This window comes from Anser brachyrhynchus (assembly GCF_964034855.1).
Source record: "Anser brachyrhynchus genome assembly, chromosome: 15".
Classification (NCBI taxonomy): domain Eukaryota; kingdom Metazoa; phylum Chordata; class Aves; order Anseriformes; family Anatidae; genus Anser; species Anser brachyrhynchus.
Window position 1 is genome coordinate 17,633,940 of NC_137733.1, and position 121,896 is coordinate 17,755,835.

Below are 121,896 nucleotides of genomic sequence, written 5' to 3' on the forward strand. Positions count from 1 at the left end.
GCCTGACAGGGATTTATCACGGGTGTGTTGCTGACACAAATGCAGTTCGGGGAAGCGGTGGCAGTATAATTATTCTGCAAATATAATTAGGTACAGATGTACTGAATAAGTAATACTAAAATATATTTATTTCCCACTATTCTCCTGACTCCTGCAGCCCATTAAAATGCATTATTATGATAATTTGTCAGAAAAATGACAACATTTATTAATGCATTAAAGTTAATTCCTAGTAAATTAGTAATTGGCTAAACAACGACACTCAGATTACTACGCCAGGGCTTTTAGCGAAAGACAGAAACGCAAGACGAAAACAATTTGTTTTCCATGAGTTCTCCCCCTCTCGGTGGAAGCTGCGGTTCGAGGCTGGTGACAGCGGGTGCTGGGGCTCAGGGACCCACAGCGCCCAGCACCGGGGCAGCTTTTGGGGGCTGGCAGTGCCACCTGGGAGACCCCAGGCTGGTTTTAAAAACTTCCCCAAGCGCGTGCCAGCAAGCAGCTCCAGCAAAGCCACAGGCAGAGCTGTCAGAGCCCAGCAAACAGCTGCCCTCATTCCTTGACGTCCGTTACTGATTTCTTCACGAGACGCAGGGGACAAGCCTGCGGCTGTTGCGTTCCCCTTTGTGTGGTTAGGACAACAAGGGAGAAGCTGGCACCGCTCGCTCAGCCCCTGCTGCTGGTCCTTTCAACGAGTTCCTTGCTCTTGCAGGTGCTTGGTGCAGCACGGGGAGCGGGGTCAGGCTGGAGGGACGAGGGGACGTCCCAGCAGACGCCTGGCTGTGCTGGCAGCGCAGGAGCTGCCAGGGGGCTGTGAGAGCAGCCAGCCGTGCCAGGGGAGGCGCAGCCGTGCCATCTGTTGGACTGTGTCCTGCTGCCCCACTCCACATCCCCGTGCACACCCTGGGCTCCCCAGCTGGGCCCTGCAGCCAAACTGTCGGCATCCTGCTCCCCGGCTGGGGCTTCGCCAGGGCCAGGGCAGGCCGGGACCCTTCTGAAAGAACCGCGGCTGCAGAGCGCTTCCTGATTCCCAAGCCCATTACAGAAAGGCCAAAAGAAGGGGCTTCCGCTGAATTCATTCATCGACAGACCCCAATGCTGAACTGAAACCCAGAAAATTATGTAAATTTTCATGCACACAACTAGAAATATTTATTGCAAAAGATAAATGCAAATATGCATTTGCACCGTTGCTCCTGGTTGTCTGGGGCCTTTACGCTGCCTAGAAATGTGTCCTTAGCAGGGCTGTTTGGGCTTTAAATGTTGATGTCATTTCTATTTGAATGCAAAGAGCTTCAGCTATTTGTTACGTCCAGCTCCTCAACCCTAGCTTTCCATCTTGTTTATTATACAGAAAATAACAGTGATGTATGAATCATCTTCGCCTAGCATTGGAAAGGGAATTTCAATTACACTTTCTTAAAACATTCATACAACGTAAACTCAAATTCTTAGAAACATTTGTGAAATGCAACCAGAACATCAACAACAACAAAAGCAAGACAGGAGCTTGCTGAGGATTCCTCCCTCACCGGCACCTCAGCTTGCAGCTGCAATTAATGAGTCTTTGAAAGCAAAAATGCTTTGTCTGTCTTCAGTTTTTCATGTAACCAAAGCAGTTGTTTGCAACACCAAAGCAAACATTAAAGCTGCGCTTTAAGCACAGTTATCGTACCAATCCACAGCGGTTCTGTAGCAAGAAATCAACATGAACGCTACCGAGGCGCACAGTCCCCGCGCCTCCCGCCCCAGCTGCACTCGCAGAGCTCACTGGGCCCTGGGGACAGCCGCCCCCAAGAGCTCTCCTGATTTTCTCCTCTCTTGCGTCATCTTCCATGCAACGCTGTTATTGCCAGAATACTTCCAAGTGCGTGTGTTTTCCAGAGAGCGGGCACGAATCTCACCCCCTGGGCTGCCGTGACGCGTGGCTCAGCTCTGCCCCCACGCAGCTCAGCAGCAGGGCCCCGGCACACGGCTGTCCGGGCAGCATCGCCCCAGCAATGCCCATGGCACAGCACGGCACAGCACACCCCACCGCCACCGTGCCTCCGGTGAGCTGAGGTTCAGGATCCCAGCCATTTCCCATCATCTGGAAATAACACAAAGCAGTAACAATAACACCCCCCCCCAAACGCTCTGCTGGGTGCATCTCAGGACAAGACCTGTCAGAGCCCCCCCACGCTTTGCCTGCTCTGGGTTTTGCCCTCTCTCCCCAGGCCACAGCTGCCTGGCAGCCCCGCACCTTGCTCCCGGGGAGGATGCTGCGGGCCCAGGTGTCTGCCAGCTGATTAGGGATGACATTTGACTTCACCACATAATAAAAGTTTCCACTTATGACCTTTTCTACATGTATTCCACGCGCTCTAAGATTTCATTCAGAAAGGTCATCAACAATCTTTTATCACCAGCAGCAGCACGCAGATGCTATATTTATCATGCAGAGCTGGCACTCGGGGTTCAGACAGTGCCAAACTTTAGAGAGGCAGAACAACTAAATTGCAGAGGGGGCTTCGAAGGCGAGAAGACTTCTCTTCACAAATTGCTTTTCCTGTCTGCTAACGCTGGCTGCTCACGGACAAACTCATGAATCACAGGAGCGTGGTGCGGTGACAGCTGGGATTTGGAAGCAAAACAAGGGGGCCAAGTGCCCAGCGTATCCCACAGGGGGGGCAAGCACAGCAGCACGCTGGGGATTCAGCCACCAGTTTCCCCCCAAGCATGCCCCAGTGTGGGTTTCTGCAGGGACCAACCTCTCCCCCCCCCCCCCCCCCCCCCCCATAACAAAATACCTTAACTGAAATCACAGCCGCAATTATCGCAGTCTGCGCCTGGTAAAGTCACTAGGGATGGACATGTTGGCCCCGTTCCTTGCAATTACAAGTGTTTCACACAACATTAAGTTTCTAAGAGCAGACGCTTTTGCAGTGCACCCTACAAAATGAAGATTAGTGGACTTGAAACAAGCTGCCAACTTCACTTAATTAAAACTCCACTTGCTCTGGGTGCCCAAGAAGTTCTCTTTCCTCCCAGGCCATCGGCTGGGCATCGCTCCCGCCTCAGTGTCCCCACACCCCCCTTGCACTTTGTAGCAGCTCCTGTTTTGTTTGGAACTGCATTTTGTTTTCTCCCAAGGTATCTGTGAATCATGGAAATGTCAGCTGCACAGCCTGGAGAACATGACCCAATTATCCGAGCCTTGCAAACAGGCACCCTCAGTGGAGCTGAGCCTCCACAGCGCTCAGCTCCAGAAGCAGCCAGGAAGAGCAACAAGCACAATCAGTGCAGTTAATCAATTTCTCTTAATGAAAGTGCCAGTCACAGGCTTCTGATTTGGGCTAAATAACGATTTCCTCCCTGTCTCCTCTCCTCTCCTTTCATACATGGGGTCTCATTAAAAATCCACCAGCCACAGGGAGAAGGAGAGAAACAGGTAAAAAGAGAGGGTTTTTAGTTTTGCACTTGATGTACAAAAAAAAGTTAGTGGAAAATCAAAGGTGACAAGGACTTGGCTGTGGACTTGGAACTGCACCAGCTTTTAATTTGGTTAAAAACAAACCGCCCTGGTTGATAACCCAAGGCACATCGCAGGGCAGCATCATCCCAGGTGTCAGAGGTTACTGCTCTCATCAAATATCAATCCAGTGCAGCTCCGGCGAACTCGGAAAGCTCATTTTTCAGTCAGTGACTTACCTAGGAAAATAAACACAGCCTTTGGGTATGCATTGAAAGAGCAGCTCAGCGGGAAAGCTGTGTGCAGATTTTTTCCCTTGTCTAAAGAAATCCCCTCCTTCGGGCACTGCCACCTCCAGAGCAGCGAGCTGGGGGTCAGGCAGGGAAAGCCAGGAGCACTTTCAAGATCCAGGGCTTGCTGCGCAAAGCAGTGCCGTCCTTTTGTCGTAGGACCCCCAGGCTTGGGGAGGAGCACCCAGGGGTGCCCACGCACCCGCAGGGCTGGCAGCCTGGGGTGTTCGCTGCCCTGGCAGCGGGGAGAGGTCCCAGCACAGCAGGGCCAGGGCCGCGCTCCCCAGCTGCCCGCCACAGGTCTGAGCCCCTCCATGCCTGCGGGGCCTGGCTCTGGCCTGAGGCCTGCTCCTCACCACCACCCCCAGGCTCTGGTTTCCCGCTGGCTTCCCCCAAACGCAAGGGAGGAGAGGAAGGTACAGAGCCTGGGCAGGGCAGGTAGTGCTCTCCCTGCAAAAACCCACTGCTCTCTAGTGTTCAAAACAGGGCACTCTGCTTGCAACAACAGTTTCGAGAGCGGAGCCCTGTGCTCCTGCAAGAACCCACGCACTTACTCCTGTCTCTGCCACCGCGGCCCCCAGGACCTGGCTGTGTCCACGGAGGGATCAGTCTGAAGTGTTTGTTAAGAGCAGGACTCCGGCTCCCCACGCCCATCAGCAGGCGCTAAGGAACACCCCCTCATACGCTGTGCTCGTTTCTATTGCACCTCTTACCCCCAAAGCTGCAGCCATGCCTGAAACACTGCAGCTGGGGCTTCACCTCCCGCCCCCTTCTCCAAGCCGCGGTAGGACAACGGGGCTGTAGGAGCACCATGCCCAGTGCTCGCCACTGACCTCAGCCGCAGCACCCCTTCTGCTCACTGGGTTTCTGCCTTCCCTCCAGCAACGCTACGAAGGCACAAAACTTGTGAACTGCTCAGAAGGTGACAGTGAAGGAAATGTTTCCTTCCTGAATCACGCTTGGGAGCCAGAAGTCCACCTGGTGAGTCAGTGTGGCTCCACTGCAGTCAACAGGCTGAAGGGCACATGGCTGCCACATCCCTCCCAGACAGGCAGGGAAGAACCTTTGCTGTCTGCCAGGGAGCTCCCCAAACATTTTTTTCATTTCCATTTTTAGTGGAAAGCAGCTTGCAGCTGAATGTGGAGTTATTTTTTTCATGGGAAATTCCCAAACACGTGATAAAACACAAACTGGCAACATTAAAAAAATAAAAAACCCTTGGCTTCCACTGATGTGCTGATTGCAGGTTCAAAATCTAACTCACTACGCAACCTACCTGGCTTTCCCTCATTTTTCAATTCCTGTTAAAATATCTAATCAATCGTCAAAGAGACGATCATCCCTGGGAGAAAGCAGTGAGAGCACAGGTACGTAAACTGCAGAGGGTGCAGGGGAAAGCAGCGTCCCTGTCCTGGGCACAAGTGCAGCTGCCAGGAGGGATTCAACAGGTGAGGCAGCTCCAAGGGCTGCACCTCGCGGCAGCCTGGTGTGGGGTTGATTCCTTCCTCTTGCCCCTGCCCTCAAGGCAAGGACCTTGGGTCCCTGCAGTGCTGGTCCCTCACTGCGTGGTAGGGCCCACGTGCCACCAAGGGCACGGACAAGGGCAGGCTGGGCACACCGAGGCTTCTGAGACCAGTAAATAACGTGTGCTGTCACCTTGTGTGCGGGAGCAGGAAAGGGCTGGCTGTGCATGCTCGAGGGGACAGAGTTAAGTCAGCGGGAAGCCCAGGTGGCTGTGTTAGGCAACAATGGCTTTAGAAGTAACAAAGAAGAATAAAGGGGATTGACAGATAGATACAGAAATCAATAGCTCTGAAATATTTCATCCTAAGCCTCCTCCAGGTGACTTCAGAAAATGTTATGTCTAAATCAGGCTCCCAGATGGCCCAGGAACTAATATAAGCCGTGCTACTTGCTAGTCCTTTACACTTTTAGACGAGGTGCGGTTCAGAGGGCTCATGCTCAGAACGGAGGTGCTGAGACACAGGGAGGCTGCGGGGCCAGCAGCCCAGCGAGGCATGGCTCAGAGCCACCCCGGAGCTGTAGGTGTTCACGGAGGGGAGGACGCTCCAGGCAGGAGCAAGGCTGCAAGGACAGGAAAGGAGAAGTGGAACTCGTCTACAGAGCGTCACATCAGGAAAAGACGAGAGCTTTGCACCCAGAAGTCACCAGGACCACAGGCCGACTCGGAATCAGGTACCGGCATGCCTGGCACAGAGCTCTGGGGGTCCCGGGAGCCAGGGGGAGGGAAGGGTCAGGGCAATACCCGCAGGGCAGAATTTTGAGAACAAAATTCTCATTGTTCCCTTCTTCTTCCCTTGATTTTTATTTCTCAGTGTATTCAGTGCTGCAGATTTATTTCTGCTGCTGAAGTTTCTTGGCACAGGTACAAACTTAACAAGGAAAACAACGCTGCCCACTGTCACCCAAGCCAGCCTTTCAGAAATGACAGCCACCCTCTCAGGCCCCAGGGAGGGACAGAGGTCATGAAGATGCTAACTTGTGCCCTGCATGGCTCCATCAGGCCAAAACATTTTCAAAGCATCTGTCATATCCTAAGTGACATGGAAATACTCCTCAAAAATACTTTTTCAAATCATTCAGCTGAAAGGCTGCAAATGTTCCAGTTTTGCAGTGATATTCATGGTATAAAAGCTGTGAGCCCCTGACGGCGGTCCCCAAGATCCCAGAGCATCGAGCAGTGGTGCGGTCTCCTTGGAGGCAGCACACTCGTGATCTTTGGACTGGTGTGTGATTGAAACACATCCTTTGTGCTTTTTGCACAACATGAACCCAAATGTTTCCAGGCAAGGTATTAACAAAGGCTACAACAATTCCCAAACATCCCTGTGCATGGTCTCAGGGTGCCAACTATGCGTAGCAGAGCTGCCCACATCGTTTTCTGAGCAGGACTGAAATACCGCTGTATTACCAGTGCATCAGAACTCAAACACCATTCCCACCACCACCCAGGAATCAAACATCCTAGGAACATACCTGAGGGGACTGGGACCTGTTGGAAGCATCCCATAAGCACCAAGAACAGCCAAAGGCACTGCAAGCAAGACCTGGACATGAACCTTTGGACATCACACCTTCTGCTGGGGGGAGCCAGGCTTCCGCAGGCTGCAGACAGGTCTCTCCTGCTTCGTCCCGAGGCAGCAGTCTGTTTCAGCACTGCGACCAATGAATGCCTCAACCCATTGATTGATGGGCCAAATGTTTTAGCATGAATTATGGGCCTAACATGATGCTAACAGTTATTGATTATAAAATAAGTCTTTGTCACTGAGGCCTTCAGAAATCTTTGAGGGCAGAATGAAAGCTATTTTTTAAATATTAAATGATCGATATATCGAATAAGTGACAAGGGATAACTTTTCGCCTCGCAGTCTGCCACTGCAGGACAGGGAAGTTCTGCGCAGGATGCAGGCACTAGGCGTGAATGAAGCATACCCCCAGCCTCCAGGGAACAGGAGGCTGGGCCAAAGGAGGCAGAGTGGCTTCAGCCTGCTTCTGGCACAGCTTTCTCCCATGCAAGAGCCCTCGTGGGGCTTCTGGCTGTGACATCCTTGCAGCTCAAGAGCCCAGCTCGGCAGCCCCAGCCCCTGCTTGAGGAGCGCTGCCTGGATGCCGTTCCCACCCTCCCCTCGTCTGTCCCTCCAGAGGGCTCCCCAGGGACAGAGCAGCTGCGGCTCCGAGCCTCCAGCCCACATCTGCCTGGGGTCACACCGGGGTGGTGGAAGAGCAGGGCCCTACCCACCCAGCGCAGGGCAGGACCTGCTCCAGCTGTACTGGAGAGGTCTGGAGGTAACTGTGACCACATCTGTCCTGGTCCAGCCAGGAAGCGGCAGCACAATAATCACCAGAAACACAATGAGTATTAACACAAAAGGCCTCCATCGAGATGAGAAATATACGAACCCAATCACACTGCTACACCCCTTCCCCATCCCCTGGAACAACAGTGCGACATTAATGCAATTAGAGATGAATTGATGTCAAAAGCAGCAGAGATAGTAGCAACTGCAGCCACATTTTTTACTCTTTTTTCAATCATTCAAACAAGATTGATTTTAAATGTTATTTCATAGAAGAAGTAACATGCTGCATAAACTTTGATTAACTGAAGGTTTCTATATCCTAATCTGGAGGAAACTGGAATAACGTCCTGGCGCCCAGCTCCGCGCAGCGGGCCAAGGGGAGAGCTGGCCCCAAGGCACCCCGGGCGCCCCCGCAGGGGCTGCACAGCGACGCGGGGCCGAAGCTGGCCGCAGGCACCCAGGGCGCCAGGGCCTCCCGGGCCCCACCCGCAGCCCCGAGGGGCTCCTGCCGGCTCCCCTCGCCCGGGCCGCGGGGGCAAGAACCGGGCGGCCCCCGCGCCCTGACCCTGCCACTACGGAGCGGGGCCCGGGGCGCTGCGGGCCGGCCCCCGCCCGCGGGCCCCCCAGGAGCCGCCCGAGGCCCGGCGGCTCCGCGGGCCGACGCCGACCCCTGGCGGCCGCGGCGCGCACGGAGCGGAGCGGCCCGGCCCGGCCCGGCCCCGCGGGACCCCCGGGCCGCCGCCAGCCTGACCCGGGGGCCGCAGCCCCGTGCCCCGGCCCGGCTGCCCCGGGACCCCCCCCCCCCCCCGCGGGGCAGAGGCGGCGGGGCCGCGCCGCGGAGCCGGGGGGCTGCGGTGTCGCTGCGGCGCGGCAGGGTGTGCTGTGCGCCCGCACAACGCCGCCGCCCGGCCCCCCCCGCGCTCAGCCGCTGCCCCCCGCCCTCCGCCGCCCCCCCGGGCCGGGGCCCGCCGTCAGGGCGCTGGAGGCGGCGGGGCCGTGAGCTCCCTTCCGACCCAGCCCGTGCCGTGGCGCTACGAGGGCAGGCGGGCATCGCACGGACGCTCAGCGCTCACCTGCGGCCGCACCTCTGCCTCCGGCAGAGCCCTGCCACCTAGGGGAGCTGCGCCCGGGGGGACACGAAGCAGAGAACACAGCTGGGCCGCGCGGGAGAAGGAGAGGGTAGGAGAGCCAGGCGCGAAGCCCCTCAGCAGAAGCAGGGCGAGCAGAGCCTGCAGCAGTGAGCTGCCTCTGCTGCTGGAGAAAACTCGGGATAAAGGCTCAGAGAAGGAAAGTTTGCGCGTTACCTTTTCTCTGCAACGCTTTGAATCAAAGCTCCGCTGCTCTGGTGAAAACCCAGCTAAAAGAAGACAGCCCCCATCTTCCTCACCGGTCCTTTCCCATCCAAAACCAAGAACCTGCCATCCAGCCCCTTTTTGTAGCCTCCTGCCTGGCCCATCACGCGTCTCACCTGGGGAAGCCCTACCACCTGGAGCTAACAGCTGGTTCCAGTAGCGATCAACCCTCCCTCCCGGCAGTTCTGAGCCTCTTGTGCTTCTGCTCATCAGCCCCCACGAAGTAACAAAGCTTTCCTTGCACCTTCTGCAGCAGTGAGTGTGGCAGGATTAGGCTGGTCCTCAGCTGCACTGGCACCCGAGCTGGGTGGAGGTTTCTTTGAGGAAAGGGAAAAGAAATACAGTAATAAAAGGCCTTCTCTCAAACCCCTGGACAATGATGGGTTGCACTGAAGATCAGCAGTTCTATTCAATTTCTGTCTTACCTAGCGAAACACACCGCTGCCCTGTAGGAATCAAGCCCCCAGCTCCCCGGAAGGCGAGGGCAGCAGCAGTGCAGGTTGCACAGGTCCCAGGCAGACACGTGCTGGGAACGCCTGAGGTGGTGCGCGAGGAGCCAGGGCCACTGCTTGCGCCTCCAGCCCCAGCTCTGCAAACCTCCGGGCTGCCATCGGTTTCAGAGCATCCTCGGAGCTGCTGCCCACCCGCGTGGCTCCACGCCTGGCCGGTTTGGTGCTGGACCCACCTGAATGGCCTCCGTGGGGCTGAACTCCAGGCTGGCTTTTGCGGGGGGTGGCATAGTTTGGGAGCTGACCTGGGTGCACAGAGCCACGTCCCCAGGCAGGAGGCAGCTGGCCCAGCTGCAGTGCTGGCACTGCCTGGACTCTCCCCAGTACCTGGGAGCCTCCTTTCTCGAACAGCAGCCTGCCGGAGAGCCCGCTGATGCAGTGGCCAGGCAGGAGCTGGACCTGTTCCCTCCATGGCTGAATGATTGAGTGTGGTGGAGCGTTAGCTCCCGTCACGCTGCCTGGGTATATGGGTGCAATATACTCACACAGAGCAAAGCTGGGTAGCAATTACATCTCCTTTTATCTCCTCTGCCCGAAGGAACAGAAAGAAAAGCAACTTTCTGTTCTGGGCTTTGGTGCTCTTTAATTTTGTGCGGCACTTTATTACTGTGGTGAAGGTGCTCCTTAAAATCCCTCCGGAGACAGATGAAGGCTCTCAGCCCCATCGGCCCGGGTGAGCTCCCTCTCCCTGGACAAGGCGGCGGCAGCAGCAAGCAGGGAGGCGTTCGGGTCCCTCTCCCGAGGCAGGGCAGCGGGCGCCCCGGCCCAGGTGACCCCGGCCCACCGCGGCCGTTCCCGAGCGGCCGCGGGCGCGCAGGAGGGAGGTCTGCTCGCTCGGGAAAGGGCTTGCTTGGTCGTGGCGTGGGCAGGAGCTGCCGCAGAAGTCCAGCTCCCTCGGGGCTGCCTGGGCTTTGTCTGCTGCTGCCGTGGGAGGCTCCTGCCCTGTTTGTGCTCAGGGCGGAAAAACAAAGGCCGGTCCTTGGCCAGAGGCAGCTCCACCTCTCCCAGATGCTGCGGCTGGCTGTTTCAGAGCCTGCCTGTATTTAAGACCAGCCACTTGCCTGCTCGCCTGTTTGATTCCTGAGCAGCAGGCGACGACACGCCTGCTGTGATAGTTCAAGTTGTGTTTGTTTCTGCCTTTCTTCCAGCTGAGAGGTTCGCTCCATGAACTTTTCATCCTCTTCTCCTGGGGAAGAAGAGGCCGTGGCTGGTGCGGCGGTCGGTGGCGAGCGGGTGTGTTTGCTGTCTGCTTGAGAAGAGGCGCTCTCGGCTGCATTAACCTCGCGGGCCCCAGGAGCACGCAGGCAGCCGGTGTGTGCACGGGCAGTGGTGTCCCTGCTGCTTGCAGCCATTCCGGGGGTCCCCTCCGCACCTCTCAGTGCCAGGAGCTTCCAGCGTTTTCCCAGGCTGCACGGTCACCCTGGGAATGGTGGCAGAGGAGGTCTGGGGGGGCTCGGAGAGGAGCAGGATTTGCCACATCCTGCTGGGCTACCTGGGGAAGATCACGAAGGCATGCCCTGGCCAGGGTCAGGAGGAGGTGATGTGTCTGACCAGCCTGCTCCACTGCCTGGCTTTCTGCAGGCAGCTGGAGAAGGCGAAGGAAGAGGAGAGCGGGTGCTGTCAGGCTGCGTTCCTCAGCAGCCTGGCCTGTGCCTGAGCTGCGGGCCAGCCCCACGACCCCGGGGAGCTGCCCCCGAGCTGCCTTCCCATCAGAGCCTGGCCTGCTGCGGGGGCACCTGCTGCGGGGGCACCTGCTGTGGGGTACCTGCTGTGGGGTACCTGCTGTGGGGTACCTGCTGCGGGGGCACCTGCTGCGGGGGCACCTGCTGTGGGGTACCTGCTGCGGGGGCACCTGCTGTGGGGTACCTGCTGTGGGGTACCTGCTGTGGGGTACCTGCTGCGGGGGCACCTGCTGCGGGGGCACCTGCTGCGGGGGTACCTGCTGCTCACGCACGGCTGGGAGGAGCGGGGCTGGAGGTCGATTAGCATTCTTGTCCCTTCCCTGCTAATAGATGGGGCTCGGGGAAGCACAGAGCCTGCACCTGCCGTTTCATTACACTTTGTTAAGCACCCTGTAACTATGACCGATGGCGCTTCCCTGGGCTGCTGCTGCTGTGTGTGTCTCAGTCGTATTTTTGCTGTGCTGGCAGCACAGAGCCGAGGAAAGGACAAGTGTAGTTGTGTAGAGACATTGACTCAGGCTTCTTAAGTAATGCCAAGGGAACTGCAGCAAGAAAAGCAACAGCTTTGTAGGGAAATCCGGAGGCGGAGAAAACATCTCCCGACAAAGCCATTGTGGCACAGCTCGCTGAGCACCTAATGAAGCCTGGCTTCGTGCTTGGGCACCTCGCCCTGCTGATGTGCTCCTGCCCGCCCCATGCCGTACCTGCCGGGGAGACCTCCTGGCCGGTCCCCTTCTGATCACCAACCATCTGAAGCGCGAGGTGACCGCACACGCACCCTTCCTCAGCTTTTTTTTCCCCATTTTCTCATGTCCTCTCCATGGTCACGTAGGTAAAACCACAGGGTGGCGCGGTGTGTGTGCCCACCATATTGTCTTCCTTGCATAGATGAACGTTTACCCCTAATAGCTGAGACACTGGTTTGTACAGGTGGGGAGGAAAATAAACTCTCTTTAAGTTGGTGGATCTCTTCAGAAAGTTTCTCCAAGGTATTCTCTTTTAGCTGGTGAACACTAGTTCGTTCAGGTGAAGGGGAAGATAATCTTTCTTCAAGTTGGTGGATCTTTTCAGAAAGTTTCTCCAAAGCATTCTCTTTTAGCTGGTGGACACTGGTTCGTTCAGGTGAAGGGGAAGATAATCTTTCTTCAAGTTGGTGGATCTTTTCAGAAAGTTTCTCCAAAGCATTCTCTTTTAGCTGGTGGACACTGGTTCGTTCAGGTGAAGGGGAAGATAATCTTTCTTCAAGTTGGTGGATCTTTTCAGAAAGTTTCTCTAAAGCATTCTCTTTTAGCTGGTGGACACTGGTTCGTTCAGGTGGAGGGGAAGATAAATTCTCTTTAAGTTGGTGGACCTCTTCAGAGAGTTTCTCCACAGCTGAGACACAGGCCTTTAGGGAAGAGGAGAGATTTCCTTCGTACTGCCGGAGTATTTTAGTCACTTCATTCACTGTGGGATTCTCCTCCGTTTTCCAGGTTAGTATTGCCAATGAGTTGGCATATGATGATGGGGCACTCCGTACAAACTTCCGCCACATGGGTGGTGTACACTGGACTGCATCTGGATCTGTGGATGTTTGTGCGTCATCTAGGTCCTTATAAATTACTTCCCGTACGGCCAATTCCCTCAGGTACTGAATTCCCTTCTCCATGGTGGTCCATTTGCTTGGTAAACATACAAGTTCTTCCTTGAAGAGATACCTTTCCTTCACAGCTGACAGGAGACGCCTCCAGAGGCTGCGAGATTGTGCTCCATCTCCAATTGCTTTGTCAATGCATGCGTCCCTAGCAAGGGATCCCAGCCGCCTGGCTTCCTTGCCCTCCAATTCCACATAATTGGCTCCCGTGTCCCAGCACCGGAGCAGCCAGGTGACAAGCTGCTCGCCTATACAGCGACCAAAATCTTTTCGCACATCTCGTAGCTCACGCTGGTATAGAGTCCGGGTAATTACTGTTGATTTTCCGACATCCTCATCCTCATCTTCAGTCTCCTGCACCTTTGATGGCTGGTATGGAGTCCGGGTAGTTACTGTTGATTTTTCGCCATCCTCATCCTCATCTTCAGTCTCCTGCACCTTTGATGGCCCAGCCTCGTCTTCACTTCGCCCAGACTTAGCAGAAGACTGTCTGCGTTTTAAACGACCTGAGCCTCTATACCATTTTTTCACCTTGTCTACAGGGGCAACTTGCACTGCTACAGCTCGTTTCTCTGACCCAGCCACAGGGTCTGCCACAGGGGTTGGAATACCCTCTGCGGGGTCAACTTGCACTGCTACAGCTCGTTTCTCTGACCCAGACACAGGGTCTGCCACAGGGCTTGGAATACACTCTGCGGGGTCAACTTGCACTGCTACAGCTCGTTTCTCTGACCCAGACACAGGGTCTGCCACAGGGGTTGGGATACCCTCTGCGGGGTCAACTTGCACTGCTACAGCTCGTTTCTCTGACCCAGCCACAGGAGTGGGAGCAGCTGCACGAGCTGGGGCAGCTGCAGGAGCTGGGGCAGCTGCAGGAGCTGGAGCGGCTGCAGGGGCTGGAGCTGGAGCGGCTGCAGGAGCTGGAGCTGGAGCGGCTGCAGGAGCCGGAACGGCTGCAGGAGCTGGAGCTGGAGCAGCTGCAGGAGCTGGAGCGGCTGCAGGAGCTGGGGCTGGAGTAGCTGCAGGAGCTGGAGCTGGAGCGGCTGCAGGAGCTGGAGCGGCTGCAGGAGCTGGAGCTGGAGTAGCTGCAGGAGCTGGAGCTGGAGCGGCTGCAGGAGCTGGAGCGGCTGCAGGAGCTGGAACTGGAACGGCTGCAGGAGCTGGAGCTGGAGTAGCTGCAGGAGCTGGAACTGGAGCGGCTGCAGGAGCTGGAGCGGCTGCAGGAGCTGGAGCTGGAGTAGCTGCAGGAGCTGGAACTGGAGCGGCTGCAGGAGCTGGAGCTGGAGCTGGAGCGGCTGCAGGAGCTGGAGCTGGAGTAGCTGCAGGAGCTGGAACTGGAGCGGCTGCAGGAGCTGGAGCGGCTGCAGGAGCTGGAGCTAGGTTGCTAATAACATCAATTGCAGCTCGATAGGCACAAGCCAGACCCCAGCACGCTACAGTGATTTGTGTCACTTTGGAACTGCCAGAGTCATGACACCTTTTTTTCAAGCATTCTGCCAGCTTTTTAGGATTTTGCAGCTGTTCAGGGGTGAATGTCCAAAACACTGGAGGTGACCACTGCTCTAGAAACCTGCCCATATCCTCCCACACTCCCTGCCACTCGCAACTATCCCGCCTCAAGACAGATCTCCGGATGAGATTCCTAAGTAGTTGTTTAACCCTCCACAAAATCTGAAGCGCATTCAGGAGACATAACAACAAGAGCAGGCTGGTCTGAGTATCCCAAGGATATTCAACATCTCGGAGAACCACCGTAACTAACTCGGGGGATAAGAGGGTGGTGGTGAAGGAGAAAGGGAGAGTGAACAGGTAGGGAAACATGTCTTCCCCTGTCCCCTTCACAGATTGGCTCCCTAACGAAAACAGGCAATAGGTGTAATTGCTAATAGTTTCCGAGATATGGGTTCCAAAGTATAGAGTCGACGTCAGTGCTGAGTACAAATACCAGGTTAAAGTCGTGACCAGATATTTCATCATTTCATAAGCCATTGCTACACCGCACAGTACCATAACAATCTTAAACCAGGGCCCGGAAAGGATAAACAGTGCAACAGGGAGCACATACAGAAAGTAACGCACTATAAAACTCAATTTGGAATACAGGTACAGCAGACTGGAGATTAAGGCAATCAACATCGTGACTAGCAACTATTAAGCAGGTCCAATACTTATACCAATTTTAGTTTAACACACTCTGGTCAGATTTGTCGATATCTCAACCCTTCGGGCCCCACGTTGGGCGCCAAAAAGACTGTTGTGGTTTAACCCGGCTGGCAGCTAAACACCACACAGCCGTTCGCTCACCCTCCCCCCTCCCTCTCTGGGATGGGGGGAGAGAAACGGGAAAGTGAAGCCTGTGAGTTGAGATAAAGACAGTTTATTAAGACAGGAAAATAATAATAACAATAATAATAATAATAGTGATAATGGTAATAGTATTAACAATAATAATGTGTAAGAAAACAAGTGATGCACAATGCAATTGCTCACCACCCGCTGACCGATGCCCAGCCTATCCCCGAGCAGCCGGCCCCCCACCCCGGCCAGCCACCCCTATATATTGTTTAGCATGACGTCAGATGGTATGGAATACCCCTTTGGCCAGTTTGGGTCAGCTGTCCTGGGTCTGTCCCCTCCCAGCTCCTGCTGCACCCCCAGCCTGCTCGCTGGCAGGACAGAGCAAGAAGCCGAAAAGTCCTTGGCCTGGTGTAAACACTGCTCTGCAACAATTAAAACATCAGCATGTTATCAGCGCTCTTCTCATCCTAATCCCAAACATAGCACCCTACCAGCTACTATGAGCTACTTAACTCTGTCCTAACTGGAACCAGGACACTCCCCATAACAGCCAGAACCGTGTCTTGCCCCAGGGCACGTTGTGAATCCAGCTCCTCGTGCCACGGCGCATCCGTGCCATGCCCTGCATGGGGAACAAGGACCTTGGACATGTGCCCATCCATCCGCAGGGAGCCAGAGCCCCCCTGTTAGAGAGCAAGTCCCAGTGTCACTGCCTTGGCAAGGGGGAAGCTGCTAACATGGCACTGGATCCTGTGGGAGTGGGCTGTGCTTTTAAGTTCAAACCCGCTGAATTTGGGTAGTCTCTTCCCACGATACTGATTAAATGGGGGGTGGATGTCCGGTGTCCCGTGGGCAGTCACTTAATGGACGTACTGCAAAGGAAGTGCTGTCCTGGTTGTCTCGGGGACTTTGCTGTCTCACAGTGAAAACAGTGAAGCACCTGGTAACTCTTTGCATGCCAACACTTCTGATACAAGAGGAAACAGATGGTGGTTTGCATTCACACAAGATGAGAGGAGAGAAGCCTCTTCTGGCACTTAAAGTGTGAGCTAGGAGAGCAGCAGAATTTTTTATCTTCAAAGAAAATCTTCCACAAATATGTTCATGTTCTGGCAATAAATTAAAAAAAAAAAATCAAATCTTGGCTGTCCTTATTGGTGCATCAGCCTTTGCCCTTGTGGAATTGAGCTGCAAAATTAGCAAGAAAGAAAGAGCAGTACCTTCCCGGCGTAATTAAATATTTCGCCCACCCTCACCCCCCAATCCCCCTCATACCTGTCCAAGAGTATCACTGTCCCTGCAGAGCTCCCAGAGCTGGCACCAGCACGATTAGCAGCACACCAGTGGTCGCGCAAACCTCCCTTTACCCCTGAGGGCAGGCAGGGCGCCGGGGGGAGACCCCAACGCTCAGCTTTTCCAGCGGCACTGAGCGCGGCGGGTGCCGGGCCGGTGCCCACACCGTGCCGGCTGCACAGCCTCGTGCCTGCCGGGGCAGGGACAGCTCCCAGGCCACACAGTGGCTCTCTAGTTTCTCCAGTGTCAAAGGAAACTGCGAAACACATTGCTGTTTTATTTTCTTAGCAGCATCCTGCAGCCCCAAAGGATGAGATCAGGAACCTAGTGTGAGAATCGTCAAGTCCTCTCTTTGCAATAAATCAGCATCTCTTTGCGTTTGTAACTTATCTTATCAGCTTAATACAATCCTTATCCAAAAACCACTAATCCAATTCCTCTAGAGAGATGTGTCTGATTAGATTAATTAATCTGTTTGCACCAGAGATTTTCCTAAGACTTGAACTTCTTTGGGGCAAACTCCTCTCTGTACCCTGAGCTGTTTTGTCTGAGCTGGGGGAAGAAGGAGGAGAAGGGGCAAAGGCATTGCCGAGGCGGAAAAAAAGCCTGGTGCTGCAACTGCTCCAGTCAAACCAAGAGGGGGAACACCGCAGTAGAAGGGATTTCAGAAAGCAGGATCGCTGCCCAGGGACGCTGTGAGCCCCCCAGCTCACCCAGCACCGGCGCTGAGCACTCCTGCAGCCATGGCTTGCCTGCCCGTTGGTGCTGTGCCGCGCTCCAGCAGTGCCCCGCGTTGTCTGAAGCCTGCAGCCGCACGGCGCTGGGTGCCTCAGCGCCTGCCTGCCTCTGGCTTGGCTTGCCGGCTCTGCTTGCTGTTGCTTTTCTGAATCGCCCCATTTATTACACAGGTTTTGGTGAGTAAGTTTGCCCTATCAAGCTAGTCTTACCTCCAGCAGAGCGCTCTGTGCACTAAAACATGATGGAACCAAAATGCTGATGCTTTAACTGTCAGGCAGGATAGGCACACCTATTTTTAGTCGTTATCTTCACAGCTGCTGAGATAAAAGCCTTGGAAAATTAATTGTTTTTGCTCAAATGTTTGCTTAATTACACTGTGATTATTGTGTTGGTCCGCGAGGAGCTGGGTGGACGGGGGCGGCAGGGCAGCCTGCACCCCAGGGCCGTCCTGGGGACTGTCCTCAGCGAGGGGACCGCTGCACGCCTGGCTGCCACTTCTTTGCAGAGCCTGTGCAAACGAGCGTGCTCGGGTGCAGGCACAGGGCATATGCCAGGCAGATCTTGGGGACAGCAACACATCGCTGATCACCGTCCCCGGGGCTAAGCCAACTCTCTGGAGAGGGCTTAAAAATATCTTTAACGTTTGTATTCAGATAGGCTCTTGCTGCCCCTTCTCACATACAGCAAGAGAGGTGATTTAAAATTTATCAGCAAGTGTCAAGATAACCTATGCAATTCAGAATCAAAGTGCAAAGACCAGCACAAAATGACAGCTGCAGCATCCATGGAGTCACATGTTTTATACAAGTAAGTACATGAAAATTGCAGTGTGCTTTTCTGCTATTCAGGCTGAAGGGCTCCTTTAACACAGACCGTCTCCTGATATCAGAGTGAATGATTTCTTTCATTATTCCTGGTTATGAAGCCTATTTTCATGTTATTTGTCATTTGTGAAGCAATTTGGTTTAAAGATGGCTTGAAGCTTTTGTACTGAGCAATCAGGGAGAAAGTAGGGAAGGAATAACTAAGGGGAAGATTGGGATTCTTCATCTGCTCTTGCATAACCAAATGCAGAAGAGCTGCCCCGTTGCAGGGCAGGGATCCATTCCCTGGCAATTAGATTACGTGAGCCTGCCAGGGCTCAGAAGATTTGCAGGCACATGGGCGTGAGGGAGAGGGGGCTTGGCTGCGTGGATTTCAGCTTGCTGAGAACTAACAGCACCTCTGGGACGTACAGGGGAATTTAAGTGACTTTGGAGCCAGCAACTTTCTGCAACTCACAAATTTGGACTTAAGAGCCAATCAATTGTGCAGTTGTTTTCATACCACGAGAAATGGAGTATGGATCTGCTGGAGGAGTTTTAGAGGGACTTTTTATCCTCCCATCTGTGGCTGGGCTGCTATTCCTCACGCTGAAAAGCCAACCGTAAGAGCGTCCTGAAAACCAAACCCTGCGCTGCTGTAGGGCTGATATATTGCTCACCGAGGAGTAATACCGTGGCACCAGCTAGGAGGGAAACAAGGGGCAAAATCAATTCTCCAGCAAGTGTTGTTTGATTTTGTCATAAAAAACTAATATTCTATATTTAAAAACGTAGCCGCTCAGCCTTGAGATGAAAGCTGTGGCATTGACATGCCACGGAGGGCACCTGCAGCCAGGGAGCACCAGGCCACCCCGACCCAGGGGAGGGCGCGTGGGGGCACTGCACGCAGGGACCCGGGGGTGCCGTTGGGAACGCCGAGGGGAGCAGGGGCCACGTGCAGTGGAGGCTGGGAAGAGCGAGCTGCCTTCGCTGGCAGAGAGATCGGCATCTCCCCGTGCCTCAGCGTGCTGTGTCGCAGGCAGGGTGAGGCTGTGGGACCCCACACAGCCATCCGCTTGATGGGTCACCGCAGCAAGGTCCTTGCTCTGCCCGTGAAGCTCCAGCAGCTGTGGAAGCTGTTAGCCACTTCCATCTTTGCCAGCCTTTCTGGAGGTGCCACAGACGCCTCCGATATTAGGGGCTTGTCCTGTGCTTGCGGAGAATGCTGCTTGCCCCAGGGAGCTGCAGGCACTTTCCAGTCAACACAAGCAGTGTGCTCTAAATACAGAGGTAAGAACTGTATGGTTTCCAGAAGGATATTTTTATTGGCCGCTCACAGAGAAATGGTATTGCAAGTCTAAAATAGCTACTGATGTAAAAGCAAATATAGGAAATGTGCCTGCAGAAGCACCCTCCTGACGGAAACACAGATCCCATCTGCTCCAGCACCAAAAGTGTTTGAGAAGACTTTTAGTCCAGTTTCAAGGATTTTGTTCTGCCTCTCTGTACTTTGTATTTTCTGACTGAAGCCAGACAGGATGACGTGAGCGGGGATTTATCCCACCACTGCAGTCCCTGCTTGCTGTCCAGGCCCCGCAGGGGCTGGGGCAGACGTGGTGTGGGCTGGGACAGAAAAAGAGCTTTGTCCCATGCCACTGGCACCCGCTTTTTTATTTGGGATATAAAACTGATTTTCGCAGTGAACACGCAAGCCCTGTTCCTGGGATGCTGCTCCCAGCTGCAGCAGCTCCATCGGTCCCGTCAGGGCCCCACTGCTGGTGCCCAGGCTGCATCTTGGTGCTGGCCCCGCGGGGACAGGACCCACGAGGAGCCGCAGGGAACCCAGAGCTGCTGGGGCAGGGGCTGGGGCTGCTGCCTCTCCCCTTCCCTGCCTGCACCCACGGGCAGAGGAGGCAGCCACGGGTGGAGAAACGCCTTTGCTCCATCCCTTGGCTCCCTGCACTGCTATCGCACCTACCAGTCCTGTTGCTGTCCCTCCCGATCCCCACATGAAACATTTGCTGAGAGCAACATAAACACAGAGGTCCCCTTAGAAACGTGCTTTATCAAGTTCACCCTTCTCCCAGCAAATCTGCAATTAATTCTGTGCTGATTAGAAGTCACTGCTAATGAAAGAAGCTGGTGGGGGTGGGCTGGGGCTCAGCAGGTAATAACCGTGCCGGAGCACTTGAGAATTAATTGTAAAGGCAGCAGAAAGGTAAAAAAGCTGCAGTAAGCGTAACAAGTCAGAAAAGCAAAGCGCCAGCTCCCCAGTGCTGCCCCGGCATCCCTGCTGTCGTGTCCCAGCCGCGGTGCTCAGCGGCGCTCAGCAGCACGGCTCGGCACGGCACGGCATGGCACGGCATGGCACGGCCGCTCGGCACGGCACGGCACGGCTCGGCACGGCACGGCATGGCACAGCCGCTCAGCACGGCATGGCTCGGCACGGCACGGCACGGCCGCTCGGCACGGCACGGCACGGCACGGCACGCGGCTTCCTGGGTGCGTGGCCCCGCAGCCAGGCGCCCTGTGGGGAGCCCGGCAGAGCATGTCCCCGGGCCCGGCCTCACCCAGAGCGCCGCCACTCCGCGCGTTTTCCAGAGCCTGCAGCGTGGGCAGGAGGGCCCATGCCCCAAGGCCGTGCGAGGCTGGGGACGCGGAGGCAATCTGCACGTCGGCACCGCTCCTGCTTGCGGCTGTGAAGGGGTGCTCGGACCTCACACCTCCTCCCGCAAGACACGCGTGTCCAGCGGCTCTCTTCAAGATCAGCTCCTTAAATTCACAACAGTCTAGAGACAAAAGGAAAGCCTGTCCTGTGACTGAAAATTAAAGATACTGCTTCCTGATCATCATAAAATTAACTTCTAAAATAAGATACTTAATTAAATGTATCCATTCTTCTGATACTGCTCAAAAGAGTTAAGTCCAGAAATGATGCAGGAGATACTGTGGGATAATGCATTCATGGGGATGGTTATCTTCCTCATAACGGCATTATGAAAGTAGCAAAAGTAATTGCATTATATTTATGTCAATTTTTTTATTTAACTTGGCTGCAAATGAAGTATTCTGTATTGAACTGCAACCCATTTTAATTTACAAAACCAGCCCTGCTTTGCTCAGTAGTATTGCCACTAATGAAAAATGACTCAAAGGAACAGATCTTTTCCATATGAATGCTCGTATAGACCCCAAACAGACAGACACGATAGATGGAACAGCTTCCAAGTGCTGAGGCAATCTACGGGCTGAGGGAAAAAGACACGCTGAGGTTTAGTGTGCTAAATGTTGGGACCTGCAGGGACGGAAGGGCCCCTCTTCCCCTCCAGGCCCCTCGCCTGGGGCTGGGGCTGGGGCTGGAGGAGCCCCGCACGCTGCTGCAGGGCACCGCCGGCCTCCCGGGGCCTGCGGGGCTGGCGGGGGCTCACCCGCTGCAGGTGGCTGCCAGCACACGTGGGGCCACGGCGTGTCCCGGGGCCCCCAAGGGCTGTGGTTGGCATCCCAAGCGTGTTCGGGAGGAGCGGGGCCGCTGCGCTGGCCCATCTCGTGACAGCGAGCGGCACCACAGCGGGTCTGCCACAGCAGCGTTAATCCAGCCTGGTGTTTCTGCACGCAGAAGCGTTCCTGAGTGTGCTCAAACATGGTAATTTATTATTATTTATTTACAAGAGACAGAAAGTCTTCTGACCTTTCGGTCCCTGCTGGGCTAGCTGCGGAGCCGCTGCTCTAATAGCTTCTTGCACATGCAAAGGGCGCAGGAAGCACCTCTCCCGGCCATCCCACGGCTGGATCCCAACGGCACGCAGGGGCTGCCGTGACCGCAGGAGGCTGCATTTGCGCAGCCGAGAGGAGCACTTAGGAGTAGCCAGTGCTGCCACGGGCAGCTGGCTTTCCGGCCCGTGGGCAGGGCGCGCTCTCCCGGGCCAGGCAGCCTCTGCCTGCTCCTCTCTGCCCTCCTCCTAAGTGCTCCATCTCATCTCCGGATCCCCAGGGCCTGGGCTCAGCCGCCTCCGTCAGCAGGTCCCCGCACGTCCCAATCAATCTTACAGCCAGGCACTTTGCATAATATCTGATGGAGAGCAAATGGCCCTGCTTACAATGCAGGCTCTCCCTCTGCGATGAGCCTCTCCAGCACCTTAAATAACTCCCTCCCATGCAGCTTAGTGCTTCAGCGCTGCATCAATCATGCCCGCCCTCCCCCCTTGCCAGAGGCTGCAGATGCGGGTGCATGTCCCCGTCGGCTCCCTGCAGACACTGTGCCCTTTCCTCCCCCTCCTCCCCTGTCTTTGTGTGCCCTGCAGATTCCCGACACCTCAGCACTGCCGTACCCAGTGCCTTCAGTCTGGCTGGGAGCCCAGCACAGCCCACAGCATGGGGATGTTTTGAGATGGGGCAAAGGGCTCTTTGCTCTTTAAAATATCAGAAAAGCTTTTGCAGATGGCCAGAGGGATGTCAACACAAAGCCCCCAGGAACACCGGGTGACCGGTGCCGTGTGAGCTTCCTAAACTCTGCCTGGCCCCGTTGGGGGTGGTGCAGCGAGCCCCCCACGCACGGGGCTCTCAGCTGCCTGGCAAAGGCACCACGGCCCCAGCCTGCTCAGGGTCTTTCTCACCCAATCTCCGTTGCAGGTGCAGGAGCCTGGGTGCTTATTAAGCACAATCCGAAGGCCACCAGTCACAGGTAGATGCAGAGATACACGGATTCTCATTGTCAGTGACGGCATTAATGTTGCATGATTTACAGTCTCCTGAGCGCCTTCTATTCTGGCAGCAAAGTAGCAGCTCCAGACGCATTTTGGGTGCTTTAGATCCGTCCTTGAGGGTGTAATAGAGCTATCGAGAGGGCAGAAACATTGATTGATTTGTATCGACTCATTTGGCAGACAGTCTTTGTGGTCGTACAGCAGGGGGCAGCTGGACGAGGGGCCCGGTGTCTCCCATGCAGCGCCACGCGCCTCGCAGCTGGCCCCGAGCAGCAGGGCGCGGGTGCTGCTCCGGCACCGGGCACAGAGGCTCGCGCAGCCGGGCTCGTGCTCTCCTGCGGGCAGCCGGTGTCCCCAGGCACAGGCAGACCGCGGCTCCCTCGCCGGGGGAGCGCTCCACGGCAGCAAGTGGGCGCCTCTCCCGGGGGGCAGCCCGGGCAGCTTTCCTTGCCTCCTCCCTCCTGCCCACCTTCTCGGTGGAGCATTTCCCACGGCAGCTGGGAGGAGCGGAGCCCTGTCCCTCGCCACATTAACGGCATCTCACCAGTGGCGATGCCAGTGGCAGTGGAAGCCTCCTTCCCGCACCAGCCCAGGCACTGCCACGGCGGCCGGTATGCGTGTGCAGGGGTGTGTGTGTGCACGCACGCGTAACCCGAGTGCAGGAGGACAGCAACTTCCTTCTCCCCTTGGGCCAGCCACAGTTTGACGTCCCCTGTTTTTCTGCTCCTCCAGCTGCCTACGCTCTGGAGACACTCGGATGAATAGCGATGAGGAGAGGAAAGAGATGTCCACAACAATTCAGCCTGTTCAATAAGCTGTAGCAGAGAGACACCGAAATCCATCATCTCAGAAAGCCATCTCTATTTCAAAGCTTGCAGTGTCTTCAGGTACCAAAGCCCGTGGGACACTGCACATACTGGGAAGCAAGGGTGAAGGCTTTCAGGTGGAAAATTCGTGCAAATCCAACCAGCCAGAAGGCAGTGGGTGACAGGAAACCCCTTCAGACCAGCCGGACCTCGTTCACACGTGGTGCACAGACATCCTGCAGTGGGGCCGGCATCCAGGGCAGCACCGCAGGGGCTCAGGCAGTGCCTCCCGCGGGCAGCCCCTGCAGCTGGGGGTGCTGGGGCAGCGACAACCCCACCGCCCCACAGCACGCTGCAGAGCTGTGGTAACTTTGTTTAGAAATGCTCAGGGAACATCGCTAAAGACGCTGACAAAGCAGCAGGTTTTGTTCATTCACAAGTACAGGGACTGTGCTACTCCAAAGGACACCGCTTGGGCAGGGCAATGAGAAGTCCTGCGGCGAACCCCGGCCAAGCTGAGAGCAGGCGCGGGTGGCGTGATCTTTCCCAGGATGCCAAAAAGCGGCAGCAGGTCTCACCACTGCAAGCTCATGTTGATATCTGGGGACATCTCTGCGGGAGAGGCAGTGGGGCTGCTGCCATCACACCCAGAGCCCCCTTCACAGCCCTCTGCCCCGTAGTCCCCCAGGCTGCCCCAGCTTGTCCCCGCTTCCCTCCTGCGGCGCCTGTCACACAAGCCAATCCCTGATTTAAACGGCGTTTGAGCCAAGGCTTCTGCCATCCTGGAGGCTCCCTCCAGCCAGGGCTTCTCAGGGAGATTAATGGCTGGGCTCTGTTCATTAGGTGTCCCTCCTGTGAACCCTGACAGCCGATCCATCCCCATTTTAATGGCATGCTCTCCATTGTTCCAGCCAGACATCCAAGGCAATTATGGATAAGCCTCCGGTGCGCGGGCTGGAAGGGGCAGTGCTGGAGGAGAGGGAAAGTTGTGAACATATTTTCTGCCAGCACGACTGACTGAATGACTAATGCCCTGCACATCCTCTGCTCCCACCAAACAGCCCTAATAACCCAGCCGTATGCAAAGCTGCGGCCGCTGCAGGCAGCGCAGAGGTGGTGTAATGGGGTCCCAGAGGGCTGGGGAGCAGCAGCCCCCGCCGCCGGCAGGGGTAGGCAGCAGGACCAGCGCCTCCTCCCCGGCTGTTTGCAGGCACGGGGGCCAGCGCTGAGCACCCCCTGGTCCCAGCAGACCGTGTCCTGCCCCCGGCACAGGCCAGCCAAGAGCCGACAGGAGAGGGACTCGGCCAGTCCGGGGGCTCCTGCGCTCCTCTTGTGCACCGCGCGGCCCAGGTGCCCCGGCTGGGTGCTGCCCCGGCTGCAGCACGAGGGGACGAGGGCACGGCGGAGCACCGCCAGCACCCGGCCTGCCCACCCAGGGGAGCCGCCCCGCGCCCCCCGGCCCGCAGCTCCGCTCCCCTGCGCCCCTGCGCGCACCACGGCAGCTCCTGCCGGCAGCACCCGGAGCCGTAATTGAATTCACACTCTCAGATTTAACTTGTTATCCTGTCAAGATTTTGGCATTTCAAATGATTCACAATTGCTTCAATTATAAGAATTGGGGTGTTTAGACAATTCCACCCATCCTGCTTTCCACCCTTTCCCTGTGTCTGGCTTCTGAGGTCGTCAGGCGTGTAATTCCTTCGCACGTCAGGCCCCCAGCTGTGAGCAGGCCTTTTTCCAGCTGCTCAGCTCACCTCTCTGTGGACGTGTCTTTCCTGGGCACATTTTGCGTGGCCCCCACAAGGTCCCTCACAGGCGCGGTGCAGCGTACCGCTGGGCGCCTCCGGCCCACGCGATGCATCTCGCTGCCTGTCCCGAAACGGGTAAAATTTACTTAAGGCGGCATCCATTCTGTAAGTGCCCTGCAGACTTGCAAGGAAATTAATAGCTCTGTTTCCTGCTTTTGTGGTGCAGAATTGTAATTCTTCACGGCGCTGTAAAGAGCTGCTGAGAGTGGTGCAGGGAGGGATAAACAGGAGCAAGCCCTGCAAAGGGAAATTTAGACCTGACCTCAAGAAAACATTTGTTTATCACAGTGGGACCAGCTAGAGTAACAAACAGCTTTCTGCAGGCAGGTGCACAGGCTGTGTGCGGGGGGCAGGCAGCGAATGAAGCTGCCCAGACGATCCCGCACAGGGCCAGGGCACCCTGCCCGAGCCCCCCACAGCTCCAGCCCCCGCTCCCACCCCCAGGGCCGAAGGGAACGCGGTGCCCACTGCAGGGGCGGGTGGCCCCCAGGAGCAGCACCAGCAGCCTCCTGGCCCCAGGGGAGCCCCCTCGCTTCTCCCCAGCGCGCTCCAGGATCCTCCCCAGCTCGTGGCCACGGACCCTGCGACCGTCAGCAAAGTCCTCCTGGCGCCACCTCACTCCGTGGTTGTTTCACCCAAATCACCATGCTGGTGCTGACATGTTTTTAAATTCCCAGGATCAACTTTAGATTATTAAAAAAGAAAAAAAAAAAGAAGAAGAAGAAAGAAAAAAGCCTGTACAGCATTTAGGAGCACATATCTGTGAGACAAATGCAATTCCTTGAGAAGAAGGATACCCATTTACCCATCCCATATGTGAACAATGCCCCAGCTCTGGGCCTGGCTATTTACTGCTCTCTGATTGCCAGCCCTGCAACTCCTGCTTTTTGCACTAGGCCACCTCTGGACTTGAACTGTCCTGAATCAGAATCTCCCTAACCCCCCCCCAGAAGCGCTGCAGCTGTGGCCTATCAGCCATGGCACTGCCTTGCATTGCTGCCCCAGGGGCAGGTGCTGTAGCCACCCCATCAGCCCTCACCTGTGGAAAACTTGCCCAGATGGAAACTAAATGTGACCTCTGAATCAAGTTTTAATGCTCAGGTCGTTTGTTTGGTTTTCTTCCTTCTTTTGCATGCTACCGCTCCCTTTTTCTGCTCTGAAAACACAAAACAGCATCACAACACTTAAACTGCACTCTAACAGTCATCAGTCAAAAGTATGTAAAATTTGTAACAGGAACACAATATTCATCGTATCGCACACATTAAATATGTCCTATTTTGAGTTTCGTGACAAAGTGCATATCAAGATAGATTATGTAAGGTTAAATCCAATTGGGTCTGAGTCAACATCAGCACTAGAAACTCAACGTTTGCTTTTCCTAGCTTGCTGAGATTTTCAATCCATAATGTTACTGTTGAGCTAAGGTTGAAGAGATTGCTTTTGACACCTGTGGCCCCCCATGATATATTTCCTAAACGCACGGGTACATCAGTGCCCAGTACTCCCAAGCATCTCTTTAACAGCACACGCTGCTGTTTTACATAGAATAGACTCATTAGTTGTCCACAGATGTTAGCTTAGTTTCAAAAAGCCCAGCTCCTTGACACAAATGATTAAACACAAAACAATTAATATAAATTTTGGTATTTACTTCCAGCAGAAACCTCATCAAAGCAAACGGCCGCTCTTGGGGTCTGTTTGGCAGCCTGGGCGCTGCCCCTGGGCTCGCAGCAATGGGCAGGCCGGGCAGGGAAGCGCAGCTCTTCCTCAGGGGCTCTGCGAGGAGAACCCGGCCCCAGGCCTTGCCTGAGTGCCTGCAGTAAGAGGCCTCATTTCTCTGCTTTCCTCGGCCCCCGTATTTTCCACGAACCAGCGCCTCCCTCGCCTGGCCACCTGCTCCCGCTGTGCCGAGCACACTCTCACAGCAGCCTTGTGCTGCGGCAGCTGCGGGACACGGGGCCAGGGCTGAGCGCTGTGCCCATGGGGCTGCTGCTGCCCCGTGGGGTGCCGCTGCCCCGTGGGGTGCCGCTGCCCCGTGGGGCTGCCGGGAGCTCTGGCCGGGGCTGTGGCAGCGGCACGCGGCGCGCAGCGGCACGGCGCTCCCCGCTTGCTGTTTGCTAAGGCGCAGCTTTGGGGCGCCGGGGAAGGCACGCTGCTGCGAGCACCAAGGACAAATATGTACAATGCAGAGGCAGAGCGTAGCATTTCGTTTGCGAGGAGTCATGCATTAACTATTAGCTGTATACACACCGTCTCTGCAGAGTTCACTTCAAAGAGTCACGCTCAAGAGATTTGCTCGGAGGCTGTGTGGCCTGTTGGCTTGTGTATAATGTAAGAATCTCTTACATCCTTATAAATATTTCACTTGCTCCCTCATTCTCAGCCCCTTTTCCAAAGCAATACAGCATTAAACCTGCGTGTTGCCTTGCCCACTCTGCCCCAGGAGGGCTCATCACCCGCACGTGGGTCGGCACGCTGCGCGGGAGCTCTCCCAGGCGTGCTGCCCCTGACACCCCCAGACCCATCCCAGGCCTTGGAGGATCTTTGCCTTGTGCTGCATGCCAGAGGGGCCCTGACCGCGTTCCCCTTGCCTCCCCCCTTCCAGCCCAGCGCGGGGCAGGCGGAGCCTCCTGCCCAAGATGCCCCCGGGGCGCCCCCGGCAGCTCCCCAGTGCGCCCCAGCAGGCGCGGGGGCCGCGGGAGCGGTGGCAGCAGTCACTGCTGGAGCGGGCTCTGTCTGCCCGTGCTCAGCGCGCACATGGCCACGCGCGCAGCCCCCGCACTCCTGCAGCTCTTGGAAACGCTGCTCAGGCAGGGCCTAGCAGAGCAAAACAGCACCCGACCTCGGTGCCTGCACTTTATCTGTGCGCCTCTGGGGCCTGGCAGGGAGAAGCAGAGATCTTCCTCTAGCACCAAACAAGTTATCAGATTACATACGGCTAATTTGCTTTGAGGTACCTACAGCTATCCGGCTCCATAACCCTTCTCTGTACCCAGCAGAAATACATTTATACCTGCGTATATTCCTTTTTGTTCTAGTAGCCAGGCTGCTATTCTCCCGGAGGGTTTCCAAATGCCGGTCTGCGAAGGACAACACTTACACACATCTGCTCAACTGATGGTTAATGTTCTGCAGATTTTTTTAAACTGTTACTATAAATGTGTCACAGCATTGTTTTTTCCCCAGCCCCATTCAGGAGCACATTGCCTGCAACATGCACAATGCAGAAGCACTTAATTCTGCAGCCTGTTGTGTGCTCGTGTGTGCGGCCGCGAGGAGGGGGCCTCCTGAACAAGTGTCACTCCCGACTCCCCCTGCCCGCACCAGGCAGAGCCAGGGCAGCAGGAGGGCAGCGCTGGCAGAGCAGCTCTTTGGTGAGCTGAACCGCAGCAGCTGGAATTCATCACATGTGATGCATCTTGCCTGAGGCTTTGGACTTTGCTCTGTGGCTGTATTTCTCCATTAACCCGATGTTCTGGATGCACTCGGTATCTAGGCTGTGGGATTTGTATGTGGTGGTTGCTTAACTAATCAGAAATCATGCTCTAATTTCTCCCTTGTGGTGCCACCTTTGTGCAGCAAGGTGGGGGCTCCCTGGGTGCCCGCCCTGTGAGCACACAAGGTGCCCCGTCCCGATGAGGTCCTGGGGACCACTGGCACTAGACATGCCCTGGGAGAGCAAGAGCACCAAGGAGGGGCGATCGTAGATGCTGGAGTGCTTTGGATGAGCGTTTGTGCCGCTCATCTCATGACCTTCCTCAGATATTTCAATTATCAGCACAAGCATCTGAATATTAGCACCACAGCTCATTACACTGAAGGGAAGGGAAGCCAGATGGCAATAATTTGCAGCTCCTGTTCCACAAGCAGTGCCTGGCTTTCCTGATGATGAGTTTCCCTGCAGCCCTGCCGTGTCCAAGGGAAGGGCTGACCACCCGCCCTCGCCCACCAGGAGCCGCAGGCGGCACCCTGAAGCCCCTTCATTGCCAAGCCTCCAGCGAAAGCCTGCGATGCCTGCCCTGCGTGCCGCACCTCTGCTGGAGCCCCGCGGACGCCTGTGAAGGGCTGACTTTCCTTCAGCCGGGGGGGCGGCGCTGCCGGTGGCGGCTCGGCGCTGGTCACGCCGCTCACCGCAAAGCGCCCCCAGCAGCCAACGCAGCCCGAAGGCACCAAGGCTACCTCCATTCCCAGAGGGGATCTCGAGGCTGCCTCATTTCCTGCTCCTTCTGGGCAATGACCCCGAGTCTGCCCATCTTTGGCCGTTCCATTCGCATGGCAGGAAGCATCTCTTGGCTGTATTGTGTCAAACTGCGCCAGGGCGCCGTTGTGGAGGTGGAGAAATGGCCCTGTCTGCTTTTTGGCAGCACCAGGCACTTCTTTGCAGTCTATTATCTGGAGGCTTATTCAGTCCAGTTTGTTTCTCCTGCTAATGAGCCCAGAAATGTGTTCAACTGCAAAGAGCTTTCTCAGAATTAGCCAGGAAGGGTCCCGAGGTCAATGGATGCTTTCCTCCAGAGGTCACGTTTTGATGGAGTCATTTGCTCTCGCTCTGCAGTTGCCCAGGCATCTTGGCCGGAGGGAGCAGGGGGCTGCCAACGCAGCTGGGAGAGGGGGAGCGGGGACGGGGCAGCTCAGGGGGTAGCACAGCCCCCCGGACTCTTTCGGATCCCTCCCGGGTCTGTGAGCACCGGCAGGTGGGATGCTCTCACCTCTCGCTAATAGCAGAGCTGGGGCTGGTGCAGTACATCCTGCTTCACTAAGGAATAACAGCAGCTCAGAAACCGATTTCTCCAATCACAAAGGAAAGCCTTCACCTAGAGAATATTAGCTCAGACCCCCTGATGTAAGTGTGGTCGTTGAAATCCATCTCAACTCTTTAATAGAAAAGGTAAAAATTCCTCTGCCATTCATCTCTGGTATTTATATAACTAACCACAGAGCTAAGGCACAGTCTGAGTACTGATCTCAAACAAATACTTATTCAAGACTAGAGGTTTAATCATTACTTTTGAAAACACAGTTGTTATTTTTCTTATTATATTCTAGAGAGAGAGGCAGAGGCTTTAGAGCTGCTTTTTCAGAGGCTGGGATCTGCTGCGGGTGTGCTCCAGTGACGTGTCCAGCGCAGACGGCTGTGCTCGTGCACCCTGACCACGCAGCCCTGCAGGAAAGCCACATCAAATCACTCCTCCCCTTGTGAGATCTCTCAGCCAGCGGAGAGCAAAGGAGGAAAATCAGAGGCAAAAGACACTAGAGGTGAGTTTGCCGCTCAGAAGGCAAAGCCCTGGGAGCAGCCCAGGAAGCCGTTGTGTCCCCCACAGCAGCTCAGCACACACAGCAGCGCCTTGCGCTTACAAAACCTCTTGTTCTCCAGCAGGGGTGAAACTGGAAATGGGCTGGGGCAGGAAGACAACCGCTCGGTCCCAGAGAGCAGAGCAGGTGGTGGAGCAGAGCCCAGGGCCCTGCCCAGCTTCCCCCTTCCTTGAGGTCCTCCACCAGCCACCGGTTTTCCGGACTTCAGCTTCAGAGTGGCTGGGTGAAACGAGGAGCACATCAATGCCGAATCCCTCCTGGGTCTCTGCAGCCCCAGAGCAGCGCTCAGCATGCAGCCACTTCCCCCTGCGCGGATCAGTCCTCGTCAGAGCCTGGGAGAGGCCCCAGGGGAGAGCTCTCCTGGTGGGAGGCTTTGCTCCCGCTGCTGATTTTGGAGCAGAGCTGGAGATGGGGCATGGCTTGGGACTTGCTGTAAGGCAGAGAGGTTTCAGGGTAAAGGATGCTCATTTCAAGACGGAAAGGGGATTTTGGAAAAAACTTTGGAACCACAGTTGGTCCTCGGATCTCTGAGCTGCTAGCAGATGAAGGTGCTGCTGCAGATGTCCAGGCTCCTGAGTAATCTCCACAATAACCGTCTGAAGAGGCACTTTTGGAGGTCACTGTGGCTCATCAGGAACGTTCGTGGTCCTGCAAATGCTGGCAAGGGGGCAGTGGCTCACTCCTTGCGAGCAGCCCTGCACGCCCGCCCTTGCACGGCTTGCGGGGCTATCCCCCAGCTGTGCTGCCAGGCTCTAACGCCACGGGGGGGCTGGGGCCACTGCTGCCACCAGCACACTCCCTCTTCGTGCACTGCCAAAGCAATAGGGCACCATAGCAGCTTATATTAATTAGGCCTTAAATTGTACCACTGCACAGACAGGAGTGCAGTTTGTTTGTTTTTAAACAGGGCACATGTCACAGTAAATGCCAGCAGTCCCAAAGCTTGGAATAATAAATGTGCAAATAGCAATTAACAGTTGCGTCTTCTGCTCACATGCAAAGGACATAATTAGCTGGTTCCATCTGTTAATTATACCTGCCACGGTTCAGATATTCATAGGGGGAAGGTGAGCTTGTGCAAGCAAAACTCTTGTCATCCAAACATTTAGATCCAGGAAAGCCTCTGTCTCTTCTCTCTCGGCTGCTGCTCGAAAGCAGCACGTGCTTGCAAGGTGCGCGAGTGCAGCAGCTGCCCTTCCCCTGCTGCTCCGCCACCTCGCAGCCTGCCTCTGCAGCACGCTCCTGCTGGGTGCTCACCGCAGCCACCTACGTGAGGCTGCAGGAGCTGGAGCACGAAGAGTGCCTCCAGGTGAGGTTTGCTGGTCGGGCTCTTGCCCCAGCCCGGAGCCTCCTGGCTGCCCCGCAGCGAGAGCACAGCCCCACGGGCGCCCGTCCCTGCTGGGTGCGGCCGCTCTGTAAGGAGCCCCACGGTCCTGGGGCCCAGAGGCTGCCCAACAGGGGCCCCAGGGCACCCGGCTCCCCAGATTGAAGCTGCGCTATAAACACGTTTAATGGATTTGCTGTTAACTTTATTTTGCTTTCCCAAGCTGGAGGGCTCTTGCTCTGCAGAGCAGCTGTAAACTTTAGCGCAGGCAGTGGTGGGTTTTACACCTGATTCGGCTGCCCAGTGCGCACGCACACTCCCAAAGGGCAGCCGTGCTTTCCTCGCACGCCGCCTGCCCCGCGAGGCGCTCCGTGCCGCAGCACGCGAGCAGCAGCCCCGCGCCTTCCCTCGTGCTCCCCTCGCGCTCCCCTCGGCAGGCCAACCCGCACCGCCCCGGCACCGCCTCGCCCCCACCCAGACACGGCCCCGCACCGCCGGGCTCTGCCGCTGAGTGACTCGAAATTCGAGCGTGGAGGGCGAGGAACCGAGTCCTGGCTCGGCAGACATATTCCTGTATGCTAATTTCAAACAGACTTTCAGGATGTGCTCTCGTGGATCTAAGCAAGCAACAGAATCTTAACTATCAGAGTTCCTCGCTGCCTGATAAAATATGGATAAAGGAGCCATCACTTTATAACAGCAGGAAGAAAAATAATTGCCAAGGTTGGCTCTCATTTGAATATTGTTTAAAATCCTTGTAGCATGGAGATGACTGTTGCGGTTTCATTCTCCTTGTGTGAATAATTCTGCTGTATGAGATTTCTGCTCAGTGCGGCTGGACCAAAAGGTAATGAGGGGTGCTCGCTAATTGCCCCACATAGACCAAAGTGATTCACGTGCTCAAGCCAGGGGCAGACCCACGCGTGCAGCTCCCACCCACTGACAGCAGCAATGTCGGGTGCACCCGCAGGAACTGCTGTGAGCCACAGAAGAAATGAGCCAAGGAAAGAGGAGCTGAATCTTGGCAGAATTTGTTTGGATTTTCACGTGCTTTTTTTTTTTTTTTTTTTTTTTTTTTCCCCTCCTAAAATGAGCTGGTGCAGAGACTCGCAAGGACAGTAAAGTGACACTGACTAATTGAATTCTGAACTAGCAGGAGCAATGCAAATATCTGACAAATTGATTTAATTGCATTCACGTACAATAAAGCTGGGATCTAAAAGGTCAGCTAGAAAATGGAAAGGGTCCCTGGAGTGCTAACAGGAGGAAGCTGACTTTAATACACATTCATCACATTTTATCATCTAATTAGTTCACACAATGCCAGACTGATAGACAGAGGCCTAAACAAAAGTATTGATTGATTATTAGCCACATATCTATCATATTGCCTTCAGCCGGCTGTCAGAGCGTGCTGGCAACTTCTGCTCAGTGTATCAGCAGAATGGGGGGGGAGTGTGATAAATAGTTTTTCCATAGCAGAATTTAGACTCTGGGAAGTGTTTTACACAGACACTGAATGATAAAGATCCCAGCAAAAGCTCTCCAGCAAGACCGCGATCAAAGCCCAGCCAGCCTTGCCTGCGCTGAGAATATTTATGACCCTGCGGGTGCCCGGCTCCACTCCGCAGTGGCCACCGAGTGCCGGAGCCGCCACGCACGGCATCGCCCCCGAGCTGTGGGCACAGCTCCGTTCCCTGCTGCGGTAAAGCACGGCGACTTTAAACGTGCCAAAGGAAGCCTCCTTGCAAACCCACAGTGCCTCCTGTTAATTGCTGTGCATAGTGCCAACACTCCTGCTCAGCGGCCGAGACGTGGCTCCTCTGAGAAGTAAATCTTGGGGCTCTCTTGCCTCTGTGAACAGAAAATTGCAAGCGCAGCACAAGCAGCTATGCAAAACCTGGCACCGGGCTCCTCCCGCTCCTGCAGGAAGGAGCAGGCTTGTGGCACGCGGACAGCCTGGCTGCACCCCGCTGCTTTACCCTGAATTGCACCGCCTCTCCCTGAGCACACCCACAGTGTGCTCCCACCCGAGCAGGGCAGCGGCCAGGGCGTGCAGACCCCAATGGCTGGGGGCAGAGGAGGGGCTGCAGTGCCCAGCACACAGCGTGATGCTCTGGCTCCTTCCCTTGCTCACCCTCTCGTTGCCCCAGGCTCACCGGGGAAGCCTGCTCCTCTCAACATCGCTGTGCTGCCTGCTGAGATGATGCTTGAGCAGACCCAGAATTGCTGTTACCTGATCAAACCCAGCAACTTTTCCAGAACGTTGTTGCTGTTTTACACAACGTGCAGCTCCTGCTGCTTCCATGCTGCGTGCTTGCCTCCATTGCAGGGGAAGCCAGCTGGCGCTCGTCCCACCAGCGCTGTGCTGGGCTGGCACGGGGGCCCCGGAGCCGTGGGGTGCACAGCAGTGCAGAGCTTGCTGAGGATTACTGGCCCTTGACAGGCAGAAAACCCCAGACCTGCCTGTGCAGGGATATCCCCAGCACCCAGATCCTGGCCCTCCTGGGCCACCTGGAGCAGCTGCATAAACATGCTCTATGCACACATGAGTGCAGCCACCGCACGTGGCTCAGGATGCTCCTGGCACGCTAGAACACAGGTTGGATTTTGCTACTGCCCACCTCCAATTTCCTCAGGTGCCAACAAAACCCTCTGAGGCCCATGCCCCTCACACGTGCTGGTTCAGGCTGGTGCTGGTCAGGAGCGTTTCACCTCTCCTGGGCAGCTTTTCCACCCCCCACCCGCAGGAGGGGAGCCCCCAGCAGCTCGGCACCCCCAGGCTGTGAGGCCACACACCGCTCGCCTTGGCTGTGTCCCTGCCCAGCCCGTCCTCAGCAAATGCATTAGCCACACTCCTTGGAAAGGCTCGGTGTGCGTTTAGTATTGATTTGTAAGACAGAAAATTTTATGACCTGTAATTTCATTAGGCACGGGGCGGCAGCGGCTCCCCACCAGGCAGCTGCAGGGTGCGGAGCCGGCCGGGACCGATCTCCATCCGCACGGCGGAGCTGGCGGCGGGCAGGGAGCGCCCGGAGCCACGGGTCACGTTAATAACGTGCAGCGGGGGTTCCTGGCACTGAGGGGAGAGACTAATTAATGGCATCTGGCTCCTTGCAATTTTACTGATTTTGCCACTTCCCAGCTCGTATTTGAATGTGCCCGGAGCAGGCAGTGCCTGCACGGCTGAAAGGAATCCCTTTTAAAGGGGGCAAACAGAGCATTTAAAAAAGCGATGCAACGAGCACAGACAGAACAACATTTTGTAATAACTGCCATAAGGTTACGCGCTAGTCTTTTGCCACACATCTACGTCTGCATTTATTTGCATTATTTTGTCAGAACATATGGAATGGGACCTCACTAAAGGGGCTTGTTTTTCCTTTTCCTCAGGCTTTATTCATTTGTATTCTGAATTATCTAATCATTTGGGCCTCAAATATCTGGAGTTAGAAAACAGATATTTGACTATCGCCTAATTCAGAAGAATTAGACAGCTTCTGGTAAGACTGACATGTTCAACAGCTGCCAGAACAACCTCAGCCTTCAGAAAAGTGTCCTCACTGTTTTATAATTGTTAAAAAGAAATAAAAATGAGTAGAGTTAGTAACTGGAATGAAAGCATTTAATTGGTGCACAGAGTGTACTGAATCTATTTGTTAATTAGGCTGCAGATCGGGCCTTAGAAACAATCCTGTGCTCAGCCTGAATACTCGGTCAGGACTCGAGGCTAGAGCCAGTGCACCTGGGGTCAGAGCATCCCCAGCCCTTCCCCCAGGCCAGTCCCAGCGCGGGGAGAAGCCTCCTGCAGAGCCCTGCCCGGGCTCCTCAGAGGTGCAGGGCTGGGAGCACCCCGCAGCCCAGCCCCGGCGCCCTCCTGCCCGCACCCTGCTTTCCACGGGGGCTGCCCCCGCTGTGCGCTCTGCAAAGCAGCCCCTGCCCGAGGCCCCGCCACGTGCAGAGGCAGCGGCACGCAGCGGCACGTCTGCCACGTGCCTTTCTTCGTTACCCTCGAAGAGTTCGTGTAGGAGGGCTCAGGCTGGGAGGGAGGGAAAAGGGGAAGGCTCCCCAGCGCAGAGGTGTGCAGACCCGCGCGCAGGGCTGGGTCTGCAGCCTGCGTTAGCCGCGGTTAAGCCTGTGACTTAGGGAAGGTTTCTTACATTCTGGTGTTTAGCCTGACTCTAATTATCTCTCTGAACAGACTACCGCAGCTAATTTATTTTGAACAAAGCTAGAAATAAAAGGATAATCAGGTTATCCCAAATGACAGCTGCAACATCTGTATTTTCTGGTACACTGGGCACATTTGATGTACTGAATATTGTAATGAGGCTGAAAAACTTGTCAATGATATTTCTTTTGTCCCTTTCTCAAAGGAGCAATGGTTGGCTCTCCAAAAGAATATTAATCGCTGCAAAGTGTGGGAAACAGCACTTTTCTGCAACAATATTTACTGTTTGCTTCTGACATTCTGCCCAGACCCCCCTGGCAGCCCCCGTCTCGTGCCCGTCGGGGTGCCGCAGCTGCAGCAGCGCCCAGGAGCCTTCGTGTCCCCACAGCACACGGAGCCGCCCGCCGGAGACCTTCGCTGGGCTGCCAGCAGCCCCCGGGCACGGTCTCTGCCCCCCTGACCCTGCGTCCTTCGGTCCTTTACAGGCCAGCTTTGGGCAGGGGAGGCCGATCGGCTCCGACCTGCTGCCCTCCAGGGTCGCCTGAGGCCACCAGTGGCCCCCCCAGCCGGGAAGGCGCCCCCCGGTCGGCAGCCCCAGCCCAGCACCCCAGAGGACTCTCTCAGATGGGTTCCTGGGTCTCGCAGGGATTTCGGAACAGCCCCAGGGCAGCAAAGCCTGCAGAACAGTTAGGATTTTCTGTTTACACTCATTTTTGCTTTCAGCTTTTTAGCTCTGCTTATTCTGCAGGGGGATTATGTGCTGTTCACCATCGGGTTTTTGCTTCAGTATTTAGATTTCTTTTTTGGCAATAAACCCATTTTCTACTCTCTTTCAAGGAAAGCCACAGCCAGTACAGACTTGCTGCTAATAGGTTTGTGCTGAAGTCAGGTCAGGTCTCCTCCGATCGGCCCAGGCAGGAGAGGGAGCTGAGCACCCTCACATGAGGACACGGCAGCTCTGCTGACTTTAGGGGTGGATCTTCGTCCTTAAAGCCTGATAAAACCAAGGGGAGAGCTCCCCACAAAGTGTTTCTATTGCACTTGTTCTCTTCCCCCAAATTGTTGTTGCTTAGATCATTTTTTTTAGTATAGGCTTGACTGAGTCTCCTATTAAGGTTGGAGCTACCTTGAGAGTTAAGTCTATACCTGGAAATATTTACAGCCACAAAAGGCAAGCTGTGGTCTTCACAGACAGCCCCCTACCCTGAATTCCAAACACTCCCAGCGTACTCCAGCAGCTGGAGCACAAGGCAGCAAAGCCACTAACTCAAACACGATGCTCCAAGGAAGACCCTAGCACAGTACAACCCTTCACCCTCTCCCTTCCCAAACACAGAAACAGGCAGCCGAAGGGAGCTGCAGAGCTCTCTTTCTTTTATACTAATTAATGGTTATTGCTCTCCCCCGCGTGCCCAGCCGCAGCTCCTTGCCCTCGCTCTAAACTAAAAGCAGTTTGGTAACAGGATCTCCAGCCCCCGTGCGGCAGCACTGTTCTGAGAACTGCTCTTCCCCCGGGAGAGAAAGCTTCCTCAGAGGTTAATATTTTATAGCTATTAAAAACGCTTTGTGCCTTCTCTCAGCTCTCTGCAGCAGTGGCAGCCGGCAGCGCGCCCTCGCTGCGGGCACCGACGAGGCCCTTGTCCTCCTCGCCCTTGCCTGGCCGTCTCCGTGACCCCCTCCCCGTCCCCCCCTGCCTCCCGCTTTGCCCCGCATGTGGCAAAGGCACGGCGGCGGCTGCCGGGTCCTCAGCTCCGCGGGGCGTTTTGTGGGCTGCTCGGGCAGCGGCGCCCGCTGGGGTTGGCTGGGGCAGGACGGGGCGACCACGGGGCCGGCGAGCAGACCTGTGCCAGTGCCCCCGCGCAGGGACGTCCGTGGGTCACGGCTGGCCGCCTGCTGCAGCGGGGGAGCTGTACCTGCTGCACCTGCTGCACCTGCTGCACCTGCTGCCCGCCTGCGGCTCGTCTCCTTGCTTCTTTCACGTAGATTCCCAGCAGAAGTGACTGGAAGCACCCTGGGACCACGCTGCCGATGTGGATCGCCTCCGTGCCAGCTGGGGAGGTTTCCAGTTCAAAAGAATTAAACTGGGACCGGGCTCAGATAACAGTCCGTAATTTGCTAGTTTTCATTTAAATCGGGCTTTGTGCTGCTTTGATGAAGGAACATATTAAAGCCAGCGTGGCTGACATTTTTTAAATAAATTCCAAGATGAATTCCATGCGTATCCTGCATTAATGTGTAAGGTGGAGATAGAGGCTGGGGTGAGTTGAAGCAGAAAGTATACTGTAAATTGAAGCTTGGCATTGAATATAAATGGCAAAGGTTGCTGACTGCCAATAACAGTAAATCAGGTTCAAACACCACAAGGCGATAAGGCTACGAGATGAATTGCATTTCAGCTGGAGTTTGGGGAATCGCTCAGGGCCCGGCTGGCCGAGGAGGCAGTCATTCACCTACCACAGCCGCTCCTCTATGAGCCTGCGACGTGGCACGGGCTGTCCCGGCACGGGAAGGGGCCGCAGCGATGCCCAGGGGCTGCGGCGGAGCTGGGGACAGCGCAGTGCCCGGGGGGACAGCAGCAGCGGGGCAGAGGGGCCGGCACCGAGCTGCTCCCCCTGTCCTGCAGCACAGAGCGAGCCGAGCCCCGAGCCCTGCCTGGCTCCAGACCCCCCGCTGCAGCTGGAGGGCTCCAAGTTGTTTATGTTAGGCACCGGCTAATTTGCTTGGGAGATAATGAAGATAATTAATATTTCCTTTATGTCTGAAATATAACTGTGCTGTCACAGGGATTCCTGTAGAGCTGCAGGGGAACATCCAGGGAATTTTCCTTATGGGTTAGCAGCCAACACCTGGAGAGAGCGCGTGGCTCTTGCAGAGCTCTGCCAGCAGGGCATTGCCCTGGAGCATCCAAAAATCACACACAAAACTCCATCTGCTGCCCGTGCTGGTGTTCCCACAGCAAGCGAGCACACCCTCTCTAGACTCAACCCTTTCTAGGGTGGAAGCTTGGCATTAGAAAATGAATTCCTCAGCTCCCTTCACCAAGCAAGGAGACGTTGCCCGAGTTAAAGACTGTAACTCCCAGCAGGCGCACACAGGGCAGTGCCTGAGGTCTGTCCCCGCAGAAGATGCTGTGCCCGCCTGGCCTGTGCCCCGGCTGCCACCTCCCGTCTCTGCTGGGGCAGCACGGTGCTCAGGACGGGGAAGGCAGCACTGGCACAGCCACACTGCGCCGCTGCCCCTGCCGAGCTGGGCATGGCAGCCGGGGGAGCAGCAGCGCCTGGGCAGCGCCGCCAGGAGCGTGAGCATGGAGCAGAGGGAGAGGGAGCCGCTGGGCGAGCCGCCGCTGGCTCCCAGGAGAGGGGCCGGGGAGCTTGGCTGAGGGGTGGGAATCGCTCCGGGATAAAGGCTGGTGGCAGCGGGTGCTCACAGCCTCCACCGTGCAGGCACTGGGCACCCTTGGGCTGCAGATTTGTCAGCTCAGCGCCTGCTGCAGCTTCCTGGGGACCAGCAACACAGCTGGCAGCAGAAAGACTGTAATTTTGGGGCCTGGATGAAAGTTGATGAGTGAGGGACTCTCAGGATGGCTGGAGCTTTGCAGTGGGATTGCACAGACATTCTTCTTACACCGTGCACATCAAATGCACTGGGAGACTTCAAAGCTCTGCAGCTGAGCTTTATGAGGACAAAAACTCCAGCAGTGTGAGCACTGTGCAAAAGAGAAAGCTCAGAGCCTGACGGATATAGGGGAATGGAAATGAAGGGGACTGTGGGCATCTCGCTTGCCCAGGTGTCTGGGCACGTGGGGGGACGTGAGGAGGCAGAGGAGCGGCTGGGCAGTGGCCCCCCGCCCCTCCCCAGCCAGGGGCTCTCCGCTCGCTGCCGCCAGCTCTGTCCCACCACAGCACACGGGGAGCTGCTGGTTTACAGCAAACGCTGCCTTGTGCCATGGCAGGGGTTGTAAGCACCTCTCCTGGGACATGCCGTGCACACACGGAGGAGCTCCCCAGGAAGGTGCAGGCGTTAAGGAGTTTCTGAGGCTTTTGGTCTCCAGGCCAGCACACGTAGGGGAGGTAATTTGTATAAGCGGCATGAGGTGAGTGGGGAGAAGAAGGAAGATGACCACAGAGAGACAGTTTGAGAAATGAGAAGACGGACCCGAACGTTTTTATAATGAAGAAGGAACCTGCGCTAAATTGTTTTCGATTAATCTGCAGCTAACTGAGCTCATTAAATTGAAATTATTTCATACAGGGCCACGAGAGAGCGCCTGAGAAAAGCTCTTCTGGAGAGCAAGGAGGTATTAAAACCCTGCATTGCTGGCAAAGTTTGGCCTCACACCCACCCCAGCAGGAGAGAGGGGTGTGAGATGGTCGCCTGCCCCCTGCCCAGCCCTCCGCCCTGTGCACCGAGCGATGCCCCGGGTGGGCACCTGCTGCACGCCCCTCGCCACCACTGCCGCACTGGGGCTGGTGGCGCTGGGGCTGGTGGTGCTGGGGCTGCTGGTGCTGGGGCTGCTGGTACTGGGGCTGGTGGAGCTGGGGCTGGTGGCACTGGGGCTGGTGGTGCTGGGGCTGCTGGTACTGGGGCTGGTGGAGCTGGGGCTGGTGGCACTGGGGCTGCTGGCGCTGGGGCTGGTGGTGCTGGGGCTGGTGGTGCTGGGGCTGGTGGCACTGGGGCTGGTGGTGTCGGGGCTGGTGGCAATGGGGCTGGTGGCAATGGGGCTGGTGGTGCTGGGGCTGGTGGTGCTGGTGGCACTGGGCGCCGTGCCGAGGAACCGAAGCAGCTGCGGGTGGGTGCCTGCTCAGGACTTGTCCCGAGCGGTCCCTGCAGCCCAGGGAAAGGCCGTGATGGGCAGCACTGAGGCAGGACGTCAGCTCTTGCCACCAGGCATCGGGATCTGAGCGGGCTCCAAGTTCTCCATGGAAAACCAGCCAGGCTGGGGTGCTGCGTGCAACACTTGGCTGCAGCACTGTCCTCAAAGGCAAAGCAGCTTCAAGGTTACACAGACAGAAATCTGCCTGGCTTACTGTAAGTACTAATCCCATGTCTGCTGCTCAGGAGCAAGCCCTGGTTTTGTAAAAGTATCCCCCAAATCACCATTGTCTGCGCCCTCTTCCCTGACCGGGTTTTGCCTTGACAGCAGCCTGGCTCCTCTGACCTAGAGGATTATTCCACATTTGTGCTGGGATGTGAGAAAAAACGGGACCGATCAGGCCTGGTGGGAACAACAGAAGGCAAATCCCAGCTGTCTTCCTAACATGTCCCTAATAATTAAAACCTTTTAACATGATAATTTTGCAAACCGATTTATCTCAAATGGGTCTGACAACCAGTCTGCACATGGAAATTAATCCTCCCAACCCCAACCTTGCAGGGATACAAAGTCAGGGGCTTTCACCCCAGCCAGGCTGAGTCCTGCCCCTTGGCTTGTCAGTGCCTCCCAGGAGGACGCAGCAGGCGCGAGCTGTGCACGTGCGTGGGATTTGGGATCCGTGGGGCCGCACAGCCCCGGGGGAGGCAGAAAGCAGCTGGGGGTGGGCAGCTCCGAGCCCGCAGCCAGCGGAGGCTCCGTTGTGGGAAACGATGAGCGTTCACTGAGGCTCCTTGGAAGTGCCATTGCCTCTGCTCCTTGAGGATCAATTTCCACTCTTATCACCACAGTAATGCTCTCTGCGAGGCAATATGATTTTCTTCTATGTAAACAGCAATAACTTCAGAATTACTCAGGAAAGACAGAGACCTCAAGAGATGTTTAAATTACTGGCTATCTCATTAATCAAACACAAATGCAAGACTAGCAAAGGCTCTAGTTGCTGAGCTGGAAAATGCTTAAATTCATTTATTGAGGCAGCAGGGAAAACCAGATTCCTGCCAAAGCCTGGGGGGTCCACGAGCCGGGAGGTGACTGCTGATGGGCAGCTTTTGCTGTGCTGGTTTACAGAGGCTCCCAAGCCTGCGCTGGCCCAGGTGCAAGTTTTCTGCGTAGGTTTGCACCGGCCTCATCCTGGGCTGGGCTTGGCCCCTGAGCCTGAATGCCCTGGGGACCAGTTTGGGGTTTCTGCGTGCTCTGCCAGGACCAGCAGGAGCGCCGCACGACGGCCAGGCTGAGCCCCAGCCGAGCCGCACTGCATGCAGATGGGACAAGAGCCACGAGAGCTGTAGCAAGGCTGTGCCGTCTATCCTCCTGGGTTGCCATGCCAACAAAGAGGAGACAAGAACCGATTTAATTTGCAGAATCACCCTCTTGACACAAAATCCAAGCAGCTTGTGAGGAGTAGGGTGAAAGATGTCAAGGGAGCAGAGAGGGATTCTCTGTGCTGCTCTGCATCCAGTATATGGCTGTGTTTCATCTCTCAGAGAGGTCTCCAACACCTCTGCTGCAGAGCTGGAAATACAGGAGCCAGCTACGAGCCCAAGGGAAGGTCTCCCAGCTTGTCTCTGGAAAGCGCCTGGGAACCCACTGGAAATCTCAGCACAAAGTACATCAGGAGCTGAGCTTTGCTATAACACGGCTACATCACAGGCAGGAAGCAATACCCAAGGCATGGAAGTGTCTTCAGCTCAGAGTTTCCTTTCTCCTTCCTCAGAAAGTCCTGTGTAGTGGGGAGAGGGGCACGGGCTTTCCTTTGCAAAGTTTTGCTCTGGCCAGCTGCGGCTGCCCGCATGCAGCTTGCTCCAGCCCAGTCCTGTGCTTTCCCCGGCTCCTGCTGATAGACCTTTCCTCTGTGTCATGCCACTGCAAAATCCAAAGGCTTTGTTCCGAATCATCAGCGAGGGTGAAGGTATAAAAAAGAAAAATTATTTCCTCAAACGTCCTGTGGTGATGCCCAGTTTTTGTCTGCCGTAGCTCTGCTTCACCCTTCCTCTCCACCTCTGTTTGTGCATTCAGCCATCCTGTGCGTCCTGCTCTAACCCAGATTATAAACTCATTAAAAAGACCCTGTCACCAGACGCGTTTCCAGCGTGCCCAGGAAGGGGCCGAGCTCCTGCTTGTGGTTCTTCCACGCAGGTCTGATGGGTGTTATTAACCAGAGTCATGGTGGACGCAGCGTCCTTAGCAGCACAGCATTTAATTCTGTGTTCCTGCTTAAGACGCTGATGCAAAATCCAAAGAAATACAGATTGCTCTTGGAAGGGTTTTTGGAGCTTTCACAGTTGTCTCAAGCACCTAGGTCCACAGGATCTGGTCAGATTATCTCAGCATTGGACTGTCATCATCACCAATCAATATCCCAAATTACCTCTTCATACAGAAGGTGCTTTGCTAATTTTCATGGATCCCCTGTGTTTCATGCCCTTGGTGTCCTGTCATGCACTGCTAGTTTTAGTCCACAAGCTACAGCACAATATGCTTATGAGTAATAGCATCTTATTGGAGTGTAAAGATCTTCCTATTTCACTGATTTATCCTGCATTTAAACTAATTCAAAATTCACTTACTTCAAAAAGTACTGGAAGCAAAATGCTCTCTGTAAATAGCCTAGCTTTTTCTAAACTGATATCGCTGAAAGGGAAGATGGAATAACTTGCACTATCTATTTTCTCTTGAAGGTAGCATCGCTGTATTATTTTGACTGTTTTCCATAACGAGGGCCATAGCTGATTCTTTTCTTTAGAAGAGGCTTATGGAGTGGCAAGGACTGTTTGACCTTTATATCTGAGCCTGTAGGAACCCCGCACAGATTAATCTGAAGTTTGCTTAAGTAGCCAGGTAGGCAGTCACTTTGTTTTCAGTTCACTGCATGGTGGATTTCTGAATCACAGAGTGCCAGACATCCAAACCCAGTCAGTCCCCTCTCAGTCGTGTTACGGGGGGGTTTCGCTTTCCCTTTCCCCTTACATTTCAGATACCCTTTCAAGTTTATGAGCTGTCACTTCCCAAATCACAGAAGGAAAATGGAGCCTGGCCAGGACTGGTCACATTGCTCAGCTGTGACACAAAGCTGCAAAGCTAGAGATGTGGAAATGGAGGAGATACGTCAAGGGAAGGCAAGCACCAGAGCCGGTCACCAGGGCAGTTCCTGTGATCCGCAGGGCAGGGATGAGGAGAGCAGGGGGGAAAATCCTCACAGCAGAAGGGTGACGGTGATGCTGGCACGAGCATCACCAGTTTCCTCCTCTGCCCTTTCCCCCGTAGCCAGAGCCTTTCCTTCTCAGCCACTGTGTCCAGTCTGGGCCAGCCCAGGAGCACCCCAAACCCAGCCTGGAGATCTGGGGGGCCCCGGGAATTGGGCTGGTGCTGCAGCAAGAGCGCCCTGTCCTGACGCAGTGACACAAGCGCACAAAAGGTGCTCACCTGGCACGCTGCAGGGCTTTTCTGTTCTCAAACGAAGCTGAATGTTTTACATGAGCCAACTCTACCTAGAAATCACACCTACGGCTGGACTAAATTACAGGCTGAATACGTGTACTGTATTATTCTAGCACAGCAGAGGACAAGCTCAGATTGCAAAATTTATCAGAGAGGGTTGCATGCACCTTGGTGAATGGGTGGTGGCACCCGTTTTGTTTCCTGGCCCTTTTCTGAATCCCTTGACATTCTGGTATGCCAGAGCAGGGCTGCCCCACCATTTGCGGCTGTGGGATGTAAGCTACTGTGGCGAGGGAACGCGTTCAGAGGCAGGAGTCCTGATTGCCAGCGGGCTCTGAGGGTTTACTGTGAACTCAACTGCCCCAAAAGCTTTTGCTCCCTTCCTGCTTTCTCTCTCATCTGTTGCCTCTGTCAAAGGCTCAGATGTTCTCTGAGACCTCCGCTGGGAAGTGCAGCATCGCCCACCTCTGGGGGATGCTGGGGGGGGCTGCACCCCCCGTCCAGCCTTGGCTCTCCCTGGGCCCGCGGCCAGCAGGGGACGGGTGGCAGGAGCCGGCTCTGCCTCGCAGCGAGCTCCCTGGCGGCTCTCTGGCTGTGTCCCGGTGTTGCCGGCTGGAGGAGGCCCTGAGCCCACACCAGCAGCGAGCTGGTAGCCAGGTAATGCTGGAACAACAGCCAAGTTCGTAAAATTTAATACCTCAGCAATATTTCTAACAGGAGAAAACAAGAACTTCTCCTTTCTGATAGAGAAGAAATGACTTCAGACCTCGCTAAATGTCATCCCAGGCTACATTAACTGCTGTCTTGCTCAGAGGCTGATGTCTAGCTGGTCACTTAAGGCTTGGAGTATAGTTCATTTCCCCACTTGAGATTCAGGTATTGTTTGTGTCACAGTGGGTTAGGGATACATCAGCAGAGGTTTCTTTTCTAGACTACAGAGGATACCTGAACTGAGGAAAGCAGTTGTGGTATCGAAACCCAGCAAGTGAATAGTCATAATCATTCATCAATCCTATTTCAATCCCAAGGAAGATCATTCAAAATCCTAAAAGAGTCCCTGAGCAGTCAAGAGAGCAGAGCCCCATGTAGGAGGTGGCATGGGTGTTTCTGAAGAATAAATCTTAGCAGGAGCACACTGGGTACCTCGTTACCAGGCAGAGAGTGATAAATTAGGCAGCTCACGGAAGAGCTACAGAAATGATGAGGGAGGTGGAGGATCTATCTAATGAGAAAAGATTAAATTACTGAAGTTGGCAGGGTTTGACTGAGTGGCAAGTGAGGAGGGGAGGAGGAACTGTGCAGGAGGAGGGAACGCCTGAGTAAGAGCAGGGACGGTTTCCAGGGATTCACGCTGGGCATTGCTCCTGCCAATGGAGGGCAGAGGATCGTGGGCTGGTCCCAGGAAGCCTCGTTGCTGCGTCCCTGTAACACCTGATGCTCATTCAGCGGGGGCAACTCCGTGCCCTGGCAGTAGTCTAAAAGCTCTCCCGGTGAGCACCCAGCTGCTGCCAGGGCTGCGGCAGGCGGTGCGGGGCAGCACGTGCCGTGAGGAAGCCTCTGCAGCCGTCCCTCGCTGTGAGACAAAAGACGTCAGGCGCTGCGCCTTGTCCACGCAATGCCGGCATCGGGAAGGCTGGAGAAGGGGAGGATCACACAGCCTGGCAGGAAGCAGAGGAGCTTTGAAGTAGAAACCTTTTATAGCCTGGGGCAGCTGTGAGCACACTATGCAATGGCTCGGTAGCGGCCACTGAGCATGCACACGCTTACGCCCGCACCACAGTGCTTAAACCCCCGCCTCCCTCTTCCTTCACAGCCGCTCTCTGGCCACGGGCAGCCTGACACCCCGGCTGTGAACGTGGGCAGGAGCTGCTCAGTTCCCCACCGCTCTGCACAGGGCCAGGCCAGTACCGAGGACGTGGATCCTCGACTGAGGTTGTCCCAAGCCAGTGCCCTGAAAATGAGATCTGCTCACAGAGCAGGGAAACGCAGGTCTGCTCTGCTCTGTGCCTCCACTGGCACCAAATGCCCTCTCTCTGCTGCTCTGTTTTGATCTGCAGCTCATTAGGAATGAATAAATTATGATTTTTAAAGAATTGGATAAGAAGCAAATCTTCTTGCTTTATGGTTGAGGCCTTTTGTGCTAGTAGCTGAGCAGGCGTCTCCTGCCCAGTCATCAGACAGCTGGGTGGATCCCTCCTCTCAGCAGCATCTGCAGCCCCTCGCCTCGTGGCTGTGCAGACCAGAGTGGTCAAGCAAAGGTCTCTCCGGGACTGCTGCTTGTTGCCTGATGCTTGGCTAGCACTCTTTCACAAGCACGGAGGTGGCCTCTGCCAGGCAAAGCCTTGCGCGGTGGATCGAAGTTCTGCAAAGGCGCTGGTGGAGCAGGGGCAAGTCGCGGGTGCCGAAGCAGAGCCAGGTCCCCGGGGCTGGTGGAGCCTCCCCAGCCGTGGCAGCGCAGCTGGCCAGCAGAAGTTCTTCCGCAGAGCGGGGCTGAAGCGAGCGAGGTGAGGGCGTCTTTGCTCCACGGGCCAGGCCTCAGCGTGCAGTGGAGAGGGAGAGCCCCTCGGCTGGCAGAGCTCTGGGCTGGGGCTCTGGGGGTGATGCATCCCTCTGGACACCGCTGCGGAGGCTAGGCCGGCCATTTCATCTCCAGGCAGCCTCTCGGATTGCTATGGTAACACAGTCCCATGACGAGAACCTCAGAGAGCAGCATGAGCCAAGCTACCCGAGGTAGATCGGGGAGGCTGGCACGACTGTGCTGATTCGGTGGCATCTTGCCATGGACGTTCAGCCCCGGGTCTGCGCCAGAGGCGCCCTGCGGCGGGGGGGACGGCTGCAGCACCGCGGCCCAGCACACGCCTCGGGCAGCCCAACCGCCTGGCCAGGGCGCTTTTCTCCTGGAGCAGGCTGCAGCTGGTGAAGGGCATTTTAGAAAGCGCAAAGTACGTTGGCAAAACTCTTCTAATCCGGCCGCCTGATGCAAAGCTGGCAGCACGCTGCGCTGCAGATGAGCCGCGACCAAGGCCCTGGGCTCCGTGCTGTTTGTGCCACCGCTCCCAGGCCGGGGTTCATCCTGGCGATGCAGCAGCCAGAGGCTCTTCCAGCATCAGGTGAGCACAGCACCAGCAGCATCGGCCGAGGGGCTCGGATGTCGAGGGGGAGATGCCAGGCAGTCTCCCGGCTGTCCTGCTAATCGCGTCCTCGGCCGGCTGACTGCATGACATGGCTCAGAGCGAGGTGACTGCAGCCAGCAGCACGCGCTCCACGTCAGCCGCTGGCCATGCTGTGCTCTGCCTGGCAGCTCCCTGCTCAGCCCCAGCTGCCCCGCAGGCAGCCCTGTGTCCCGAGCAGCCAGGGCCAGCTCCTGCGTGAGGCATCACCGGCCTCCGCGAGCCTCCAGCCCTGAGCATCGGGACGAGAGCGCCTCAAAGCCGGGGTCAAAGCTGCTCTGTGACAACAGGCAAACCTCTTGCTCCCTTCCTGCCTTGGTTTCCCTTTCTCTAGCTGAGTGATTATGTACCCGGACACCTTGCAATCTGAGATGACTTTTCTGCCACTGCTGCCTTTCCCTTTCCTGCCATCATTGCTACTTTGGCACAGGTTGGAGACAGCCAGTTGACACTTGCGTTCAGCGTGGCTTTGCCATGTCATCCTGTCGTGTGATCAGCAAAGGGCTTCCTTTGCAAACCCTGGCGCTAATTCTGCAAGAACTGAATTAGAGCAGGAGATTATCTCCCGATAATGTGCAGATAAAGCCACACACCTACTTACTCTGAGTAAGTACCTGACAGAAGGGATGGGTCCCACGATGCCCTTCCTAAACGGGCAACAGCCTGCTCCTGTGCTTGCCAGGGAGACCAAGGGCAGCTGAGAGGTGACCTGGGAGCTCCAGCCCTGAGCAACAGCCAGGGCTCGTGGGATGAGAAGGGGTTGCTCAGGAGCAGTGGGAGGTCTGAGCCTCTGGCCGTGGCAGAGGAGGATCTTGACGTGCACCTTGCAGCTCACAGCATCGGGCCATGTCTCCAGGGGGCTCTGCCAGCACTTGGCACACGCTTTTCCTCCAAACTGTGGCACTGGTGACGCAGGTGCCAGAGGCCCCAGGGCTGGGCGTGCTGCGAGCCCGGTGTCCGCAGCTGCCGTGTTTCTCCATCCCTGCCTCCTGCACACCGGCTCTTCCCTGAAGAGAAGCAAGGCCGGCTCTGCCCATAGTGCTGCGCAGATCCAGACAGCCAGCGGGCTGCTTGGTGGAGACGAGCAAGGGCAGACTTGTAGGAAAAGCAAGGGGGAGGAGCGGAGAGCCCCACCACTGCACGCACAGGAAGGATTGGAGGGAGCTGGTAAGTAATTCAGGTATTTAGCAATGGAAGGAAAACTCCCGGCTTCAGTCTTTTCACAGCTATTTCCTAAGGGTTGGTTTATCAAAACAGCTACAGCAGAAACTAAAACAGACAGAAGCCCCTGCTTCCCCCAGCTCTTTGCCACCGCCTGTCCGATTGCACATCCTGGCAGGACCTGGGGCTTTTACAATCTTTGGCCCTACGGAGTGTACAGAAAGAGACTTTAAGGGCTGGTGGGACCTTGAGGGGCCATCTAGTTCACTCCTGTGCTTGTGTCACCTGTGGCTGTCCCTTGTCTAACCTCTTCTCTTGCCTCCTGCCAGCATACACCTCTCAGACAAAATGGCTTTCCCTCTGGCTACAATCTTTTCAGAACTGTTCACTGTATAAATCATGGGCCACGTATTCACTGCACATACACTTTTCCAAGTCTGAGAGAGCTCCAGCGTGTTCCCTTTTTTATAGCAGCTGTAATGATGCATCAGTAAAACACGGGATTTGGTTTCTGAGCACCTTGCTCAGAGATGCTGTTCTTCCACCTTTTGTTAATTTTAGGTAGCAAAGATGGATGTAGGTTCCTAGGATCTACAGTTTAGATCACAGCAGCAAGTGCTAAATGCCGTCAGAACAAACATTTAGTCTAAACCTGAAGCTGTCTCCATGAATGGGAAAATGCTTTGACATTGTGGAATGCCATTGAAAAACATCTTGAGTGCCTTCTTGGACTAGAGTTTAAATGACATTGCATTTTTACTGTTTATTTTCTATTCAGTATTTATTTACAGACTTCATTCATTCCCTGAGGGAGGTAAAGCTCCGTATGAATTAATCTACCTCATTTCAAGGTGTTCCACTGCTTCTGCTGACAGGTAAATAGTGAAGAAGAATCATGGAAGTTTTGAGGTGTTCTGAAAAATATATTTCTAGGAATTATTATATTAAAAAAAAATTGCAAAAGCCTGGAAATAAAGGTGATAATCTGTAAAAGCTTACTTATTAACAGAAGCAGTAATTGGGATAGCAGCATGTAGAGATTCACAGGCCAGAGACTTTCCTGCAGGAACCACGTCCCCAGTTTACAGCTTGGTCCGGCAGGATCATTTCCTTTAAAATTCTTCCAGTCTCAGAATAAAGTATTCCAAGGCAGGTAATTGCCATATCCCTTCACAAATTATAACAAAAGTAAATTACTGTCCTTGTTAAAAATGCACACTTCTCATTTCACTCAGATATGTCTACTTCCAGCTTCCCATCAACAAGCCTTGTTAAGCCTTTATCTGGTAGATTAAAGAGCCCTTTCTTGTCAGAGGTCTTCTTCTCAGATTGTGAATCACAACAGGAGCGTAGAACTGGAAGGGACAGCTTGGGCCATCAAATCCCATTTCCCTGCAATTGCTGGCAACCATGTTATAAAGTCCATTTCAAACTCAATCTTAAAACTAATTGCATGTCTTGCCCCCAATACTCCTCTCAGGAATCTGTTCCAGAACAACATTTCTCCCACAGTTAGAAACCATTTAATTTCCAGCCAAAATGTATTTGTGCCAATTCATACCTATTTGTTTTTGTGCCAGCACCGCCTGTTATCTGAGGCCATTTTCTTCCTTCCTTGGTGTTCATCTGCTTGTGCACTCAGACAGCAGGCATATGCTCCCCAGCCTTCCTTTCACTTGGCTAAACGTGCCCAGGTCCCTCACACAGGCTCTTCAGTGTCGAGGTTGTCCTTGGGGTCTGGCTCTACCCTGTCCCACTCCTGATTTATCTTCCTGGAGCAGAAGTGATGAGAACGGTAGACATTTCCACGCCTAACCACCAGCCAGACCTCACCCTTTCCTGCCTCGGGGTGCTCCTCGAAACTCCCTGCTTCCCCTTCACGAGCCAGGCATCAGCCTTGCATGGTGCTCACCAGGGCTGAGAGTCCCTTGTGCTGATGGGAGACACAGCAACACCTCCGAAGGGGCTTCCCAGTCTATTACGTGGGGGAAAAAATGCTCTGCTGAGAGTCTCGCCTTCAGCACGTGCAGAGTCAAGCCCTCCCAGCTGGCGCAGGGAAGGGTTCCCAGCTGCCTGCCAGGACTTCTTGTCACACGTCCCCACCACCCAGAGCTTAGCACGAACCCCAGCGCCGCTGTCCCTCTGGAGATGAATGCCACAGGCGCGTCCCGCAGGCTGGGGCAGCCACAGGTCACACAAAGCGTGTCGGGGGGGCTGAAAGGGAACTGCACTGAGCAGAGGCTGCTCCACGGCTGCCCACCATACTCCTCCACCTGCCTCCAAAGCAACCAGTCTCGATCCCTGCCATGATACGGAGAGTGAACTAGATGGACGCTGCCCTGTCCTGGCAACTCCCACATGGGGCTCACAGCACCAGCTGGCCTCGCTGGACCGGATGCTTCCCGAATGCTTGGGAAACACTCCCGTGGCTAACAAATGTGAATAGAAGTGTGCAGGTATGCAGTGTAAATACATGAGCCTTTAAAAACAGAACTGTCAAATAAAGCGTTACACTCCATCAGCTCCTATTGCATCCACTCGCCAAACACCAGCAGACGCTTGGATAACACTCAGATCTGCTCATGGATGCGTTTGACATCCATGCTGGAGAAATACACATTTTATGATGAATAAAAAGAGCCAGAGCCCAGGCAGCAGGTATTTAAGGCTAAACCACTTGTTTTAGAGGGCTTTACATTCTGGTTGTAAAATTTCCTCTGGGCTGGAAGCTGGCGCCCAAGAAGAAATATTCTTTCTGTTACGTATGATTTGCCTGCAAATCCTATTAGTCTTCTGCGCAGCACATCACAGGAGAAGAGACGCTAGGATGTCAGACCAGGGCATTTTGCTAAGCGCTGTGTTTTAGATGTGTGCTTGGTAAAAGAAAGACCAAAGCACTGTGACTTCATTAAATGGTGTCTATTTTGAGGTTCATCTTATATTTTTGGAATTGAAAAAGTTTTTTGGTGGTGATGGTGGTTTTTTTGTTTTGTTTTGTTTTTTTGTTTGTTTGTTTGTTTTTTAGGAGAAGGAAAAGAGGGAAGGGAAACACTCTTGCATAGTGAGAATAGGTCACCCCACTGAACTGAAGTTTGTTATCTACTGTTAGCCAATGTCGTTTGGTGTGTTTTTCACACAGACCTGTTGTCATAAAGGAAAGTCCTGAATCTGCAGGGCTAATGGCATTAGCATGAATTGGTAAGCTTGAGAGCAGCCTTACCAACTTCACTAGATGCTCAGCAGATTCTCCAGTTTAAAACAAATGTATCTCCTGTATGAGGAGGATTCATCTCTCTCAGGGTAGATCTATACTTATTATAACAGCCGTGTGACATATAGAACATACAGATGAGCTAAGCAGAGCAGCAGAGTGAACCCGTGCTGCCCAGGGCTTCCTGAGAACATGAGCCTGTCCCCAGCACTGCAGCATATGCTCACCTCCCCAGCGACCCAAACCGCAGTTACTCTGGGTTCTCATTTCAGGTTCACGTCTGATCATTACATTCACAGGACCCTTTCTGTGGGCTCCGCCTGTCCCAGGTGGGGACCGTGCGCCTCCCCTCTTGGCTCCGCGGAGCTCGGGGGCAGCCCAGGGCACCGGCCGCTGGCTGCCTGGCGGTACGAGGGGAGGAGGCTGTGAGGGAGGGATGTGAGACTTTGCTTCTGCCAGCTCAGGTTAGTCCCTTAACGTTCACATTACTGTAATGCAGTTGAAAAGGAATCCACTAGTTACAGGAAATGATTTACAGGACACAAGACGCTGCATTTCAGAGGTCTCATGTGTACCATAAAAAATATATTATAAAGGAATAATCTCTATCGGAACTGGAACTGCACAGAGAGAACACATGTCCAGCTGAGAGCAGCATTGAGCTTTTGTTCATTATGGGGAAAGTCTGCGCTCTTCATCTTATTTGATGAATATTTTTTCCCAGCACTCAGTATCTAGTTAATATTGGCACTCGATATTTTTTTCAAATGTTGCTTTTGCCATGAGATCAAGCACAGCTGAGACTCCAATGGTGTGTTGTTCTGAGGTGTTCCCTGCTGAGCTTCACAAAGTAACAGCAAGATTTGGAGCAAACCCTGGACTTCCCCTGTAAAATCCAGGCCACAGCTCATCAGCTGGGGAAGCACAAGGGAGGTCAGCCGGCTCTCGCCCAGCCCGCCCGTGCCCAGAGCTCCCCTGCAGGGCGGGACGCGCAGCTCCACAGATCCCCACACGGAGATCGGTGGAGAAGGGTCACTGCCTCCAAGCACGCCTTCTGCTCGCTGGCAGGATGAGGTACCCAGAACTCACAGCCACATGAGGCTAGAAATGTACTCTGCTGGAGTCTGCACTTTCCTAGCACTTGCTCAGAAGCCCAGCTGTGGCCCTCGTGTAGGAGGGTTAACATGCAGCATCTCGACAGCTTTTGTCACCCAGATCAGGTGCTGGCTCTGGTGGTAATCTGCAGCATCCAGATGGTGCTGGTGCTTTGGGGATAGCAGGTGCAAGGGGTTAGATTTCTGCTCGTTCACCTGTGAGGACTTCAGCGAATGACCGTGTACCTCTGTTGATCCCCGTACCACAGCACTACCAGCGCTGCCCTACGGAGAGGGGCCGAGATGGTCCACACGCCAAGAGCTGCAAGGTGCCCAATGCCCTGGTGCAATACTTGTGAGGGAGACGCCCAGAAGACCCCAGAATGAGGGGCAGGAGGGGGCTGAGGGACATCAATGCATTTCTTCCCCTCACAAAATCCTTGCTGAAGCCAAAGCTGAGAACCGGAGGTGGGAAGTGCCGAAATGCTGAGCTGGGATGAGATGGTGGCAGCTCCGGAAAAGCTGTGAGGAGGGAGGCTCTGTCGGGCCCACCCCGCGCCACCAAGGCTGGGGACACCTGGCTGAGCGCTGCCACCAGCCCCGCTGAGCGGTGCAGCTCCCGGCACCTAAAGCGTGGATCCTCTGCGTTCCCCACGGCCCTCGGCTGTGCTGCACCCATACACCGGCTGCTGCCCGCCCTTGCCGCGGGCTCTCACCCCTGCTCACCTCTGCCCGGGTGCCGGGCGGCAGCAGCCCGCCCCGCGGCGCCCCCCGCTCTGCTCGCAGGGACGGGGCGCGGGGACCCGGCCCGCTGCGCGGGGCTGCGCGGGGCGGGGGGCGCTTCCCGCAGGACCCGGCTGGGCGCTTCTCTTCGCGGAGCCGGGAGGCTCGGACAGGGGCCGGGGGCCGGGGGCGCCGGGGCGAGAGGCTGCCCATACGGAGTGCGTTTTGGGGGGCCCGCTGGGGAGCACGCAGGGGCCAGGGGCGAAGGAGCTGCGGCGTGGCCGCTTCTGCCGAGGAAAAGGAGGGCACGCGGAGCAGCTCGGCCAGCGCTGCCTCCCGACCGGCGGCACGCACCTCCCGCGGGGCCGGGGCCGCGGGGGCGCGGGCACGCGGCGGGGGCTCCGGGGGCTGCCGGCTGCCAGCCGGGGCGGGCCCTGCCGAGCCGCCCCGGGCGGCGCCCCCGGTGCCGAGCGGCCGCCGCCCCCCCCCCGTTCGGCGGGGCCCGGCGCGCTCCCGGCGCAGCGGTGGGGGCGGGCGCGGGCCGTCCCCTCCCCTCCCCTCCCGGCGCGGGAGCGCGCTCCCGCCGCCCACCCGGCACAAAGTTTCGCGGCGGCAACTCGGCGGCGACGGCGCGGGGCCGGCGGCGGCGCGCGGCCGCGCTGAGTCCCGGCGCCCCGGTGCCCGGCGGGGGCCGGCGGCGAGCGTGCCATGCGGGGCTCCCCCCCCGCGGCGGCGGCGGGGCGCGAGGGCGGCGGCGCCCCATGCGGCCGGGGCGGCCGGGCGGCGGCTGACACCATGCGCGCCCGGTGCCCGGGGCGAGGAGCGGGGAGCAGCCATGTCCCCCCCCGCCCAGCCGGGGGTGCCGGGCGGGCGCGGCTCTAAGGTGCCCCCGGCGCGGAAGCTGCTCTGCATGTGCAGCCTCTCGCTCTGCCTCACCTACCTGTGCTACAGCCTCATGGGGGGCGCCGGCCCGGCCGCCCTGCGCTCCCCGGCCGCGCCGCCCGGCTCGGCGGCCCCGCGCTCCCCCGGCAGCCCGCCGGGCACCGCCGGCGCCCCGGCCGCCTCCGCGGCCCCGACGCGAGCCGCCAACGGCAGCCGGGAAGCGGCGGCGGCGGGCGCCTGGCCGCGGACGCCGCTGGCCCCCGGGGAGGCGATCGCGGCGCAGAGCGGAGCCTTCGAGAGGGACCCGCAGGAGTCGAGCACCACGGACGAGGAGCTGAGCCGGGCCGGCAGCCCGGGCGGCCGCGGCGGCGGCGGCAGCACCACGCCGGACTACGGCGAGAAGCGGCTGCCGCAAGCCCTCATCATCGGGGTGAAGAAGGGGGGCACGCGGGCGCTGCTGGAGGCCATCCGCGCGCACCCCGACGTGCGCGCCGTGGGCACCGAGCCCCACTTCTTCGACAGGAACTACGAGAAGGGGCTCGAGTGGTACAGGTGAGGGCCGGGGGGGGCGTCCCGGGACCCCCGAGGGTCGCGAGGGGCGAGCGGCGCCGCCCGGGCGGGGGCGGCCGAAGGGCAGGAGCCGCGTGAGACGGCGCGGCCCCGCCCGGGGCGCTGGGGCGGACCGCGGCACCCGGGGCCCGGCACGTCCCGCCGGGTCCGGAGCTGCCGAAATAAAGGAGACCGCGAGCTGTTCGGGCGGGCGCTGCGGGCGTTGAAGTGGAAGGGGATGCCCGCGTCCGTACGCGCGGCGTGGGGCACCCCGCAAAGGAGACTGACTCGTTATTCAACAAGCTCCGCGTCAGAAAGTTGTTTTCCGTTGACGAGGTTTAATTCTATTCGTGAAGAAACCTCTGAATGCTGTTATCTGGCATAGCGTGACGTTTGTAGGGAATCTTAAAAGTTCTGACTATGAGAAAACCCTGAACTGCAGTAAGGAAGTGGTAATTGCCTTGGCGGGTTTAGCAAATCAATGAATCGTGATGGCTCAGGGTTTTGTTGCTTGTGTTTTGGTTTTCTTTCCCCCCCTTGGCTTTTTCCTTTTTTTTTTCCTTCTTTTCTTTTTAGTCTTAAAAGAATGCAGCATGTTAGTGTAGCTTGCGAATTACCGTGGTTCTCCAGTTTATGGCTAAAAGAAACCCATACCAATTTCTTTCCAAGAAACGGTCTGTGGTTAAGCAGGTGAAGTTCTGCATCTTTGTTGCACGTGTGTTCTGAAAATTAAGAAGAAACTATACCAGGGCAGCAAGTTGGTTACTGCACGGATTACCTGGATGCTCTGCATTAGTGTACACAGTTTTCATGAGAACAGCATGCAAATCTGAGGAACTCTAGGCAACTTCTTACGGAAATCGTGGAAGCCAACTCCTCATAATACTTGGTGTAGCATCCACTTGGCTTTGTTAAGATGCTGAGGGATTTTCTTGAGGGACTTCAGTAAAGTGGAGATCAGCACTCTGAAAGTGTGTTAGTCTCTGAGAGTGTTTTCAGTATTCTGTACCAACGTGGGGAAGGAATAAAAGGTTGACTGACGTTATTTTATTTATATTAATATAATAATTTCAGACGTGATCTTTTTTTTTACAGTTTGTTTTTCTGCAGGAAAGCTTTGCCTTGAAAAATACGTTTAGAAAATCTGCTGGAAGAAGCTAGAGACTTGCATATAGATGGGTTTGGTTTTATTCAAAATCGGTAGAAGAAGATCAAGCACGGAATATGGCAAGCAGCTGCTTTTTCATCTTTAAAATCGTGCTGCAAGAAAAGGGCTAGAGTGTGGGTGCAACTCCTCTCCTGGAGTAAACGGTGCGCACAGGTTTTCGCTTGCAGAAAGCATTGAAATTTTTCATCTCTGCAGTAGCTCTACGGTCTGCTTAGCTGATTTCCAGCACTAGTGATGTGCTGCACTGGTAGAGAGGTGTGAGACGAAAAGAGTGGGCCAGAGCTGATTTGCGAGGTTCCTGGGCAGGGCTGGAGGATGGATTCTCTGGTCAGGGGATAAATAAATGACTTGGCTGCTTTAGTTGTCGCCGTGGCCCTGAGCACTTGCCCTGATTGTTTAACCCGATCCCCTCTTCACACCTGCCCAACCCAGATAGCATTGTTCTCCGTTCTCCTTGGAAAAGTTTTTCAGCCTTGCTGGAACAAGGTAGCAGGCTGCAGCGATAACGGCCCTCAGGAGCCACAGGCTTCCTTCCCCTTGCACCGTGCTAGTGGGTCGTGTTGTGGCAGAGCGGGGGGCTGCGGAGCATGGGGGGGGGAATCGCTGCCCACATTCACAAGGATTTCTTCCTGATCCTCTCTGATATTAACTGGGTGCACTAAGAAGGCTGACTGCTTGCAGCTGCGTCCCAGGTAGAGTAACTGGAGATTTTTCCTTTCAATGGAAATGTCTGTTTCAGCTATTGAAGCGTTTATAAGTGGCTCCTTAGTGACTTTTATCAATTGTTTACCTTTCACATATAACACTTCTTTTTATGATCTATAAGCTGTTAGTTTTTAATACGGTTGAGTTTATTTTTTCATATGTAATGAAATAAGGAAATATCCATCTCGGTGTTCCTTGCTGTGTCATTCACTTCTGAGAACATCTTTGGATAGCCCAGCAGAGCTGGGAAGAGCAGCTTATCATTTAGTCCAACCTCTGTTAATACAGCTAAGGGCTGGTCTTGCAGCAGCTTCCTCACCTTAGTTTCTCCATGGGTAAAATGGAGATGGTACCTACACGCTATCAGTTCTGCTATGTGTGTACCACGTATTCGGGTTTCTGCTGCCTTGAGGTTAGTCAGCCGTAAACAGTGTGTCCAGGATCTGACTCGGGACAGTGTTCAGAGGCTGGAGTTAGTGCAAAATACAGCTTTCTGCGTGTTGGATGGTGCTGTGTGTGCAAAGCCTGTTACACCAGTTCTCTGCAGTCTGTTCTGTTTTCCTGGTAACCTTTAGGAAAAGCTGTGCTGTTTGTCATTGCTTTAACTCTGCAGTCAAAGTTTATGTAGAAATTACAGAACTGAAGTCTTCCTACACATGTACTGTTGCAAACCGAGTTCAGGGCTTGTTTCAGTTGTTTTGTGCTATGCTGCCAGCATTGTTTGTGTGACTCTAATTTGTGATTCTATACATCTTAGTGTTTGTCTGTCTGAAGCACGAGTTCAGAGATAGAACTTTCTTTAAGCTGCACCTAGTACCTGATGTGCATTAACTTTTGTTGATAACTTCCTAATTTTTTTTTCTTAATGCAGATTTTAACTTGACTGCTATTAAATTAACTTGACTGCTATTAAAGATTGTGTTAGAAGGGTAGGTGGAAGTGACTTAACCTTTTCTGTTGTTAACGGTGTGGCATTACTTATATTGTGTGTATGTATTACTTGCATATCTTCAGTTCTCTCTCAAGTCTGGGACCCTGATAGCTGGCAGTAAGTATCGCCTCGGGCAGTGGAGTTTGGATCTATCCTTAGGACACACCAGAAGTCTGTCCCGCCGTGGACACGTCAGGTTCTGGCAAGGAACGGCTATCTGCCTTTCCTTTGGAAGTCACTGGTGACCGTTGCGCTCTCCTTCGTTCTAAAGCACAGGGTGTGCCATCGTTCCCTGTCAAACTGCAGTTGAATTTTAGCCAGTGCCTGAGCGTCTGTGTGCCCCCAGCACGCCCAGGGCCGTGCCCGCTGCCCCTTCAGCCCCGGCACCGTGCGAGCCCCAGGTGCTTGCGTGGGCGACGCGCTCCCCAGCGCGATGTTCCTGCCTCCGTGGGCATGTCCCATGCTGCGAGCTCTGCCCCGAGCTGTCCTGCAGTTGGAAACGAATTGAGAGACTTGTCTGAGAGTGCAAAAAGGGCAGCAGAACAAGGGGGAAGCTCTTAGAGGCCTCCGAGCAGTAAAGGAAGTTAGCGTACACCTACAAATGCTCATTACCAACTGAAGCAGCATCCAGGGTATGCCCAAGTTCCTTGCCTGGCCAAGAAAAAACTGCAAATGAGCACAAGAGGATTTTGTGGATAAAGGGAACTGCCAGCTGCCCACAGTGCCTGACCCTCGGACAGATTTGTCACCTTGCAGTGCTGGAAGCCTCAGTTTGGTGCGTGCTGTGACAGCTGTCGGAGAGGCAGCGTAAGGGAGGGCAGGACCTGGAGTCTGCAGCAGAGCCCCGCCGGCCAGTGTGGTCCTGGGCAGCTTTAACTGGAGGGAAGCAGGAGGCGATCCTGATCTTGCGGCATCGCAGCTGCTGCCCTGCCCTCTGCCAGCTGTGTGAGCTGTGGGATCGCTTTACACCCGCAGAGCTGCTGCACCTCGTCTGGAGGTGTCAGAGAATGCGGCTGGGGCTCTCAGTGCATGAGGAGGGAGAAGCAGCCTGAACAGATGGTGCTTAGCTGGGTTGCTTGTGTGAATGACCGAAAGAATAGATCTTAGCGCTTTCAGCATCTCCCAGGCTCGCTGAATAGGACAGTCCAGGACTCTGGAACCACCAGCTCCATCAGGCTGCAGGCTCAGGAACGTGAGATGGTTCAATTCCTTCCGTTTGCATTTTGAAGGCTATCTGGACATCCAATGTTTAGCAGAAAATTGAGGATTCATAACAGTCAATCTTGTAGTTTCAACAAAAATATGATGTCCATAAAGCAAAGAGAATGTCTGATAGTGGTGAAATTACTTTCGGAGTTCTGAAGTTCACCAATTTGAAGGTTATTCCAAAACCTCACTTCAGGAGTTAAATTCTGTGTGTACGTGCACGTTGCTCTGCTCACTGTCTCCCTCTCAGTGGAGCCTTCACCAAGAAGCTGCGGCAATGTCTCTGTAATTAGACCACGTTCCTGTTACTCTGCCCCAGGCTTCCACATGCTAAGCAGTTATACGGGGTGTAGCTTTATGCGTGGAGTAGTCCCATTGCAGCCACTGCAGGGAGCAGTCACCATGACAAGCAATGAAATGGTTTGCATGTCTAATGCTGTTTTCACTGCCTGTCTGTTTTGTGTGGTGGTGTGTGTTTTTTTTTGAGTGTTCTCCATAACAGTCAGGCCGGTGTGTTATTCTGTAAGCAACTACCCTCATACAAATGATGAATACCATGACAGGGAGCTCTTTCCCCAACAATAAACGTGTTCTTGAGCCAGCAGTTTCAAGAAGCAGCTGGCTGTGGCTGGGGAGCCAATGCTCTGTCATGTCCCTGTGGACATTAAACTCATCTGTATTTGGGAAGCTGCTGTCATGCATGGTTATCCCTGTAACAGGCTCCGCTCCTCCCGGGCGCTGCCTGCGGTCTCATCTCCCTCCTGCTGTATCTGGAGGCTGGTGTGGCAGAGCCTTCTCTGTGGAGGCTGCACAGGAGCTGATCCTGCCGCAGAGTGCTGTGCCCTCGCCGCCACGGCTGCTGGCAGAAATGGCGCTGGAAGCGCCCAAGGATGTGCGATGAGACCCCCTTCCAGCATCCCTTAACAGCTGTTGGACAGCAGTAGCTCAGGGCCGTGTTGGCCGTGGCCTCACGCAGCGTAAGCCTTGCTGTGAGATGTAATTGTGTTGCTGGGTAATACTCATGCCACTCTGATCCGTTCAGGATATTCAGAAAATCAAACCGCTTCCATCAGCGCTGCTATTCTGCGCTGATGGGCACTATAGGAACACCTACAGTGGAAGGATGGATTGGGGTTTGCTTCTAATGATGGGCACCACTGCAGATGCCTGGCAACTGCTGTATTTCTCTGTAAAAGGCCTTCCTAGTGTACTGTGCCCTCTGCACTTCTGGTAACTTAGGGAAAGTGTATTGATTTTTTTTATTTTTTTTTGTCTGGGACCTGCTGTGAGTTGGCTTTTGCTGAAATATAGTGACTCAGCTGCCCTCCCACCTCTGGGGATCCAATATATTGAGATTTATCAGGGTTGAAGACTGCACCAGTATTTCTATGTAACATAGCTTTTTCAATACCTTGTCCCTTTCACATTTGCTAAACCCTTAGGTCTGGATTAGAACCTACATTTGCACTGTTTGTTTTCTTTCTAGCCCATCTTCTGTGCATAGCAAGTGCTCGCGTGCACCACGCTCCTGGCAGAGCCCGCACCCAGCTCCCAGCAGAGCTGATGGGTCTGGTGCTGACCTCGCTTATGGGCTGGCAGCTGTGAGAAGAGGGCCAGGCTGTCCCTTAGTCTGTCCCTGCAGTTCACCCTTCAGGAGGCTGGAGAGAGGCCACTGCATCATTGGCTTGGATTTTCTTCTGCACCCAGAGCTACCAGGGTGAGCCCACCGTGTGCCAGCCCCCGCCTGCGCCAGGGGAGCCTGCTCGCCACCCGTGTTCATCAGCAGTTTCTCCAAGTTTTCTGCTCCGTTTCAGATCAAGGGATGGGGTGCGGAAATAAATCAGGCCTCTTTGCAGTGTTTTATCACCTGATGATGGCTAACCACAGGCTACCCGATTGTAGCCATGGGAATGGCAGCGGCTTTCAGCGCCCAGCGCCTCTCCGCACTGCGCTCGCTCCTTCTCGCAAAGAGCTCGAGATGAGTGTGAGGGACAACATGCTGGCAGGGGACAGCTGCCGGATGGCTGCTCCTGCCTCCTGCTGTAAGGTGTCTGGTGTAAGGTGCTCGCCTGCAGCTGGGCGCCTGCCGCAGCCTGCCCGCCCTGCTCGGAGCCTGCAGCTCGGGGGCGGCCTGGAGGCTGGGGGCCCGGGGCCGCGTCCCCCCGCCGCTCGCTCCCGCTCTGCTCCATCGTGGCGGGCACGGGCACGGACCCTGCGGACGGGGCAGCTCAGCGCTTCCCAGGGGAGGGAAACCAAGGCTCAGAAAAACAGCCAAGCCAGGCAGAGGTGAGACTTGCGATGGCTTTTGGAGCATTCCTTAGAGCACAGGGGGAGCCATAGCGTGTCTCCAGGCCTGAAATAATCTTACTATTGCACTGTGTCTTCACGACGTAGGGTTTCTCTAGGATTTTGCTCAATATAATCCACTTACGTAAATGCCACAGTGCTTTGCTTCTAATAGTTTAAATATTATTTGTAGTGTCAAAGTTGGTGAGCTTCACTCGGTGTATGAAGGCAGTATCACTCAAGCACGTAGATACTACAGAAAATCCAAAAACAGGCCTTGGGGAAAAACAGCTGCCTTGGAAAAGAGAAAGGCAAAGAGTCAGCTGGTTGCATTCACGGGTTTAAATGATGAGTCTGACCCCTGCTTTGCTTTTTTTTTTTTTTTTTTGATTTAGAGAGGCTTGTTCTGCTCTGTTAGAGGCACAGACTAGTGGTGAAGGAACAACAGGTTCTCAGAGAAAGTTATGGACAAAGCCTTTGATTTTCAAAGTGAAAATTCCAGTACAAATTGGTGACACCTTGTATTGAGAGAGGTTTGAATCTTTTGCTTTTCATGGATTTCTCTTACCTCTTGTTGTCATGGGGACTTCTTTTCCCTGAGTTATTATATCATGCACTTCAGCAGAAATTTTATTGCTTTGGGGGCTGGAGAGGCTCATGTGGGACATTTCTCACTGCTCATGGTGTAATACACAGAGGTAATTTCTTTCAAATGATTTTTGCTTGAAGTAGTTTCAATGAATTGAGAAGGGTAAGAGTGTGAATGAATGGCTGAAATGTTAGTGCTGAGTTTAGGTGAAGAACATACACTATCAAACTTTCCAGAGCATTAAGTGTGGATATTATAATTTCACTGTGGTATGTAAGTAGGCAGCAGTCCATTTTACCCTTTAATTCACATTTTTTAAAAGTATTATTTAGGGTTTAAAGTGGTTTAAATTGGTTTCCAGTCCCTTTTTAAAAGTTGAAAACAAAACCCTAAATTATGAGAGTCTTTTCAGTCTCAGAGAGGAATAACTGTTTAGATCAACCACGCAGGCTCACCCGCAGCAAAGCATGGTGCTGCTTTTGCTCCTGGGGTACGGAGGTGGAAAGCCCCGGGCAGGATCTGCCCCGTGGGTTGCTCAGCCTGCTGGGGGCAAAGCCAGCCACAAGAGAGGGGTTGCAGGAATTACTTCTCAGATCTCTGCTTTAAAAATAATTGTGTGTGGGTGCCGCCTTCCCTCAGACTTCAGCGGGGCCGACGGCACAGCAGGCTCTGTGGGTCCAGGGCTTCCGCGTGCAAGGGCTGCGTGGCACCGACAGCATCCCAGTGCTCCCGGAGCGTTGGGACCAACCCCAGCGAACTGAAACACGGCGCGGTGTCTTCGAGCGAGAGAAGGGAGGCGGAGGGGCCAGGGGCACAGCACGGGCCCGTCCCCATCCCCGGAGCTTCAGTCCGGGGCCCCAGTACATGGGGGTGCCTGGGGGCTGGGGCTGCTGCCGTCCGCCCGCTTGTTTGTTTGGGTAGCTGCTGTTCCCAAGCTGAGCGAGAGTATTCAAAAGGCAAGTGTCTGAAGGCTGTGGAAAGGATTCATATTTATGGGGAAAAATACCTATTTTTTTCAAATTTCCTATTTCCATCCCCAGAGTCAACATACCAATTTAGTAAATGTTGCAAGGCACACTATTTTCCCCCTTGTCATATTATACATCCAAGCATCAAGGATGGATCATAAACTTGCTCTTTATGGCTTTAACATTTCAATTGCTAGTCACATTTTATGTAAATGAAGGTATTTACCTTGACAAGCTCTCCTGTGAAGTACAGTACTTCTTTAAAGAATTTATTTGGCAATATAAACAGGACAAACGCTGAGGGTGGATGCAAAATTCGCAATTGATTTCACAGCTAAGTAACGTAGGATCCTCCCAAAATGTCCCAGAGTCTGTCTGGTCCAATCTCATCAGTACCCTGGAGAAACTGAGGAAGGGAGGCGTGGGGCAAGAGGAAATAGTAGGGGGACATCGGTTAAAGCCACGAACCTCCTAAACAGCACTGACTTTGGATAAAAATAACTCTGTCTGTCAGACTTTATTTTGTATTACGGAGATCATTGTAGCACATCTCAAGCTTAAAATCTGATTTCCATTCCCTCAAGAGCCAGTCTGGAGTGGACTCGGTCCCTTCCTTTATTAGCGGGCAATCGTTTTAGTTCCAAGTAGAGCAGCGATACTCTGGTAGCCTGAGTTCATAGCTCTCCTTTGTTTTAGAACATAGATGCTTTCATCTTGCATTGAGATGGGTACAGTAATATAATATACTTTCTATTAGTGTTCATCCACATCTGCAAATAACTTTATTTCAGCCTCAGCTCTGCCCTTTCTGTATTTGTTCTTGATGGACATTCATATAATTAAGCTGAGCAGGCGAGCACGCTCATGGAAAGCTAACGTCAGAGTCAGAAGCGTGTGCTAAACTCGCATTTGGATTCAGCAGCTGACAGCACAAGCTGCGATCGCCCAGTCAAGGAAAAGACAAAAACATATGATCTGTGTAATGCCAACTACGAGGAGGCAATAGCTCCGACAGGAGTCAGGGCTCCTGTGGCGTGCCTTCCGCTCCCCTGGACTGCTCGGCTGTCGCCCCCACGTTCAGGGCCTCCTGAGAGCTCGCGTCGGGGAGGCGCCTCCTGGCCGGCCCGGGGCTACAGGGGGCTGCCTCATCAGGGCGAGTTACTAATTATGAGTTCCTCAGCTCCAGTCCCACCTGTTTAAAGGCACGCCAGGCCTTTCACATCTGAAGTGATGACTCATGAAATGCTGGTGGCTGACCATGGGTCCTGAAGTCGTTGCTGCCAGAGGTCTTTAATCGGCCTTTGGTTCATCCCCGCTTTGTCTTCCCCCAGGGATCGCGGGCATCGACTCCTCTGCCACGCGTCTGCGCGGACAGCGCTCCCAGCTCGCTTCGTGGCTGCTGGTCTGAGCCTTGTTAATCCCAGGTCCTCAGCCGCTGGGGCCTGTGGGGGGTCCCGGGGAGCAGCGCCGGGGCTCTGCTGCGGGCACCCTGCCGTGGCCTGCACCACCCCCAGCGCGGGCCCGGGTCTGGTCCTTTGCCGTGGCCGCTGCTCGGGCCGCTCTGCCCGTCCGCCGCTCCACGCCTGCTGCATGCGAGCCAGCGTGGGAGGAGGGAGCGCCGTTGTGCCGCTGGGTGTGCTACACATGCCTAGATCAAGAACAATAAAGGTTCCTTACTCAGCTCCAAATCCTCCAGAAACCCCCCGAAAAATCAAAGCACAGTAGAAGAATGCCTGAGGCAATAACTTCATTGGTAAACTAACGCAGCTAGCTGAAAATTTCTAAGACCCGGCAACTCGTAATGCAATTTCCTATGCAAAAAGGGTTTATCTCTGTCTAAATATTATTCTGCATCGTTACTCATTGCAGGAAAGCTATTGCTCTCCTAGGTTAACTGATTGAACTTTGGAAATAAAGCAGCAAGCTTATCATACTGACAGTAGCTTGACTTTTATTGCTCCTAAATTGTGGTGATATTGTTAGATGTGAGTAAATGCATACTCTATTAGAAAATATTAAAGTTCTATACTACTTTAGAATTAAAAAGATTAAAAGAGGCATTCCTGCAATCTAGTCCACCATGAAATTGGAGTCTACTCAGTATGTAAAATGCGTAATACAAATAGCCTAACAATTAATGACAAAGGAAGACTGGGATGGATTTAAGGCTCAAACTACTCTGGATTTCTTGAGGCTGGAATGGCAGCAGGGGAAATGTGTTATTAGATCATTATAGTCTTTTCTGCTAGAGCCACTGCTGGTAAAGTTACATCAAGGTGCTTTATTATTACCCCGTTCCCACATGATATTCTCAAACACTCTCATCTTGAGATGTGGTCGTCTCTGCAGGAGATCATCCATGTCTCTGCCATGGACTGGGTAATTTGGAAAATTTGAACAGAGATTCTTCAGCCATTTTTTTTGATACAGTCAATGGAGAGAAAATGTTTTCCCATTGCAAGAGTGCTCAAGGAGCTCACTTATTAATGTTTAAGTTTAAACCTGCTGAATGCCATCAGAGTAATGTGTTCGGTAGCCAGGATTCCTGCCGGCCGGGGCTCCTGCGGGGCACCTCGGCGTACCGCGGTAGATGCACGTCTTCTGCTGCCTGGCTCAAGGTTCTCACCCGGGGTTGCCGACAAGGTGCTTTGCAGCGTGCCTCTGCTAGTGCCCCCCATTAACTTTTGCTAATGCTTGGAGTGCGTCACAGGCTGGCAAGAGCGTGCGTTTCTTTGCTGCACCCAGAGGGCAGGGATTTGGGATGCTGGGAGTAGGGAAGGGGCTGGGGTGGCTCTGCAGAGGAGTTTCAGCTCGGTGGCTTTGTTCCCAAACAAGATGCAGGATTGCTCAGGAGGCTTCCACAGCAGGAGCGGCTCTGCTGAGACCTGTGGCTGCCACTCAGTGCTCACGGGTGTTGGGGAGCACAGGACAAGCCAGGGCACTCTGCAAAGAAGTCGAGGTACAGCAGGCGAGTTTGCTGTGCCTTTGGGATGCGGATTTGTGGCCTACAGTTGCAGTGGTGCCGTATGAGTGCTGTGTGGCCCTCCGGAACATAAATTGCATTTCTAGCCCAGTCTTTCTCCTAGAGTACTCCCTTGCACTTTGTGTAACAGTCATTTTGTACGTTGGTGCTTAAATGTACAGCTCAGAATATGTAGTTCCTTCTTCATTAGCAGGATTTATATCCTTCGTGTTTCTTGCTGGATGACTTAGTGTTGTAGTGAAGAACACGAACGCTGCCTTAATTAAAATGCGAACACCCTACATTAATATATATGTTGCTACTAAAAATTAAGGTTTGCTGAAAACAGCGAGTTTAAAAGCATGTGGCAGGTTCAGCCGACTACGCGTGGATTTGGAAGTGATTTGGGAAGAGCAGCTCCGGCCCAGCCGTGCCGTGCGTCAGCCGTGGACGGGCAGCGGCACCAGCCTGCAGTGCTCACTCTCAGCCTGTCGTGTTTTATGAAGGGGGTGCAAAGCAGCTTAATGAACCAGAGGATTTCTTCCATAATATTAATTCAAAAAAAAAAAAAAAGGTAAAAGCAAACATTCCGGACTTCCTCTCTCCAAGCGCTGTGCATGCATTTCCTGTGGCAGTGTTATCAGTTATGAAGATATTTTGCATTCAAGGATTTGCAGTTTCCAGGCCTATGAATATTCAGACCCCAATTCGCCCTTTCTGTCTGTGCACTGCACCTATCCTTTCTTTTCCTTCTCTCCATTTTTTTTTCCAGCAGATTCAATTAGTTCTATTTGCTGCTTTAGCAATAAAACAATTCCCTCTGTGGCATTAAAATGAGTTTGTTTCATTATTTCATTTGGCTTCTTGTTATATGTTGAAGGAAAGGGAGGAGGCTCTACTCCCAGCCTGCCCCCTTTGCAGGGGGAGGGCTGCCAAGTGATGAGGACACTGGATGTACTTGGGGCAGCATTAAGAATTAATGAAGGGCATTTGCTAGTGCAGAGGCTTAGGATCCTCATTGACAGAGGCTGTCTCGAAGCTTCAGGTAAAATTTGACCAGTCAAAGATGACTTTGGCACCCAAGTCACCTAGGTAGCCTTGAAAATGCTGGCCTTTTGAAACTGCTGATGGAGTCATTTCTGATGGTTCCTAAGCGCACAGACCCCTTCATTAGCTGTTGGTAATGAAATGCAGAAACTGTACCCACGTTTATTTTAGCTAAGGCACAAGTTAATCTGAGCTGAAACATCAATGTATTGAATTAAACACCAGTTTATTGAGCTGGCATTTGGCAGTGGCTGGGTGTGTGGTGTTCAGGGCATTGGAGCTTGGTCAAGGACGGTAGTTGCATTTTCTCCCAAAAATGCACAACGTGGCATAAAGAAAGCACGCAAGTGTTGTGAGAGTTGGAATTGCGGTGATTATGTGGGCTGACTTTATAAATAATTATACAGAATGCTAGAATTCTCTTAGCAATCTGCTCTTGGAGTGCCCTTTCAGGGGTCTGTGATGGTGTCAGGTAGCTGTGTAGTGTTAACAGACCCATAAATCATCTTTGTTTCACACTGTGCTATACACAAATCATATTAGTTACAACACTGAAGAGCATCTAAGTAGAGAAAAGAGAAAGGCAAGGTAGAAAGAGGAAACCAGATTTAAATCTAATTGCTTTTTCATGTGCATTTTGCTGCTGTTTGGCTGGAACACAATGGCATGCTGCAGGAAGGGAGATTAGGCCCTGCACGGAGGAGGCTGGCAGACTCGCAGAGCGTTCCCCATCGCCTCCATCCAGATTGTTAACAGCAGACGCTGGTATTAAAGATGGATGAAAGGCGACGTGGCTTTGTGTATTCAATTTTTTTTAAAAATGACTTTTCCTCTTCTTTCTGTGACTAGGGTAGTTTAAAACAGTTGCACTGGTTCCAATTCCTTTTTCATTATGAGATTAAATCTAGAACCAAATGAGAATTTCCAGGCCTGCGGAGGGCTGAGAAGAGCTGCGTGAGCGGGGAGCCGTACCAGCGCTGAGAGCTTCGGAGAGAGGTTTGTGCTTTTCCTCTCCCCAAGACTCGCATCTCACCGTGGAAAAGGTCTGCACCATTCTCGAGCAGGAAGCGAGGTGACTAATTGTGCCCACTGCCGCCAGCAGTACCCGCGGAATCAAAGGCCAGCACTGGCAGCTGTTGGGCAGGTCGCGGGGAAATCTCTCTGCTGTAGGTTTTTGCTGATATGATAGGTTATTAACAGCAAGTTTGAATGGAATGAAGTAAAGGAGCTTAAAAAGGAAATATGTCTATTTGGGGTAGAAAACCTTTTTAAAAGGAAGAAAAATTAGACAGTACAGCAGGGTAACCAGGACTGTGCAGTTAAGTAATTAATCACACAGGTTGTAACTTGGAAAGGAAATAAATGCGATAAAAGCATTTGTCTGAGTAGATTACACACAAATTAGAAAAAAAAAAAAGGAGGGGTCATCACTGACTTGGGAATTGTGCTCTTTAGAAATCTTCAATCATTCTCACAATCAATTCTGCATTTCCTTAATAGCAGTGTGAAACATGGCTCGCTCTGCTTTGTCTTAGATTAACCACTAACTGCAAACCATACATTAAATGAAGTATTGAATATTTGTCTCTCAACAATACACTTGGAAATTGTTTATTTCCCTACTAGGTCTTCTGCAATGCATTTAGGTACTGTAACCTAAATTGTAAAATACATACTTGCAATATCTGCACTCGATATGCTCCCCGTGCCTTGCTCTGACAGCAGCTGCACAGAGGACCCACAATTACAGGGAGTTTTTTTTCTTGTAAACTGATTGTTTGTTTCTGGAGACAATTACGCTGACTTTATTATACAACCTGTGTTTCTCTGCAACAAACAATCTGCTTTATGGGTTTTCTTAGTAAAATACCAAGTCGGTATGCTCACTAATATGATTCAATTGTATTGTGTTATCTGACCTTTAAGGAACTTGCAATCTATAATAACATGGTTCTACAGCAGATCCACTAGTAAAAAGCCTCGGCTTCTGGGAATTCAGCCTGCAAACAAGTGGAGCCCGGGTCTCAAAGGAGCAATAAGGCGTTTCAGCCCCTTGGCTGCTGGCCGGCCTGGGGTGGCCCTGGCGTTCCCGGGAGATGCGTGTGCAGGACAAGGCTGGCAGCGGGAGGCAGCCTCTCCCGTCCCTCGCCCTGGTGTGGGGGCACGGGGGTGCTGCTGCGGGCGGGCCGAGCCATGCCGAGGGGGCAGCTTGCAGGCGGTCGCCGAGCCCTGGTCTGCCACGACGCCCGTGTGCGGCGCTTGGCAGCAGAGCGGACGGGGCTGCGCTGCTGTGCTCGTGTACGGCGGCACGGAAATGATTAACGCCGGTAATCATCCCCATCCGCCTACCACCCCCGTCTGTTCGCTTCGCTTTGGGCGCCCTGCCACGTGTGGAGGCGCTGGCCAGCTCCGGCGCGGACGGGCAGCCCGTGCACGGCCCCTCACCGTGCCGGTGCCACGGGGTCCCATCATCACCGCTGGCTTGCAGCGTCTCCGAACGGTGCTTGTAGGGGGCTGCCAGGTGCTGTCGTGGCAAGGGGGCAGCGGTCAGCCGGGGCCCGGTCTCCTCAGGAAGGGCCTCGCCACCAGCGGCATCGTTTGGAGGCCCACGTGGGCTCCCCCAGCCCCGTCCTCCTGGCCGTGGGCAGGCACCGCGCTGCAGGCCCGCAGGGGGCTCCGTGCCGCCCCCGCCTCCTGCAGCGGGTGTCCCCATCCGGCTCCGTTTGGATGCGTTTCCAGTCCGCTGATCACCTCCAAGGGTCCTGATTGCTTCTGCCTGACCCCCGTCTGTGACAGCCACGCTTCTCTTAAGATGTGTTTGAGTGATTTTATTTGGGTAAGTGAGAGATGTGGGATGTTCAGCAATCTAGACCCAGGAAGTTGGCGAGAAGCTGGGAAATGTTAGCAGAGAAAGAAATACCTCAGAAGTTTTTAATGATTACCTTCTTAGAAGCTGGAGGACAATCTATGCCTAACTCTGGGTGTTGTTTTTTTGAGAAAGTTTCCTCGGTGCTCTGCACGGACTTTTGGCAGAGATCTTTGTGAAACAACTTTTCCACTGAGGAACATGAGATCAGAAAAGCATTCCCTTTAATGCTCGAGTGTGCGTGAACTTGCAGGATATTATTTGAGGCTCTGCTAACCTTGTTAAAGGTCACCTTTTGATCCCATCAAATACCCTCTTTACCTGGAGATAAGATTTAGAAATGAAAGACGAAGAAGAAGGAGCTTAAGGAAGAAGGAGAACCTGGCAGCTCGCTGAGCACACCCGCTCCGGGCTTACGGCGGGGGAGAGATTAAAGGCAGCGCTGGCGCAGCTGGGGGAGCCGTGCACGGGGGGGACCCGCGGGGTGTGAGAGGAGCGACCGGGGCCGGGCAGCGCCACTGCCCGTCTCCGCTCCTGTCCCCGCGGCCTCCCCGTGCACCGCCGCAGGGTGGGCGTGCTCTGTGAGCAACCAGCTCCGGACCAAGGTCACGGCCGAGGTCAATAAATAATACATGACAATTAATCTTAGAAACCTGCTGTTTGGGGGAGAAAGGAGAGGACACTGCGGCGCTCGCAGACCCAGGTTTCCAGGCTGGTGCTTTGGCTCTGCGTCAGCCCAGGCGAGTCAATGAAAAACAAGGCTGTGCCGGGATGCTGTGTGCTGGGGGCGAGCTGCTCGGCACGCCTGGCACGCTGCTGGGGCTTCTCCTGCTGCCTGCCTGCGGGGCGCTGGGCTCCTCGCCCTGCAGCTCTTCCGTGCCGCGTTTGCAGCAACTGTTTGCCTTTTACAATCAATTCCCATTTGAGATGTTTTAAAATGTATAGCTGTCTCCTTGAGACTACAGTATTCAGCAGGTGGTAACACTCAAAGCTTTTTTTTTTTTTTTAAATCTGTAGTAAGAATTTACAAAGGAAACCTTGACTTTTAGATTGATTTTTAAATAAGCATATATTTAGCTGTTAGTGCTTGAAGTACATATTGGATTATATTCTTCTGCAAACAGAATATTCTAATTGATCTTGCTAATAAATAATGAAAGCCAGCCCTGCTACGTATAATTCAAGGTTATGCTGCATTTGTACCAGCTGCACTGGGGAGTTTTTTTAGCGCTTAAAAGATTATTTCTTTTAAAAAGCGGAAAAAACAGCGTAGATGTGGGGAGGAAGGCTAAACGCTGAGCTTTTCTCTAGAATTTCCTTTTGTTATTTTCTAAAATGTGATTAGCAAGTGTCACCATTTGAGACCCTCATATACATATGAAACTAAACTTGAAAGCCTTTTCTTCTCCCGAGTAGCTGCCCTCCTCAGAAGCAGCAGTGGGCAGGGGAGCGTGGCTCAGCCCTCGGTTTCCCATGGCTGCCGGCCGTCGTGGCTGGCTGTTTTGATGCGAGGAGGCCTGACCCTCCGTGTTCGTAGTGCGATGGTGTTGTTTACAAATAATAATGGAAAGTCTGCAGAAATCATCACGACGAGGGCGCTGCTCGTTACTGGAATGTGAGATCGTCTGGAGAATCAATTTTAATGTTCAGCCTCGTATCGATCGGCGCGGTGATGGGTCACTTGACTGTGGCAGGAGCAGCTTCAAGGAGCACCCGCCCTGGGACACCCCAAGGGTGCGAAGCGGCCGTGGGGCCGGCGCGGCAGCCAGCGCCTGCACCGAGCTCCCGGCCTCAGCTCCAGCCCCAGCGCAGCTCCCGGGGGCCGTGGGAGCTGGGCCGCCGCGGCGCTGCCCTCCTCGCCGCACGGCTGGGTTGTGCAGCCCCAGGGCCACTGTGTGCTGCCCGAGGGACAGCGCTCAGGTGGGCCTGGGGCCGGGCATAGCCGCAGCTCTCTGACGCTGGTGCAGAACAGACTTGCGTCGTAAGCTCGGGCCCTGCTGCGGACATTTTCTGGCAGGTCTGGAAAGCTCCCTGCGTGTTGGCTCACCAGGCCCCAGCAAACGGCCAGTGGCAGAAAGGCCAGGCAGAGCTTCATGACTCGGGGGAGCTGGGTTATTACAGTTTGCAAATGTTGTGCAGATTCTCAGCTTGTAGAGCAGGCATTAATCACACAGTGACATTGCAATTACCATACAGGATAGGGCATTTATTTGGCATTTAACATGTAATTAGGGGAAATAACTATTTCTTCCCCATGCTATGAAAGTGCACATTGCAGATGGCCAGGTTTGACCTGGTGAGTGTATGCAACTCAGCCACAGTGGCTTTGCCACAGGGCAAAGAGGTTTTTTGTCCAGCTAAGGTGAAATCTGCTATTAAAGCTGACATTCACAGCAGTCATCCACACTGTACAAAATCCTCCCACCTGCCAGAGTGACAGCAGTGACCACAGCAGCACGGAGAGCACGACGCCTAACAAGCCGTCCTTGTGGGGCCGGGTCACTGCGCCCAGTATCCTGCTCCTGGCCGCGGCTGCAGGCAGATGCCCCGGGGAGGGCAGGACAGGGCGAGCATGCATGGTGTTTCTTCCTCATAATCTCCAGACACCCTCAGCTGAAGGATTAGGACAGTGACCAGCTAGGGACCCAGTGCAGGGCTGTGAGCAGCTGTGTGGCTTTTATCGTTTGCTTCCTGCTGGCTGTTGGAGCAGGGAGGGAGGGATCTCGGGACAGGGCAGCTGTCCCAGCCTGGTGGCTGGGCAGGGCTGGAGGGGTGGTGTGACACAGAAGGCTACATCCATTTCCTCTCCTTTGAGACCAGTTCTTCATTTCTGAGCAATATTCTGCGTACCTTGTGGCTGGAGCCTGTGGCTCCACTCTCTGCTGGGGACAGGGCAGCAGTCAGTGGCTGTGCATCTTTGCTGCTGACCCCTTGCTGCCATCCTGCTGCCCACTGCAAGAAGCCATTCTTTCACAGGATCCAGAAAGGTGCTTGAGGATCAGCTAGCATGAGTCTTCCAAGAGAGAGATGTTGCTATCATCCTGTTTTTTAAGGCAGCTGCAACCACTCGCCCTCCAAGCTGGAGCAGTAACATGATCAGCCAGCAAAGGCAGCATAATATTAAAGAGCTGCTGACAGCTCATGGGAAAATCACTTAAAAAATTATTTAAGTGCATGTCTGTGAATTTTTCTATTTCTCCTCCTTGCTCCATACCGCAGAGAACACCACCAGGAAAGCAGGTGCCTGGCTGGAAGGAATTGTAGGTGTCAGTGCAGAGAGGACAGGGACACAGACATGTCCAAGTGGCACGGAGCAGCCAGGACCCACATGCTATCTCCTACCTCCACAAGGCTGCCCAATGCCCAGAGCACGCCATCTGTTGGGAATTGTATCATGTGGAGCCTGGGGGCCCCGTTGGCTGCTCAGGCTGGGTGCATAAGGCAGGAGCAGAGGCATGGACACACTGGGGGAGTCGAGAGAAGAGCACAGATGTGACCGGGGCAAGACAGGGGGATGCAGCTGGTGGCTGCTGATTAGCAAAACTCCTCCTCATGGTTTTGCCATATATTTGTTCTGGGAAGTCATGATGAATATGGATGCAAGTGTGCAGGGAGCTGGGATGGGTAATTAGAGAAGATCCCTGGGAGTGGGAACTCCTGGGCTCTGATCGCACCCCAGGGAGGAGCTGCTCCTGTGGGTCCCGTGAGATCGCCCAGGTTGTGTGCGCTGCCTCTGTGCTGCCACGTCGTGGGACCCAGAGCTACTGACTTCCCTCTCCAGGATCTAATTGTACCTGCCTTGCAGGCGTGTTGTACAAGGCTGAGTTAATTAACGCTCATAAAGCCACTCTACATCCTTGGAGAAGAGCAAAGTATCATAGCTGCTGTTATGATTTGCTAGGCAATGCAATTAGTTTAATATCAGGAAGTTCCCAGACAGACAGCCCTTTCCCTAGCTACCGCGCTGTCAACGTCTGCCTGCTGCTGTGCGCGCGCTTACGGACAGCCGGCTCGCGCTGTCTAGCAGCGAGGAGACAGCCGCAGCCCGCGTCTGCTCCTCGCGACCACCTCTTCCCCCCTGCCCTGTCCCTGACTCCTGAATCATCCCGTTGTCACCCTCCTGTCCCATTAAGGGCCTGATGTCATCGTGACCTGTGGCTCTGGTCTCAGCAGCCACCAGTGATATCATGAACAGACGCAGAATGGAAGCCATCCCTTTTAACCTCAGCTGTTTACCTTAATGTGAGCTCTGGGGATTCCAGTCCTTCTCCAGCTGCTGCGGGATGTGGATGACAGCCTTGTGCCAGGCAGAACTATCAGGAGCCCACATTAAGGATGTGAACCCAAACTAGTCCCTGCTCCTGTGACAGTCTCCCTTTTACACACTGCCTCTTGCCAGCAGATGCTTGGGACGAGCTCTGTCTCAGGCTAGCTCCACGCTCTTTGCAGGGCTGCCCTGCTCCTGTGTCCCCAAAACCGGGGACAATCAGAGTGTACCGTGCAGATCAAAGGGCAGGTGTTCCCTCACAGCCACTCTGGCATCCTCTTGAGTGCAGTGAAAGCTGCCGGAGGCGCCGTGTGGGGACCACGCTTGTTGCCATAAAACCTCAGCTGGTTATGAGACTGCAAACCAGTGGGCACGCCTGCCCCAGCAGAAGCGCAGTCCGGTTTTAGGAGCATTTAGAACCCTCTGTCACGGAGGACGGGTCCCGCGTCTGCCTTGCTGGTGAGCGAAGCAGCTCGTGGCGCTGCTCCTCAGCACTGCAGCCCAGCCACTCGTGCTTACGGGCTGAGGCGGGCCAGGGGTGCACAATCAGCCGTGTGTGGATGAATGCAGAGACATATGTATGTCCATGTATGTATATAGTAGGTTAGGAACTCGAGGACTATCTGTTCCAGCTTTTGGGGAAGCGAAAAGCAACGTGTGATGTATGCTGAGGCTGTGGGTCACAACTGACCGGAGGCTCCGAGGTTCCCTTCCACGGGAGGTGCTTTGCTCTGTGCCTCTCCGCTGCCCGTCGGGGCTCTGTGGGGCCGGTGTCAGGGCTGCAGAGCCGTCACCCTCCGGCAGCCACCCGTCGGTGTGCCCACATCCCTGCCCGGGGCCGGGGGGCTGCGGGGGGCGGCTGCTGTGGCTCGCACCCTTCCAGCTGAGCCTGAAGCAGCGAGGCTGCTTGCTCCCCTTCGGCCTGCTCGGGCAGGCGTGCCTGGCCTGCTCCTTTGTGCCCCATGTCGACACAAACCGATCCTCTGTTATCAGATCTTTTTTCCTCGCAGCACGTGAAAACTGAGGCCTGTTGTCCTCTGCTCTACCTTGCAGCAGATGAAGATGTCAGGGAGCTTGACTAGCTGTTTGAGAGATCTGCCATTACGTTTTTCTCCTCCAATTCTTGAAATCATTTCATAGGGATCCAATTTTCTCTTTCATATTCACTCTTGCAAACAGATTTGAAAAACTCTTTGTTAGTTGAAATAGTCTCTGAAATGTGCTGCTGTATTTCTTTTTGCTATTCTAATTAGCCTTTTAACTCAGTGCTACTTGTATTTATAGATGGCTAATCCTCCCTCTTCAGTCCTCCTCCTCCTCCATAGCAGAACATTTCCACTGTTTAAAAGCCTTTTGCTCTTTCCTGTTTTCTGTTTCCAGGTTCCTTTGCTATTGCTGTTTAAACACTCCAGCTCTTGACTGAGCTCCCTGATCAGACGCAGGGTCTCCTTTGCTGCGGCACCTTTCCCTGAGTGAGATTCAGCTCCAGGCTGGCACAAGCCTTTGAGCAGCTGCCTCGCTTCTCTCCTTCAAGATTATTTCAGGACTGCCTATTTTAGCTGTTCGGCTCCTGCAGAAATGGGCAACCCAGGGTGGGCATGAAGGCAGAACTGATTTCCTTGCCACCTTTCTAACTGTGTTAATGGGGACGCGGAGCCACTGAGGTAATCCTCTTGCGTGTTCCCGGTAGCACAGCCTCACCTCCTGTAGCTCCCCGTCACTGTGCAAGCCATGAGCATCCAGAGCAACATTTTGTTCTGAACATCTTGGACTCCTCCACTCAGAGCAGCTTTTGCATTTGTGCAGAGGAATCAATGTAACCAGATTTGTGTCCTATCCTTCATCCTAATTAATCGCCATAGTTTAAAATACGTTTTTACTTTTTGATGCTTTTGCGTACTTAGGAGCTCGGACAAATTGATTTGCTGTAGTTTTTCAGTAAGCCCTTTAGCTTAACGCTGGTGAGTGTGTTGCGGTTTCCCGGAGGTGTAAGCATGCACTTATCCCACCAAAGCTGCTGGGAGAGTACCCCATAAGAACCTTTTTGTCATGTGTCTCTAACCCTTGACTTAGGAACGTTTCCCCCGTTAATGCTTTATCTCTGCATTTATGAAGCTTAAGATAACTCTCAGAGCTCTTCTGGTGCAATGCCAAATTCTGGCATAAAACATCAAAATGTCTTGTATGGTGCAAAGCTTTATCTGCAGGCTGGAGATGTAGGGCTTTCCTTTTATGCGGCCCTGCTGCCAGAGCTTTTCATAGCATGGTTTCAAAGAGCAAATATGCAGGGGATCTGCTGGCTTAGCGCAATTCCTAAATGCAGATAAGGCTTACAGCCCTCATTGCAGGTAGGAAGATTCCAGTGACAGTTAAATGTGTTCGATTGTGCAAATCTCTGGCTGTGGCAAGGAGAGATGGGGAGCACAGACAGATGGTCTGGCACAGAACGCACGCTGGGAGCCTGCTGAAGCGCGCTCTCAAAAAGGCATCCTGACTGCCTCGTGGCAAAGTCCTTTAATGAAGGTGAGCGTAACAGGAGTCCTGGCTCCTGGGCACGCGGCACGTTGGGTCCTGCCATCATTCTTCATGGGTTCCGCAAGTCCCGCAGCGTGCCCTGTTCCTCTGGGGTGGACTCGAACAGTCTCAAGCGTGTGGTAGCCACGCGAGCATGCATGCTGACAGTGCTGGACTGAGAACTGTTCAGGGGGAACCCCCTGCGCTGGCGGGGAGCAGCGGCACAGCCCAGCATCAGGTGCGAGGGGGGATCAGAGCGCGTGGGCCTGGTCACCGCCACCCCCGGTCTGCAGACGGGCTGTGTCGCCCATCGCAGGGCGCTGCTCCGCGTTCAGGGGCTGGCGATGAGCGGCTGCGGCACACCAGGCTCCCACTGGGGACAGAGGAGGGCAGGGACGAGGAGTGCTCAAGTACAGGGCAGTGCTGAGTGCGGGGCGGGAGGCTGTACTGGCTGGGGGCGCCGACGAGGAGCAGGGGAAGCCAGGACTTTCATCCTAAGACCACTTTTCTAAATGCACGTATCTGTTACTAGTGAGTTATTTGCTCCACATGAAATATTAGTCCTTGTCAAGATACATCTTTCCCGAGTGTAAACTGCATATTTTGATGCTTTGTTTCTTTATTCAATCTCCCTGCTCCCAAAAATTCATCTCTATTTTATCATTTGCTCAATTCTCTTCGTGTTTGTCTGGGGTTCATGAGATAGCAGGAGCATTAATTCTCTGCCGTGGGAATCTCACAGAGCCACAGCTGGGAGAGGGGCTCACGGTGTCACCGCTCACAGGCCTCCCTGCCCGCACCAGGGCCCGCGCAGGAGGATCTCGGACTGCCGGATGCGGCAAGAAGAAACAGATGTAGGTGGGTGGCTGCTTCCCAGGGATCCTCAGGTTGTTCCAGGAGCAGTGCTGGGAGGCTCAAACACGGGCTTGGCCAGATGCACAGAGCCCAGCTCACGCCAACGCACCGCTGCTGTGCTGAGGCTCGGTGGCCTGCACAACTTTGCTGCTTTCCATTTGCTTCTCATCAGCCATGAGCAAAGGACAGGGACCCAAAGATTTAGCCTGAACGGGCACAGAAAATGTCGGCTGTGTCAGCATCTCTTTCACTGCTGCTACAAAGCTGCCATTGGAAAGAAACGTTCGCAGACGGGTGGCAGCCACCGGCAGGGACGTCGCCTGTCCTGCCCACGCCGGGGAGCTCAGCGCTCGCGCTGCGAAGGGCTCCCCGTGGGCCGGCCGGTTGGTAATTCTCCGCTCCCCGTGGGGGAGAGGGTCCGTGCGTGTCAGCTCTCTCAGAGACCTCGGGAAAGGTTTGGGGACAAAACTCAACTTTATTCCATTTAACACTGGCTTATAGGATAGGAAAAAGTTTAAAATGATAAAGCAGGAAAGCCCACAAAGATCGTATCGAGCTACCAGGATTAGCCTCCGCTACTGCAGGGGTCCTCAGCTTCACCTCCTCAGTGTGGTTGTGATGCCCCCAGCCTCCTTCACCTGGCCTTCATCAGATCTGCCATCTCAGCGCCTTGCAACTGGTTTGGGAGTGTCACACGGACCTGGAGGAGACAGGATAAACCTTTCTTTCCCGTCTTCTCTGGGTTCGGGTGCTCCCAGCCCTTCCCCAGCCTCTCCATGTTCGCCTTTTGATCGTTTCCCTGAATTGGCATTCCCTCAGATGGTGTTTCCTGCTCACGGCCTCCTTAAGACCTTGCAGTAAAACTTTACACATCATTTATCATGAGATATATTAACAGTACAAACAATCTCTCAGCCTCCTTTTAACTCAGCATGCCCACCATGTGGTCTACACGTGACGCTTAGCAGCACAGATGACAGAGTAGGTAGCGAGAGGATGTTTTCTAATTTACTTTCCCCACCCATTATTGTAGGGGGGTTCTACCAACAGTCTAATCTGAAAAGACCTGTAAGATGTTTACAGTATGCAAGGGGTTAAAGTTTTTGTGTGTCATTATACACAGACCAAGAAGATTTCTGTCTGTTTCCCAGTCCAGTCTGTATTTTTTAAGCATCATAAATCTGCCTTCTTGCTGCTAAAGCCAGCAAGAAATCACGCCTCACTGTGTCAGTCTCCAGTCAGTCTCTTGTCCTGATTTAAGCAAAACCATGCAACTGGTTGCTACTGTACGCAAATGCAAAAGTAAATGCCTCATCTGCTATGCTGTCGGTGGTTCTGCAATCATTAATCTAATGAAACTGATAATAACTCTTGGGGATGTGGTTCTGGGTGAAATCTCAACTCAACCAGAGACATGCTGTGCAGCCCATACTTTCAGGGAGTGATTTGTCAGCTGCAGGATGGAGGCACCTGCAATGAGCAAGACGACTCCTGGAAAAACTAGGTGCTGCTGGTTGTGTGGGAGCCAACTGGGAAATGCTTGCTGAAGGAGCTGTGCATGCAGCACTGAAACTACAGATAGTGTGCAGCTCCTGGGACAGGAAGGTAAAGCATGGCATTTGCAAGAGAATTTAAAGAACCTCCAGTCTCATTGTCAAAACTGACCTGTGCATCTCGGTGCTGCGCTCTGCAGTGGGCCCAGGGCCCCTGTGTATCTGCACCCTTCCCACTAGGGCAAGGTGTCTGTACTTCTGGTAGGCTCACTGAGAGAGGCCAGGGGAAATGTAAGTGCTCATTTTCGTTCTCGCTCTCAGAGAATTGAGAAAGAGCAACCAGCAGAGATTTCTGCTGACAAGGAAGCTGCTTTCATCACGTTGCTCACATGGAAAGATCTGTCAGTGTCTGAGGACCATGCACACAGCTTTCCGCAGCGGCACCTGCCTGCTGCTCAGCCAGAGGTGTATTTCCATGTCAGAAGTATTTGAGAGCAATGGGGGCCAGCAACAGCCCAGGTTGCCAGGGTGTAACCCCAAGAACACAGCCACAGCCAGGAGGCCACACGCTGCTGAACATTATATCATCTTGTCTTCTTAATGGTTGGAGGCTTTTACAAGAACATGCCGTTTTTGTCTGTACTCCAACAAGAGGAAGAAGGATGCTTATAATCCGGTACTGGAGAAATTGGCTCGGGATCAGCGATGTGTGCCAGCCCCCTTACTCTCCCAGAATCTTCAGCAGAAATGCCTGGGAATGTTTCTTAGCCGTTATTTTGCTCCCCTACCCCCTGCCCCCCCCCCAAAAAAAAGAAAAAAAGGAAAAAAACAAAAAGGCAGCTGCTAAGTCAAAGCCTGAACAGTTCACAAACTAAAGTTGCTTTTGATTAATGTTCAGATTTTAAAGTGTTTGGGGAAAAAGTTTCACTGTTGACAGAACACCTTTCAACTGCTCTAGTGAATAGGTCTGAAAATGACAGTCAAAATTTGAAGGTTTAGTTACTTCAGATGTCGAATGTGAAAAAGACCAAACCAATAGGGCTAAAATCTGGCACAGCTGCATTTCTGTAGACCCCAAACAATTCGTTGAGAGCTCATAACATTTTCCAGGATGCTGGTCTTTTGTCAACATGGGAAGAGCTTTTATGTTCCAAAATCTCTTCAGGAGATGAAAACCGTTCCTTGTTGGAACCAGGCCTTCATTCCAGACAGCCTCTGAGAAGCAGCAGTACAAGCTGGGCAGGCTCCGAAATAGAAAGAGAAGGAACTGATTTGAAGCCAGCCAGTCCCACGTATCTGGAGGCCACATGCTCCCCAGCACACACGCAGCCAGGAGCGTTGCCCATGGAGACCTTCCCAGACGGCAGTCGCAGTTGCAGAGAGCCAGGCTGGAAATACACCTAGCGACTGAGAGAGCGTGAACATTTAGACCGAGAGCTCTTGTTGACAAGAGCTTAACGGCTGAGGAACCGACCGAAAGCCTCTGCCCCTGGAGACCTGCAGCCGCCAGTGCCGTGCCCGAGGCAGAGGGGACGGGCGCCGACGTCGGGCCTCAGGGGCGCTGGGTCCCGCGGAGATGGCGGGCGAGCTGCCCCACGCCACGTCCCGGCCGGCACCCGGCACCGCGGGCTGCCCGCGCCACCCGGCCGGACCCACAGCCAGGCTCCGGCAAGGGGGGGCTTTGGGGGCTGCCAGCACACAGCGCCCGTGCACGAGGGAAGTTCACGCTCCCTCGTTGTGTGCGATTCCCTCGCTTCTCTGCTCAGGCTTCAGGGCACAGTGACCAGGTCCGGTTCTGGGGCTGGCCCGGGAGCTGCCTGGCTGCTGGCTGCCGCCTCGGAGGGGCCTCCTGGGTTTGCTGCTGGTTATCCTGCAGGTTTTACACACTTCAGAGGGGGCAGAGGGAGGGAAGTTTATGGCTGCATTTATGAGGAGCATGAGATTATCTGCATATGCGGAAAAATTCACAGAGGCTGTATAAAGAAGAGAAAGTACCATCCTTTGGCAAACAGAGCGAATTGGTATTAGTCTGCAGTCAAAGAGGATCTTAAATTATTGTTGTCTTTTTTGTGTTGCTGTACAGTAGTTTAAAGATAAAAGCCATCTGGGAAGAGTTCAGATAAGTAGCGAGGGGAGCCAGGCGAGCTTAGATAGACTGACTGCAGCGTGCCAAAATGAACTTGTTGGCTGCGAGCATTTCTGCTTTGCTTCGCTGGGTTCGCACTGATAAAGCCGCAGTACCCCAGGGCAGGGTCGGGTGCTTCAGCCTCTTCCTTCGTGGCCTGTCTCTTGCCCCAGTGCCTGCCTTTGCAAAGCAGAACTGCCTCTGCACATCCTGCTGACTGTAGCTGCCTGTTGGAAACACCTGCTCATTACACCGTGCTGGCTGTAAATTCACTTTCTTTGCTTATCACTTCGCTTTCCTCAAAATAGGAGCTGCGAGCACTGATCAGAGGGCTGACAGCTCATCTCTGTCTCGCTATTTCCTGGGTCATCTTCTCCATCAGTGACACCAGTAGGACGAGGCGTCTGCTGCCGCTGCCTAGGGCTGAGGCACGTGAGTGGGCACGCACTGGGTCCCCTTGGGCTGCCCCACCCCGGGGGTGGCCGAGACCCTCAGGCATGAAAGCCCATCCGGCAGAGAAAGGGGGGCTGCAGGGCCCCAGCCCAGCCCGTCGGGGGGGCAGTTGGAGGGGTTTGCCTGGCCCTCAGCTGGCTGCAGGAAGGCCGGTGGAGTGAAAAGCCATCAGTAGCTGACCCCTGCCTGCTTCTGTAATTTAAGCACGGGCTTATTAGAAATTCTTAATTTGGCCTGCAGCAGAACAGCACAGCGGGAGCAGCCCGGCTGTCCGTGCAGAGGCGGGTGGTGCAAGGGGCAGGGGAGCGGGATGGAGGAGAGCCCGGAGCGCCAGAGCTGCCAGCAGCCCCTCTGCCCCGCCGCTGCCTGGCCGCCCCAGGGGTGGCTTGGTTCGGGAGCATCGTGGGGTGCAGTGCCCGGGGTGTGCGCGGGCCCCTCGAGGGGCCAGGCGTGGTGAGGAGGCACCCGGCGCCTTCCCTTCTCCACGGGCATGCGTGGGGAAGGGGGCCGGGCAGCGCAGCGCTTGCAGAGGCTGCTGTTGGGGATCGGTGCTCCTGGCACGCCGGCGAGCTCCATGGCGCTATGTAATCTAGTCTGCAGAAGATAAACATGTGAACAAGCTTTGTGGAGTCAGACAAGGATAAGCACTGGCAAAGTCTGGGATGTTTTTTCAAATGATAATGGGTCTATTTAATAAAATGCTAAACGCAACGCTCCGGCACAGCCGAAAGTCACAGCCAGCCAAGGCTGCATGGCCACCCCCACCGAGAGCACTGCCCGGGCAGGCCGGTCACGGGCCCCAGCTGACTGCGGTGGCTTTTGGCAGGCCACAGCACTGGTGTAGCAGCCGGGAAGTTTGCCCTAGTGCTGCCTCACCTGGCGTGCGTGCTGGCAGCCACTGCTCAGCAGGAGCTCGCCTTCTCCCACCCTCGTTTTAGCAAGGAGCTGGCCCTCGCAGATACTTTGCATGCAGAAAGCCCAAGTGCCACGCTGCAGATAGTGCAAGGATTTGTCCTGATGCCAGCCACTACACACACAGCGCCACCAGGGACGCCAGACCCGTGCCGGCCTTGCTGGGACTAAGTCATTGCCTTGGGACTTGCAGTGCTGGAGCAGAAGCTTAAATCAGGCAGGACAGGCGCAGGGCGAGAGAGTCTTTGAGAAGCTATATTACTGATTCCCCAGTGGCTTCAAAATCTGTCTTTGTTTGGTGCTGCTTTTTTGAATTGCTTGCATTTACACAGCAGCTTGAGGGGAATGATAAGACTCATGAATATGTAAATTATTCTTGAAGGGTAGGAGGGGGCTTTGCTGTGACCCAGGGTGATTTCCTGAATCGTTCACATCCCGGCTTTCTTCCAGCCATGTGCAGAAGCGGTGCATGGGTCGTGTCCGACAGCCCCCCGAGCAGCGCCTGTCCCCGGCGCTCACCGGCTCGGGGGGAGCACCGCGGTGCTGGAGGAGAGGCCGAGGGACAGCTGGGCCGCTTCCTTCCCTGGGGGGGCGAGCAGGGGCTGAAGGGCAGTGCCTGGAGGAGCTCTGTGAGGGCAGCTAGTGGTGACCTGGCTGTGGAAAGGCACCTGGTCTTCCAGCCAGCCCTGTGGAGCTGTAATGTATGTGCCTTGTGGTCCGCGGAGAGAGGCACATTGCGTTCAGCACGCGTCCCCACCAGCAGCACAGCCTGGCATCACGCTGCTTGCCCAATGCAAATGAAGTGGCTTTCCAATTTCTCGGCACTGAGCACTCCGCTCCGTACTAATCTGCCTGCTAGATTGAAGCGAAGCTTCCTGTGCTCCTCGCTGACGTTTGTGCTCCCTCGGGCGGCGTGGGGCTGGGAGCAGAGCCCGAGGCTGCTGTGGGCACATGGGACCCCGGTGCCGCCAGGGCTCAGCCCCATGCCGCAGCCCTGTGCCAATGGGACCTCGTGCATCCCAGGAGCCCTGGTGCTGGCCTGGCCTGGTGGTGCCCAGGTGCCCCGGTGCCATCACTGGGGCTCAGCACCCCGGCCCCGTGCGCCCTGCAGTGCCGTGGTGCAGCCCAGCCTGGCAGGGACCATCACCACCGCCCAGCACCGTGCTCAGACGGGTGCTTGCTGGCTGGGAGGTGCCCCTGGATGCAGCTGCAAGCTGCTCTGCATACATCCGCCGGTTATTGATCGCTCTAAAAATCTTTAAAGATTAACTTCTGGGAACAAATATAACATCTTTATGGAGCGCCGGGAACAAACTGCTTTAGCATTCGGGTGGCTGCTCTGTTGCACAGAGACATCTGTTTGCAACAGGACGCTCAGAGCAAATGATCTGTCAGTGTTCGAGGGGACACGTCCTACAAGCGGCTGCCTCCCCTGCGATGGCAGGTAGAGGTAACCTTGCCATGTATTGCAGCTGCACAAGTCGCACGCCAAGACTGTGTTAGTGACACTTGTTACTACACTGAGTTCCTGGCATTTTCTGTAAAATCAGACAGTGTCTTCTCTGCTTTCAACCTCCAGCATCAAGACAGGTAGGGCAAAGCCTTCTGGATGCATGGAGGGAATAGCTGGCAGAAGCTGAGTAAGTCCCAGCCCTTTGGATTAATTTCGTTGCCACAGTTGTAAAGGGCTTTTTCAGTTTGCATGGTTGCGGAGCACACCTGGACATGGAGAGCTCTGGCTCTCCCCTGTACTGGCACTGCAGCTGAGGGTGGCGAGTTTCCATGATTAAAAGAAGTCTGGGAGTAACACTGGACATTTTTTGTAACCTTGAAAAATGTGCAAGCTGTGTGGTGGTGTGTAGCAAGCAAGCCCTTCACAGCGTGGTCGGAAATGCTGCAGGTGACACACGTGGGGAAGAGGTGGGGTACTACAGCGAGCTGAGAAATGCGAGGTCAGTAGCGAGGGTTCATTGTGTCTCCTGGTGTCTCCTAAGGGGAGGTCACTGCAGGTACAGCAGAGCTCCTGCACTCTCTACAGTGAGTCCAAATTTCTGGAAAAGCTGCTGTTAAAGTAGAATTTACGACTTGTGGTAATTGTATTCCTTCACCTTGCAGTTTTTGCTCTTTCAAAGGCTGGCTGAAGCCCAGCACTCCTGCTCACAGCTGCTGTGCAGGAGCGGGCCTGTGGTGCGGAGCTGCAGGATGCTCCAGGTAGCTGTCAGGCAGACACGGTTTGGCTGGAACCAGGCCTTTCCGCCTCACCTTCTGTGAGCCTCCGCTCCCAGGCAAGGCTGCAGCTGCAGCTCCTCCGTGGAATTGCAAATACCCCTGTTTCTGCCCTGAAATGCTAACAAATATGCAAAGAGCAATTAAACCTGTTAAACTGTGATTGTTCTGGAGTACTGGTGATTCCTAGGGCCCACCGCAGCCACTGGCAGTGGGCTTCTAGCCAGCCCCTTCTGCAGCATGGTCCTTGAGGGCACTGTGCGCGTTCCGTGGAGATCTGGAGTCTGAGACACCGCAGTGGCAAACGGTTTGGGTTTATGCATGACCCCTAAAACACCCCATGTGCGTCGCTACCGATGGCATCAGCGTCAGCTTTTCCTGTCTGCCACCAGTGCTCAGAGGCAGCGAGGACTGAGCGCAACCAGGCTCTGCAGCAGCTTGCCCACGCTTTTCCTGGGTGCAGCTGCCTTCCCTGTCCAGAGGGAGAGCCGCCCCGGCACCCTGCACGCCCGCCATGGGACGTCCCCGCTGCCCAGGGCACCCTGCGGCGGGGTCTCTGCTCCCTGGGCGTGCGGTGTGTGACCTCAGGGCCCCAGAAGGGGCTTTGGGTCTCAGACAGCAGTGAGGCTGCAGCAGCCTTTGCTGTTTTCCACCTCATACGCTGCTTGAGACAGGGCACTGGCTGCAGTGTCCCACACTTCCCGCCAGCTGGGCATGCCCCACCACACCGCACGCTTCCTCTCGTTCCCCCTGCACAGAGCATGTTTACCCGGGCGAGCTGCTTGCAGGGGGTGCAAGCACCTGTGCTCCGTTACAGAAAGATTTGTCGTGCCCAGCATGGGCAGACCTGGCAGCCCCCCACGGGGCCGGGCTCGGCAAAGGGGCCAGCGGTGGCCGCTCCTGCCCACCTGGGGAGGCGGCGTGGCGAAGGCACGTGCGCAGCGACCGCATGCAGCACAGAAGCACCTGGGGAGCAGACGCTCTCACAAACGAGGGAAAACACCAGTGAGTACATTGCTGCCTTGCCATGAAAACCATGAATGAACGAGCCTTTACTCAGAACAGTGAGTCATCATTAGAAATCACTTAGTGATTGATACCAGGAAAAGCAAGTCAGGTCTTGGGTCGTCCTGTCCAGCTCATGAGCCAGCGTTTGTGTGCTCCTGCTGGGACGTTTGCCAGGGATCTCTGATCTGGAGCCGTGGAGTTTCCCCCTTTCCTAGGATGACAATTCTCTGATTAACATGGTCTGCTGCCAGAAAACTTTCTCAGATATTCAGTCTGTGTTTTCTGTATGTTAATTTCTTGCCATTACAGCACCCTGATTAATTACTCTGTTTATGCCTGTAGAATATTTGCAGGCTGTTGCCATTGATGCAGGAACACTTTACAGAAGAGAAATGTCTGTAGATCTGTAATTGCTTAATAAACTCCTGATAGAAGTCAAGAATACTCGCTATTACCCTGGGTTTCGTAGGACCAATAAATGTCTTTGTAGTCTGCAAAAGATTCAGATATGCCCCAGATTATGATCACCTCTTGGCCAGACTGGGCTAATTCAAGTCTTTTGATCACTCTTGTAGCTCTTCTCCACAGCTGGTTAGCTCTGCTGCCAGTTCTTGGGCAGAATGATGTCCATAATGGCTCACACCACAGATTCCTACTCCCGGGGAACTCTGCTTCAGAAGTGCAATCCAGAAATGGGGCAGGGTTTCTGTGTGGCTTTACTGACTTGCAAATAAGCCTAAACAAGTCACTGAGAAGATGTTTAGGAGCAAGTGCATGGGCATCCAGACTCCTTGGCCCCGCTTTCCCAAGCAGGTGTGCGTTTTGCACTTTTCCCCTGTCCGACAAACCCGTTAGGTCTCTCTCCCCAGGGGTGGCTGCTGTTCTAGCTCCCAGGCACTCAGTAAGGCCTCCCCCGCAGGCACCCCACGCGGGGCTGACGCCCAGCCCTTTGCGTGTTTCCCGGAATGTCCCACTTGTCCCCACAGAATCGTTGCAGTCAGATTCCCTGCACACCCTGTGAAGCAGATGTGTGATCCTGACACCTGACAGCCGCGATGTCGGTGTCATTTAGTGTTTCTGTACGGGCATTTCCTTGGCAGAGAGAGCTCACAGGGCCAGAAGCTGCCTCAGATGTCACTTTCATAGCCTCGAAATGAAAAGATGCTCAGGAAGGTCTTCGGACTCCCCTGCAACTCGGCCTTAAGTGAGAATGAAAAGGACCCATTAATGTTCAGCTTCATTTCTGTTTATCAGAGAAAAGGAAGCTTTTGTCAGGCCTCAAAGCTGGGATTTAGGACACAAAGCAAAGTGCTTTGCTGTGGACTTCTGAGGAACCAGAGGAAAAAAAACAGTTGTTTGAAATTCTCAACTAAACTGGTAAATCCAAAACCTGCAATTTGTGTTTAGCCGAACAGAAGAGGCTAAATAAATTACCTGTCTGCTGCAAGTCTCTCTGAAGTCTGGAGCTCAGTTCAGATCTGAAAGTGGCGGGCCCAGAGCATGAAGACAGAGCCGCCGCCAGGAGTGGGTGCTGGGGCAGGCGCAGGCTGGGGTGCACGCGGCGGGGGCACGGAGCAGCCCCGCTCTCCGCAGCAGCTTGCAGCGGGTGGCCTCAGAAAAGCCGCAGCAGAGCAAAGCAACTGCAAGAAAAAATGTAAAATAAACGTGTGGCCTGGAGTCCGGATGTGCAGTTTATTTTAAAACCTAATAACTCCAGATAATTGATAGTGGAGTGCAGTATTTTCAACGTGTCGGATTACGAGCGTCTGTCGCTCACAAGAAGCTGTAACCTTGAGCTATGAGACATTATTGGCAGTATTTAACACAAATCTGTTTTCCATCATTGTCAAATCCCACTTCAATATGCACCACAGGAAGAAAGTCGAATACTAAATTGATTTCTTTAATGGGAAGTGTTCTTCAGGAGATACCAACCTGTGTGAAGATGCATTAATAGGATTACAGTGGAACCTTTTTATTTTGTTTTATTTTTTATGGAGATTTTTAATGGAGATTTTCTGCCCTAATATGCCTGTGATGCACTGCTTCACTGCACACGCTGCAAGGCAAGCCCGCCTTTAGGAGACGAGACTGCGTTCCTCTGGAGATGGAGCTCATGAGCTTGGGACCGTTTCTGTGATGAGTTTGATAAGCCATCACTGAAGGGAGTAATGCCTGGGAAACAGCAGCGTTTGCCACATGCCAAGGAATTGCACACCATGCAGACCAGGGTAACGCGTTGCACCCAGCTGTGCATGGGAGCATCGTGTCCGCCTGCTGTCCTCGCAGAGCTCTGCGTGGAGCCGCGTGGCACAGCCCGCCCGAGGGCTGGCCAGGAGCGCTGGGGAAGCAGGGGAGGAGGATGACGGCGCAGAGCAGCGCGTGGCCGGGGAGGCAGAAGCTCCGACCCAGGCTGGCGCGGTCACCGCGGAGCAGAACAGGGACCTCTTTGGTCCTGCTCCCACTCTCCCTGTTGGTGCAAGTTAGCTATGAAAACCTGATCAGCGTGGAAACAGCGCAGGTTTTGGTTACGTCCAAGCTGTGCTCGGTCTGGGGCAGCCCACAGCTGCGGGGGTCACGGAAATAAATGGCATTGGCCATTGAACCGGAACGGAGTGTGACGGTGCGGCTGGGTGTGAAGTGCAGGCAGAAGTCTGTGGCATGGCTAGGAGGAGGAATGTTTGCCTTCTCCAGGAGTACAGGAGTACCGTAGGTGATAAGGTAATTACCTTCTCCAGTGTAAGCTAATTGACAGAGAGCTAATTGACTTTTAAAAAGGTGATGTTTCCTTTCCCTGTGCAGGGTGAAAGCCCCCTGCGCTTCTCTCTACTGCTCTTCTGGGAGCAGGCAGCAAATCTGGGGCTCAGCTGGGAGTCGTGGTCCAGTGCAGCTTCAAGACCCAAGAGCTGCATCAGCAAGGATCCACCAGGAAGGATCCCTGAGTACATGCTGAAGGGCTTGTGTTGGTCTAACACCTGAAACATTAACACTTCCGTGTCAAAAACGTGGGCTACTGTAGAGTGGTTTACAAATTTGGCTGGCAAAGCTGAACCTTATGATATGTGAAGGATTTACGTCTGTAAATAGGAGGTGTGTGGGAGGCACGCCGGGTGGCTGGGTGCTCTGCACACCCAAGGGCTCCTTCATGCCGCAGGCCGTGTCCCGGCGGCTGAGGATTGCTGCAGGACACCGGGCCTGGAGCTCCCCGGCGGCCGTGCTGAAGGGGCATCGGGCCCGAAGGGGCATCGGGCCTGAAGGGGCATCGGGCCCGAAGGGGCATCGGGCCTGAAGGGGCATCGGGCCCGAAGGGGCATCGGGCAGCAGCGCCAGGCAGAGCCACCCCGCTGCCTGCGGGCGCCAGGCCCAGCACGGGCACATCTGCCAGGGCCGCTGCTCTCCCGAAATCAGCGGCGCTGATCGGCTCAGGAAGGGTCCCGAGGCTTGGGGCCTGCCGGGCACCCCTCGCACCGGCTGAGGCAGAGGGAGGCGGCAGCTCCACGCCCGCACCCGCAGAGGGGAGGGGAGGAAGCGGGGCCCAGGGAGAGGCTCTTCCGAAGCTGGACACACTTCTTTGTGGGCACTCTCACTGCACGCCTCTTTCAGCACCTGCCAGCTGCCAGGCTGTGTTAGCTCTCTCATCAGACCTGGAGATACACGGAGATATGCAAACAAATGCAGAAATGTTTTTCCCCCACTGTCAGATGAGATTTCTAAAACTTCACCCCCATATCAAAACGGTTTACTGCTCCTTTGGGGTGGCGTGTATCCGCAAGCGTGTCTGGAAGTCAGGAGGTTGATGCACAACCCCTTTGGCATCCCCAGACCCTACAGCTATCCCAGGCACAGCTGCACCATTTCACAGGCTCAAGATTACGGTTTAACCCCACAGGAGATGTGATGGATATAGTAAGCAGATACACTGAGATTCAGAAAGCTGAGCACAGCATTCCTGATAACACTAACACACAAGAATTTGTAGATTTACAGGAAAGCACTGAACTTTCCCAAAGGTGGTGCCATCTCTGGAGATAATCTGGAGAAAGGCGTTGTGTTGTGTGTTGTCTCAGGTTCGATTTACAAAGAAGAGAAGAGAAGTAGCTGTGGAGTTTGGTTCTGGTGCCCTGGCGTGCAGCAGGGCCAGTGCTGCTGCAGACCCCGCTCACCTGCCTTGGCCTCTCCAACCCCCCTGGGCTGGTTCCTGCCCCCAGCATGGGCTGCGCCTGGCAAACGAGAAGCGCGAGCAGTTCCCACCTGCCCCGGCATCGCCTCCCAGGCTGTCCCTGAGCACGACAGTCAGTGATGCTGTTGCCATGCCAACTCCTCCGATCTGCTCTCCCACTCCTGGAGCCCTCCTGGAGCTCCCGCCACCCTGCAGGTACGTGGGATCACGCTGAGCCCTGCCCCGGGCACGCGCCTCTGCCTTTGGTCGGCAGGACTCATCCTGCTGCAGGGGTGGAGCAGGGGACACCCGTCAGATGCTCCCACAGCTTTTCTGCAGCTGCCCCACTGCTCTCTCACTACTGGAGCACTAACAGGTCCCAGCCAGGTAGAAGCAAGTTGCTGGTACGGTGGATAAGAGAATCAGAGCAGCAGCTGGGGCAGATTATGGCTTTTTTTCTTCTCAGATGGGAAGGGGGGGGACTCGCTGAACAAGCATGGGTTTGCCCAGGGCAGCCACCACCACCATCCATCACCACGGGTCCCCAGGCACTCCCAGACTGGAGAAGCCATTTAGTCTGAAACGCGTCTGCACAGGGCGAAGCTGTTGAGCGTCCTCATAGTGCCCAGCAGCCAAGCAGATCAGAGCCGACAGAGTCTGCTGTGCCCTAGCTCTGTCGTGTTCAGGAAAGTTGTCACAGTGCCTCCTGTGAGCTTCGGAGTGGCACATCACAAAACCTGGGATTTGGGAAAACACCAAGTCATGGCTCAGCAGGGAGCTGCGGTCCCCCAGCGCTGCGGTGCTTGTGCTGCTGGTGGGACCAAGCATCTCTGGAGGCACTCAGCAGTGGGGTCACAGTCACTGCCTGGGGTGCTGTGGGTTTGGGAAAGGGCCCCTGCCCCACTGGGTCTCACGGGGCCTGCCCTGCCCATAGGTGTGCTCCGACGGGCTGCGGCTCACCAGTCCCTCACTGTCCCAAGCCCACCACCACTGGGCTGCTGGGTTGGCAAGGCTGCAGGTTCACACTGGGCATTGCTACCTGGAGCTAGCAGAGGCACCTTATCTGTACAGATGTGCATTTGCAACTGGTCAGATAACACAGAAACGTCTAATGGGATTACCTGTGATGCCATAAGTGTTAAATGTGCAGGCGGCTTTGTCCCATGCTAAGCACAGCAACAAAAGGGCACTGCTGCCAAGAGTCCTCTGTGGCAAAGCCTCTCAGAGGGCAGGGAATCAAACAGAAATAATGGCCTTTCTGGAAGGGCTGGGGCCAGTGTCAAGGTTTGTCTTCCCTGGCAATGAGAACAAGTTCCCCTGGGAGGCTGGCGAATTCCCAGCAGAAGCTGCATGAGGAGCGTGGTGCAGATAAGCAATGTCAGCAGGGCAAGCGCAGAGCTGCGCTGGCCCTGTAGGGCTGAGGATGTCCCCTTTCCATGGAGCAGCAGTGACATTTGGGTAATTTGGCTTTGGAAAAAATGCCCTCATTGCTAAGCAGGAGCACTCGCTGTGTGTTCTCAACACGGAAGTTGGGCACTTCAAATATTCAGCAGCGCCCCGAGGCCCCAGGAGCAGGCTGGCTTGAAGTGCATCACCTGCCAAACAAAATTGATTCAGACTCTGTCTTATCTGAAATAGCACCAGCCCCGACCAAGTGCAAGAAAGACACTCCACTTAACAAGCACAATTAGGGCTGTGTGTCTGTGATACAGTGGTAGGAAAGGAGCTTAACCAAGGTGATTAATTTCCTTGTAACACTGTGTGCCGTGGCTGGGCTGAACATCTACCTCTGGTACAGGACAAGCTGACCCCAGCCATGTTTCCTTGTAACCCCAATTTGCTGGAAACTTTCAGGGAACTTTTAAGTACAGAAGGGAAATGTTTCCTCTACAGAAGTATGTGACCCATGAGAACGTGGCTCCAGCTTTCGAGTTCAGACCTGGTCACTCTGCCCCTGGCACCCTCCACCTCGGCCGGGCACCGAATCAGGCGGGGTGGGGGTCTGCAGGCGGGGCGGGGGTCCGCAGGCAGGGCAGGGGTCCGGCTGCGCTGCTCTGTGGAGGCAGTGGGAGCCAGTGGGATGTGGTGCTGCCCGTCTGCAGTGGGTCTGAGGTGTCTGCATCTGCAGGGACAGCGATGGGCATGCGTGCCCATGGGCATGTTGTGGTGCTTTCTCAGTTTGAATGAAGCTGCTCACTGTACAGAATTAATTTTCTGCTGAGGCCATGGTTTTCCTTCCATGCAGCTTCAAGACTTGTGCTCCTTCCCCTTGTGCTCCCCTGGCACTGTGAGCCAAGCCCTCTCCAAGGTGCAGAAATGCACCTCATCTCTCCAGTGCTGAGGCCCTCCTTCTCTTGGCAAATGCAGATTTTATTGGCTGTTTGCTAACGGAGTTAGGAATTAACGTGATTATTTTGCATAGTAATTGGCAGCATGTGTGGCGAAGAGATCAAAATGCAGAGAAACTAGAAGTGAAGAGGTTTAGTGAGGCAGAGCATTTGTGGAAGTTAAGCAGTGTGTTTAAATGCCTTGAAGTCACGGTCCTCATCCTGTGGCTGCCCATGGGATGCGCTCCATTTGCTCCCCTGGCTGGGCGCTTGGCGGGCGGGCGCTTGGCCCTGCCGCCAGGCAGACAGCGCTGCGCAGGGCTGCAGTCCGCAGGGCTGCCAGCCCGGCGCTGGTGGCACTCGTTCAATGTGCCATTTGGTATCCACCGCAGACAATGGCAGGCGGAAGCTTTCACTCCCACGGCGCCATACGGGAAGGATTCTGTCATCATGCCATGACAGGGAGAAGAATTTAAATGTTAAAAGGCAGGTTTTCTCTGAACTGCATCCAAAATACCCACCTAAGAATAGTGTCTGTCTTCAGAGGGGTGACTGGTTTCCATCCTCCCTCTTTCACACATTTATAGCACCCCTATTTCTTCCCCTGACTCTTCCAAATCTGCAGCTTTTTACCAGATGCTGTGATGGGACCGTGATCAATGCATGCAGTGATTTGGTGTAATTTACACCCAGGAGTCAGACAGAGAGCACAGTTCTTATCCCTCAGCCTAAATCTACAGCCCACTTGCATGAAAGCAGAAGTCCCAGATTTATTAACCTGCTCCTTCCCCTTGTTTATAGCAGGCCCTCTGCTTTGACTATTACACCTGGGTGTATTAGGTTTTATCAGATAATAAACCTGGCTCAGTGAAGCTAGACTTTGTGTCAAACACACTGTAATATTCTCAAAACACAGCCTCAGCAGTGTGCATCCTAATGCCAAATGTACAGATCTTGGGATTACGTGGCAGAGCCCGTAATGTTCTGTCAGTCAGGATGCAGCAAATCCTGTAAGTGCAGGCACAGGTAAGCTTTTGTTCGGAGCATCACGATGGCAGGAAGCTTTCTCCCCTGTTTACTTTCCATTGCAGGCATTTACATTCGGACCAATGAGCTGAGAATGTTTTCTCGATGATTATAAGAGTAGCGTTAGTATGCAGATGAAAATGCAAATCGGCCTAGATAAGGCTTCCTGGATGGCACTGGAAGTCAAGGATTTAATCTAGCATGATCTTGGACATAGTTTAAGCTCCTCAAAAACAAGAACACATAACCTGATGCAAAGATTTCATCTCAATAAACCTCACTGTCAACAAATTCCAGGAGCCTTTGTTTGCTTTAGCAATTGGTTCAGGCAGATGTGAAGTCTGTGAGGCGTCTGATGCCTGGGGCTCACCTTCACTAAGCTTCCAGGCCGGGATGTCTGCATGGCACTGCTGTTTGTGTGGCACTGCCGTTCGTGTGGCGCTGCCACAGCAGCAGCCAGGCCCGGCCCCTGCCCCACGTCCCTGCTGCGGTCGGGGCTGCGCCGCCTCCACCCCGCGCCTCTGCTGGCTCTGCCAGACCACCAGCGCCACGGCCGCATCCTCTCCCAGCTGAGCCAGCTCGCTTGGTGCCTGTGCTTCAGAGCCCTCGGGCAGCATCTCCTGTCTGCTGCCCAGCCCACCTGGCTTGTGGGAAGCCCCCTCTGTGCCCTCAGGTCCCTCCCGGGATCCCAGCCAGGCACCAGGACGGTTACGCTGAGGCACGCAGGGGTTTTGACATGGCCGAATGAACTGCTTGACCGCAACCTTCCGAGTTTTAATATTTCATGATAAGATGCTAATTGTTGTCTCTGTGCCAGGCACTGGCATTTCTTCAGCCAACTCCTGCCTTCCTCCCTGCCTGTACTGATAGAGGCCAAAGCAGCACAGGAGATGAACAGGTCCCAGATTTTGATCAGAGCTTCCACTGGCTCATATTGCCAGGTCCAAGTCTCCAAAACCAACGAGAATTCAGGAGCTGGGAAGTCCATGATATGAAGGCACCCAGGCCAGATCCCCAGCCATGCAGCACCCGGAGTCCCGGGGTAGGAGTGCCACAGCCAAGCAGGGACGGAGTGGCTGTCCTCCTCACCGCCACCCAAACGCTTCTCGTCAGGCTGTGGCGGGGCAATGCTCTGGTCTCCTTTCTAAGAGAACCATCAGGATGGTGTGCAGGGATGCTCTGCATCCACACCTGGAGGTGGCATCTCCCGTGCAGCAGCTTCAAGGCCCTCGGTGCAGTCAGGCTGCTGTTCTCGGGGCAGCAGGGAGACAGGCAGGCTGAGAGGGAGAGGCTCGGGTGCAGAGCAGCAGTAGACCGGCCTTCTTGATGAGTGAGCACTTAATTAGCCTCTGTTCAAGGCTCCATGGGAGCTGTATGTAGGAACTGTGGGGACAAGAAAACCTCTTAAGCAAGAACAAGCAGGGAGGCTCTGGGCTTCCCAGACCTTCTTTCCAGAGCTGGAAAGCCTTCACACCTGAGCACGAGCCAAGAAATGCTGGCAGCACCAGGCAGCTGAGCACAGCCCTCACTGCTCCATCCTTGTGCATAAATTACCTCCAGGCTCTGAGCTAAACAAAGGGACCTGAAATAATTCTGCATTTTAATAAAGTCAGCATTCGTGCCTCTGTTGTCCTTATAGAAAGAGAATTTGCATTTCTTGCCAGCTCACTCTGCACAGCCTGCTGCCACTGGAGATCAGCTGCACACTCCTGCACTCTCCACCATGGACTGAGTTACATTTTATTTCTTAATTACTGTAACAGCAGAAATGCAGGGTAGATCTGCTTTATAACCCCCAAAATAGAGAGCCCATGAATACATCAAAATCCCTTCAATGGGCATGTTACTTTAAAACGTGAAAGTCCGCAGAGCACCTCAGCTGGTGACCATGTGTCCCCCCTCTCCCCCCGGCTGCTCTCCCACCGTACTCAAAGCAGCTGACAGGCTCGCAACCAATTTGATCAGGAACCAAAGGCAGAAGAACTGGCACTTCTACTCTGTTCTGCGTTTCTGTAAAATGCATAAAGAAAAAAACTGCAGCTTCTCCCTCCCAAGGGAGCAGCTGGCTCCCCTGAGCTCAGAGCTGTGCCTCTGGCAGCCAGCATGTGAGCCCATGAGCCACAGGAGGGCTGTGTTCCTCCTGGGACACTCCCTTCTCACCTAACATTTTGTTCTGTTCAGTCCTCTGCAATTTTGGCACAGATTCAACCCTGTGACAAGCTGATTCCACTGCTGCAAATGCAGAGATCTTGCCAGTGGCAACAACTTCCATAGCATGCAGACCCTTCATCACCCTCAGGACTGGGTCATATTGACTGCCCCCGCTCTCATTTTCACAAAGCAGTCACAGAGAGAAGCTGAGTCCTGGAGACCACCCACATTTCTTTAGGGAGGACATGGTGCCGATCGGCACAGGCAGAGCTCACCCAGCCCTGCTGCCTGGCACCAGGTAACAACGAGCTCTGGCAGCAGGCAGAAATGCCCCTAGCAGGGCAGCCCAGCGGCACAGTGAGGGCTGAGGGAAGCGGCGCTGGCCTCGCAGTAGAGGCGTGCACAGAAAGGCTTCTGCGCCAGCCTCCCCTCTGCCTCTGGCCACACAGTCGCCCACCTGCAGCCAGCTCCCGACCAGCTCCCGGCTCTGCTCTGAGCAGTCCCCCGGGACCCCACAGTGTGCGCACGCTCCCCCGGGTGCCTGTGCCAGCCAGACTGCAGGCCGCAGGGCAGATCTGGCCGGTGGTCACTTCTGCAGACAGCAGGGAGGCTGCTTGGCTTCTACCTGTGAGCTGCTGTTGGCAAATGCCATGAGGACATCACGGTTGTCCCTACGAGACCTCCTGAGCAGTCTTTAGTGTAGCACTTTGCAGAACCTGTTCCCGCTACAGGATCCTCCCCAGACAGAGAGGGGTGGAAAGGGCTTCTCAGTAAACAGTGCATCTTCCTCTAACGGCAGTGTCAGGCCCCACTGACCACAGAAATGGGAATCCTGTATCACTGCAAAAGCACTGGGATCCCCGGGACTTACAAGAAGGAAAATGCTGCATGAGCACACACCCCAGGCCCAACGCTCGCTGTGCAGGCTGCACTGCTGGGCTCTGGAGGCTCAATTCCTTAACTCAGTTGTAAATCACTGCGTGTCTCCGCTTATCTTCTGGGTTCTCAGACTTGGCAGGAGTCCGGCATGGACTAAGCTGCTCATATGCTTCAGAAATGAAATCATCTAATCAAAGGCATTGTTGTCTCCTAGGACCAGACCAAGAATCCAGAGTGGTGCACAGTGGCACAAGTCACCCTTGGTGACAGCCTGCGGTTGTCCTGCGTAACTCCGTGCTGTGTGCCAGCCCTTTCTGTCGAGCATTACCAGTGAACAAGTAGTTTTTGTGACTTTTCATCACTTGCCCTGTGCCACAGCAGCTTGTTATGTTGGACACAAGGGCCACGTGCGGTCTGTCCAGTCTTGAGGATTCTGCCTCAAGATGTGAGACAGGGGCTGAACCACAACCATGTCTTGACAAAGGCTCTCTGGGGCTGCACGGTGGCAAGGAGTGCTCTGCATGCTCCTGGGGTGACTCCCTCCTTGTCACGGTCTGGTAGGAGTTCTCTCTAGCCGTCTGAGCCGCCGCGGTGCCGCAGCACGCCGGCATCCCCGGCAGGGCAGGCAGCGGGGCCAACGTGCCCCACTCCTGCTGCGCCGCCCCCGCTGCAGGGCCACCCCAGCATCTCCCACTGCAGGGGAAAGCTGTGACTGTAGCTTTCAGCATGTTCAATTACTGTCAGTTAATGATGATTAATTTACAATTAAGGGCCTCTAAAGGGTAGTGTGTGTGTTAAATAAATATTGATCTTTCATTTGTGGCCACAGATATATTACCCCCGTTACAGGAAATTCAGCAGTGGCAGGAGCACGGCAGCCTCTGCTCACAGCCCCGCTGTGCAAGGAGAGCTGCCCGGGAGCACCTCCAAGTTAATTGTGTTTTGTTAGGAAATTCTGGGGATTGCCAGGTGCATACAGGGCTCCGTGCTCAGACTCGCCCCAGCCAGCAGCTCTGGCTGTGCAGGGCTGGATTAGTCATTTCGTTTGTGGCACTTCAGTATCGCTCCCAATTGCTTGGTCCTGTTTCCACTTGCAGAAAACTTGTGAGCGCTGGGGGGTGCTGGGAGCTGGTGATTTTCCTCTCCAGCAGTCCCTAATTGGCCTTGCAAAATAAATAAACCATCCAGTGCCTGCTAAGTTTCACTCACAGCCAGGCTGCCTAGCAGACTGGTCCTGGGCTGGAGTGAGGTGGATCCGGGGGCCTCTGCGAGGCCGTGGGCAGCGCAGCCGAGGGGGCCAGGGCTGGCCAGGGCCCCCCAGGAGGTGTTTCAGGGCATGCCTGCAGCACGCTCACCCTGTGACTCTGCTGCCTGGCAGGGAGATACTCAGCTTTCTCCAGAACACACGGCTAGCCAGTACGTGGAAAATCCCAGCAGCAGCACCTGGACTGAGCGGAGCCCCAGGACCAACCTCCCCTCGGCAAGTGCGTGGCTGCGCCGCAGGCCCACGAGGTGCCAGAGGGGAGGGACGCGCGGCGCCATGCTCGGCACAGCCTGTCAGGACCAGGAGGAGACGGGGCAGGGGGTGGCCACTGGCTGCGGGGACACGGCCGGCACGTGGCGGCGGTGCATGGAGGGCGCTGGGGCTGGGACCACGCGCAGCTGCGGCACAGGGCATGGGCCAGGCCTTTACCAGGGCAACACTGCTGGGGGCCGTGCTCCGCACGCCTGCTTGGCGCAGCACCCAAAGGCCTTATTACCAGCTGTGTCCCACTGCCGAGGGTCTTTACGAGAAGATCAATTACTCCCTAACTTGTTTTCATAGAACAGAAGCAAAGAATTCAGCCTATCTTGAAAGAGCCCCAAAACATCATTAAACAACCCAGAGTGCAGATTGTCCAGTACCCCAGGGTGCACATCTGGCTGTCTTCTCACAAGAAATGACTGGGCTGAGAACATTTTCTCGGGCAAAAGGCAGCGCCTGGCTGAGCCATGTGCTCTTTAGCACCTACTTGCTCTTCTCCCTGCAGGCTGTTCTGGATGTGGCTCAGAGTATCTCGGGTCAGATGTTCTAGTTTCCCTGAATATGCGATGTGTTTTTCAACCCAATTTTGGCTTTTCTGTGGAGTCTTTCTGGCTGGCAGCCCCACCATGGCCACACACACATAGCATGGTGCAGCCAGCAGGAGGGGGGATGCACTCAGCATCCTCTGCAAAGGCACTGCTGCCCTGCGGGGGAGACCTGGCCCAACGCCTGTCCGAGCCTTGGCTGGAGGCTGACAAAGCTGGCCATGGCTGTCAGCCAGACAGAGCCCTGACTGCAAAGCTGCCCATCAACGCACCCCAGGGAATGGGCGGTCCAGACTCAGAGCCATGGCCCAGTGAGCCCCAAGGTCTCCTGTCCCCTGCATCGCTGTCCCTCTGTCTCCCTTGCCCAGCAGAACCGCCCTGCAGTCACTCCCAGGCAGCAGCTCCTCCATGGCCCTGGGTTTGTTGGCCGTTCTCCGTGGGAGCACCACAGCTGGCCAAGCTGTGCAGCTCGTCGTTTCAGGCCTTGAAGCTCAAGAACTACTGCCAGTTCAGAATGCTGTCATTTTCTTGTCTGGTCATACATGTCTATGAAGTTTTCTTTATGCTGCTGTTTTCTGACATCTTTCTGACTTTTCTGTGTATAATGAGCACATTCTCTGAGACATATTTTTCTAAAAATCTTTTATCTGTTAGTTGTTAGCTTCATGGCTCTCCACATTTTCCAATTTCATGAGTATTTTTAACTTGTGCCTTTGAAGTATTTGTGACTTCTTTGTTGGTCTAGCAATGGATATCAGTGTGCTAACAATATTCACATCAAAATCCATCTAAGCTTCTCAAGAGTCCTTCACGCAGCGTATTGCAGGGCCCATCTCAGGCCGGCACCAGTGGCAGCACGTCTAGGAAGAGACCGGTGAGCCAATGGGGGGCCCTGCACGCAGACGCACAGAGCCGCTGGCCCTCGGGGCTGCCGCTGGCCCTCGGGGCTGCCGCTGGCCCTCGGGGCTGCTGCCCACCCGCACGGCCCCGCGGGCAGCAGCTGCTGGAGCGTGGCTGGCGCCCAGCCTCGCCCGTGGCAGCAGGAGCAGCCCCAGCCGGGTGCCACCGCAGCGAGCTCCGGGAGGGAAGGGGGGCTGAGCACTACCGCTGTGGTGCCACACTGGGAGAGGGCAGGGAAACAGCACCAGCAGTGGTAGTGTGTAAAGACCAGGGACTGGCAATGACTGGGGACATTGACGAGAAATAGGGTCATCTCCTTTGTATTATTTTTCTCCAGAGATGCAGATTTTTTGCAGTCGCTGCCGTATCATACATTGCTGCATCCCTTAGGATGGCTGCAGGGATACAGCCTTCCACGCAGATGCTTTTACATCTATGCAAATCCGCATAGAAGCACACATTCAGAGGTTTGGGGACATCACGGAGCGATATCCACAGTAATGACATTTTGTTTTTCTTTAAGTTTCTTCTTATTTCTCAACACCTGGTACTCAGGAGTCTTGAAAAATATCTAAACATGGTGCAATCCATTCCAAATAATTGAAGGCCACTTCAACTTGCACCACAGCCAGCAAGTCCTGAATGCTGGAGCTCAACAGGGATTTCCACAGCAGTACAGCACCCTTCTTTCACATCTGTGATTCTTTCCCACACATGGATGATGCAGGAGGATACAGGAGGAGAGACTGATCCCACCCCACCTTCAGCCACGTCCCAGGCAGCTACTGCATGAGCTCTGCTCTTTCTTGCCAGCACATTCCTCACTACCATCCCCTTGCCAGGAACTAGTCTCCCTTCTCTTCTGCATTGCATTTCTTGGAAGCAGGCACACAAGAAGAATATTGTCTCTGGCTTTCTCTTTTATTTGAGGCATGTATTTAAAACGATGCTTTTGTTCCAAATGAATGAGTTGATTCATTCAGAAGTGCAGTTTCTGTTTTTGAATCAGCAGAGCTGTTTATGCTCATGGTGTCCATAAAACTGTTATTTTAGTCCTGACACTGATGCTTATGAATAAAATTTAGATCTCATTCAGAAGTACATTAGCTGTAGCTATTTGGCTTCTTGTTAACACATTAATTTTTATTGAGAAGACTACGCTGCCAAGCAGTTCCTTCTCCATCTTACAGCAAACTAAGTACCTCAAAGTACAGACTTCAACACGACAAAATTACAGCACGTGCCTCCCTCTCTGGTACCCACTGAATCTACAGATTCAGTTTGCGGCTGCTTTTGCTCTGCTGCCGGATCACGATGGGAACTTCCCAGTTATGCTGCGTTAACAGGAGAGGCTGGAGCAGATGCGCCATTGATCAGGAAGAGGCTTTCAAGGGCCCGCTCAAGCCGTCAGTAAGCTGGCACAGCTCTACGTACCCAGGAGGGACCGGATGCTGGCGTGCTGGAGCCAATTAGCTATCCCATGTATTTATTGCACTTTTTTGCTTGAAGCAAGCTGTTAAATGTCAAAAATACTTTAGCATTTTAGCAGAAAGATAATTTTTAATAGATTCCACCTACAAAAAGGAGCTGACTGGCAGAATATTAAACCCAGGAAGATTTATTTTTAATCCGTGCCTCCAAACAGCTTGAGATAACCATTTCTGCATTGCTCCTGGCTGATTAATACTGCTGTCCCTCGCCTGTCCTCCTCACTTGGTTCTGTGGCAGCTGTGGCCTCTCACATCCTATTAACCTTGTCTGCAGAAGGGACACCTGGCCAAACCAAAGAATTAGCTCTTGTAATTAAGAATGTAAACACCACACACTGCCTGCTAATGTCCACGTGTCTTGTCCCTGCCTTCTCCTGGTGCTTGTTAGGGTAGGCTACCTCCAGCTGGGTTTTTTCCCAGCATCACCTTTCCACACACGAGCTTCCAATAGTTTTTAAATAGACAGACTTATCAAACAAACAAACAAACACAAATAAGTGGGGGTTTGGTTCTTCAAAGGTTGGGATCGGTATTTTGTGAGAGCTGGCTGCCCCTAGCTGTTCTTCAGGAAAGGGTGCCATCAGTTAGTGGCATTTGCTGGGACAGTGTGGTAATCTCGTACTCTTAGAGGAGACAGTTAAAGTATGTGACTTGTCTGATCTAGAACAGCAATACTTTTATCGATAATGCCAGGGTTTATGACCTGGATCTGTAGCCTGACAGCACAGCACAAGGCTGGTGGGCCAAGTGTTTCCACAGTGAAGTCAGCTACGGTGGCACAGAGATGTGCTCGTGGTACCTCTGCCTCTGATTCTTAGTTTTACTCTTAGTTAAGTAGTATTAGTCTGTTCTCAGTATCAGCAGTAACTTCCTGGTGCTGGGTAGAAGAATTAAGTCACTATTCATAATACAATAGCTTCTGAAAATTAAGGTGACTTTATTTTTTTTCCTCAATAATATAATGAGTTATTTTGAGTGATGCCAGATTTAATGGCTAAATCAATATGTGTGTTTAGTGTTAGGCTTTATTTTAGCACTAAGTGACACGAGATAAGCAGACTTAGAGTGTTAATTGGCTTGTGTTTAGCATTTACACTAATCAGAGTGTGCAGTGCTGCCCAGGGCTCTTCAGCACTAGTAATTCTGTTTACCCAAACTAGGAGTTGTTTACTCTATTGACTGGAGTGGAATCAGTCTGTTTTTTCACCTACTTGAATGTTACACTGCATGTGTTAATTCAAGAGAGAATCCTGGCTAAACCTGAGCTGTGCTGCACGTGGTGTGTATGGGGAAGAAATGGCTAAACAAACGCTGAAGAAAACAAAACATTAACATGTACCTGAACTGACAAAGCACGTATGTGAGGACTTCAGCATTGCAAGTAAACGGTATTTATTTTCTCTTCATGGCTGGCATATTTTTCTGCCTTCATTTCAAAGGCATGCAAAAGGTAAGATGAGCCTGGGCTCCCCTTTCTAACTCACTGCCTCCTACAATTAAGACAGAGCTTCCCATCATCCTGTTTACCAGGTGAACCCACAGATGCAGTCAGCTTCCCATCACCAGGGTCAGAGCACTCTGTTTTCATGAACCAGAAACAGGAGCTGGGCTTTATCAGGTAACACTCAGAGCCCAGCTCTGCTATGCTGCCCCAGGAGGGCTCCCGCAGCTCAGAGGGTCTCTCTCAGGCACGGGTTGGCTGGCTGCAGGTTCGTGTGATGTAGCAGAAGGTGTTTCTGTGGCTGTTGCGGAGCCGCCTGGCCCAGGGTTGTGTCTGCCTTGTGAGGCTGAGAGCAGATGCTGGGGAAGAGCCCACTGGAGCATCCCGGGAGCACAGCCGTGGCCAGCCTGTGTGCACGCGGCCTGGCTGCTGTCGCAGGCTGTCTGGAGAGGGGCAGCCTTACCACCGTTTTGTTCCTGTCACCTGGCTCTTTTTTAGTGCAATTGCTTTTGGATCATTTAATTTTTATCTAAACATTTGCTTCCCAGCTGAGGTCTTGGACAGCACAGCTCTGGCTTCCTGGAGCAGTGCTAAGCCCCTGAAAAAGAGCTATCTCTTGGAAATGCTGACAACCCTGACCACAGCTGGAAGCTGCCTCCTGAGCCCTTCCCAGGGTCCTTCCTTGCTGCAGACCCAGCGTGCCTCTGTTTCTAAATACCTCGCAGCAGGGTGGGTGTGATTTATAGACAGCGGTGGCATGTGCAGGACCTGCAGCGCTCTTCTCCCAGCTAAGATGCTTTTTACAAGGAAGGTCAGATGCACCACAGACGATTCATTCTCCTTGTTGCTCTAAGCTGTGCTGAGAGGCAGAACAAGATGAAATCGCTTTTATTTTGCAAAGTGCTATTTTATTGATTTCTGCCAAACGAGCTCTAACTTGGTTGCAGTGCCCCTCCAGTGCCGGTCGCCCGGGAGGGTCGGTGCACGCCTGCGCGGTGGCAGGGCAGGAGGAGGGAAAGCCCGGAGACACCGTTATCTCGAGCTGCAGCAGCGTTTTGACAGTTCTCGAGATGGACATTAAATCGCTTCTGCGAGGGAGAGTGAAGGGATGTCACTCAGGCTCAGGGAAGCTCTGCTGTACCAATTACACTGACTGTGTGATCCGAGTCAGAATGAGAATCATAAATCTTGATTATTCTCTGTCTCAACTGATTTGAACCAAATGCCTTGGACAGGGATATAGTTCACATCTCGCTGAAAACTGCAAAAAACTGATTAAATGTACAAACTGATATAAATAGCACTCTATCTGCGTTAATGCCCAAACTGTCACTGCTTGGGGAGAAGATACTGTGTGGACTGGGCTTTCTGTCCTGGCCTAGAACGGCTTCCTGGGTATTTTTGGAGGCAGCTTTCTCCCTACTTCCATTTATTTTGGTACTTTGTTCCTGCAATGCTGGCTGTTATTATGATGCTGTCAATTACAGATGGCATCTCTGATTCTGATTGCACTTTGCTTACAATTAAGCATCCTATAGAAAAATGGAAATGCTGGGTCATTAACATAAAGTAATAATAAGGTAAACCATTCAATTATGTAGGAAAAAAACATTTTGAATAATAAGGATATTGTATGCCTAAAAGACATTCAGATGCCAGTGTATTACCATTTTTGCATACATAATAAATGAACTTAAACCCCAAAATAATCAACACAAGCAAATAATAAATAGCTGTGCACTCAGCCACAGCCTGGCTGGTGTTGTTTTCTCCTGGGTCAGAAGAGCAGCTCCTGGACGGGAACAGAGAAGTCCCAGGTCTGTGCGGTCTTTGGCAGCCCTTCTGAGGAAGGCTCAGTCCCCACAGGCTCTCCCCTTGCTGCCCGGGGGGATGCGCGGCACCTGGTGCCCAGAGGGACAGGGCACTGGTGCTCCTCGCCGCACAGTGTGGTCGGGCTGGGGGTGGCAGGGCTCTGGATGTGGTGAGTGTTTGCATTGCGGAGCTGTGCAGATTAACGAGTGGAACGTGTTTGTTTTGGAGCAGGGGAGAGGTTAATGCCAAAGGGAAGGTCTGGCCACTCCGTGTTGAAGTGGAAGGGTCTGGGACTGGCTCTGTTTCTTCCAGTGTCTGCTGTCACCTGGGTCGCCCCACTGCAAGAGCCCGTCGTCCTCTCGAACCAACCAGTGCGTTCAGCACCAGTAGGTCTGCACTGACCAATCTTGTCTAAAACTAGAAATAAAACAAGTAATTGCACGGGCTTAGATGCTTCTGCCTGCCTGCCTTTGAACAGCCAGATGCTCCTATGACAGCATTTACCAGCTTTTTTGTGTCAAAACCTTTCTGTATCAGTGGAGTGGGAGTCCTTGTTACCACGTGTCTCATCAGCAATGCAAGAGCTCAGAAGCAGGATGTATACAATTACTTTTGTTATTCAACCTCTTCTGCAGATATCGCTCCTATGTTGTCCTTACATAACAATTCCCATCCTTTTAGTTGTTGATGACTCTCCTATTACTCTGGCACCGTGTTAGGATAACATCCAGATACATCTGAAGAGAGGAATTTATTTACTGCTTTTTTTTTTTTTTTTTTCCTGAAAAGCTTTTAGCATGATATAGCAGCAGTGCTTGCACTTACGCAGCCATTATTTTCAGGATTTTTTTTCCTGTTAGAAGTAAATTTTCTGGAAGATGAAACAGGACTCCTCATAGTGTGTAAATTCATATTTGCTACATCTTAATGTTCTACTTCCATGATCTTTCTTCTCAGGAAAGGCCCATCTCAGGGAAACAGGAACGGTCTAAATTACTCAGTTGAGTTGCATCAATATTCAGAGTGGCTTGGACTGTGCCTATAGCTCACTTCCTCAGCCGTGTGGTTTTCTTTTTATTTATTTTTTTAACCATATCAAACAGGCTTTTTCAGGAACTGTAGTCTGCACAAAGCATCTGAAACTCTTCTCCAAGTGTGAAACTTCATCACGCAGATGCCTCTGTTGACATTGCTGCACAGAGTCCTCAAGGCAGGCATGCTTTCTTCCCTGTTTGGCTGCTTTCCTTCCCAGCTATATGGTTTACATCAAGTCACGGACATCCAGGCCTTTTCCCTTCTTCACGTGACAATGGATGAGGTAGCATGTAAGGGACTTGTATCCTTACACTGGAGGGACTGACAGAGAAAGCACCGAGCCAGACTCAGAACAGCAGACTGCCTTGACTTGAAATTCCGCAGTCAAGAGTTGCAGCACTCGCCACTCCTGTCCGTGAGTGCATGTTCATAGCACATGTGCTAGAGAAGGCATTCAGGCTGGTGCTTCTTTGCTATGGCTGTGACGTATACAGAGATTAAATCTGTTAGACAACACTGGGATATTCCCAGCAAATAGCATTACAGCACATCTGTAGAGAACAGTAGTGAGATTAAGGCAAAACAATTTTGACTGCAGTGGAATTCAAAATACATGTTTCAGGGCTTTTTCACTACCTGTTTCATGCCTGGGTGATGACCAAGAGTAAGTCAAACATTAAAACTGGAGAGATCAGGCCAAGTTCATCCTTGGTAAAACAATGTCATGCTGAACATGCGTCTTCATCCACAGAGCTGAGGTTGCTTTGCAGAGTCAAAGCTGGGTGATGCTGAGGGCTGTGGTTCTGCGAGTCACCTGCCAGGAGCTTACAGGGTTTCAGTGACTTGGCACAGGTGAGCTGCTGGTCCAGGCCAGGCGGCTCCTGGAGTCAGCAGTCCCCTAGCCTTTTGCCATGGCTGCTGGCAAGGAGGTCAGTAGCTAAGGGCACTCTCCATTGGGAAGGCAATGAAATCATGGCGACGCTATCTGAAACTTTCTAATTTCTGTGTGAGCTGTGCTGTCAGATGGGCAAGGGATTTCAGCACAAGGCAACAGACATATTCCCAAGGAGACCCACTTGAGGAAAGAACATAAGAAAGCAAGATTTAGCATTAAGATCATAATTTCAGATTACATTGTGCTCACATCAACAATCTATATACATGAGAGCCTTTGGGGAACACAAGGCAGTAATAGCTATCCAAGCCAGCCTGAACAATGAGGGTTATTTTTAATTGCAACTGAATGGATCTAACCTTGTGATGTCTGTTCACAAAGCGTTGCTGGATTAATATGGGTTCCATGGTTGCTTCTGCTAAAAGACTTTAATGGATCAGCTTAGTTCTCTGCTCCGTGATTATAGCATTCTTACCCGCCTATCATGCATGAGCCAGATGGTCCCAGTGAAATCAGAGTATATTTATATTTTTGTCTGCTACTCAGCCAGCTGCCCACTGATTTTGTTGCATAGTGGTAGGAGGAGAGGAGCCTTCCTGGGTGAAGTTCACACACCTCTTCCCATAGCCGTGATGTCTCCCTCTGCTTCCTGAAGCGTATCGGAGGAAACAGGAGAGCCTTCTTTCCCAGGGCTGCCTGGAAGGATTGTCTGCCCGCCTGGAGGGCAGCCACGCTCTCTGCGGCAGAAGCAAAATGCTGTCTCCTGGCATGGATTCAGCCACTTCCCAGTGTGCACAGGGATATCTTCGGTTCTATCGGTGATGAGAGCCATTAAGAAGGTACAAGTACTAAAGAGATCCTGAACGATGCCTATAAAACCTCTGAATCCCTGACAGAATCAATAGTGGACTCTCAGGAGTAACTTCTTATCCAGGCCAACTCAAGCACATGCCAATGAGCTGTTAAAGATTTTGCATTTTGTGGAGACACAGAATCTGTTTCTTTGCAATTGTTGGACTCTAACTGGGCTAGATGGTGAACAATCGCATTAGAAACAGACTGTGCTCCCAAGGCATCTTCCCCGCTTCTGGGAGCGTGGCTGGGATGATGCTGGCAGCACCCTTCCTCCAGGCGCCTGCCCTGCCCGCCCCGTCCCTTGAGGGCAGTCGGTTGTGCTGAGGCATGGCCCCTGCTGGGGGGCAGGGGGTGCTGTGCCTGGCCCCCTGGGGTGCGGGTCCCGGTGGCACCCGGGGGCTGCTCCCCGGCCGGGAGGCAGGAGCTGCGGTGCCCTGCTGGGGCCGAGCAGCGATCTCGGGCCAGGCTCGGGCCCCTGTATCCCGCTGTTTGTGTTTGCTTCCTTTTTGATAACTTCGCTATTGACACAATTTCAGATTTGGCATTTCAGTTACCGTAGCAACTCGATACTTCCATTCTCTGATCAGATCAGCTTGCAGTTAGTCAACACGGTGCTAGCACCTCCGTCGTTATGGCAACACGAGCCCGCTCTGCATCGCTCTGCTGGCACCCGAGGGAGCGGAGCGCGGCCGGACCGACAGGCAGCCCCCGGGGCTGCTCACTTGCCTGGCCGCGGCTGAAGCCAGAGGTGCCACCGCTCTGCTGCACGCCCTGGGCTCCTGAAGAGCCCAGGAGACGTTGGGGAGAAGCTTGGCGGGGAAGGTGGCTGGCACGGAGCAAGTGTCCTTGCACTTGGAAGTGCAAGGAAGTCTGCTTGTGTGCTCTCAGACTGCCACTCCTGAGAACATTTTGCACAGGCACCAAATGGCTTGACAAACTTTGGGACAAACAAAATCTTCTTGTCTTGGAAAGGGAAAAAACCAGTCCCAGGCATCCCTTGATTTATGGGCATTAAATCCTGCAAGAGGGCAGAGCAGCCAGCCATGGGGACGGGGGATTCTCCCCCTCCAGCCACAGCCAGGCAGGGTCACACCAGCTTCCAAGCTGTGAAGCTGCTCCAGTGAGTCTCCCGGGGGCATTTTGTTTCCCTTTAGCTCCAGTCTGAACTGGCACACGCTTTTCTGAAAGTGCCTTGCAATTTGTTTGATGTTTTTTTATTAAAACACATGTGCAAGCCATCTGAATTAGAGCAGTATGAATCTATTAGGCAGCGACAGATGCAAGTTTTGTGTCTCTTATTAGAAGGGATTGGATTCTGAGGTTTAGTGATGTGCAAAGGATTGGACTTTGGAGAGATTAAAATTATTTTCAGTGTTAAGCACAGTATTTCTAAGCTAATGCACTCAGTCTTGAATATAGATTCACAGACCAAAAAGATTATAAAACATTAAACCTATGTAAATTCAGCTGTAAATTTATGTTTGAACAAATTCAACACGAGATTTGACTTGGGGGCTTACAGCAAATAGGTTCTGCTTTTAATGCGTATAGCAGCCTTCGGTTGCAATGCTGTTCTCCCCTTGAAAGTCCCACGCCTGCTGAATTACTGGCAGGTCACAGTTGACAGCTCAACCAATTATACCAGAATGTGTTAATAATAAAATGGAAAATGACTTCATGTTTGTCTTTTCTGAAGACAAAAGCAGATGTTTGCTCCACACTGAGGAGCTGCAGAGAGACGAGCTCCATGTGCAGGTGTCACTGTTGCAGCCCATGGCCATTGCCTCATTCAGATAGCAATTGTGCAGATCGATGTCCTTCTCAGTGGTCCTCTGAGCCCTGGGAGTTGCTGTGAACTTTTTTCTCTTGTTGGAAACGTGAAAATACGGTTAACAAAGACTCCTTTTGAGTGGGATTGCAGGAAACCTGCAACATCGTGAACAAGCTGCCTACACAGAGATAAATGACAGCTGTGACTGAAGGAATAAACAAGATAATCTGGATTTAAATAAACCACAAGGGGATTTTGGCAACATGCAAATTCACAAATTTATAAAATGTATCCTTTGAAAATAAAGAGCTTGTCTGAAGCCAGCAGTTAAGAACAATTACTACAGCACGTTTTTCCAATGAGGGCTGAGAGCTGGCCTTTGCCACCAACCAGAGGGGAGAGGGAAGCAAGGGTTCTTACTGCCCATCACTGCACAGCAGTTGAAGGGCATTTTTATGCACAGAGCAAACAACTGGCAGAGGTGATGGCAGAGTCCCCTTCCTGACTGCAGAGCTGCAGGAGCGCTCAGGGTGGTGGGGGGGGCACAGAGCAGCCTTGCCCTCCCTTAGTATCCTGGCCACAGCACTGGGGAATGAACGTGAGAGGAGAGAAATATCAAAATCCCAAGCAAGCACCCAATAATACATATTTGATCATCTGCAGGGAGGACCAGGTAATTCCTGGATCCAAGCCCAGGAATGGTAATAAAAGTTTCATCTTGACATTGCGCATCCCCGAGATGCTGCTACCTACAGGCATGAGGAAGGGATGGATGCTCCCCCCCGTACCTGAGCGAAGGCTTCGTTGCTGCTGGATGGCGGTAGAGCACCTTCCGGAGGGAAGCGGCTCGTCGTCGTTGCCCAGCTTCTTCAGGCAGGTAACAGTGGAGGTGGAAAAGGGCCAGGGCGGTGAGCAGAGACCAGTGGCAGAGCTGAGAGCAGACGCATCCCCTCGCAGTGCCGTGTCCCTTAGGCTGCTCTGCCTTGGTGTGCCAGGTGTGGTCAGCAGCTGCCTCTTCATTAACTGGCCGGGCATTGAAAGTAAAAGAAACAGTGTAAGAAGAGCCAAAGACCACTCAAGAGGCTGTACAGTCCTTTCCAGGAGCAAAGCATTGCAAAGAGCTCTGCAGCAGCAGCCGAGGAGAGCAATCCAGGGCGCCGCGTGCTGCCCAAGCGAGCGGTTGGTCGCCGTTCTGTTCGTGTGCACAGTTAGGGCAGAGCTCGTGGCAGCAGCTCTGTGAAGGTTATCTGCTCTGAGGACCCGCTGCGGTGCCAGGGGCTCAGCGGCTCGACATTCAACAGCCCTGTTGTTTTCACTAACGCCTGCCAGACGGTGCCATGCCATGTTCTCTGCTGCACCCCTGCCAGCAGCTCTCACATGCAGCAGGATGTGTGTGGGATGCGTTGGCTCCTCGGGCTGACATGCTCCAGCTCCTTCACAGCTGCATTTGCACCATGGGGTGCCCAGCAAGGCAGCTAGTATGCCTGCCCAGGAAAGGCAGCACTTAGGAAATAACTCTGAAAGGGGGCAGAGGTCAGGAAAAAGCATTTCTGCATGTGAGTCCCGAAGCTGCAGTAGTACTGGTGCTCTGCAGGGCCTGGAGTCTCAGGGAAGGATGCTTCTCACTGCACACTGCAGTTTCCTATGTTATCCTTAAAACTGTATGGCAAAAGCTGAATCTGCTTTTCTTCCTCTTTTCCTTGATCGCTACTACCCTGCTGTCTCGCCTTAGTACCAACCTATCTATCCATTTGTCTTTATTGTGCACAGAATTAAACACAGACCTTAAATGCGACAACACTTTCAGATTATTAGCTCTGCAATTTCTTGGCTGCTGTTTATTGTGATAACATCATCTGAAGGGGCTGTTGTAATTAATAGTTTGTATGTGGTTCTTTCAGAACCCCCTGGTGTGTTGGTTTTATACTTGAACATCAGCCACTATAACTTGCTTCCAGTATATTGTCTGAAACATCCCCACTGCAAAGAAAAAGCTTAGAGGCCTTTTTTTTTTTTTTGGTGTGTGTGCGTGTTGCAACAGCTTATTGAAACCATAATTTAAAACAAAAGCTAAGTAAGTATAATATTAAAGTCTCCCCCTTGACCCCAGAACAGAGGGGAGCAAAATCCTTGTTTACAGAGCTGCCTATGAAGGAGCTATTGCCACTGCACCTCAGTGCCTGGAAGGAGAGGGAAACTCCACTCCTGGCTGACTCCCAGCCCTGCCAGCCGTCGGGATGCACAGGAGTGAGTGTGGGTGAAGGACGGCAGCAGTACTTCCTCTGAATTCAGATTAATTTTCATTTCTTTTAAAGCGATGTCATCTAAGAACCCACAAATCACAGTCACAATCCATAATACAAAGCAATCAAAAGCTTGTGCAGGGACTAAGTCCCTAATGCCTTACCCCATAGCCTAGATGCCTTGCTCAAGGCTAAATGTCCCAGGGGCTGCAAATGCTCATGGTGTTGGAGCAAATGCAGTGCAGCTGCTGTCAGCAGCCCCCTGCAGCCTGATGGTACAGCCAGAGCATCAACACAAGGTGCAGGGGCCCAGGCAGCCCTCATTTCTCTGAGCTTTCCCTTTCAGCATCCACAGGCATTTGCAGAACAGCATCTTGTCAGACAGGAGACGAGATACAAAGATATATGACTGTAAAAAAACAGTCTAGTGGCTGTGGCCAGACCAATTCACGCTGCAGCGGAGGTGCCAAGTAGTTGTGAGCGATGCGAACCAGCCCCGGGAGCCCCCCAGGGGCTGTGTAGCCCCACAAGCTCCATGCTACAGAGCAGATGTGCTGGTGCTGTGCCCACCACCGGGGTGTGCAGGGCAGGTCTCTGCCCGTGCCGTGCAGAGGGTCAGACCAGACAATGGCAAGGGTCCCCTGGAGCCCTATTGCCTATAGTCCAATAGAGCTTTTAGCTTCTCATAATCGCCACATTTTGACATTTGACAGCCTGCTGCTTGCTGCCAGGGTGTCTGACTCAGAGGAGCATACACCAGCCAATTTTGCCTGGGCTGGTCCCTCCTTATGCTCAGACAATTGCATAGGAAAACAGCTTATCCTGTCCGAGAAAGCATAAACAAGTGTGCAGTGCTGCTGCGCGGGTGTCAAGGTAATTGAACACCATGGGGTAATGGTGTTTTCTGCTTGCCTGGCAGTCCATCACCGTTTGCAAGGTAAGAGGACTTTTGCACGCTGCTACTTCTCCGATTACTGACTGGTGTCAAAGCCGGGGGACCTGGCAGGAAACCTCCCAGCCGTCACCCAGGCCGCGGTGCTGCTGTCCCCAGGGGCTGACAGTTCAGCTGCCCCCCGATCGCCTGAGGTGCTCCGTGTGTAGCACAGGCCAGCAAGCAGCAGGGTGAAAAGTGGGCTGTAGTTAAATTGTCATCGCATCAGTTAAAAAGGAATTCTATAGAGATTGCTAGCTATAAATGATGATAAAATAACTATTTTGTAGAGCAAGGAACAGAAGAGTAACACATTGATTTTGGTAATTAATGGTTCAATAGAAATCTGTTCTGGGAACGCCCTGGGCGAAGTCACAGGGTTGGAAGAGCCTTTATTCCCTGGTTCCAGTTTCTCACTCCTCTGCCCTGTTTGCCAAGGCTGCTCACAGCTCCTGGCACAGCCACAGCCACCCAGTCCTGCATGGTTTGGCTGCCACAGCTCCTTGCAGACTCCTTGCAGGCCAGTTAGCCCACGCTGCGTCACCAAGAGGAGAACTGCCTCAGGGCTTCCTCCATTTGCCTCAGGAGCCCAAGGGCCAACAGGGACTGCCCTCAGCACTGTAGTGACATGAAGCTGTGCTGTGCAGTGCCGGAGAAAATGACCGCATTCACCTCTTCTCCTGACACCGGTGCTGCTGGTGTCAGAGACCTCGAGCAGGCCCAGCATGTGCCCTGCCTTTGGCCCTGTCTAGCAGCAACAGCGCGCGGACCGACAGGCACAGGTCACTGCTTCAGGAACAAGGGGTAAAGACGAGTGTTTGGAAATCTTTCTTATTTGGTCTAGCCTATTGACTGTGGTGGTATCCAGAACTTCTTGTTGCCTTCATCAGTTCAATTACTGAATTACCAGTGCTTCTATTTTCAGCAACAGATAAGAAATATTTAAGTAGCCAAAGCAAATATTTGCCTTATCTTACAATCCAAGAAAACTACACGGAAGGATAAAAATGAAATATCTATGTCATTACCAGTGCAGCCGGCAGTTTCACACCTGCGTGAGCATTTCCTCTTCTCTGAGGATCAGGACTGGTGCAAAACTTGACATGAGGCCATGGTAAAGTGCAGGCACTTCAGACATCAGGGTGAACAACCTTGCTGCAGGATCTGCGCACCACAGGCATCGAGCAGCTCTGTGTTAGCTCAGCACTGCTCGCCCAACTCCCCCCATTAGACAGAAGCAGCCTGAATTCCTTGGGCACCGTGGGGCCTCCAGCAGCACCCTCGGATTAGAGAGCACAGAGCAGCTCCTCAGCCACCCGTGTAAGAGCGGGGCCGGGTCAGACATGGGCAGGAGCGCCGTGGCCACCGCCGCTCGCCACGCTGCGTCAGCTGGTGCCTCGCCGGGCATCGCTCGCTGGCAGCAGAGCAGCGCAGCAGAGGGTGGTAATGGCAGAAAGAAACGAGGTGCCTGCAGCTGAGTGCCTTTGGGGGAAAGTCCTGACCTGCAGGGCGACTCTGGTAATAGGGAAATGGAGCCATTGCTCACAAGCGCTTGCTGGCCTGCTCTTCAGTGCTGTTTCCCTGAGCAGGTTTTAAGATGGCCCAGCTTGCCGTGTCAGCCGCTGGCTCAGGCTCGGGCTCGGGCCCCACTGGCGTGCACAGCGACGCTGCTGAGCATGGGCGCCCCGTGAGCACGGCCTTCGTCCTCACAGGAGGTGGATCGCTGCCTCCGCAGCCGGGCCCAGTGAGAGCGGCCGCATGGAGCAGTGCTGCCCGTGGCTTCAGCTCTGCAGCCCTGTTTGTGCAGCAGTCGGCCCCTGACCATGCTGTGGGCCTTGGTGTGATGCGCACAGCTGTAAAAGATGCTCCCTTCCTACAAGGCTGTTAAATCTGGGTGCTGGATCCCCCACAGGAAAGCCACTCTGTAATTCTGCAGCGTCTACAGTCCCCTGCCGCTTGCTTCCCTCTTAATCTGTTCAGGCTTTTCTTAAAGGAAAAATACCTCAAGATGCATTGTTCTTGGCTAATCCCTGCTCCTAGCAATCTGCTGCTCCTCAGGCAAGGCAGGGGCGAAGCACAGAACCCCTCTGGGCAGGCTGGCAGCAGTCAGGGCTGCAGAAACAGGCAGCTATGCGCCGGGCACAGCGGCAGAGGGGACGAGCTGCTGGCAGCCCCGGAACCTCCCCCTCCTGTCCTGTCAGCAGACTCCCACTGCCTCCTGCAGCGCCTCGCAAAACAAGCCCAGTTGGATGGATTACACTGGCAGTAAATACACAAATAATGGAGGGGTTTGAAGCAACCAAATACAAGGCACAGTGACAGGCAAATCTAGGTGGGCCTTGTCTGACAGGCACTTCTGCTTGCAGACTTCAGCTGTGTAATTCCATGAAATGACTGCTTCCGAGTGCTCTGCTGTTTGACGTCAGCATTGCTGCGGTCGCTGGTGCCCAAGATGCTCTCACAGAACCATTTCCAGCCATTCACTTTGTTTCCTCAGCATATGTTTGAACTAAAAATAGTGAGAATGCGAAGGGATAATCCTGCAAGACCCGGAGCACCTCCCTCCGTTCCGCTGCCGCAGACCCCGCTGCATGCCGGAGGCGCTGCAGGGTCACGCAGCCCACGGCAGGAGCAGGCTGCATCCCCCCATCCTGCTGCATCTCCGGCCCAGCAGCCCCACAAGGCACCGGGCATGCAGGACAAATTAGCAAGCAACAGGTTAAACAAACTATACTTGTGTGGGTGTGCATATGCACAAGTATTTGAAAAGCTTTAGATAAAAATATTGTTAGAACGCGCTTAAAAAGCAGTCAATACTGTGCCTGTAAAGCCTTTAAACACACACACTGCGGTATCGAACACTTGCACAGCGCAGCAAGCACTCCCAGACATGGGTGTACGTGCGGGTGCTGCGGCTGCCGCCCCATAGCCTGGCGCTTTACCCAAGCCCCATGCGCTCGGTGCAGAGGGCGGCCGTGCCGCGATCTGCAGGGTGCTGTGCCAGGCTGCCGTGTGGGATGGGGCTTGGCCACCGGGAGCCCCCGCTGCTCACTGCTGCCGCACACGCCGTGGGCCGCCCTCACTGCCGCTCTGCCCACCAGCCTCGTTGGCACCCGGCAGCTCATGAGGCTCAAAAGAGGCTATAGTGCACTTGGAGGGGACGTCTTTTAATACCTTCCGGCTTGCTATGATAATCTTCAACTGGGGGCAGCTGGGACAAGCATTTACCTCTTCATTTTCTTAGATATAAGTGCTATCTTGCTGGATTTTCATTTTACAATATGGTAATATGCTATCCAGGAAAGTCTTGCTACATGCTAATTTATCCAGTAGGCAAATTCCTTTTGGCTAATAAAAGTGCTTGCACAGGAAGCTCAAAACCCAGCAGCAATTAATTATTGACAGAGCATGTGAATTAGAGATAAAAGAAAAGTCATTCTTTCTCACACACAAGATAGTAAATAAATTTAATTATTGTACTAGAAGCAGGGGATCTTATTCTGTATTAAGTTTTATTAGCTGAGACATTTAAAAGCATGTCATCATAACAAAAAGGTCTTGTGTAATCCTAACTGCACCACTCCGGTACAAGGCTCTGAAGTGAATAGACTTAATTGAGCAAATGGAAGCAGATGGCTTGCTGAACAGACAGGTATTGTACAGGTTTATTGTCAATTAACTTTTGTCTACATTCGCCTATGGCGAATTGACTGTATAATGTGTTACCAAGGCTAATTTAACACTTCAGGTGCCCACCATGTCCGGGGGCTGAGGAGAAACAAAACCACACGTGCTTTGGTCCCTGGGGCCTGCAGCGTCCCTCCTCCTGGATGTCCTGCCGATACCTGCACAGGGCAGCAGGGGACCCCAGGTGTCTGCCCGTGCCCGGCCGCTGCTTAACCACTCCTCCCTCTGCTTCTGTGCAGGAACGTGATGCCCAAGACCCTGGATGGGCAGATCACCATGGAGAAGACCCCCAGCTATTTCGTGACCAACGAGGCCCCCAGGCGCATTCACTCCATGGCCAAGGACACGAAGCTGATCGTGGTGGTGAGGAACCCGGTCACCCGCGCCATCTCGGACTACACGCAGACACTCTCCAAAAAGCCAGAGATCCCCACCTTTGAGGTGCTGGCCTTCAAGAACCGGACCCTGGGGCTGATCGACGCCTCCTGGAGTGCCATCCGCATTGGCATCTACGCCCTGCACCTGGAGAACTGGCTCCAGTACTTTCCTCTGTCCCAGATCCTTTTTGTCAGTGGTGAGAGGCTCATCACTGACCCAGCTGGGGAGATGGCCAAGGTCCAGGATTTTTTAGGCCTCAAGAGGATTGTGACAGAGAAACACTTTTATTTTAATAAAACCAAGGGGTTCCCCTGTCTAAAGAAGCCAGAGGACAGTAGTGCTCCCCGGTGCTTGGGCAAGTCCAAGGGTCGAACTCACCCCAAAATAGACCCTGACGTCATCCACAGACTGCGGAAGTTTTACAAACCGTTCAATGTCATGTTTTACCAAATGACAGGCCAAGATTTCAAGTGGGAGCAGGAAGAAAGTGATAAGTAGAACCAAGAAATCAGGAAAAAAGCTCTTCTGTTTTGAGATGTGAATCATCATTAGAGACCCAAAACTCACACAGGGCTAAAGGCTCAGTCTCGTAAGCGCAAGAGTCTTGCGTGGTTAAGGTTGCAGCCAGAGGTGAACAGCATTTCCAGTTCTGAAACGTTAGTGACACATCACCTCCAGGTTGCATTTAGGCCTGGGCTCTCCCCTCCTGAGGGATCAGGGAGTGGGTGGGAGGAGGAGAAGGTGGAGGGAGCAAAGCTCCTTGAGGTGATGGGATGCTTCGTGTCCACGTTCTGCTGCTGGCGTGTTCCTCGCAGCCAGGCAGGCGGGACCAGCACGTCCTGCTGCCACTTGCTGAGCGTGAAGGTGACGTACAAAATCCAGCAGCAACAAGACAAACCAATAGATTCAATTTCTCCTGCCCTGGCTTAAAGTTTTGGTCAAGCAGCAGCATGAGATCTGGTAAATTCAGGACGTGCATTCACATGCACGCTGGTATTTGTGTGGGGAAGGAATAAAGCCAGTTATGCTGCAAAGGAACTATGTACAGAAACTTCATTTGCACCAGATGTTCCAATTACTTGTTGCACTAAAACTAGTATTTACCAAGTGCCACAAAATCCTGGGCCCGATTCTCCTCTCACTGACGGCTGTAACTCCACTGACAGAAGAGAATTGTTCTGGTTTATGGGGATGCTCAGTAAGATCAGAATCGGGGCCTTCTCCCAGCCCCTGTCCTTCTCTGCCAAACCACATCCTGAGGCCATTCACAGAGCGCCTGCTGGCCGGGCTGTGGGCGCCGTGCGGTGTCCCGGCCAGCGGTTTGGTGCTCCCAGTGGGATCCCAGGCTGTCACTGCAGGCCACAGGTGTTGGGGACGGCTTTGTCATCACAGCACAGGTCTGGCCATCGGGGCCCAGGGACTGCGGTACTTTTGCACCTTGCACATCAGATCCCTGCTGCTTACAATGGGGTTTGCATAATCCTGAAGCAGCCTTCATCTCTACTTCAGAATCTGTTACAAAAAAAGCAATTAATTCCCAGGGTGAGCACTGCTCTGCACAACATATGTGTGTTTTCTAATGGAAATGACCGAGTCATATGCTCAACCAAATTTGCAAGTCCTGGTAGAAACCATAAAATAAACCCGTATCACAATTGAATCCTCCAGCAACGTGATCCAAGCTGCATGCTGGGAACAGTGGAGAGCAAGACAACAGCACTTCGAAGCAGCCACTGTTTTCCATGTCCATTATTGAGAAAAATAAAACCGAGAGGGAACAAAAGAAAAACTGCAGAACTACCATTGTGGAAGTGTTCCCTTCGCACGGGTGATTACTAAGGCCACTCAAATGTTGCTGGCTACTCTCTTTTAACAAGTGGCCGTAGGACAAGCGTGGCTGTTGTGCGTCTCCCACTGCCTCACAGATGCTGGGTCCCTGGCTGTTCGACAGCAGCAGAGATGCAGTATGAGGTTGCTTTAGGAGGACCAAGACTCAATTTTGATTAAGGTGGGAAGAAAACCCTATTGATCCAACTAACCAAATGAAATTATTGTTACATTAGGTAACGAGCTGAACCTGCTTTGGGTTTCACGCTCTGTCACGTGGTTCATTACACTATAAAGTGGTGCTGGTGCCTTGGACTGGGTGAAGAAAGAGTTGAATTCATTTTGAAAATTTACACCGTGGCCTGTTCTGGAGGGGCATCACAAAACTCCCTGCTAAATTGATATCAGTTCCTATCACCCCGATTAGATTTTAAAACAGCTCCTGACATAACTTTTTTTTTTTTTATACAGATCCTCAAATTCCCAGGTTGTTACATGAAAATTGGAAGTATGTAATAGGAATAACTTTATGGTATTTCACATGATATTAAGATACCATATAATCTCCTAAGCGAAAGCTGCTGTAATACAATTTGCTGCAAGCTGACCGGTGAATTCAGCTGGAGGACTAGGGCTTCATTTTGAGGCCCAGCAGCCAGAAATTTCCTCTCTTCCTGCTGCGCTGCAGCCCTGAAGCCAGGGCGGGTTCAGGCTGATGGCGTGAGCGGAGTCTTTCGGCAGCTCTGGTGGCCCAGGGCCCAGCTGGGCTGGTGGTCCTTGCTGCTGCTGGAGGCTGCCATGGACCGTGGTCCCGCTCACGGCATCGGCTGTACAGGTTGGTGGCTGTTCGTAACTGCGGCTGCTAGTGGCTAATGGCACGGCACCGCGCATCTCCCCCGTGGCCAAAGCTTGGACTCTTCAGCCCCATCCGCAGCTTCATCTGGAGCAAGGTCTCTGAGTAAGGTCTTTCTGAGTTTGTGCGAGCCCCTGGGAACACCGAACCCAACCCACCAGGTTTCCTGCACATCCCGGCCCTTGCTCTGCTCTAGGCATTGTGCCGTGGCCCCGTGGCTCCGGGGCAGCTCAGACTGGCTTCTTCCAGGAACAGGCTTCTGACCCCTGATTGCCACCGAGCCGTCATCACACTTCTCATCATGCCTGTTCCTGGAGGGAAAGGAGATCTGAGAATGTGTGTTTGCGTGAGAATTACGACCCAATGAAGCACCCAGTTAGGGAACTCAGCCGGCTTGTGGCTGGGCCAGCGAGGAGCTTCCATTTTGCACTCAGATGAAGGACAATCACCCCCATAACTTGGTGAGTTTTCCAGAGCTGCAAGAAGCCCCAGCCCAGGGCACAGCTGAGCTCTGCGTCCTTTCCCTGGCGCAGCGAGGGCTCACCAAGGGGAGTGGGGCAGGGAGCAGGTGGCGCTGCAATGAACCATGCCCCACCGTCCTGCCCCTGTTCTGGATCCTCATTCTTTTTGCCATATATGCAGAGGTTTATTTTTTATATCGCTGCAATCTCAAGCTTGGGCAGAGATGCTAAGCAGCCAGGGGCAGCCCCGCTCCGTGCATGTGAGCAGCTGGAATTACAAGTGGCACAGGGAGGGCTCCTTGGGGTGTGGGGTTTTGTTCTGTTTTCTGAGACATAACCCCACCTGTGGCCCTTGTCTGCCACGTGAGGGGCTGTGTCTGCATTGCTAATGCAGCACTTTGACAGAGGAATTATTTTCTATCTGGCCAGAGAGTGGCCTGCCAAAAGAGAGAGTCAGGTTAATAATATTTTTTTTTCAACTATTCAAATGTCAGCATTACAATACACAGGAAATTGAATTTTGTATTTGATTTCAATTAGCAAAGCATAAATTATATTTAATTTTATACGCAGACTGGGTGATTCATTGTTCTGGAAAAGCTGGTACTTTATGGTTCAGAGACTGAAAATGGAGAGTTAGTCTTTTCTGAAACCCCACTGCTGTGCTGTCACCTCCTCCCAAATACGTCTCTGTCTGTCTGTGTCATTCTGTACCTGAACAATATGAACATCTTGAACCGCACACTTGAACCCACAACTCTAAACAATAAAACGTTGTAGCAGCTGCATTTCTCTGCTCCGTCCCTCCTTGGCCCCGCAGCAGCACAAGCCCAGTGCGGGTGGCAGAGCCCAGGGGGATGCCAGCCATGACCCCCACCCCCAGGGATGTGGATCCCTGATGCCAAATGGGCCATGGGAAAGGCACCACGGAGCGCCGGGGTCAGGCCAGGCACGGTGCCAGCCACTGCTCTCTCACTGCCGCAGGAGACACCTGGGAGGGGAGATGGCCCCAAAGCGCGCTGCCTCAGCTAGGGACAGCAGGATGTGTCCCGGGGGGTGGGAGGGGGCAGCCCTACTCGCTGGCCTCGCAGCTCGGGGTTCCTTGCCAAGGTCACAAGGAACAAATGCCCCAGCAGTGCCTGGAAAGTGCTGCTCGCCACTGCTTAAGGATAAATCAGTTTATAATAAAGTCAGAGAGAGGGCTGGCTGCCAGGCAAATAAATTAGGAGGAAAATTTTTTTATCTTATTTTGTGTGCACAATTTCCTGTTAGCTTGCAAAAAGCTATTTGACAGCATGGTCTTATTGTGTCATCTGATAAAACCACTGAAAAACTTTTATCAACAAAATTAGGAAGTAGTGAACTATAAAATTGCTAATTATTTTCTAGTAAATTTACTTTTAAATAACTTTAGACACCAATTACAGGCACCATTAAGCACCATTAACACTGGGTATATTTACCAAACAACGATGGAATACTTATTATTCAAATCAAGATCATTTTGGTGCAGATTTTGATGGTTGGAAGGCAGTCTCATCTTACCAGATGTCTAAAAAGTCATCAGTAGATCAATTACACCTCAAGTGTAGCCAGATTCCTAATATCTGAATTGTGGGTCCATAAAACCCAACCCTCGAAACAAACACCTGCTTGCCCGCGGGCGGCAATCCCAAGCAGGCGGCTCCACGCCTCGGCACGGGCCCAGGAGCCACCCGCTGCTCCTCTCCACAAGCCCTGAGAAAGTGAGTCCAGACCTTCACTTCCCTGAGGGAGAGGCTCCTGGGAGACCTACATAGCTCTGCAAAGTGTTTGGATGCTCCCCGCCACCTTCCTTGAGCACGTGCTACAGAACAGCCTGCTGCAGGGTGCCCTGCGTGCCGGCATCCCAGCGCCCCAAAGCCCGCACCGGACGAGCTCTGCGCTGGGCTGAGTGCGGGCGTGCCTCTTAATTGGACGTTGCCAGGAGGCTGTCAGAAAGCTGGCTGCAAAGCTGCTACCTGATCCCACTTTCCTGCTGTTATCTTTGACATCCTCATTATTTATTAACTGCCCTGTACCCAACAGGCTGCCACTGATGCAGAGATGCTCTTATTATGCAGGTTCGATATTCTGCCTGCCTTCCAAGGTCACATCCTCCAGGATGTCTCGCAAACCAGATTGAAGAGGTACCAGCAAAGATGCAACATGTTCTGTATATGTCGGTGCCAGGTTTCAAACAGAGCCCTTTGAATAAGGATAACATACAAGATGATGATATAAGACCCTGTTGCTTACTGCTTGACTCTATCCTGTGTGTAGCTCTGAGGTTTCTGCACTTACATCAGCAACCAGACAAAAATCAGAGCATCAGGCAAGCACTCCACCCTTTAGCTTCACGTACTGGAACAGAGCTTTTCTCTAATAACTGAGCCTGGGAAGAGAGCAATGCAAGGGTTATTTTGATGGCCCGGATGCAAGCCAGAAATGACCTGCTATAACTTTGCCGGCATGAATAAACTGCTTTTTCCAGCCCCCTGCCCTGTGCCGCTGCCTGCTTGGCACGGCTGCCAGGTGCCTGTAACCTCTGCACCTGTGCAGCACAGCAGGTCTGGCACGAAGGCATCCCGGCACCCTCTGCCAACAGGGGGGTCACTCCCCGGTTCTTCCAGGCAGACACATCAAAGTAAACTGATGCTCTCATTTCCCCAGCTTTCACAGTGCTTTCTGCTTGCCTTTTTCCCCTTTTTGCTGATCTCAGAAACTATCCCCCTATGAGACACTCACTGAAAAAAAAAAATCTGATTAGAAAATTCTTGCTGCCTTTTAAGAAGCTCTTCCAACTTCAGGTAACCTGAGGATCACTTCACTGTTGCTTTAAAACACTAACAGGACTATTTGTGTAGTTTTAGGTGCAACACAAAGCCTAATAGCCAAATAGATCTGAGCATTTCCCATAGGCACCTTGTACAGAGATAGAGGCTGCCAGATCAGAAGGCTTTTCCACATAAAGGTTTACCTACAAATTAACAGAAATATCTGCTGT

At 53.7% G+C, this 121,896-nt stretch overlaps 1 protein-coding gene across 1 annotated transcript; it reads left to right on the top strand.

The window, feature by feature from the left end:
* Positions 1–54,368: 54,368 nt before the first annotated feature.
* On the top strand, positions 54,369–121,692 carry HS3ST4 (heparan sulfate-glucosamine 3-sulfotransferase 4). Its single transcript, XM_080556916.1, has 2 exons — positions 54,369–55,102; positions 115,592–121,692. The coding sequence occupies exons 1-2, from the start codon at positions 54,504–54,506 to the stop codon at positions 116,226–116,228; spliced, it is 1,236 nt and encodes a 411-aa protein (XP_080413042.1). The 5' UTR covers positions 54,369–54,503; the 3' UTR covers positions 116,229–121,692.
* Positions 121,693–121,896: the final 204 nt, after the last annotated feature.

Coding starts and splice junctions, on each gene's coding strand:
- HS3ST4 (XM_080556916.1), top strand. CDS start 54,504: ATGTCCCCCCCCGCCCAGCCGGGGGTGCCGGGCGGGCGCGGCTCTAAG. Junction 55,103..115,591: donor AAGGGGCTCGAGTGGTACAG/GTGAGGGCCGGG, acceptor GCTTCTGTGCAG/GAACGTGATGCCCAAGACCC.